The following is a 144,179-nucleotide window of genomic DNA, read 5'->3' as shown; positions in this document are numbered from 1 at the left end:
ATGAGGCAGGACGTCCCCGGTGGCCCAGGAGTTAGGACTTCCCCTTCCAATGCAGGTGGTACAAGTTCAATCCCCAGTCAGGGAGCTAAGATCCACATACCTCCGGGCCAAAAAGACAAAACAGAAGAGAGAAACAATATTGCAACAAATTCAATAAAGACTTTAAAAGTGGTCCACGTCAAAAAGCATCTTTAAAAAAGGAGGAAGCGGCATGACCCCCTTTCAAGGCAACAAAGGAGGGGGACACTCTTTGTGGGGGGGGGGAATTTGGGGGTCCAGGAGGAGTGACTGGCCAAGCGGGACCCCGAGGGCCCCCACCTCAACTCCACGCAGGACTGGTGCCCGGCAGAGCTGAAAGGCTCCTGGGAGGCCAGCCGGACCCACTGGTGCCTCCCTGCGGGGGGGGGGGGTGGGGGTGGGGGGTGGCGCCAGGGTGTCAAAGCTGCACACCTAGGGAGCCAGCGGGGGTGGGGGGTTCAGAGTAGCGGAGGGGGTTGGCTCCCAGGCTCCACCCTAGACCAACTGCTGGCCGAGGTCAACACAGAATCGCAGGCTTGAAGACCACCATTCTCCAGGGGTCACAAGCGGTCAGTGATCGGTCAAGAGAGAGGGGGCAGAGGAGGGCAGACCTGGAGCAGCAGAGCTGCCCAGGCTGCTGGGACCCGGCGGAAAGCTGCCAGCAGATGCCGTGCTCCCCACCCCAGCCCACCCCCGGGGTCTCTGTGCTCCCTCCACTCCGGGAGGGGCATGACGGCCTCAGGGTTTCTGCGTGTCAGCACCGCATCCCTTTCCATCTAAAAGAAAACGTTTGGGCAGAAGTTGCCCAGATGACGTAAGTGCCCTGCTGGCTGCCAGGAAGGGTCGCAGCCGTCCTCCTCCAAAGCAACAGCACCAGCGGGGGTGGACAGCGCCCCCCTCACCCCCGACCGGGAGACGGCAGGAGCAGCCGGACGTGTCCCCGAGCCTCCACTCCCTGGACGGGTGCCCTCGTCCAGGGCGCCCACCCTGACCCGGGCCACTCTAAACCCCGCTCCAGGACCCACTGGCCAGTCGGCTCTGGTTCTGGGCTCATCCCCTATTCCCGGGAGAGACACACGGCCCTCCAGCTCCCTCCCCCAAAGTATCAGAGCAGATCACAGGTCCTGGGGGTGGGGGGTCGGGGAGCTCACTGTCATCTCTGCTCCTGCTTCAGAGATGGACCGAGGCCTGGGGAAAAACGGGTCCGCCCCCCAGGCCTGTGCCCACCCCCGGGCAGGGCCCTCTCTCCACTCTGAATGCCGGGAGACACGGCCGTGCAAGTGCCAACCCGTGCAGACAGCATCGCCCCGCTAGCCCTTCATGCCAGCGTGCCAGGGCCGGGGTCCTCCTCCCCAGTTCCTCGCAGCCCTGCCCGCCTCTCAGCCACAGCATGACAGGCACACGGATGAAGGGCAGCGGTAGCTGCTGCTGACCTGGGAGGGGGCTCCCACTGGGGCCAGTAAGGCCCTCCCTGGGCAGCTCAGGAGGCCGGGGGTCCTTGCCCCAGCTCCAGGGTCGTCGGGCAGGGAACACAGGGTGAGGCCTGCAGTGGTGAAGGGCGCATCCCTCCAGCATCCCGAGCGGGGCCTGGCCAGCAATCCCTAGGAGAACTGGAACAGCAGAGAGTCAATTTGCCAAAACTGGAACAAAAATGCGAAAGCAATTGAAACTGGATGATTGGATGGAAAGAGACTGAGTACCAGTATGATCGGGGAAAAGAAGTCAGAGTGGGGGATACGCGGAGGAAGGAGGTAGGATCCGTGGTCCAGACAGCCCCTGCAGAGGTGTGGCACGGCCGCTCTGATGGGGAGGCCAGAGCTCCAGGGGCAGGGCCCAGCCAAACCGGAAAAGGGAAGGGGCGATCGCGTAAACTAAAGACCACGCCGTCTAGCCCCGCTTGCGGGGGGGCCTCCCGACCCGGGAGGCACGCGGCTCCTACACGGGCAGAGCGGAGCCTGTAGGCAGACTGACGGGGCCATCTAGCGGCGGGGGCCGGCGGGGCGGCGGGGGCCCGGCCCGGAGGCGCCTCCTGGGAGCGGGGGCAGGAACCGGGCAGCCACCTGTCCTCAGCAAGGATGCTGGCGAGGGATGGGAGGATGGGAGGCTGCGGGGAGGGGGGCGGGGCGGAGGGAGGAAGGAGAGGACCGCGGGAAAGGAGGGCAGGGCCCAGACGGGTCAGCAAGGGCCCCTCAGGGTTACCTGGGAGGCCGGGTCAGCGCCGGCAGGGGCTGGGGCTTGGAACCTCCGGCCCGCACGGGGGAGGGGCCCGGCCGTCTGGAGGATAACGGCAAAGAGAGGGAGCCATCTGGCGTCTGGAGGTGGAAGACGCCCGTGTCTGGTGTCTGGGAGGTGGGGAGGGGTGGGATGAAAGGCCGGGGACGCAGGGGGAGGGTGAGACCTCAGCATCTCGGGGCGCTCGGCCGATGCCCTCGTTTCTAGGGCGAGAGACGCAAGCTGCAGTGGCTTTCTGTCCTGATTCCCCACCACCACCACCCCCGCCACGACAGGGAGCAGGTCCTTGGAATTCAGGCATCAGTGGTGGGTGGACGGCCTATCGCTTTTTCATTCCTGAGGATCGGCCAGTCTCTGGGCAGGCAACCCTGGCAGGCTCTCAGGGTGTCCGGGGCTGGCAGGCACGGTTGGCCTCAGCCTGACCCCCCACCCCCGCCCACCCCCGCACCGTTGGGGCAGGAGGAAGGGACCTTCCACCTCCTGGGAGTGAGGGGCCAAGTGCCCGCTCCCCGAGGCCTCAGGTCTCCGAGCCCTCTGCAGCTGAAGCACTCGGGCTTTGGTTCCCCAAGTGCCAGCCTCGCTCTGGTGCCTGGCCGGCCTGGGGTCCTGGTGGGATGCTGGGGGAGCATCCCTGCTCACGTGGTGGCTACATGGGTCCTGGGTTTCGGGCTGTGGGGTCTGAGACCCAGTGCTGCAGCCCTCTTGCCTTTCTAGGAGAGGGAAAGGGGAGAGGAGGGAAGGGGCTGGAGGGAGGCGCCACTCATGTCCGGGGGAGGACGGTCAGGAGGCCAGAGTGTCCCCAGGGCCCAGGGGCTTGATGACAAGCCCCCACCTCCAGCCGTGTCATGACCACGCTGAGCTGCACGAGGCGACCGCCCCGAGCAGACCGGCCTCCGGGGCCCAGGCCAGTGTGACCCTCCTGCTCCTGCCCCACTGGGAGGCCTTGAGGAAGTCAGGTTGGCGCCCCACGAATCATAGACCAACATGGGGAGCGGGAGGGGCTCCTGGACGGCAGAGCCTTGGTGATGCTGGGCTTCTGCGAGGGTGCCCCACTGCAGACCCTGACGACGCTCCCCTTCCACGCTGCCCCCAGAAAAGCGTGTCTGCGTGGAGCTCACCCAGACCATGGATTGGGCCCAGCGACAGCTCTTAACTGCACAGAGTGAACCCCAGGCCTCGCTCCGTCCCCTCCACGTGGACAGCCCCGCCCCCCACCCCACTCCGGAGCAGTTACTGTGTCTGAGCAATAGGGCAGGGCCCAGAAGGAGGACATATTCTGCAAAAGGGGTGGGGGGATCTTTGCTTTTCTTTTTCTGGTTGAAATAAGACTTTGAGTTTGTTCCTTAAATGCAGGACCTGGGAGCTCCAGCATTGCTGGCCCTGAGCACTAAGCCCGCTCCTGGACGCCCCTTTCTGACCAGGACGGTGTGCCCCCAGCGCCCTGCCCCACCTCAGGCTGCAACCCCTGGGGCACAAGGACTGTGACCCACTCCAGGGAAAGCCAGCTCGGCATGATGTGCAAGGAGCCTGAATTCCACATTCACCTCATCTCTGGCCTGCACTTTGCTCCGATCGATGCAATCGTGGGGGCGGTGTGTGCACAGCCTTGCCCACTCCCCGCTGCCCCCCGCCCCCAGCACAGTGGGCCTCCGCCCACCACGCAGGCACCAGCACCGCCCGCTGCTCTGAGCTGGGGTGCAGCCCCCCAGACCCACTAGGGCCCAGCCGGCCGGCCCATCCCCGAAGCTCACTCTGCACCAGCCCCTGAGCGCGTCTCCATTCTACTTTCAGGACGTTAAAAATAATGCATTAACTGAATCACAGTAAAGAGCAGCAGGTTCAAGTTGTTCTAAGGTGTCAGAAGCTCCTCAAATAGCACCACATGGCGTGTGTTGTGCGTCCTGACCAGTTATAGTGACTGGAACCTTCAGGAGGAGCATAGGACCCCCCCCCCCCCCACTGTCTTTCAACTGCAGGGAGACCTGGCCTGCATGATAAAGTCCCTGGGAAAACATTTAAATAAGACCTGGGCAGCTCTGCCCAACAAACATTTGAGAGACTGTTTGTTTGGTGATGGAAGCCTGGGGGTGGGGGACGCTGAGTCTAGATTGTCCTTTAAAAACTTAAGTTGGTTTTAACTGAAGCATCTACCATTCTGGAGAAAGGGAAGGGGGAACGGGAGGTGTGTGCAGGGCAGGGGTAACTGAGGTTATCCTCATCTGCCTGCCTCCTCCCTCCCTCTCACCTTTGTCTCGGTGAAGATGTTTTCCTCTCTTAACTAGAAGCCTTCAGGTAAAAATAAAGCCATAGCAGCAACAGAGGGGGAAAAAAAATGAGTCTTTTTTAGGGTTAAACATCAGAAGACAAGCTTGTGCGGCTTCGGCCAATCAGATCCGCCCTGCCAGCTATAATATAGTACTGAAGACAGCCTCTCGCACAAGCTCTCAGGCTTGCTACCATTTAAAATCAGACTCTTTTTGTCTTCTGCCGGCTGTCTTGAGCCCCAACTCCGATGCGTTCCGTTATCAGCGGCCAGCAGCCTGCCGTCCCAGCCCCCGTCTGGGTGCGGATCGGTGGCGAGTCCCCCGCAGCGGCGGCGGCGGGCAAGGTTATATAGGAAAAGAAAGAGCGAGGCAGGGCGCGCGGGCGCCAGCAGCCAGCCGGAGCGAGGGAGGCAGAGCGCGCACACTCGCACACCCGCACCCTCGCGCACTCGGACCTGCGCCGGCCGGCCGCCAGGTCCCCGGGCTCCATGGACGAGATGCTGCTGCTGGCGAGATGTCTCCTGGTGCTGCTGGTCTCCTCGCTGTTGATGTGCTCGGGGCTGGCGTGCGGACCCGGCAGGGGATTTGGCAAGAGGCGGAACCCCAAAAAGCTGACCCCTTTAGCCTACAAGCAGTTTATCCCCAACGTGGCCGAGAAGACCCTAGGGGCCAGTGGAAGATACGAGGGGAAGATCACCAGAAACTCAGAGCGATTTAAGGAACTCACCCCCAATTACAACCCCGACATCATATTTAAGGATGAGGAAAACACTGGAGCGGACCGGCTGATGACTCAGGTAGAAACCCAGCGCGGGGCGTGGAATGTGTTGCTTTCAAGGGGTTATGTGTAACCATGCAGTTGGGTCTGTTTGCTCTTCAAGCAGGTAGAAAGGCGATTTTGCCCGCTCCTTCCCCACCCACCTGCCGGGCCTCCGGGTGCCTTCCTCTTCCTGGAGGGGAATGGAGGTGAAGGGTCCAGATGGACAAGTTGAGGGTGGGGGTGGGGGGTAAGGACGCCAGGAGATGCGGTCCACGGGAGCCCCTGACCGCATGCATCCTGCTGGGATGGCCTTTCCATCCTGCCTGGCTTTGGCTGGAAACTTGGGGAGACCTTCCCTTTGGGGTCATCTGTCCTTTCCAAGTTGGAAGTGGGCACCGAGGGAGGAGGCCAGGGGGCAACGTCAAGGGGTGTCCGGGTCACCGGGCAGGTGCAGCCTCTGCGCTTCCCGCTTTCCTTTCTCCTCTGTGCTTTCCTTTTCCCACCACTACCCCACTCTGTCGCACGCCGCCCCCCCTCCAAAGCCCCTCCACAGGCAGTGCTGACAAAGGGTGGGGGTCCAGAGGCCGCCGGGCTGGCCCCTGCCCGGATCACAGAGCTTCCACCGCCACTCGGTCGCGGGCGGTTGTGCCCACCCGAGTGTGACTGTATCGATATTTCTTTAAGGATGCCCTCTGATTCTCCCGAGCCCGCGGTACTTGAGGGGAGGGACTTAGAACTTACTGGCATTGCATCACGCTAGTTTTCAACCTGCTTGCCTAGGAATTAGGAGAGACTCGGTATCAGCGGGAGGGGGCTGGAGAGACGAACCAAAGCGAAACACGCATTCCTCTCGCCCTCCCTACCTCCGCTGAAGACTCCTGACTGCCCATCTCCCCGCCAGTGGGAGACTTTCCGCCAACTCCACGCACGTAGGACTGAAGCTAGAAATGGATTTCCTGAGGAATATAGGTCAACATCCTTTTTATTGCCCTATTAAAATATTCAAGTCCTACCTTTAGGGCCAGGAGCGCACCGCCGCTGACGGAGCGGCGCTGGCGGGCCGCTGGTGCGGGGGAGGCTGGGGGCGGGAGCGACCCGGGAGCCGCCTCCGGGGCCGCGGCGCTCCCCGGCCCGCTGCCGGGCCTTGCGGCGGAGCCGAGCAGAGCGAGGGCCCGGCGGGGCAGCGGGCTTCCGCGGACGGGCAGGGGGCGAAGAGGGAGCGGGGGCGGAGAAGGTCCTTCTCCCCGGCTCGCTCGCATCTGCTCCCGACCACCTTAAATCTGGCCCGCGAGTGCGGACGCGCGCGCCGGTGCCGGGAGCGGCGAGAGCCGCAGTTAACTCTGCGCAGGCCGCGGGGGGCCCGGCGCGTGCCGGGCTCCGACCCCCGGCTCACGCTCGACCCCCGCAGGACGGAAGGGGCCTACCCGGGATCCCTCGGAGCCGGGGGAGCGGGGCGCGAGCCCGGAGAAAGCGGCGGGGGCGGGGGCGCCGGAGGTCCCCGAGCCGGAGGGCTCGGCGTGCGCCGCGCTCCGCGCGGGGCCGGAGCGGGAGGGCGCGGGGTCCCCGGCCCGCACCCTGCCGGGGCCGCGGGCCTCGCCGCCCCGCCACCCGGGCCGAGCGCGCGGAGCCGCGCACCCGGGCAGACGCATCCCGGCTCCACTTACTCCCGGGTTATCGATCCCGCGGCTCGGGTTTCAGTGCGCGCGGGGCTGAACAGCGGCCTCCCGCCGGCCCCTCCACGCGCCCGAGCGCGGGCTCGGCCAAGGGCTCCCGGCGGCGCTCCGACGGCCGGGCTGGCGGGGGCGGCACCGAGCGTGCCGGAGGGGGCAGGGGGGGAGGGGGCAGGCCGGTTCCCGGGCGGGGGCGCCTCGCGGGCCAGGGCGCCCGGCCGAGCCCCCCGCCGGGCCCCTCGCCGCCCCTGGCAGGCCCCGCCGGGACCCACGGCCGCGCGGCCCGACGCCGGGCCGCTCCGGCCGCCGTGTGCGCTGGCAGCATTTGAACTTCTGACCTTCTGTCAACTTCCCTCAGACGAACGAAACGAAAACAAATACTTTTTTTCCTTGGGCAGTGGCTATTCCCGTTCCCAACACAAAAGGAGGGGGGAGGGGCAGCCGGCGAGGGGGCGGGGTGGGGCAAGGCGGGCCAGGATCGTAGCCGGGACCCCCCCCAACGCCCCCTGAAAATGGGGAGGCTGGCCGGGGGGCGGCCTGAGAGGTGCCCCCTTGCTCTACGCCACCGCGTCCTTCCCGCGCCCCCCGGTGCTAAGAGTTAAAGCGCGGGAGGCGGGAGACCTGGGCGGGGAGGGCAGGGCCGGCGAAGGGGGGGAGCGGGCACCTGCGCCCCGCGGGCCCCCCACTTAAGATAACCGCCCAGACTGTTCTCAGGTGCGTGTCCCTCCTCCCCCGTCTCTCTGCGTCCCTGTCTCTCTAATGGGACTGCCGCCCAAGTCCCTCAACCATGGCGAGATCGTCCCCAGTGGAACTTTGAGAGCAGTTCAGGAACGCAGGCGCTCCTGTTAATATTAACTCGAGGCGGGGAGGGGGAAGCGCAGACCGACACGCTCTCCCCGCAGGCCGGCCGCGGGTGCCGGGGGCTCCGAGGGGGCAGGGGGCCGCCGGGGGCCGGCCGGGGGCTGCGGTGGGGACAGTCAGGCTTCCGGGGAGTGCGTGGCGGCCCCCGGGGAGCGGCGCTCCGCGGTGGGTTCCACGGGAGGGGCTTGGTTTTCTGCAGTGGGGGCGGAGGCGTGGAGAGAGGCGCGTGCGGGACTTGGGGGGGAGACCCTTGTGAAGTTGGGGCACCCCTCCCCCGCGCCGGGGAAGCCCGTCGGCGGCGACAGCCCCCGCTCGGCTCCCCGGGGCGCGGAGCGGCTGCGCAGACGAGGGAGGCGGCGGGAGCCCAGGCGTGGGGAACAGCTCGGCCTTCCGCCGACACAAAGCCGGGCCCGCCGGCCCCGCCGGGCTTCACGGTGGCTGCACAGAGGCGGGCTTGATTCGTGGCACACGACCCAGTGAATTGATCACCAGCCCAGCCTTCCCGGCTCTGCCTGCGACGACCCCGCCCGGCCGGGGCGCGGAGCGTCCTGCAGCCGCGGGGCCGAGGCCCCCCCGCTCCCGGCGCCCGGCCGAGCAGGGGGAGCGCGCGTGGGGCGCGGGGCGCCGACTCGGGCCTGCCTTGGCGCGGCCCCGGGGCTCCTCGCCCGGCTTCTCCATCGCCTGCCCGGGTGGCGCAGCTCAGAAGGCGGGGTCCGGTACAGGTGCTCCCCAGCCGGCCCTCCCCCTCGCCAGCGGCCCCGGAGGAAGCCATCAAAAAGCTCCGCCTGCCCCCCGAAAGCAGGGAGCCGGGGTGCCATGGGGGCTCGGGAGGCGAGTGTCTGCGTGTGCGCGTCGTGGTGTGCGCCTGCGCAGCGCGTTCCACATCCCGGCTCGAAACTGCCTCTGGTTTACTGATTGATTTTCATGTAAAACGCATTCAATCCTCGAGATGACCTCACTCAAACTCTGTCCTTCCGACTTTTTTTTTTTTTTTTAAGAAAACTGTTGGCGGGCCCAGAAACCTGCAAGCGCTGACCTGTTACCAGGGCCGCCCCCTAGTCCTTTGCCCGCACCACCACCCCCCACCCCCAACACACATTTGTTGTATGTTTAACCCTACAACCATAGACTGGTATTTATTGCTGCCAAATACACAAGACTTTTCCTGTTGCGCAATCGGTCACGTCCCCTTAAAATGCGGCAGCAGCCCTTGCCAGAGCCCTCGGCAACCACCCCCCGACTCCGTAGGACGAGCCCCCCCACCCCAGCCAGCCATAATCAGAGTCCTGGCGGGGGGCGTCGTGTCATCTCGGTTACCGGGGTCCCCGCTGGAGGTCAGCCCCGCCCTCTGCAGAAGTCAGCTTGGAGTTGTCACCTACCTCCCCCTCGAGTCTGCCTCTTTGGGGGAAGCCCCCATCCTGACTTGGTCACCACTCCCCCTTTTTGCAGTCCCACACCCAGCAGCCGCGGTGCAACAGTCCAGTGAGTTACTGTCCACAGCAACGCACACGTGATCCAAGGCGCTCTCCGCATCCTTATCTGAATGGGACCCAAGAATCCCGAGGGAACTCCCACAACTTTGCCCTGGCTCGAGTCCCGCCTATTCACTGTTTCTTTACTCCACAAGGAAGGCAGCTTCCTTGTGGGGAGGAGGGGGGACCCCAAGGGCAGTTTCCAGAAGGAGGCTCCCCAAGGCAAGGGCTCAGAGGCCCCCGGGGGGCCTCTCCAGCTCACCCTCCTACCCCCTCCCCCATCCCCACCCCCCTCCCCCATCCCCATCCCCCTCCCCTCTCCCCACCCCCCATCCCCCTCCCCTCTCCCCACCCCCCATCCCCCTCCCCTCTCCCCACCCCCCATCCCCGATCCCCCTACCCCACCCCACCGCACCCCTCCCCACCCGTCCCCTCCCCTCCCCACCCCTCCTCCAGCTCTTAAGTTTGCTCTTCAAACTTGCAGGACACCATTCTGAGCCGGCCAAGAAAACAAGAGGGGGGAAGGGAACAGGTTAAGGAAAACAAGAGTCACAATCAGACCGCAGAAAAGCTGGGGGAAAAAAGAGTTCCATGGGGAAAAGGAATGCGGCTGTCCAGATAAAGAATGTTTGCCATCCGGCCCTGGCCTTATAGAAAATTATAACTCACCTGGTTGCCTTTCACTCCCGGCTCCCCCGCCCCTCGAGTCGCTATCAGCGTCCCACCTACCTCTCTACCTTTGGCTTAAGTCTCGCCCCAGATAGGCTTAGGGCAGGAGCCAGGGCACAGAGATAAGGCAAGGCTTTTAATTCTTTGAGAAGTAGACAGTGTATTTTTCTTTTTGCAGCACAGTTGTACCCCGGGCCTCTCTGCGGCCTCCAGATGAGGGGTTTGTCCAGGGAGAGGGGCGGAGCCTCGCACAGGTGCTGGGGATGCGGCCAAGCAGGAGGGGGCAGGGCTGGAGGGCACCCTGGCGCAGGGTGCGGGCCGCAGCCATCATCCAGAAACGCAGTTGACTTGTTGCCGAGAAATTTCATCTGCTTCTCCGCCACGATCGGGCCTCTGCTGTTTCAGATGCAGAGAAAGTCCCCAGGTTGTCTCTGACATCCCACAAATGCCAGGACCTCTCCTACCCAAGTGCCCTCGCCCCGGCCCAGGCCTTGTCTCCCTCCTCCTCTGCACAGTCTGCATCTTGGGGGGCTGGGCTGAACAGCCCACAGGGGCAGGGGTGGCGTAGGGTAGAAAGGCATAGGGTGGCCCGCGGTGGGAGTGGCTGGCAGGCCTGGATGCTAACGTCCCATGGGGTGCCCCCTTCTCCCCACAGAGGTGCAAGGACAAGCTGAACGCCTTAGCCATCTCCGTGATGAACCAATGGCCGGGCGTGAAGCTGCGGGTGACTGAGGGCTGGGATGAGGACGGCCACCACTCGGAGGAGTCGCTGCACTACGAGGGCCGCGCCGTGGACATCACCACCTCGGACCGCGACCGCAGCAAGTACGGCATGCTGGCGCGCCTGGCCGTGGAGGCCGGCTTCGACTGGGTCTACTACGAGTCCAAGGCGCACATCCACTGCTCCGTGAAAGCAGGTGAGGGGCCGGCCGGCCCCTGCCGGCAGCACACCCCCCTCCCGCCCACCTCCAGCTCGCCACCCCACAGGCTGACTCCAAGGCCGGAGGAAGATGGGTGGGGGACGGGCAGGGAGGGCCCTGGGGGCTGACTGCTGTTTGCGGGGGATGGCCCTTCGCCATGGCCACCTTGGAGGCTGCAGAGGCCCATGTCCTCGGAGTCCAGATGCAGAGGGCATCTGGCTTCCCGGGCCTCCCTCCAGCCCGGTTTCCGGAGCCCCCAGTGCAGGTGGCAGGAGACCGGGAGGAAAGATTGGGGGTGGTGGGGCGGGGTGGGGGCGACTTTCCTGGTGAAAGAGGCAGCCCAGCCCAGAGAGCCAGCTCTGGCCCGGAGCCTTTGTCTCGGGAGGGCTTAAGAAGGAACCACTCCCCACTCCGCCCCCGCCTCCCTGCGCGGGAGGAGCCGCCCCGGGTGGAAACCCTGTCCCCTCCCCGCCCCGCCGGAGCCTAAGCTAACTGGGCTCACCCGGTCTGGGGGATGAGGCCCGGCGGCCGGTCACAAAGCCAGTAGTTACGGCTTCCAACATCTGGAGGGCGCCAGCCCGGAGCGCCCGTCCTCCCTGGGAACCAGCCGGGCCGCCCTGCGCCGCGAGGCCGCTTCCCTGGGCCTGCAACGCCACTCGCTGTTGCGGGCGAGGAACAGCTCCGGAGGCAGGCGCGCGTGCGGGCGCAGGCCCCGACTCGGCCGGGCGGTCCCGCCACCTCCCTGCAGAAGCTGGCGCCTTCAGCAGAGCAGTCCACAATGGGTGTCGGAAGAGCTCCGTCTCCCCCGCCCCTGGGTTTGCGTTTGTCCCCTAACCTGTGTTTTACTAGCACGTTAGGAGGAAAAACACTTGCGAAGTGTCGACACACTTTGGAGGACAGAAAAATGATGGCTTCTTGGCACACAAGGTGTGGACGGGTGGGCAGAAGGTCTGGGTTTATAGCCCGAGGAAGGGTCTCAGCCCCTGGAGGGCGCCAAGGCACGCCCCCCACCCCCGCCCCTGCGCGGGGCTCCCAAACAGAGGCGCGGCGCGCGGCCCCCTCCCGGCCACCCCGTTCCGCGGGGTACCCCCTGGCGGGGCTGGGGTAGGTGGGGGGTGGTCCCTCGAGGTCTCTGCGCAAATGAGCAGCGGTCGTCCGACCCGGGACCCTGGCGGGGGCACGGGGCCGAGGCGCGCAGCAGAGCCGCTCATTGGCATTCCGCGCACGCGGGCCGGGCGCGGGGCGGTGCGTGTCAGGCAGGGTCGTGCGACTCGACGACTCGGGCTCGCCTGAGTCCCGGGCGCCTTGCGGGCGGCTGCGGCGGGCCTCCAAAGGCCGGCCCCTACACTTCATGCCCGAGAAAACGATGAGAAGATTAAATACCCTCAGTAATTCCAGCAGGAAGATTCTTTCTGGCGATCTCTATTTGCCAAAAGCCTGATCCCGGAGATTGGAATGCAAAGAAGACGGGGGGCCGTCCCGCCCCTCCTCCCCGGCCCCCCGCGCGCCGCCCGGCTCCCCGGGATTATTGTCCCGGGGACAGTGAGCCTCAGAGAGCGACGGAGGCCGGAGAAAGCCGGTAGTCAAGGGGCCTTGAGAAACCGGGGCTTCCCGAGCGCGGAGCAGGCCCCGCCATTTAAAATTCAAATACACATCTTAAGTGCTTGCAAGAGAGGCCTGGCTGTGCAAATAGTGCTTGTGAGGCCCGGGCCTCTGGAGGGCCCGCGTGTGAATCGCCGGGGGGCGGGGGGAGGGGCGTTGCACCTGAGCAAACAGGGAGGGGGCGGCCCGCGCAGAGAAAGTGGGGGGGCGGGGGGAGGGATGGAAGGGTCCCCTCTTCCAAGAGCGCCTCCCGTTTGGTGCAGAAATCACAATGACAATGGCGAGCCCTTTATTGGATTTTAATTAGAAAATCCACACAGCTCCGGGTTTTCACACCTCGGCCAAAGCTCTGGAATGTTTGTCCAGTTGCTACAACTACTACAGCTATTTTTCACTACACTCCCTCCCCCCCCAACACACACCGGCCGGCCAACCCCAAGCCCCCTGACCTCAACCCCGCTGGGCGCTGGGGTGGGCGGCCCAGGGTGCCAGCCGCGCGGCCTGAGTGCGGAGCGCACGAAGGCAGGGGCGCGGCGCCCCGCGCCGAGGCGGGAGGGAAGGAGGGTGCGCCCCGGCGCGCGGGGGAGCTCGAGGAGGCTTCCTGAGGACTCCAAGTGGAGAGCAAATACCCTGTGAATTCGCGGCGAGGTTGGGTGTGTGCGGAGCCGGCGGTGGGGGTGAGGGAGGCGGAAGGGAAGGAGGGTAAGCGGCCTCCCGCCGGAGACGCCAACCGACCTTTGGCACCGTCGGTCCAGCCCTAAGAGAGTCGTTAAGGAATGCGTCTGCATCTGAAATCGGCCTCCGGGATGGGGGTGGGGGAGGGAGGTCTGCGCGCGCCCAGGCCGGACTGTCTCCCCCACCCCACCCCACCCCCGCCCCGGAGCCACGGGCATCCCCGGCCTGGGCGCGCGGGACGCCAAGCGCGCGCCCCTCACGCTTTCCACCGGAGCCTCCTTCTCGGGACTCACCGCCACCCCCTTCCCCGTCTCCCCTTGTCTCGCCTCTCCTCCCCCCGCAGAGAACTCGGTGGCGGCCAAGTCGGGCGGCTGCTTCCCGGGCTCGGCCACGGTGCATCTGGAGCAGGGCGGCACCAAGCTGGTGAAGGACCTGCGGCCCGGGGACCGCGTGCTGGCGGCCGACGACGAGGGCCGGCTGCTCTACAGCGACTTCCTCACCTTCCTGGACCGCGACCGTGGCGCCAAGAAGGTCTTCTACGCCATCGAGACGCGGGAGCCTCGCGAGCGCCTGCTGCTCACCGCCGCGCACCTGCTCTTTGTGGCGCCGCACAATGGCTCGGCCGCAGGGGCGCCCGAGGGGGCGGCGGCAGCGGCGGGCGGGGGCGCGCCAGGGCGCCGGGCGCTTTTCGCCAGCCGCGTGCGGCCGGGCCAGCACGTGTACGTGGTGGCCGAGCGCGGCGGGGCCCGGCGGCTGCTGCCCGCCGCGGTGCACAGCGTGACGCTGCGCGAGGAGACGGCGGGCGCCTACGCACCGCTCACGGCACACGGGACCATCCTCATCAACCGGGTGCTGGCCTCGTGCTACGCGGTCATCGAGGAGCATAGCTGGGCGCACGGGGCCTTCGCGCCCTACCGCCTGGCGCACGCGCTCCTGGCCGCGCTGGCGCCCGGGCGCACGGACCGCGGCGGGGCCGGCGACGGCGGGGGCGGCGGCCGAGTCCCCCCGCCCGTGCCGGGGGCGGCCGACGCGCCGGGCGCCGCGGGCATCCACTGGTACTCGGAGCTGCTCTACCAAATAGGCACCTGGCTGTTGGACAGCGAGGCCTTGCACCCGCTGGGTATGGCGGTCAAGTCCAGCTGAAGGCCACGGGGGCCGGGGAGGGCACCGGGGTGGGGTGGGCCGGGGCGGGGCGGGGCGGGTGGGGGGGCCGGACACCGCAAAGGACACACGGAAACAGCGCACGCAATGAGACTTTAATTATAATAAGAGTAAGAATAAGAATAAAGTAGGACAGTCCAAAGTAGACTATAAGGAATCAAAGACCCCAAGAAATTCTGTCGTCTTTAGTTTATATATATATATTTTTTTGAATTTTTTGATTCTTGTTTTAATTTTGGTTATTTTTTTTTCACCTCTCCTGGCTATTTATTTGTTTGGTATGAATAGATGTTTTAAAATAATATGAACCGGACCTTCAAGAGCCTTAAATAGTTTGTTTCTTGGATAATTTATTATTATCATGTGAACTGTACTCACGGGGGAAAGATTATTTTGTGAGGCCAAGCCACCCGCTCAGAGTCTATTTTTCTACATGCCCCTCGTCCTGACTTTCAGAAAGCAGAATTCTGTCCTCTCCACTCCTCCTTTGCAACGCTCCTGCTTTTCGGCAAATGTAAACTAAAACATGCTTCATGGGGGTCCACAAATTATATTTTTATACACAGAATTGTAAATTAGATTTTTGAGAGATCAATACTTAACTGAATTACATTTCATTTTTGAAATAGTGTAAAATATGAAAATATATTATTTTAATTTAACTAGCTTCCAATGTCACAGCCATCTCCTGTATTGTCTTCTGGGTTTAATATTTGCTTTGTCATCACCATTTTGGCCACATTCTTGGAAGTCAAGACTGTTACACACTCACTCACACACACATACTTTTTTTTTTCTTGGACAAACTGGAAGAACTCTGTTATTTTTAACTTCAAAGAATTTATTAGAAAATAATATTTTTTAAAAGCGCACATAGTGATGAGCCCACAAGAATGGAGCCTGTAGTTTGTACAGAGAAAAACAAAGGATGTTTTTGCATTAATAAGTTGAGAAATAACTGCTGTAAATTTACTAAAATGTATTTTTGAATATTTTGTAATAGTTTTATAGAAATAAAATGTGCCGCGCACAGACTGGTTAGTGTATAATCACTAAGAATTCCTGTTGCAGCCCTTTTTCTTCGCTTTTTTTGGCTTCTTTATTTGGGTAACCTAGTGCTAACAGGAGTTCCCAGTATTGTATTTAGACGTTTTGCTCAAACTGTGAGTTCAAATCAACTTGCTTAGGGAACCAAAGCAGGTAACCAAATTGACTTGTTTGTTTTGGTCACTGGAGAAAGCTCAGCTCTGTTTGTGTTTATTGTGTGACAGTTGCTCTGCTCCGAGGATGGCGGTGCGGGGCTGGGTACCGCTCAGCGCTCGCCGCCCCCAGGGTAACGCGGCCGAGGGGCTCGGTCACCCAGGGCTTCCTCCCCAGGCCCCGTGTCGCCGTTGCTGACTCTGTTCCCCCAGCTCGGTTGCCCCGGGTTGGGGGTGCACCGCCCTGGCCTTGCAGGGAGAAGGTCCTTCACTGCTTTCTGAAGTCCTGGGGTGCCCTTTTGAGAAGGGTCCCCAAGGAGAGGGCCACGCACTGCCCACATGCTCCGCGCCTGCTTGGTGTGGATGCTGGCCTTCCCACCTTGCCTGCAGACCCTTAGAGCCTTGGGGTGCTGGGGTCCTCGGGCCACGCCGGTGTCTCCAGCTGTCTCGAGTGGTGCCAGGTGAGGGCCTTTGTCCCCAGGTCACAGCCCTCCTTCCATGAGTGGCCCGTGCCCCACGCCAGCAGGGCCAGACCAGGCCCCCACGGCTGCTGCTTGGCTGCCCCGGCCGGTCAGTCTGGGGGCTTCCGTTCAGTGAAGACCGCGGTAACGCTGGGCGCTCTGAGCCCCAGTGCCTGTGCAAGCCTGGCTTTGCACAGGTGTGTGGGCCTCCGGGCTTCTCAGCGGATGTGACGTGTTTGGAGGCCGGCCTGGGGCGAGGGCACAGGCCTGAAGCTGATGGCCCTGGGCCCCCCTCCATCCCACCAGGGCAAGGTCTGGGGAAGCCGCTCCTGAGGCCCTCGGGGGCCTCTGTGCTCCAGGCCTGGTGAGGTGTGGCTTTTCCAGGAGGCCGGGGCCCCGATGGACAGGGCTGGGGCCAGAGCTAGCTGTCCAGGCAGGAGCGGTCCCTGGTTCTCCCTGGTCTCCTCAGGGGTCAGCCAGGTTACAAGCCCTGCTGAATCAAGGTTTCTGCTCTGGTGACTGCTCAAGTCTGAGTGTTCAGTTAACCGGGAGCACCAGGAACACGGTGGGCTCGGGCCTGGGCGACCCCCGACTCTTTAGCGGTCAGAGAGAGGTCAGGCCCCCTCCTGGCCGGACGAGGTGGTCCCGCCCCTCAGGGGTCCCACCTTTCAAGGCCCTTCCTAGCTTCGTGGTGAGAATTCTCTTTTCCACCTCCACCGCACCCGGCAAGGATCCGCGCAGCCTGACGCCGGCCCAGGGCCCACTTCTCGGGGTCGGGGGGGACGGGACTGACCGTTGGTTGCCAGGGTGAGCGTGGTCTCACCGCCTGCCTCCCTCGTGGCTAAATGCACGTCTGTTCATCCAACACGCGCATCAGAATGTACTTGAACCTCTTGTCTTTGTGCTCGATTGTTTGCAAAATTAAAGAAGTCACAGAGACCCTGTGCGTGTCTGTTCTGTGGGAGGACCCCTGTCCCCTCCTGTCATCCGCGGTTCACGCGTTTTTCCACCACGGTGTCCCCAAAAGATGAAACAAAGCATCTCATGGAGAGCGCACACTGCAGATCCGTCCAGGGAGGGGAGGGCCAGGCCCTGGGACCAAGCCGGAGCCCATCCATCTGAGCAAGCTGCCAGCGGGGGGCTGGGGGGACAGCCCCCTCCTCCCCTGGTGGAGACCCCTAGCTGTCAGCATCACCTCCGCATGGAGTGGGCTGATATGCAAAGAATGCTGGCCGGCTGCAAGATTTGGCAAGAAATCAACACAGTGCCTGCCCGTGAGCCAGCTCCAGGCCCGGGGCAGGGGTGGCGGGGAGGAGCTGGGTTCCCCAGTGACGCAGTGAAGTGGCCAGTCCATGCTTGTGAAAGAACAGTCCACTCAAGGGGGTGGAGAGGCCCAAGGAAGTGACCTTCATAGGATTTCTTATCGGCCAGCCTCGGCCCCAGGGACAAATCTGGCCAGCGGCCTGTTTTCATGCAGCCGGGGAGCTGAGATGGAGTTTTCCATGTTAAGTGGTTGAAAACAAAACAGCTAAAGAAGGCTATTTCATATGTGAAAATTCTATCAAATTCATAACTCAGTTTCCAACCAGTAAATTTCTCTTGGACCCTCAGTCCCCTGCACCTCCCCCGCCTGGCTCATTCCTCTGCCTACTGCCTTCTCCCGCCCAGGGCTCTCACAGCCGAGAAGCTGCCTTGGAGGCCACACGGCCTCCAGAGCCTGAAATGTGTACTCTCTGGGTCTTTGCAGAACTCGCATGGAAACCCTGGTGGCTCAGATAGTAAAGAATCCGCCTGCAAATGCAGGAGACCTGGGTTCAATCCCTGGGCTGGGAAGATCCCCTGGAGGAGGGCGTGGCAACCCACTCCAGTATCCTTGCCTGCAGAATCCCATGGACAGAGGAGCCTGGCAGGCTACAGTCCCTGGGGTCACAGAGAGTCAGACACCACTGGGCGACCAACACTGTCACTTACACTATGGGGGGGGGGGCTGCAGTGGGGGGGCACTGGGACGTTCTGGGGTGCAGCCAGCATGGTGCATCTTCTATTGGGGTTCAAAGGCTGCCGTGCTCCTCGCTGCGTAACAAATCCAGGAAGACCTGCTGCTGTAACAGGCGAACTTGATGCCAGTCTGGAGGTAAACTGAAGACAGACCCATGGGCAGGCGCCAGAAGCCACGCGGGCTTCGCCTCACCTGGTGAAAACCGCCCCCACTGGGAAACTAGGGAGCCTGCATTTGGAGGTAATCCTCTTGGCTCTTCTTGGCTGAGGTTTGATTTTCTAAGATGAACAAGAGACTGACAGTGATCCGCATTCTGTACACAGGCTCTGGGCCCCAGTGAGGAGATGGGGAAACCATGTGAAGGTTTGGGTTTTCAGTGGGGTCTCTGGCTTCCAGGATGAGGGCAGCTATGTTCCCAGAAGGGGGAGACTGGCTTATATAAGAGGACCCAAAAATCCCAAAAGATAAATTCGAGGAAATATGATGCCAAAAATCCAAGGGCTCCCCCATCCGACCGAGCCGCCTGGTGGACAGAAGCTTCTGTTCTGTGTCCCAAGGCCCGTGTGTCTGCCTCTGGGGGAGAAGGACACCTTTTCTGCTGGACTCCAAGCGGGAAGTTCCCCCTTCTCCATAGGCTCAAGGCTCCCTCTCTGAGCCAGGCAACCAGAAGGTAGGGAAAACGGCCCTGTGTCTTTGAAAGTAGCCTTGGGCTCTGGGTCCCTGTGTCTGTCACCCAGCTGGGCCATGTCATCAACATCCCAGCTGAAACCCTCGAGCCAGACCCAACAGACAGGCGCCTAGAAAACAGGATCTACGGCAGAGACAGAATTGGGGGGGGTGGGGGGGGCTGGGGTTGGGGTTGCTGTGTCAAAGTCCAGAAGCGCCGGCCTCAGCTCGGGATGACCGGCAGAGACCGGCCTGTCTGCTTCCTTGCGACTTGTCGCTGCCGCCGCTACTATTCCATGGCCTCCGTAGGAGAAAACAGCATCCTTCTGAGGGTCAGTGCCTGTCGCTTCCAGCGTTGGGCAGCCGCTGCCCCTTCCGTGGACGCCTCCCGAGGGTGCGGGCCCCTCCACTTGGCGCCAGGACTCCCGGGCAGCCTCCCATCCCCCGGCCACTGCCCCGGGCAGCAGAGCGGCGGCCGCGCTGGGTTAGGCGGCCCCCTGCGTTGGGAGCAGCCTCCGCTCCGCGCGAGCTTCCCCCGGGTCCAACATCGCGGAAGGGCAGCGGGAGGGCGGGACAGAGGCCCCTGCGTGGAGTCCGAGCGCCCTCTGCTGGTCACGGCGCGGAAGTCGGGCTGGTGGCCAGGCAGGGGCCAGCAGGGCTGTGCCGGCGGCTGGGGCGTAAGCATCACGAACATCGAACGCACCTTCAAGGAGAGGGCGGCGGCGGTCAGGCAGGCCCCGGGGAGGGCTGCCGTGTGGGGGTGACGCCGGAAGCACCCCCCGCCCCACCCCACACTCTCAGCGGCCCCAGTTGAAGCCCAGCCGTTGACGCCGCCCCAGAGCCGCGGGACGGGCGGGTGCTCTGAAGGATACCAGGGGTCACAAAAGGAAAGGGAAGAAAGTGACCGTGTTGGAAAAATTGGAGGCTGGAAACGTGGGCGGCGGGGCAGGGCAGGGCCCTCGGGGCCCGGCCAGGCTCAGCCCCTTCCTCTCCCTTCCCTAGGGCTGAGAGTACCTGAGCTGGAGGGTCCCGCGTCCGCCCTGCTGCAGCGCCTTCAGAGCAAGGCACGTGGCTGGGGGTGCCCCGCCGGGCCCTGCTCCTGAGGGCCAGGGTTCCTGGGCGTGTGGACACTCATGGGGCTTCCAGGGCCTGGAGAGGAGTTCCCAAGGCCGTGGGCAGAGCAGATGGCCTGTGCGAAGCCAGTAGGAAGCAAGGGCCACAGACAGGGACAGCGGTCACGGCGCCCTCTGCTCCCCACCAGGACGGGGGTGCTGGGCTCCGCTCCGTCGTCCCCCTTAGGCCGGGGGGCTAACCTCCTCTCCGGTCCATCCCCAGGGAGACGGGTGGGGGACCCTGGGGACTTCCGACTCAGAAACACGCCTGCTCTGAGGCTGGGCGGTGCCTCTCTCCTGGGCTCGGCCCTCACCTGAACTCAGCCACACTGTCTTCACACCAGAAAAAGGATTACCTTGCAGTCTTGGAAAATTCCAGATGAAGGCATCTGAGTTTCTGTGAACCGGCCTTCGGGGTCGGCCCCGTGGAGCTGCTGAGCCTTTGCCAGCTGTCTCCTGAGTGACAGACACCCCCAGGACCCTTCCCCTGCGTGGCCTTCCCGGGGACCATCCCTGCATGGACGACATTCTCAGTGGAAAAGGACTGAGCCATCTGCCCAGCGCCAGCATCCCCTGTGGCTACGTTTGGGGGCCAGAGACACTAAGAGAATCCCTCTCCCCCTGAATCCAGGGCTGGCCGGGGCACGACTGGGGTGGGACAAGCCCGCTGGTCCTCGTCCACGGCCGGTCCCTCCCGCGAAGAGCCCAGCGCGGCCACTGCTGTCAGGAAAGCATCCTTTCAGCCCTTTCTCTTCTCCAAGGAAGATGTTTAAGAAGAAAGAAAAAGCCTAGCAGACTGGCGCTGACCACGCGCACAGAACTCCTTCGCTGCTGGAGCGTGCTGGGCATCACGACCGACCGGCCTGTGGGGCGTCCACACAAGAAGCCCACTCCCCGCCCCACATCCGCCACGTGGTCACCATCGCCACCCCCCGCAGCCTGCAGTGCACACCGCCTTCGCCCTCCTGTTTATCCACGCCCAGGAAGCCACTTTAAGGATTTTCCACAGTGTGTTGCAATCCACACAGTCAAAGGCTTTGGCATAGTCAATAAAGTAGATATAGCTGTTTTTCTGGAACTCTCTTGCTTTTTCTATGATCCAACAGATGTTGGCAATTTGATCTCTGGTTCCTCTGCCTTTTCTAAATCCAGCTTGAACATCTGGAAGTTCATGGTTCACATCCTGTTGAAGCCTGGTTTGGAGAATTTTGAGCATTACTTTGCTAGCGTGTGAGATGAGTGCAATTGTGCAGTAGTTTGAGCATTCTTTGGGATTGCCTTTCTTTGGGATTGAAATGAAAACTGACCTTTTCCAGTCCTGTGGCCACTGCTGAGTTTTCCAAATTTGCTGGCATATTGAGTGCAGCACTTTGACAGCATCGTCTTTTAGGATCTGAAATAGCTCAACTGGAATTCCATGAACTCCACTAGCTTTGTTCGTAGTGATGCTTCCTAAGGCCCACTTGACTTTGCACTCCAGGATGTCTGGCTCTAGGTGAGTGATAACCACACCATTGTGGTTATCTGGGTCATGAAGATCTTTTTTGTACAGTTCTGTGTATTCTTGCCACCTCTTCTTAATATCTTCTGCTTCTGTTACGTTCATATCATTTCTGTCCTTTATTGTGCCCATCTTTGCATGGAATATTCCCTTGGTATCTCTCATTTTCTTGAAGAGATCTCTAGTCTTTCCCATTCTATTGTTTTCCTCTATTTCTTTGCGCTGATCACTGAGGGAGGCTTTCTTATCTCTCCTTGCTATTCTTTGGAACTCTGCATTTAAATGGGTATATCCTTCCTTTTCTCCTTTGCCTTTCGCTTCTCTTCTTTTCTCAGCTGTTTGTAAGGCCTCCTCAGACAGCCATTTTGCCTTTTTGCATTTCTTTTTCTTGGGAATGGTCTTGATCACTGCCTCCTGTGCAATGTCATGAACCTCTGACCATAGTTTTTCAAGCACTCTGTTTATCAGATCTAATACCTTGAATCTATTTGTCACTTCCACTGTATAATCGTAAGGATTCCAAATTGTGAAAGGAGTACATCAAGGCTGTATGTTGTTGTCATCCTGCTTATTTAACTTATATGCAGAGTACATCATGAGAAATGCCGGGCTGGATGAAGCACAAGCTGGAATCAAGATTGCCAGGAGAAATATCAATAACCTCAGATATGCCGATGACACCACCCTTATGGCAGAAAGCGAAGAGGAACTAAAAAGCCTCTTGATGAAAGTGAAAGAGGAGAGTGAAAAAGTTGGCTTCAAATTCAATACCCAAAAAATTGAAATCATGGCATCTGGTCCCATCACTTCATGGCAAATAGATGGGGAAACAATGGAAACAGTGACTCTTTCTTTTCTTGGGCTCCAAAATCACTGCAGATGGTGACTGCAGCCATGAAATTAAAAGATGGTTGCTCCTTGGAAGGAAATCTATGACCACCATAGACAGCATATTAAAAAGCAGAGACATTACTTTGCCACCCAAGGTCTTTGCAGTCAAAGCTATGGTTTTTCCAATAGTCATGTATGGATGTGAGATTTGGACCATACAGAAGGCTGAGCGCTGAGGAATTGACGCTTTTGAACTGTGGTGTTGGAGAAGACTCTTGAGAGTCCCTTGGACTGCAAGGAGATCCAACCAGTCCATCCTAAAGGAAATCAGTCCTGGGTGTTCATTGGAAGGACTGACGCTGAAGCTGAAACTCCAATCCTTTGGCCACCTGATGCAAAGAGAGAACTCATTGGAAAAGACCCGGATGCTGGGAAAGATTGAAGGCAGGAGGAGAAAGGGACGACAGAGGATGAGATGGATGGCATCACCGACTCAATGGATATGAGTTTGGGTGGACTCCGGGAATTGGTGATGGACAGGGAGGCCTGGCGTGCTGTGGTTCATGGGGTCGCAGAGAGTCAGACACGACTGAGCGACTGAACTGAACTGAGGGAGCCACTGACCTCAGATCGGCCTCTGGGCTGCGGGAGAAGCTTTCAAGTGACCACCCTGCACCCTAGGAGCAGAGGGCGCCTCCTGCAGGCAGCCCCAAGCTCGATCCGCCCGCTCACCAGCAGGGTCTCACTACGGCCCCGGACCCCCATGTCCCCTCCTGGCTGCCAGCCACTGACCAGGAGGCAGGAAGGACCGGAGTCAGGAAGGTGAGCACCAAGGGTGAGAAAGGAAACTGAGGCAGCCAGGGTGGGCCCAGGTGCATCTGAGGAACACTGCCCGCCCTTAGCCAAGAAGCCCCGCCGCCCCAAGGGGGACAGGTGGCCGAGACAGGCGAAGCCCCGGGGCGGGGGGTCTCGGGCACCCCTGGGACGGGGACGCCGGCCGGAACACAGCCAGCATGGGCCGGGGCGTGAGGAGCCTGAGGATATACGTAGATGTGTTCAGCATAAGGAGCACACTTCCGGCGCGGGGAGAGGGAGCGGGTTTGTAAATTCCAGGCGCTCAGGTCCAGCCCATTCGGCCAGGCCGCCCTCTGTCCTGCAGCCCCTTTTCCTGCCCTCGGAGGCACTCGGGGGCCTGGGCCCATTTCGTCTCTTCTGGTTCTGCGATTCAAAACACCCCGGGGATTTTCACTAGCGGTCCAACGCCAGCAAGGAGGGTTCGATCCCGGGTTCAGGAGGATCGCACGAGCCGCGGAGCCGCCCAGGAGCTAATGCGCGTGAACGCGCCTGGAGCCCGCGCACCACTCCTGGAGAAAGCCCGCGAGTGAGCAGCAAGGAAGGCCCAGCACAGCCAAAAGACAAGTGAGCAAATGAAGTACAATAGTGAAAAAATAAAGGAAGACTACCCTGGGTGCCCCCATGGGGGACCCCACACCGGGGCCCCAGATGCCATCACCACCTCCTGGGTGCTCCAACCTATTTACAGGCGGTGTTTGGGGTCTGTCCCAAAGACTAGGTGTTCAGTCCAAAAAGAGCCTTTTTAGGTCAAGGAAATGAGTTTAAAAATACTTTGCCTGCAAGTGCGCCAGGCGGGGCACAGCCTCAGCCTCTTCCAGGTGGACCCCCTGACCCCAGGCCCAGGGCCAGCCTCCCCGCTGAGCCCAGGGAGGTAGGGGAACACGCCTGGGCCCTTGCTCCTCAAGGGTACAGGCCCAGGGGCCTCCTGGCCCTCCTGCTAGCTGTGACTTCAGTCCCCAGGTTTGAAGAAGGTCCCCCCAGGGCACACAGACCCTACCAAGGCAGAGAGACCCCTCCAGGGTGGACAGACACCCCCCAAGGCAGATAGACACCCCCACAGGGCAGACAAGACACACCCCCAGGGCAGACAGACCCCCCCCAGGGCAGACAGACCCCCCCCAGGGCAGACAGACCCCCTCAGGGCAGACAGACCCCCCTCAGGGCAGACAGACCCCCTCAGGGCAAGGCCCTGCTGTTTGCCCTGACCCTAGTAAGGTGCAGATACACAGTTCAACACACGAGCATCTGGATAGTGTTTGAGGGTGTGGCTGCACACACAAGCATGTGAGTGTGCATATGTGTGCGCATGTGGGTCTGAGCATGTGTGTGTCCTCGTGGGCTTACGTCAGTGTGTGGTCTGACTGTGTTTATGTGTGAGTGTGTGGGTCTGAGAGTGTGTGTCTTTGTGTGTGTTCCTGTGAGCGTGTGTGAGTGTACATACTTATGAGCATGTGGGTCTGAGCATGTGAGTGTACTCATGTATGTGTGCACCTGTGAGTGTGTAGGTCTGAGCGTGAGTGTACTGGTGTGTACATATGTGTGAATGTGTGGGTCTGAGCGTGAGTGTACTCGTGTGTACGTGTGAGTGTGTGGGTCTGAGCGTGTGCCCTGTGTGACTGGTGCGTGGGCGTGTCTGCAAGTACGCTGCCTGAGTTGTGAATGTGTGTGCACACGTGTGTCTGCACGAGCGGCGGGTGGGGGAGGAGCCTGCCAGCGCTCTCTGGGGGCGCAGAGTGAGGCCCACCCTCCTACCCCAGCGGGGAAGGAACAGTGCTCCAGGCTCCGGGGGCACCCAGATTCCAGATTCGTTGGCAGAGCGGAAGTCACCCGTCTCCCTGCAGAGAAATGCTGCACCTCTGGGGAGCGAAGCCTGTCCTGTCTCACTTTTTCAGCATCAGCTCCTCTGAGAAGTGGTCTGGAGAGGAATGGAGCAGGAAGGGGAGTGATGCCTGATCACATGGGGGCCCCGGGGGCGAAGGAGGCGGAGAAGGCGGAGGACAGAGGGGCTGAGGATGAAGCTACCCAGAGGCGGAACACCAGACCCGTGCAGGGGTCCCCGTGAGCTTTCAGAGGGCTCAGACCCAGCCCAGCGGAAACGTCGCGGAATGTCCTGGTGAGCCGTGAGACCCCGGCCACAGACACCCCGAGCAAGGGCCATCCGACATGGGCCGAACCAAGCTGGAACCAGGTCTCAAGAGGCTCATGCCAGCCCTCCCTCAGGCGGGCTGCCTCCAGAATAAAAATGAACATTCTTTAAATGTCAGGACAACAAAATTCAGGCTTCCAAAAATGTGTCCAAAGTGTCCCACGTACGATCCAAAATTGCTGGACACTCTAAGAAAGAAGAAAGCGGGGCAAAAGCTCCTAGGAGAATAAAAGCATAAGGAGAGAGAAAATGATGGAAGCACGGGAAAGGGGAGATGGTTTAGACAGAGCGATCGGAGGGTGGCCTGAGCGCAGAGAAGCCAGGACAACGTCCGTGGACAGAAGGCAGAGCATCCAGGGCCGGATGCGGGGGCGGCGCCAGGGCAGAGGGAGCTGACGGTGTGAGTGCACGCCTGGCGGGGAACCTGGGGACCCGAGGCCTGGAGGCCGTGGTCGGGGTCGGGTTTAGCCTGGGTGAGATGAGAAATGCCTGGAGCGCCTCCACGGGGGAGCGGGGTCATCTGACCTTCACCCTGAAGACGTTTCCGGCTGATGTCTGCTCATGGTCGGTGGAAGGGAAGGGTGGATGCCGGGGAGCCGTCGGAGGCCAGACTGGCTGTCCGGGTGGGAGGTTGGGGACGTCACTGGGGTGGTGGCTGCGGGCTGGAAGAGGTGCGATTCCAGGGGCGTTGGAGGGTGCGGTTGCTGGGTGCGCCGTGGTCAGAGCGGAGGGGGAGGCAGAGAGGACGCCGGAGTTCGGGGTGTGGGCGCCCCCAAGAAAGGAGCTGCCATGTCCCAAGACAGGGCCGAAGGGCAGAGGTCAGAGTTCAGCCGGATGTCAGAGTGTGAGCTGGATGTCTGGGTGTCTCAGCAGGGACACAGGTTCGAGTCTGGAGTTCAGGAGAGAGTCCACGGGACAACGGCGGTGCTCAGGGGCCTGCTGCTGACCTTTCAAGCCACTGAATGGCCTGAGGTCACGGGGAGTGCTCGGGGACTGAGGCAGGAGAGACGCAAGGGCTTCAGCTTTCAGCCGGAGGTGAGGCCCCACCTGGAGCCCAAGCAGCAGCTCCGGTGACGACCTAGAGGGGGCGGTGAGTGAAGTGAAACTCACTTAGTCATGTCTGACTCTTTGTGACCCCTTGGACTGTACAGTCCGCGGAATTCTCCGGGCCAGAATACTGGAGTGGGCAGCCTTTCCCTTCTCCAGGGGATCTTCCCGACCCAGGGATCAAACCCAGGTCTCCTGCATTGCAGGTGGATTCTTTACCAGCTGAGCCGCTAGGGAAGCCCAGAGGGGTGGGGTGGGGTGGGGTGGGAGAAAGACGAAGAGAAGGCGGCGCCCTGGACACCAGGGACGCCAACCGCTTGACACGCACCAGTGGCCTGAGATGAGACCTGAGGCTCTATCCTTGAACTTGGTGACACGGGTACCAGGAACACTTTCAGCAAGAGAAGTCTTGGGGAGACGCAGGGGTCGAAAGCCAGATTACTGTGGATTCGAGAGAGAATTTTCAAAAAAGAACACTTTCAGCAAGAGTCGGGGAAACGCAGGGGTCGAAAGCCAGATTACTGTGGATTCGAGAGAGAATTTTCAAAAAAGAACACTTTCAGCAAGAGTCGGGGAAACGCAGGGGTCGAAAGCCAGATTACTGTGGATTCAAGAGAGAATTTTCAAAAAAGAACACTTTCAGCTAGAGTCTTGAGGAAACGCAGGGGTAGAAAGCCAGATTACTGTGGATTCGAGAGAGAATTTTCAAAAGAGAAGATGAAGGTGGCAAAAGGAGAGAACTCTCTCAGTGACAGTGTCACGCTTTAGTCTTTGCGACCCCACGGACTGTAGCCCCCCAGGCGCCTCTGTCCATGGGATTCTCCAGGCAAGAATACTGCTGTGGGTAGCCTTTCCCTTCTCCAGGGGATCTTCCCAACCCAGGGATCAAACCCAGGTCTCCTGCATTGCAGGCAGATTCTTTACTGTCTGAGCCACCAGAGCTTTACAAAACTGGGGACAGAATTATGCATCAGTTGCTGAAAGTGGTTACAAGATCAGGGAGGATATTTTCTTATTTCCATTGGAGGCTGTTTCCTGCACGTTTGTTGCTGAAAGGAAAGTCCAGGAGGGGAAGAGACCCATGCAGGCGCCGGGTCTGTGTGGGGGGCCGTGCAGGTGCAGGCGGGGCACTGGCCTTGGACGGGAGCAGCGGGTGGTATGGGGCAGGGTGGTACAGGGCACCGCGGGGTGGGCTGGGAGGCTGGGTGGGGAGGGAGCGGGTGAGTTTATGCTGAAAGGGGAGCCGGAGAGGCCGTGGACAGGGAGGGGAGGAGGAGACAGGAGGGGGCCCTCTGAGAGCGACCCTGGCCTGACCGGGAGATGCAGCTGGGCCCCCCGGGGCACCTGGCCTGCTCCCTGCGGTCCATGGCTGCCAATTCAAAGCAGGCCCGCCAGCCTGGCTGCCCGCAGCCGGGATGCCAGGCGAGTGTCCAGAGGAGTGGGGTGTGGCTCCGCAAGCACGGGGGCAGGGAGTGGACAGGGAGGGCGGCCAAAGAGCCAATTTCTGGCGGGAAGCAGCCAGGGGAGACGGGGCTGAGGACTGGGGGTCCCGGTCCCCTGAGGACCTGCTAGTCGGGCTCAGCAGGTCAGGGTCCAGGAGGGTCCACACAGGCCGTGACCCAGGCCTGAGTAAGGGGCGGCCGAGGGGGAGAGGGAGTCACCGACTGAGTCTCCACATCAGATCATGTTGCTCAGTTCAGTTCAGTCGCTCAGTCGTGTCCAACTCTTTGTGACCATCATGGACTGCAGCACGCCAGGCCTCGCTGTCCATCACCAACTCCTGGAGCTTGCTTAAAGTCATGTCCATAGAGTGGCTGATGCCATCCAACCATCTCATCCTCTGTGTCCCCTTCCCCTCCCGCCCTCAGTCTTTCCCAGAATCAGGGTCTTTTCCAAAGAGTCAGCTCTAGGATCAGGGGGACAAAGTATTGGAGTTTCAGCTTCAGCATCAGTCCTTCCAGTGAATATTCAGGACTGATTTCCTTTAGGATGGACTGGTTGGATCTCCTTGCCGATCATGTGTAGAAATGACATTTCCTAAGCTAATGACCAGAGTGATGGTGGAGAGAAACACGGATTAGGTCAGCCAACTGAGGGGCGTGACTCAGGGGTGTGACCCTAGGGGTGGCTGTGACTCGGGGGTGTGGCCTCAGGGATGTGACCATGGGGGAGGCCTTGACCTTGGGGCAAGGATGTGATTCTGGGGGTGTGACTGTGGAGAAGGGTGTGACCCAAGAGAAGCGGGCAGCCTTGGGGGACGGTGTGACCCCAAGGGGCGTGACCCCGCGGCAGGAGTGACTGGGAGGGGGATGGCTGGTGGCCCTTGGAGGGATGACCCTTGGGGGTGTGACCCTTGGGGCTGTGGCCCTAGGGGAGGGCGGTGCCCTGGAGGTGTGACCCTGGTAGCCCCTCCAAGGGTTCGGGCCTCAGGCAAGTGGCCCGTGAGAAAGGGAGGCGGTGCTGTCTCGAAGACCAAGAACCAGGGCTGTGGCGCTGACACGCAGCCCCCTTTCCAGCTCTGCCAGATGGAGGACTGGGGACTCAGACCGGCAGGCAGGACTGTGGTTTCGCCCTCCCGGCTGCCCAGTGACCGGGGCCCGAGATCACAGCAGCCCAGGAGGCCTGCACCCTCGGGCAGGGCCTCGGCGTGGTCAGGTAGCCCCACGCGCCCACCCAAGGACCCCGCCCCACCAGGCCGGCAGCACGGGACCCAAGCTGGGGATCAAGCCCAGGTGGGCTGCTCTCCGCCCAAACCGCTGCCCTCCTCACCCACCTGCGTCCCCCGCCCGGATCTGCCCGGATCCTGGACCTTGTTCAGGCGCTGCAGGCTAGGCCCATCCACCTCATCTAGAGGCTTGGGGGCGGGGCTTCTCACGCCCCGCCCCGCCCACAAGCCCCCTTCATCACCCAGGCACAGGTGTGCCCCCGGGTTAGGTGGGTACTTGGGGGGAGAAGGGGGCTGCACCACTGGCTCAGCATCTGTTTCCTGATTTGGATCTAACTTCAACGTCTCTGCCTCTCATCCCTCCAGGCGACACCGGAAGTACAGCTGAGAAACATGGTCTTCGAGCATCACCACGTCTTTTTGAGTCTAGAAGCCACACTCAAGCTGCAGACAAGTTCTTTTCTGAGCTCTTCCCCATTGGAGCCACGACGTGAAAGCACTGCGCTCACCTAGAGAACTCGACGACCTGCTTTTCCCTTCAGACTTGACTATAAATAATTCCCTGGAAAATGAGATACGCTTTTGAAGCGCCTGTCGGACGAGAACTGCACCAGAACAGCCTTTCCACAGGCGTAAAGGACGCACGCGCACTAGGCACCTCGGGTGCGCAAGGAGGCCCCGCGCCGGGGACGCGCACACTCCCTCCTGCAGCCCTGTCCAGGCCCCGGGCACAAGGGCAAAACGGTGCAGAGGCTCCTCATAAGGAATTCCCCCAAGCAGAGAAACCCACTTTTCCACCTTACATCTCCAGGTGTTTTTGGTCCATCTTCTTGAGATTCCCATCACTCCAAGCAAAGGCCAGGTTGTAGAAAAACAATGACTTATCCCTGGGATATGGATTAAAATAGAAGAAAGATGGTCTTGACTTGAATCACTAGGAACTTTCAGATTCTGCCCGAGGCTTAAAAACTCCATTAAATCAGATGAACCGACCTCTGTGAAATACCCTTTTTCTCTGTGTTCCCCCAAACCAGCCTCTTTTCTGACCTTTCTTCCTTACGTGAAACCTGGGATCCTTCTCCTCATTTGCACCTTGGGGAGAACGGCGCCAAGATACAGGCTACCTTTAGGGACAGGTCTCCCTTCTGTCCTTGGTGAGGCAGGTGCGTGTGGATGCAGCCCAGGTTCCCGGCCTGCACAGCGCAGGGGGAGTGGCGGGGGGCGGGAACCTCTGGGTTCTTTCCTCAAGCTTTTCCTTTAACAATGCTTTTTGGGGGTCGCTTTATTTTTAAAGTATTTTCAAGAAAGACCATGAATTATGAACAGTGTGCAGCAACTCGGGAAGGGCCAAGGGCGCCTAAACGGGAAGCCGGGCCCGCAGGGCGTGTACATGTGTGCATGCGGCTTCTCAAACAGGCCGCACGCCCGTGACAAACAGGAAGTCACCGGCGATGGCAACTGACCTTCCCCCTTTCGGTGTCACGATCATCGATTTCCTCTGAAAAACTGCTAGTGATTAGTTCTGATGCTTCAAAAAACTTAAAAAGAGAATGTAAGTCTCCCACTTCCAACTAACAAAACATAGTGAGCCTGCCTGCCTGGTCAGTGTAGACGCTTGAGACCTGGACTGTGAGCAAGTCGGTCACCCTGACCTTCCATTAACTGGACACCTGTTCAAGGCAAGAGCCAGCCAGAGGGGGTGGACCTGGGGGGCCTGAGGACAACCCCTGTCCTCTGAGGGATGGCCCCTGTGCTCTCTGCCCGTGTGGGGAAGACGTGGAACGGACTGAACCCGAGTGGGAGAGGGAATAAAAGCTACCAACAAAAGCGGAAAGTGCAAGGTATTTATTTATTAACACATCTTTCAAATTACAATACAGTTCAAAACACATTTCTTGGCATGGAATCACACAGATGATACACACAGATACATTTTTTCCAACTATGTCACAACTGTTCTTCACACATATTCCTGATAAAGCTGTCACAGTGATTAGCACAAAGTGGAAAACGGGGTAAAACAAGGCAACATCCCCGCCCGCAAACGTGAGTGGTGCGCTGGGTGGAGACACGGAGCAGATCACCCAGAAGAAAGCCACTCGCTCAGCTCTTGATCTCTCAATCCCAGTGTGCGCCCCACAAACACAGCTGCAGACGCCGCGCCGAGCCGGCCCAGGCTAGCTCGCGGCACTTAGCAATACGCTTAGGAAGGATCACAGCCAGCCAGAGCGGCGACAGAGCCCAACGGGCCGTCACCTCCCAGCGGAAGAAGAGGCGCGCTACCACTAACACTGACGCATGCAAGAGAGGTCCTGCAAAAGGAGAGGGGAAGGAACAGAGGGCTGGTTAGTGCGCCGGGCATGGCCCGGCCTCCACGGGGCACCGCCCCCGGGGGAGACTGCAAACAACAGAACCCAGAGGTTACTCTCGCCAGCCGGAGACCTGGGGGAACAAACCGAGAGTCAGACCTGTCAAAGCAAAGGTTGAGACGACGCAGCACAGGCAACTCGCGACAGCAGAGCGGAACTCTGAACGCCAACACGGGACAGCATGGCCAAGACGGAGTCACCAGCAGCGGCGGGAGGAGAGAACGGTCAGCCGGCAATGCAAGTGAGAGAAGGGCATGCTTCTGAGGACGGTGGGGGTGGGCGTGGCAGGGAGCCCCGAGGGAAGGAAGGGGTGCGCAGGCGGCTTGGCTGACGGGGCCCAGACACTCTGCAGCAGGAGCAAGGCCAGACTGGGAGCCCAGCAGAGAGAACCAGCTCAGAAATGGAAAGGGAAAAAGAAAATCAGATTTCAGGCTGTGCTGCTGGTGAACCTGAAAATTAAACAGCAGAGTTAAAGCCTCAGAGTTAAAATCCTCACAGAGGAAAAAACAATTCTGGATCCCACGCCTGTGAAAAGCAAAGCTGAGTTATCAAAACAAGCGGTTATTTGCTCTTCGGTCAATAGTTATAAATGTGTGTCGTATAAATGTTGCTTTAAAAACATAAATTATATACCCTGAGACAATACTGCAGAGAGCACAGAACTTAAGACAGTCCTTTAAAAATCAGGTTCCATTACGTGCCCTTAAAATGAAAAATAGTTTAAAAGAAAATCAGGCTAGAAGAATGTCAAGAGGTCTACTTTCTAGAGTATATTAAACTACTAAATACAGAATATGTTAAAACAGTACATCTGTTTGTCTACTCTATGGAAAGTTATTAAAATTCAAAGACTACAATCATATTTCTTTTTAAAGGCCTGTATTTTTCTACATACCTTTCAAAATTAGTAAGATAAAGCACCAACAGGAAGGCCTTTTTACATTTTAGTTGGTTAAAAGTGAAAGCAAGAAGCAACTTCTCACTAAAAATACCTGTTCTGCCTGCTCATCTTAATGAAAAGACTTCCTAACAAAAATACAGCACAGAAAAGAGAGCTAAGATTTTTTTGCACATTTTCTAAAAAGAGCAGGTTTTTACACGTGTAAAACCAAAGACCCTTCCCCACCAAACACTACCAGCAGGTATACCCGGGATCCAATATGAATCACTGAGTTGCTTGGTTCCAGGACAAAGAACCATGGGCCCTTTAAATGAGGAAAATTAAACAGGTTGCAAAAAAACCTTACACAAAATCCTTAGGATTTAATAGTAAGACAAGGCTCACTGCCTTTGCAGAGTTCATATTTACCGATGTCCAAAACACCACATCATTCACATGATTTAAAAAGAGGTGAAAAGGCTAATTTAAATGCTCATTAAGTACAGCAGAATATCTACATTCTCCCTGTAACGGATGTAATTCCTATGGCTTCCTCCAAGGGGAGAGGGGTGTCTCCTGGTCCCATTTTGTATCATCCACCCCTTCCATTAGTTAATCCCCTTTCAGAATACTGTCACTTAGAAAAACCTGTAAAAAAATCAACCATGCCTTTCAAGCACCCCACCCCCTCCCAACCAACGTAGACAAAGGAGCTGGGGGGTGGGGGTGGGGAGGCCGGGACAGCACGCAGGTGGGGGCGTGGTCTGTCTGACCCCGAGGGTGGAAGTAGGGCTCCCGGTGGGGTGCAGCCGGCGGGGGGGCACGCTGCCACTCCAGGGTCTGGGGGCCGGAAGCCAGGGGGCTCGGGGGCTCCACACCTCACGCGTGGCTCTAGGCGCTCTGCACAGACCTCGACCAAAACCTGACTGTCCTCATCAGGGTCCCTGGCAGCCAATGGTCCATAAGCACACTGAGCTTACCTTCAATTAAACAACAGAGAAATTAAAAAACAAACAACAACAAAAACTACAAAAGATAAAAAAAAAAGGAAGGAAGTGACAGGTTCTCAGAACAACTTGGCCCTAAGTCTCCTCTCCCCTCCAGACCAGCCAGCCAGGCCTCCTCTCGCCCACCAGCTCTGCGGTCCACTGCGTGCAAGGTGCGGCCCTGGCGTGGCGGTCGCTGTGACCACTGCCCGCCCGCCCACGGCTGCCCGCCCGCCCCAGCTGACTCCTCCTCAGCGCCGGGCGCCAGGACCTGGCTCCTGGCCGATCCTGCATGCTCCAGCTCCCTTCACTCCATCCTGTCCTTCTTCACCCTGGTCACCTCTCCCAGCCTCCCTCCCGCGACAAAGTCCACTTGCATCATTTAGCAAAACGCCCTTAAAAAAAAAAAAGAGAGACCCCTGAGTGCAGAATCTACAGCTCTGCCACAATTCAGAAACGCTACAGAACTAAGCACAAACAATTGTTCATTCAGGACCTTTTACAAATCATGAGGAGACCCCAGTCAGAAACAGTTTCGATGAAGCCCCCCGCCCCGCTCCCCACCCCCACTGCGGAGAAGGCACAGGCCCTACTGAGGGTGCTGCCCGGCCAGAAAGGGCGGAACCCTCAACAATGCTTTCGGAAAAAAAGAGCTGGTATTTCTCCTTTAGAAGGGCATCATGTAAGACTTAACAGATGTGGCCAGACCAACGGAAATGCAAGGTTATGCTCAGTAAGTAGCTAAGTGAACTTATATTACAGCATTAAAATCAAAACAAGATAATGCGAAAAGAAAGGGTACCTGAGCTCCACATAATCGCTACTGTCTTTACCTTATGAGATATAATGATATTTACTGGCTTCTTGAATTTGTGAACAAATAATACACAGATCAGGATAAATGTATTGACTTACTACCATCTTTATAAAAATCGAATATACACACAAACACATCAACATGGAACTGTATCCATTAAACTTTGATAAGACAACACAAAAGAACTAACAAATAGCTACGATGTTGCTGGATTGAAAGCACTTCCAATAACGTTTTAATTTTAAAAGGTCCATATTTACATAGTGTGTTAACTGCTTCTGCATCTCACTTTAAATGCATGATAAATAAAGAACAAAGATAATGGTTGCAACAGATCTTCCCAGAGGGTTCAGCGTGCGGTGGTCTGACGGCACTGCACTGCACGAGGTGGGAACAGCGCTCCCTCTAACTCTGCTTCCTTCCTTTCCCAGTTTCCTCAAGGAAACTGAGGCTGCGTCCCCAGGCCTGGCTGGCTCTGACAGCCCATGCCCACGGGCTGTGCGTCTCAGGAGGCGACCATGGGGAGCCTCTCTAACCAGGCCTTGACGGAAGGCCTGGCCAACTTGGCCAATGGCCATTCAAGAACATTCTATCCAGAGAAAGCATGTTCCGGGTGTGTGCAGACAGTTACAGATGCACACATGTCCCAGGGCACCATGTCAGGCTCAGACAACACAGAAGCAGACCTTAGGGTAGCTATGAGGTCCGCCGTGAACAAAGGTGCACAAACAGGATTCGTTTGTTATCACTAACTAGAAAAAAGTATGCCTAGCTACATTATGGAGACAAAGAGCAGATTTTTAGCTTCCAAGTCACAGCACGCTCAGACTGTTTCCAACAGTGGTAAAATCGGTAGGCTCACTGCGTCATCAAGCCCTCAGCAAGCCCCTTAACTGTGAGCCTCCTGCCGCCCAGGGAGGGGAGATGGCCTGGACCCCCCTGCCTGCCACCTGCAGAACCCCACGTGCAGCTTCAACCAGCTCTCCGTGGACTGAGCCACACGAGCCATGCTCGTGTGACACCTGCATCTACTTGTAAAGACGGGCGGGGGGGCGGGCGCGCCAGTGGCCAGACGCTCCACTGGAGCACCTGGGGCCAGGCAGGTACAACCACCAGCCCCCACGGGTGAGGCAGGGCTTTCTGGAGCGTGGGTGGCCAGGCGTGCCCAGCGAGAGGTAACCTACAAGTGCCTACAGCTTCGTGTAGCCGCAGCCTCTGAGCAGCGGCTATCCGCACCCACCTTCACGTTGCAGGCTCCCTCCTACACGTGGCGCACTGTGGAGTCAGCGCTACAGAGGCTCGCGGGTCTCAACACTCCCCTCCAGTTCTGGTGACTTAATTTGAAAAACATAAAATTTCAACTGTGAAAACAAGAAGATACAAAATCACATGACCTGTGTCTCAGCTCCCCACGAGGAGGCTGAGAAAGTGGCGCCCCGCTGAGGGGTCTCGCCGTGCTGACTAGGGGCGCTAACCAGCAACAGGCATCTGTTTCCCTTAATTCTACTAATAAATGTGACAGGAAATCTTAGGTATAAAATTCAGCTAAAAAGTCTGAGTATGCCCCAGTTACCATTTGCTCCAACAGTTCAGGCCATGTTAGAATAAACCCAAACAGTGAGACTCCTTCATGAGCACAAATACATTAAGGCACTTTTGTCATCGTTTGCCCAGAACGGATTTTACTGAAGATGACTTTACGGGGAGCAAGCATCTCACCTGAATGAAGCTAACCCGCGTCCCAGAGCCGCCCGCCCACACGCCCGTGCAAACAGCCCTCTGCTCTGGGGTCCACTGAAGGACAACACAGCCCTGCTCAAAAGGCCTTCAAAGAAGAAAACGCTCGTCACAGCAACGATAACCAGGTTTCTCAACAGAGTCACGTTATGTATCACAGAGCCGGTGACGTGACTATGCCTCTTGGGGCTGTGTCTAAAAAGGGGAAAAAACCAAACACGCCCTTTCAAGCTTCCGGCCGGCCTACCCTCACCCAGTGGGGCCCCTAACCTGCGCTCAGCCCGGGCGGGCTCACACCGGTACCCACCAGCATCTCCGTGCTCTCTGGGCAGCGTGGAGAGAGGGGCGTTCCCTCTGGAACTGGGTGTATACAGCTGACGCTCTGGGAATATTTACAAGAAGCAGAATCTGCCGCACCCCTGACACCACTCCCAACCACCCACATACCCTGCTTCCCAGGATATCACCACCCGAATTTGCCTCTGTGTGTTCACAAGAGCCCTGGAGGGCCTTCTGAGAAAGGAGCGTGCGTGGAGCCGGGTGAGGAGACACTCGTCTAGCCTGCACTGAAGATAAGTGCAACCATTATCAAATGTTCTTTGCTGTGAAAAATGCTGAGAACCTGTGACGGTGATGGTCTCTCCTGACTCTACGTCACTGGGATCGATCAGACAGTAAGATCACAAAGAACAACGTCTACATGCATCGTAAGCACTTGGAAAACAAAAGAAAATGGAACTGTAGTTCTTTGTGGTGCCAACAGAACGTGAACGCTCTAACAGCGACTCGAGTCTGCCACGTCCCGCAAGTCTAGCTCTTCTGGAATCGGTGCTGAGCCATCGGGCGCCTTGGACAACGGCCTGGCAGGGCTGTGGACGGAGAGACGGCTCGTGGGGCCTCTGCGCGCAGCTCCGGAGGAGTTCCACAGTGTGTGTGCGGCGTCCCGGTCAGCCCGTCCGCAGTGGTCACTCGACAATCAGGGCCACGTTTATGTGGGACAGGTCTATCATGTGCCTGCGGGAGGTGGCACAGCGCGCACATGAAGCCCCCCCGCCCCCCGCGGACCCGGGGGACCGCCCATGGCACACTCCGCAACGTGTCCTGCAGCCGGCCCACCCCCCCTGGCCCCAGGGACTCCACGCTACCTGTGGAACTTCTGCTGGAACGCCAACGCGTGTGCTGGCTCCTTGAACTTCGCTATGGCTTTCCGCTGCTGGGGGAGCATCTGCAAGCTCTGAAGGAAGAGGACAGAAGCGCGTCAGAGCCAAGCTGTGCACCAACGTACATGCTGGTCCACTGGGGTTAATACGAGGTTCCAGTCCAGGCAGATCGCAGGTCCCTGAAACAAACTAGCTAATCCGAGCTCCCTGTCCAGATGGCCCCATGCCTGCCCTAAGCAGCACTCAGCACCCTCCAGGACTGGTGTGAAGACCTTCCTTCATTCGCCCGTCAGCTGCCCCCGCTTCCCTCCACCTGCTCACGCAGACCTGGGGCAGTCCTTGGAGACTCCCTTCCCATCAGGCGACGTTCCCTGGGCCCCGCTCACACAGGAGACGCAGCCAGCCAGGGGCCCGGGGCGGAGGGGCAGCGCTCCCCCGAGGACCACTGGGGCAGACCCAGGTCCTCACACAGAGCAGGACTGCCAGCCGGGGGGGCTGGGACCGGGGCAGCCCTCGGCCCCGTCTGCTCACTCTGCACTTTACAATGTCGGGGGGGCATGAAGCGGCACCTTAAACTGAATCTTAGGATGTGAAACACCACTTCCGAGGCTACTCTCCGGAGTGAAGACCAGAGGCATGTGTGGAGCGGACGGATCCATCTATCGAGGAGACCAGTGCCAGGACCGTGAACGGACAGTTGGTCCTCACGCCTGCCCCAAGGATGAGGGCAGCTCTGTGCTCCCCGGGGGCCTGCGGACAGAGCACTCTAGAATTTGGGAGGGACGTGCCGAAGGAGGACTCAGATTTCTCAGCCAGCCCACTCTCTGGAGTCTGATCCTTCTCAAGCATTTTGGTGACTTGCCACGTGTGTCTGGGGCAGTGAGCAAAGTGTCCGGTGAGGAGGGGGCGGCGGAGACCTTGCTCCCGGGAGGACCCGACCCGAGGAAGCCGCACAGGACGTGGTGGCCGAGAACCGTCTGCCGTGTCTGGGCTACTGTCCCGCAAAGTACAGCAGCCAGAAACAACCAACAGTAACACACCACCCTCTACAAGGGTTTACACGTGTGGTGGTTTCATTTTAAAGCACTTGTTCAAAGACTTCCAACAGAAGTACCTAGCCAAAACATCAATTCTCTGAAATACATTCAAAAAGATATGCTGTGGCACTCTCCATTCTCATAAGCACAGAACTTCCACGAGTAAGCACGATGAGGAGAGCACCAAGGAAACACTTTTTCCAAAAAGTTACTCTTCGGTGCTTACCCAGAAATAAACTCTCCAGTGTTCAGCTGACGCGGCACCAAGGTTCACACCAGCCCCGCGGAGGGGCGGTCAGCTCACCCGGCACGCCACCAGGCGACCCTGACCAGCACCAGGACCAGGACCCCGGGAGGCAGGGCGGCCACCAGCAGGCTCGTCTGCCTGGTCTCCTGACGTGAGCTGAGCAAATACCAGATTTACCTCTTCTGTCAGATACAAAACCCAGGAGCAGAAGAATTTTCTTGAAAATTTCACTGATCACTAAGTTCACTGGACAAAGTGAAGTCGCTCAGTCGCGTCCGATCTTCGGGACCCTGTGGACTGCAGCCCACCAGACTCCTCTGTCCATGGGATTCTCCAGGCAGGAATGCTGGAGTGGGCAGCCATTTCCTTCTACAAGTAAAGCTGGACAAGCAAAGCTCAACAGCCTGGTCTTTAACCAGTGCCATCAACTAATGTCTCTGGGACACACTGGGAGCACACAGCCTTCCCGGCCTCTGAAACCCCACTTGAATTACTCGACAGAGACCTGCCAGCCCAGCTTTCAGCACACACCCACTCTGTCTTCTCCTCCAAGCACTTCCAGCTGCTGACACTAAAGAGCTGCCCCCGAAGAGAAGAGGCAAGAGGAAGCACCGTGCTGTCCCGGGACCCGTGGAGCCCCATGGAGCCCCGAGGGGAGCGCGGTAGGAGCTGTCCTCCGGTCATGAGGACAGCCCCGCATCGCAGCAGATGCCCCGTCAGGCCTGCCTCCTGACTCACGCCACGCGGCTGCAGTGCTCAAGGGCACCAGGCACACGGGCACAGCTTCGTGCCAACTGCTGCCAGCACCACGGCAGTTCTCAGCACAAGAACCACAGCTCACCTAGACTTATTCTATCGAAAACTACAAAAATCACTCAATTTGCAACAGACAAGGAAAACTTAAATTTGTTATGATGGCACAAATAATTATCCGCATTCTCCGATTCAGAGATGGAATCTGGATTTTGAAAACACCATGCTCCTCTTCTGAGAAAAAGCATGTTGAGACTGTATTTCCTCTGGGTGACTTCACAATGTGGAATGAAGTATGATGCTTCTTGTTTATCACTTATCATATAAAATGGTATCTGAGCTAAGAAGATTTGTTTCTCTGTATCTACCTGGTTTAAAGCTCAATTTGACTGAGAAAATATCAATCAAAAGACCTAAACTTTCAATGAAATTCTTAAATCACAGGAGTGAGCTGCTTCTCAACAGTCAACACAAGCAGTAAGAACACCATCTTAAAATCTGTTTTCTGTTCCCCTTATTGACATTTCTGCACTTTTTCCCCAAAATACAGAGGCTATTTTCAGATAAAAGATTAATAAACTGCCAAAACTGTCAATATTTAACCATTTCTGACCTACCAAAATGACAAATATTAGTGATCACTCTACTGGGAAGAGAGAAAAAGATACCGTGTACTATAAACTAAAAGGCATGCATTATGACCACCAGTTTCCACTCTGAAAATACGTCCTGCAAATCAGCAGCCCATTTCCAAATAAGTAAGCACTTTAATTCACCCAGAACGAACTGAGAGCTAAAATCTGTCTCCATTCTATACTCTCTGACCCTACCCAGCTGCCCCACAAATACCTGCCTGGCCCATGGAGACAGGCTAACTTGCGCAGCCCACCCAGGTTTACTTTTATTTTACAGAGACAGCTGCAGACAAGTCCCGAGAACACCTGTGCTGCTGTAAACAGCGGAACACAAGCCACGATGCCCTTCTCGTGGCGGCTTCCTGCGTGTATATTCAGTGACCCCCGGACTGAACCGCCACAAGCACTGCAGGGACAGCAGAGAGTTTAAGGCCAGAAAACTGTCCATGCTGTTCTGGGCCTCTTTTCCCTGTTTAGGGAAAGTTCCTCCTCTTTCTAGGAAGAGCCTGAGTTCGCGTCTGTGCGTATGAATAAATGACAGTGTTGGGGGGACTCTGAAGTGAACCTGCCATCCTGAAAATCACTTAAACTACTCTCCCTACTCTGGCCAACAGTTCCCAGCACCTTCAGGAACTGACCTGAAGCCAAAACTGACGCTGATATTTGGTGTTTTAGACACACACAAAACTGCTCAAACAGGGCCCCAGGTATAAATCACCAGATTTATACTGACAATGGTCCCTGGGGAGGCCGGGCCTCACAGGCAGCTGTGGGCCCCCTGGAACGTGCCGGGGCAGCAGGCCTGCCCCCATTCCAGCTCTCCTCCCTGTGCCCGCAGCTGGGCTGGAGTACAGGGACACCACCCTCTTCATTCTGCATGGGTCGCCTGGCCCTCTCGCTGGCGATGGGCGTTTGGAACAGCGACTCTGGTCTCACATAGCTCGGCCACATGCTGCTTCCTCTTCACATTCACACGAGATGTGGTCTCGATGCCAAGTCTGTGTCTTTTCCTCAATTCCAATGTCTGGGCTTCCTCTCACCCAAAGCATAAGCACTGTTCCTTCTGCTCTGACACAGTTGAGAGACACTGAGGCTCCCCTTCTGCTCTCATCTCCATCTTGTACAAACTTACCCTACAGATCACAGCCCTCAGGTTACCACGCGCTCTGCCTGGAATCCTCTTTTTTGGGAGAATTATTTACAATAGTGTTTTCAGAACTGTGTGTGGGAGCCTCCGGTTAACAATTTTCCCATCAAAGTTTCAGATCATGTGGCCACGCGGGTTTTCTTTAAAGCTCAAAACATCAGTGTGGGGAACGTCTACAGTTCTCCTGAATAGTCAACTGGAAGGAGTGATGCTGAGGCTGAAGCTCCAACACTCTGGCCACCTCATATGAAGAACTGACTCACTAGAAAAGACCCTGATGCTAGGAAAGATTGAAGGCAGGAAGAGAAGGGTACGACAGAGGATGACATGGTTGGATGGCATCACTGACTCAATGGACATTGAGTCTGAGCAAGCTCCGGGAGGTGGTGATGGACAGGGAGGCCTGACGTGATGCAGTCCATGGGGCCGCAAAGAGCTGGACACGACTGAGTGGGTGAACAGCACATTTAACTACGTGTTTTCTTCCCCAAACGTCCTCAACTTCAGAATGATTGAACTGCTTCCACTGAGATCCTGACTTCCTCCAGGTCACCCCAGATACTCCTGGTCCGTCAAAACCAGACACGGCAGGCAGGAGGGCTCCTCACAAGAGCTGAGACGCTCCAACACAATCCCACCTCACACGATGGCTCCAAGGGGCTCCTCCTCACCGGGTAACCCAAGATAGCCCCAGAACAAGGACTTCCCCAATACCTACACCCTGGAACAGCAGCGCTGACAGCCTGAAGCGACCCCAGAGACCTCGCGCTGGGACGACAGGCCCCTTCCGAGAGCACACGCTGTCCCTCTGCGGCGCCTGGAGGCCCCGTGTTTCTTTCCCCCACCTCCGCCATAACTCCAGGGGCAGAGGCAGAGGCAGAGACAATACATGTATTACTGTGCGGGTCCTGGGGGAAGTCCTCGGCTGGGAAGCCACACCCCAAGAAATGGCAAACTTAGGACCGAGATAGAATCCTTCTCAAAGCCCGACGCCCACTGCCCCGCTGCGTCCTGGAAGGCCCGGCAGCTGACGAGGCTCACCTGCCCACAGAGGCCCCAACCACCGCACGCCCCCGCCCAATCAGCCAGCCGCCCCGGTCTGCCCGTCCCTTCCCTAAGAGCAGGAGCCCTGGTGTGGTGGAGGGGCTGGTTAGTCCCACACCACTGCTAGCAGGCACCAGGCAGGGCCTTCTGGGTGCAGGCACTGCCACTTGCTCTCAGGGCACGTCGGTGCCAGGCGGCACCACAGCCCAACCCACCAGAGGCTTGACATCTGCCTCTCCCGCAGCCAGGAGGCCTGGATCTCCTCACCACCCCCTTGAGCCACATCCGAGTCCTGTTATAAGCATCTTCTCACAATTTAAACGCACCAATATCAGTCTTCAGCTATCTAATGCTGGCAAAATGTCACATTAGCACTCTGTGAACACAGTGCTTACAGACCTGTGAACGCCCCTCAACACCATCCCTCGGGACTAAGACTGGCAAGGAGAGAGGGGTGCTGGCTCCTTGGGACCCTTGGGACGGCCCACAGGCCCTGCTGGGCCACCCTCGGGGGCTCCTTCCGGTGGCATTCTAAGGGCACCTGATGTAGCCATTCTTATCTCCCTGCCTTCTTCTCTAATAAAAAGAAGCTCCACTTTAATAAAGTGCCCTCCATTAAACTTTAACACAGTGATTCGCTAATCATCCTTTCCAGAACAGGAGAAGGAGAAAAAATAAATAAATAAAAGGCAAATGGAAAGATGGCCCCCAAAATGCAGAACTCAAAATTCAACTTTAAGATGGATGGAACCAAGGGGAAGTGCTTCGGCAACGTGGCCAAGCTAACTTCTGCAGGTGAGTCGCGCAGTGCTGTGAGCAGCAACGGCTCTGCCATCACGCCCTGATCCTGAGCACAGACTCACACTCAAGGACGCACAGGAGCACCATCACGACCCTGGGGCAGGAGCGCAGCCCAGACGGCCAGAGGTCACAGGTGAAGAGCAACAGCGCCACCAACTCCCGCCCCGACACGGGCCGGGAGCCAGCCAGGAGCAGCGGCCCAGGGCACAGCCTGGACTCGCCACCCACCCCATTCCACCCTGGGGTCCCACGGGGTCCCAGGCTCACTACTGAACTGTGATCTGATCCCCGGTTTTCAACTACCATTTGTTGGAGAATCTCCACTCAGGAGACCTATGTTTTTAAAAGCATCATAAGCTCTCTGACGCCAGCTGTCTTCCTGCGGATTAACCCATTCTATGATGGACTGTCCAAGAACAGCTCTCCATGGACACAAGTTTATCGTGTCTGATGACCAAGAAGCCGCTCCTCAAGAACTCAAGGATAATTTGAGGATTTCAAAAGATAATTTGTTCAGCTGGAATAAATAGTTCATGAAGTTTCTGAGCACCTGAAGAACTCCAAACACTCTAACGCTCAGGGAAAAAGTTCTGGTACCAAGTGTGCACATGAGAAAACATTCGGCTTTCTCCTCAGGGATTTTAAAGAACCACCGAGTCTTGGGAGCGAAAGATGGAGGGCACAGACCAAACGCGCAGGGTGGCGCACCTGGATGGGCCCCACCGACGTCAGCAGGCTCTTCAGCTGGGCGTCAGTGGTGGACGAGGAGAGCCCCTCCACAGACACGACGCAGGGCTGAGGCTTGCACTCCACCACCCGCAGGTTCTGCTTGTTGGGCATCAGGCGTCCCCGGCCCATCGCTCCCGCCAGGCCCCGGCCTCTCCCGTGCATGAGGACCTGGCAACGACAGAAGGAACCATTCAGGTGTAATGCTCTGGGTCTTCTCACAGCTACAAGACACAGAGTGAGCGAGTCAGTCAGAGTCCACTAAAATACACCACGAGCTACAGGGCTCTCCATAGCTTTTATCCACTGTCAGAAAAGGCTTGAATGTCCAGACAGGACCATAGCGCCCAGCACGCTCGCGTGGAGACGGGGAGAGGGAGCGGGGCAGTCCTGGTCAGCCTGGGCATCAAGCACGGGGCCAGCTGGGCACCTTGTGCACCACCATCGGCCTGCTCACACGGGCACCCTGGACACAAAGCAGCAGCGTCACAGGCTCCAGAAACGCGCTCAGCTGACACAAAGGCTGGCTGTGCTCCCGGCCGGCGGGGGGGGGTGGTGCAGTGTCAGTGAACTTGTGTGGCACCGCCCCCAGCCAGCTCCCCATCACTGCCGGCCACGGCAGTATCCGTCCTGAAAGGCAGATTCTGCAGCAAGGGTCCCCACCCGCCCACCCCACCCAACACTCCTTGGCAGGGCTCTCAAAGCAAAACCAAAACCCCAACTACAGTGACTAAAGACCCTCAAGTGCACTATCTGTGCGTACAGCTACAGTGGGGGGGGGGGGGGGGGTGCCTTTCCTCAGGTCTTTCTCATCATGTATCCAGGGATAACACCCAACTTAAGGAAACTCAGACTGAAACATTCTTTTTCCTTTTTTTGGAACATTCTTTAAAGCTTTGCCCCAAAGGTACGATGAGTATGACCGTGTGGGTGTCTTTTGCAGCACAGACGGACAGTTCTGCTTGCTCCTGCACCATACGGTATTTATGAGATAATACACACGAAGGGATTTAAACCTTTCAAAGACCTAGGCTGGTCTTCACACTAACATTACTCCTTAGTGTCAGCAGCAAGACCGGCAGAGGAGGGACTGGCAGGGTCAAGCGCTCCGAGGAGAACTCAGAGCAGGCGTCTGCCCTCCTCTGCTCACGTGTGCGGCTGTCGGGCAGAGAGCGGGGGCCTGGGGAGGGCTATGAAGACACTCCTCACTAGAAGTTGCACCACCACGGGACATGACGGGGCGTGGCACACGCTCCTCTCCTGGAAAGGCGGCCACGGCTCTCATCTCACGGAGTTCGGACAAGGCATGCCTCGGTGCAGAGAGAACCGCGGCCAGAGGCACTTTCTCGGGCAGGGAACTTCACCCCGAAGGCTTCCCATCTGTGAACGAGGCGCTGAGGAGGAAACACCGGAGGAGCCCCTGGAGGAGCAGCTGGGAGGGCAGGCGGCCATGCAGAGCCGCACCCAGAGTGCGCTCTGAGCTGCAGAGACAACCACACTCTGGGCTCCTGGTAAGCTCCCTGAATCGCACCGTGAAGTCAAGGGAGGGAAGCGCACCTGTGAGCACGTCAGCTTTCAAACCCAGGGACGGGGGCAGCCCTGCTCCTTGACCCAGCCTCGTCAGGCACCCCCACCAGAGCGCTCCCAGGGACGGGGCTGGGCCGCACCTTCTTGGCTGGGTGGATCCCCTGGATGCTCTTGATGCCTGGGGGGCCGGCTGCGTGCATGTGGGCCCCTACCGCAGGGTGCTGGGGCTGCTGGAGGGCCCCCTTGGTCAGCGTCACCTTCCGGGTGGGCTGCTGCCTCACTTCTGGGGCCTGAGGGAGCCGCTGAGGCTGGCCCTCCGGGTGAAAAAAGCCGTCGCTCTCTCCTCCCTGCTGAAACAGACAAGGCAGCACGCTGGTCAGTGTCTGCACATGCAAGCCTCCCTCCCCAGCATCGGTGTCCACCTCGATTAGTGCTCAACCAAGGGGCGGGACCACCCACCTGCCATCTCATGAGGGCCTAAGGAAAGGACATTCTCACCTGACAGGTGTTAGGGTTAAAGAGTCTTTATCAAATTTAAATCTAAGACCTTTAATTACTGGATCCACTCAAGAGGTCTGTAATTATTAAAGTAGGTCCTCTTTAGTTCAATGAAATACTGCTTAACTTTAAAAATAGTTCATACTTGACATGCCTTTTCCATCGTCAGGAGCATCCTTGTGAAAATCTAACAGTATACATCAGCAGTTGCTTTAAACTTTTAACTCCCCTTCAAACCTCATGGAAGTGGATCATCTTCCTGACCGCCCCTGGGCGCACCCCAGCCCGTCCTCCCTGCAGAGACAGCCCTCAACCGTGGGGCTCCCCGCAGCACCCACAGGCTGACAGCACCCAGTCATCCCTCCCCTCTGAGTCACAAGTCCCCACACGCATGCTGGCCTCCGGCTCAGTCCTGCTCGGGACAAAAAACAGACCAGCTAGGAATCCACAAAACAGTGTGAGGAAATTCTAGAGATCAGAGTCACTGGAGGCCTACACGAGCCCCCCGCGGCAGACAGGGAACCACGGGGGAAGCAGGGAGAAGAGCTGAGCACCGCGGAGCGGGGACCACAGGGCCGAGGCCAGCCACGGAGCTGGGGGTGCCACGGCCGCCGGCCCAGAAACCGGGCTCGGAGATGGAAAGGAGAAGACCCTGAGCAGAAGGCATTCCGAATGAAAGTAAAAATACAGCACATCAGAATCAAGGGGCTGCAACTAAAGCAGTGACATCAGGAAGGAAAAGAGACCTAAAGTCAGTGACTTGGCCTGTTACCACAAGGAACCAGGAAACCAATCCCAAAATTGAACAGAAGGAAATAAGACCACAGAGAAAAACAAGGACATAGTAAACAGAGAAATAACTGGGAAAAGTCAGTCACTCCAAAAGTTGGGTTCCTGAGACCAATAAAACTGATAATCCTTTAACCAAGGAAAAGAGAAGAAAGACACAAATTGCCAAAATCAGGAATAAAAGAGGGATTATAAAAAATGGCACTTCAAAATGTAAAAGAATATTTTGAACAACTTTATATCAACAAAATCAGGGAACTTAGATGAAATGGACAAATTCCATAAAAGATGTGCTGTGTGCTAAGTCACGTCCAGCTCATTGAGACCCCATGAACTGCAGTCTGCCAGGCTCCTCTGTCCATGGCATTTTCCAGGCAAGACGCAAGATACCAAAACTGATTGAAGAAGAAAGAGAAAATCTGGAAATCTAAGAAGACACCGAATCAGTCATTAAAAACCTTCCAAAAGGAAAACCCGGGCCCAAATTGATTCTCTGGTGAATTCTATCAAATATTTAAGACAGACAGACTACCAATTCTACACAGTCTCGTTCAGAAGGCAGAAGGGGAGGAACAACTTTCAACTCATTTTTGAAGCCTGTTTTTCTGGGATACAAAAGTCAAAGACAGGAAAGAAACAAAAGCCACAGAAGAATATCTCTCATAAATAAACACATAAATATGTATGTATATATATGAAAAAAATCCTCACTAAAACGTCAGCAAGCTAAATTCAGCAACAGAAAAGGATCATACACCACAGCCAAGTAAGATTTATCCCAGGAACGCAGGGTTGGTTTAACACTCAAAAACCAATTTACAGACCACATCAGTGGAGGAAAAGACCGTATGACCATCTGCACTGATACAGGAAAGGCATTCACAATGAAAACTCTCGATGAACTGGGGACAGAAGGGTCTTTTGTCAACCTGAAAAGGACATCTGCCAAAACCGAGAGCTCACACCATCCCTGGCCTGAGACTAGTCAAGGGTCTTGACCTGCACATCGGTCACCTGGGCAGCTTTCAGATGTTACTGTTCCTGGGCTTTAGCCCAGAGCCACTCAGTCAGACTGTCCTGAGCTGGAGCCCACACAGGAACATATCTTAAGGCTCCTTCCAGGGACATCCAGCCAGGGCTAAGGACAGCTGAAGGGGAGGATGCCCCTGCATTCTGTCAGCAGGAACTGCCTAAAATGCAATCCTGTGGGGAGTTACTCCAGCCTGATGGAGAAGCACCCCCAAAGGATAAATGGAAGCCCTACGAAAGGCGGGCCAGGCCTTTCTGTGGGACTACAATCCACATAAAGTTAATGAGAAGTCTGGAAAAGCTGTGTGAAGTCTCTCCAGTTCTGTATACGCTTGAAATTTTCCTATACTAAAAAGCTGAAAATTTTTAGGATATACACACATATTCCTAATTGTTAAGAGCCAGTAATCCATTACTTATTAATTTACCTAAAATCAAATTAAAATTATGTTAGTACACGGTTCATAAATTCACTCTGCAAGGGTTAAGTTTTGCTGTTTTTTAAAACATCTTTTTTTTTTTTTTTACAGGGGCGGACACATCACACTAGCCCCCAGCTCCCACCAGAGGCTGTGTCACACACACAGGAGGCACTGGGTCACTAAATTCTCCACACAGCTCAGCTCCCTAATAGTCTACTGACTGATTCTCCTCCAACTTCTACGTTTCTCACAAATGTGGATAAATGAACTGGCTGTGAATGGTCACCTCTATGGGAATGTCCTCCATTTACAGATTCCCTGGAAGCTCAAGAGAGGAGGCTGAAGTCTGTGGACAACTAAAGCATGTGCCATTCTGTGAGCATCTAGAGAAACCAGTGATTTGCACTTTGCTGAATCTGTTTTTTGTTCACCAAGCCAAAATTTCCAGTGCGTGTAGATGGCACTGAGGTATTTACTGAATAGAAACAATAAACAGCACACCCGCATCTAAACACGAAGTGGTTCTGAATGCTCTATGCAAAAAGCCTGTACCGTCAGGATACCAGGGCAGGCCACCCGTCCCTTAGTGCAGTGAGGTGTGTGCACCAGGAAACATTCTGCCACGCTGCAGAAACCGATCATTAGCTAGTACAAGTGGCCTAAAAGGAGTGACGTCCATACATATGATGGACAATGAGGAGTACTGTCACAGAATGTATCTTTAGCAACCCAAAAGTTACTTTTATTTAAAACGAAGAGCTGGTACCAAAAGTAGGGTGTGTATGTTTTAAGGTATACACTGTATATGTGTTTGGGTGATAAATATATAATATTGTAGTGACCCGATGATTTTTAAACTAGGAATTGAGAACATAAACATTTAGTCAATAAACATTGCAAGTAATAAAAATTCTCTTTACTGCTATTTTGAGTAAGAGACTGATGATAATTCACGCCTGACAATATTAGGTCACATAAAAACCCTGAAAAACCAAGTTCTAAATTTTTATTGTCGTTTCAAGAAAGAGTTTAAAGTAGGCTTGTTTTCCATCTAAAGCTCAGAAACACAGGTAACGAGTATCACAAACGCCTCTCCGCTCAGGACCCTCTGAGATCGCCTGAAAGGACACAGGGGCCGGGTCTGAGAGCTGCGCTCCTGCGGGTCCAGGCCGGGCCTCGGGCGCTCCTTCCTCCACACGGGCCTCTCCACACGGGCCTCACCGCGGCGCCGGCATCTCGCAGGGCGGCGAGCACCCCGCCTCCGCCCTCGTGGGGAGCGCCTCCAGCCCTAAGGCTGCCCAGGCCATGGAACTGCGCTCCTTTTCTTCAGCGTTAATCGGCACTCACAGTCCTGCAACGCTCGTGAGAAGGGGAGCCCCACGCGGGCAGCGAAGCCCCACACGGGCACCAGCCACCAAGCAGCCTCAGGACGGAAGAGAGACTGAAGAGGACCCGCACAGAGCAGGCAGAGGACTTCATGAGTCAACGAGGAGCATGATACAGGGCATGATACAGGGGCAGGCAGGGATTATGACAAAAGCCCAACTGTTAGGAAACACTGCCCCCATCTGCTCACACAAGTGGGGGAGGCCCGAGCAGGCTCTAGTCACTTAGGTTCACAACAGGACAGCGTTTATGCCCCCTATAGCTACAATGAGGGAACAAACTTCCAAACAGCAGTGTCCAAGGCACTCCAGGTTCTTAATCACCAGTGTCTTGGTATCACTCACCATGCCCTACCCAGACAGGGTGACAGAGCTGTTCTGGAATGTCTCCCAGCTGACAAGAAGTACACCGGGTCTGTTTCCCTCCATCTCCCTCAAGGTACACATCACTGTTCTCACTGGTCACACACGGAGTGCTGCTTCCAGGACTTCCCATCCCGGGGGGTCTAAAGCATGGACTTCACATGGCCTCGTAGGCAGGAGCTTACTCTTAACATCCAACCTAACGATTTTTAGCAGGGCTGGAAACAAAGGAACTGACCATCACTCAGTCACATCATGTTAAGTAAATGAAGGGTTACTGTAATACACTGCTTTGACTTTTTCCTGAAAATCATGCTGAGGACTCAAGCCTTAAATAAGTAACAAGTTTTTTTTATTTTGTAAGAAAGACAGTGCTGCTTTTCTTCCAATTGCGAGAACAATTATTTTCTTTCAAAACAGCACTAGGAAAAGCTATTCTCGGGGAAATTCTAAATCCCAGAGTTACTCCAGTTAACACTAGGAAACAGTCAACCTACTAATTTCTAGGCTGTGGCCAGAAACATATTTTTACACCTATTCTCACACACAGACACAGAAGAAAAAAGATGAAAGTTCAGAACTAACTCAAATGGAACCCACCCATTTATTTATGTCTTCTACAACTTACACATAATAGTTAACAGCACTGAAAAGACATCCCAAAATTGTTAGTACTCAGTTATGTAAACTTAAAAATACTGTCAATTCAAACAAGGACTTTTAGAAACATCCTGTCTTAATGTAAGGAAATCACCAGTCATCTGTGGATGGCAGATTCCATCCACTCAAAGAAAGGAAATCCACCTTGCAAACGAATTTCTCTATGGCAGCACGGTTCCCTTTGAAATTCCTTACACAGTAGTGTGTTTAGACATGACCTTAAATTTCTTTTACTTCCTCCAGAACAGATGAGGAGAAAAGAAGTTTGGCCCATCTTAGACCAAACTGGAAATATTTTGTTGGTTTTTCCCCACAAATGATTTATCTTTTAATGAATACTGTAAAAAGTGCCTTTTGAGAGTAGTTTTTTTAAACATAAGAGGCACTTCCTGAATTAAGTAAGCTAAAGAAATACTTTTTATCAGCTTCATCGTTATCCAAAAATGAGGTCTGTAGCCACCAACATTAGCAGGACAAATATACTTATAACAAATGGCTTAAATGTATAGATAAAAACGCCGACTGATACTGTCAGGGTGCCCCGCAGTTTGACAGATCAAATCTTATTTTCATTCTTAAATCCCATGAAGAAGTGATATCACTGACTTGCATTCACCGGTGAGCAAATTGATTAATCCCTCTCTATAGAAATCTCGACTCTTGATTACACCTATCAGACGTTAAGCAGCATTATTCTAGAGTGACAACACTTGACAAATTCCCCAACCATTTTTCTCAGCCTTTGTGGCCCTGCTAGCTTGTATTAACCCTGATGAAAAATTAATTTTCCTTATCTTCTTCTAAACCCCAAAATCCAAATCCGCCAAACTGGCAACTCTTTCTGTATAGGTATTATGAAAACCTCTAAAAGATTAATTGCATGTCTTCAGGTGACATTAAATTAATTTCTGTACTCATGACAGACATGTGATACTCCACGCTGAGAGGACAGATAACATTGTCGGGACACACGGAAGGACAGTGGTTGGGGTCCCAGGGCAGCCTCTTATGAATTCTCCTGCTGATAAGGCCTACTTCACTGTCACAACGCTGCTGATCTGCAGCCCACAGACCTCACGGAACAGGTTCCTATTAACTGCAACAATACTGGGTCTAGCCTGTGATCTTTAGAAAGCTCACTCAGAATCTGGACAATAAATGATCTGCATGCTACACAAAGTTTCTCAACGCCAATGCATTTAAGGCTCTATTTTGTCTTTGAGACTACTGTTTAAAGGAGAAGAGAATAGAAATAATGTTCTTCTCCAGGCTCCTGGGTCAATCCCCTAATTAAACTGCTGCAGTATGATACAAGGTGAGAACAATTCACATGTGCAGTGTTCACCTAGTCTCTGCAATAAACTATCCTTACGTAACGGCAAGCATGCAAAACGTGTAAGCAGCAACTTAAACCTAAAACGCTTCCTAATTCCAGTAAGAGGTCTACATCGGCTGAACTGAAACAAACCCCGTTAAGATTGAAGGCACCGCCCAAGGGCTGGGCTTCCTGGAGAAAGGAAAAGGACCCCAGAGGCAGGTACACCGATCTCTCCGTAGGGCGATACCACAGCCCACTGACACAAGTGCTCTCGCTCTCAACATTCTACCTTTCTGAGACTAGGCAGGTTTGGGGAAACCGCTCAAAGGCAAAATTAACTGGCCTTTGGAGAAACAAGCAAGGTGCTAGGCCGACAAGGCGTCTCCAGTTTCCCAGGACGGGCAGCGGAGAAGGACCTCCTTCAGAGTGCGGGGCAACTTCCCTGTGCAGAGGACCTGGCTCACGGTCTAGCCAGCTGCTTGACGTGAGGACAGGGAAAGCACCCAGGTCACTGGAGGAAGCAGATTCCTTCTCTGTTGGAGAAGGTGGGGGAGCAAATCCTGATTCCTAATTACAGATGAACTATTTCTGATTTAACCACTCATCTCACTCGGAAACACTATATCCATAAAAACACCTATAAATGAATGTGCAGACATTTTGATTCATTAAGACTGATTTCTGTCCTCTAATGAACTGCAGTCCACTTCGCCCAAATGAAGAGGTCACGTGTTTAAGAATGATTAAAAAATCATGTCTCTAGAAGTTATCAGTTCTTCCCACTAAAGTATTTCAAAGTTCTTAAAATTTTACCATACAGCGGCTTCTCCTCCAAGAAAAGTCTAGAATACACATCTTACCAAACAAGTGACTGACTATTCAAGACACATGACCCATTCTTCCTCGGGCCTATGTTTCTGCCTTCCCACCATCTGTGCTCACCAGTGCCTCTAACAGGGAAATGATCAGGAGACACAAGAGACCACTCTGCCTACCGGAGAGGGACGGACGGCAGGGTGAGGGGGGCCGTGGTCCCCGAGCCGGGAGCCAGGCCACTGCCCCCGCCCCGTCTGCCCAGGCAGGGCGTCTCCTGGCTCTCCTCCTCGTGTCAGCGTGATTTCCCAAGCTCAGCCTCCCAGTCACAAGCCCACTGCAGTCCTGTCCTTGACTGCCTCGTTTCTGATGCACTTCCACCAGACCTGCTTTATCCTGGTCCTCTAGAATGTTCTCGGCTCCCGGCTACTGCGTGAAACCATGGCAACAAGTCAGCTTCTGCCAGAAACCAGTGAGCTGCTCAGCGGAGCCCTCCGGCCCTGGGCAGGCAGCTGGCTGCTTGATGGAATGACGCCCGCGCCGTCAGACTTGCCCTGCCTCGGCCTGGGGCTCCCTGAGAACAAGGCCTCGCCACCGACTCACCGAAGAGCAGCCCAATGAGATGCGGAACGGCCCCGCCTTGTAAACGGAGCAGAGGAGGAGGGTGGGAGCAGACTGTAAACTTCAGCACGGAAGGGCGGCCACAAGAACTGACAAGGATTAACACTACTTTTGGTGTTAACGTTGCTTACTAGAGAGGGCTTCCTTGGTGGCTCCACCTGTCAAGCATTTGATCCCTGGGTGGGGAAGATCCCCTGGAGGAGGGAATGGCAACCTACTCCAGCATTCTTGCCTGAGAATCCCACGGACAGAGGAGCCTGCTACAGCCCATGGGTCACAGAGAGCTGGGATTCGACTGAGCACGCACACATAGCAACCTTGTGTTGTCGGCAACGACCTATGTGTTGTCATCAACAGATGCTTCTTAAATAACACACTTGAAACTGTCCTAAATTAAATTCAGAGACAAAAAATGAACTGAGGAGGAAACCCAGCCCCAGTCAGGAGCACTGGCCGGGACACGCTCCGAGGGAGGGCGGGGCCGGGGGCGCACAGAGGCTGCGCCGGGAGCCCGGGCGTGTGCCTGTGGGCCGGGCAGAGACAGAGACCGCACCGCAGGAGCAGCAGCCGACCGCAGGACCACAGGACCACCGGCAGGCAGCGGGCGGGGCCGCTTCCACCTCCGCTGGGACTCCCCTCAGACCAGAGTTCCCAAGGCGTGAGCCAACACTGCTATCTCCAGTAAGTCTAGTAAATCTTACACTATTTTTGCAACATCTCTTAAATTGAGATTATATTTTATCAAAATAAAATGCCTCTACTCCACAAAAAAGGATCAGGATTGTATATATTTTACCTCCTGTACCACCTCTAAAGAAAATCTGACAATAACTTTCGAGGAAGAAAAAATCTACAAATGCAGGGCAACCCCCTGCAAGCCAAGAGCCCCACACAAACTAGGCCCTTCGACGTGAAGCATTCTGACAGCCTCTGAAAAATAAAACGTGCTCTCCAGCCCAGACAGCTGGCTCCGCTGCTGGGGTACTGCGTGCTTCTCTCCCTGTGTGGCCCGCAGAGCGAAGGGCTCCTCACTTAATTTGCTGCAAATTCTCAACATTCTCATCACCTCAATCAGGATAAAGCAGCTGAATGCCCAACCTGCTTTCACTTTATCTTAAAGAATAGTTGTGTCCGACTCTGCGACCCCGTGGCCTGTAGCTCGCCAGGCTCCTCTGTCCACGGGATTTCCCAGGCAAGAATATGGAGTGGGTCGCCATTTCCTCCTCCAGCAAAGAACAGTGGAAGAACGCATTCTTCCAGCCCTTAACTAAAGGAGAAGGCAGTAATACTGAGCATTCCTGAGTAACACAGGAAAGCACCTCAGCACCAGTGGCTGAGAGCCCGGGCCTCAGGAATAACGCAGGTACTGACCAGCGCCCGGGGCTGGGCCCGGGCACTCGCCTCCCCGGGTCACACTGGTGCTCGTGCAGACCAGTGACCCGACACATACACCTCACAGGCTCCCTGGTTCCCCTAAACTGGAAGACAGAGCTGTGGGCCTAATTACACTCCTGAATTTCGCCTGGCACATGCTTGTTCTTTCTTTTTTCTGGTGTTTAATCACAAATCATGGCTAGGGAGGACTACAGTAAGTTACACTGAACAGTCTGTATTTTTATATATGCTCAGTCAGTACCTGAGGAGCTTCTCTGGACTATGTGCTGGTTATGAACAGTTATGATGATGGGAGGAGCGGCGTGCCACGGGGCTTACAGGATCTTAGCTCCCGGACCAGGGACGGAAGCCGGGCCCTCAGCAGCAAGGGTGGAGTCCTAACCACTGGTCCACCAAGGGACATCTGCAGTTATGATTTAACAAGATTGCTCTCTTTTGGTTTCTGAGAATTAAATACTTTAAAAAGTAGCTTTCTGAGAAGTGAGCAAATGGAGAATATTCCTATGTTTTAAGTAATAAAAATAGAACCATTCCATCAAATGCAATTTTTCAAGTTGATTACAATTTTCGAGGAGGCACATTAAATTTTAGAAGCAACAGTTAACAATACGTAACACTCTTTAAAAGCAGTGTTAATGTGTTCCTTTTTAAGTCTCACCTAACAAATCCAGACAATAAAATATAAGTGCGGGAAAACAAAAATTCACAGAGAGATTTCATGTGCCTAATAACAACAGGTCTCTTTAAATTTCAAGTTCCCTTCATGATTTCAACCCAAAGTTTTAAATAAAAATCTGACCCACTCTGATTTATACAGAAATGTTCTAAGACACATTTACAGCACAGAGCAAGTCCCAGCCACCCTCCACCGGGGTACACCGCCATCCACTTCGACATACCAGGCTAGTGGCCAGGTGGTACCAGGCCACTCCACATCATCCCTCCAGCCCTGACACCACTCACCACTCAGGGTACTCTGTTCTACCTCCAAACACCTCCTAAAATTCTCAGGGCTGGTCGCCACCAACCAGGGTTGGCAAGCGACATGAAACACCACCACTCCCTTACTCTAGAAAGCCCCCTAAAGATGTTCTGAATCAACTCTGATTACCGTATACTTACTGGAAACAGTAGACTATTCTCCCTAACTTAGAACTAAAGAACACGTGGGGAAAAGGAACAGCAAAAACAACTATTATAAACAGCAGTAAAGAGCACAAGATTCAGAGGCCTCACTCTACCAGTTAGTAGCTGAGTGGCCCTGGGCAACTAATATAACCTCTCCGACACTCAACTTACTTAACTGTAAAAGGTAAATAATAGAGCTAACCTGTGAGGGTGCTGTGACTACATGCTAAGCAGCAACTGTGCTTGATAAGCAGTATGCTTGATAATACTTGATAAGCAGTAGCCACCACTTATTACATGGCATAAAATCAGGGAATGTGTTTCTAGACGGGGCCTTAGGAGCATTCTGAAAAGAAAATGGACATTTATAAAGTAACTTCTCTGTGTTAGAAAGGTCCCAAAGAAGTAAATAAGAGACCAGCACCCAGCCACGGGTCTCTCTCACCCACAGCCCTGTCATTTTCACCTCGCCCCACCCTCGTGCACATACGTGTGCATTCTGCCCTGGTGACAAGAGCCTCAATCTCCAAGCTCCACACACATAACTTCAGGACGGCCAACACCACACACAATGCCAAGACCGCCCTCGAAGAAAGTGAGGGACAGCTCTGCGAGCTTTCAACCCAGACCACGACCCTGCTCACCTGACTGCCAACATCAAGAAAGACTCTTTGTTCCGTCCTTCCTGCAAACACTTCCCATGTCCACAACGCATTAGCTCTAACAAAGAGGAACAAGACAGAAAGACCAGAGTCTCCTTGGATGATCAGTATGAATGAAAATCACTTTAAAAACAACATGATTAATGAAAGGGCTGACTGAAAAACCTCATCTTAAGACTCAGGCTCTTTCACCTTTCAAAAAACTCAACTTAGATAAATTATTTAATTAGAGATAATGAAATACGGAAAATGACAAAAAGAGAAGTTCTTGTTGATTCACCATTGCCTCACAGGTAAAAGCTCGCCTAGAGAAACCTAATTTAAGTTATAATATATTTTCAATTTGTATATCAGAATAAGACTGCCAAGAAAATTCTATTTTCCTAACAATTCTGTAGATGCATATTTTGACTCTGATCACCACCAGCGCATAATTTCTAAACAGCTTTATGTACCATGATAGTTCAGTGTCCTGTATGGAGACCAATGAACGCAAAGAATAATTTAATTAATACATTAGATGCCAGTTTAGGTTAAAAAAAAAGTGACGGAAATAAAACCCTCTGAAGAGTACATTTCTCTAGGAAATCTTATAAACAAAACATATATTTTTGCACTAACAGAAGGTGAAGAAGGCCTGGAATCATAGCAAAATACAAGAACATGGACTGACAGTGAGATGCTTTTATTAAACAAGTAATTATAAACCTGAAATGCATAAGTAGTAATCTCCATAGATACAATATACGAGTCAGTCCTCCCAGAGAGGAAGCCCCTGGTGGACCCTCACCAGGGTGGCCAGATCAGCTCCAGGTACACAGCACAGCACAGCCCTGGGCATGAACGCCGCAGTCCCTGCACGGGGACAAAGGCCAGCAGGGGCAGAATAAGAGGGAAAATGACAGCGTACTTAGCACTTAAACTGCCTCCTTTTTGCACAATGGGTATGTTCTCTTATCAACAGTTCCTACCCACCAAAATACACACACACACACACACACACACACACACACACACCTATACAGCAGCAAAAACCCAGGACATGAGGGAAACACTGTTCTACTCCAGAGAGATGCAAACAAGAGACCACTATCCTCTGAAAAGGTGGAAGTTGCCAATATGGAGGCATTACTAGAATAAAAAATCTTAATTCACAGAACATGTTGGGTAACTTAAAACTTAAGGATTAAGAAGAACTAAAAAACCACTTCAACGTTTAGCAGATAACTACTTGCATGTAAAATTCCTCTTTTGTTTTCCTGTGTATTGTAAAATCATACAGCATGATTTTAGAATATGATCTGATATAAAAACCATGTTTTCCATCAGAGCAAAAGAGAAAAAATGGAAGCAGATAAACTCTTCTGAAGACAAGGCGCTCATCAGTGGAAGACTGCCCGCAACAGCAGAGCCGTGCCCTGCACCTCCTAGCCCCCCAAAGCCCAGAGCGCACCAGCCCGCAGGGCGCCAGGTGACTGCCCAGGCAAAAGGCCCGCTCCCACCCTCGGCCCCAGGGCCCACCCTCTAAGTTTATGACTCCAGGAAAAACAGGAGACGCTGACAAAGACTAGGATTAAAACAAGGTCAGAAGCAAGGGGCCTCAAAGGTGCTGGAAACTGATGAACACTTGGGTTTTCATCTAGAGGTAAAACAATCTGATACAACACAGGCCAGCTACTTATCAACATTCTGAATGACAACGAATGGAGGTGAGAAAAAACAGATTTGGTCTATCAAAAATTTTCTTATGAAATTTGAAACACTTCCATCTTCAGCATACAAGCTAAGAAACAAAAGCAGTGGAAACCTGATTAACGGGCTAAGGACGAGGTGCCCCTAATTCAGTAAGGCAAATGACTCCACACTCCTTGCACTTCCTAGTGGTCCTGCTTCCCTGGAGGTGCTGAGAATCTGAGGCCCTTTACTTTTCCTACAGGATTCCCAGGTGGCACTAGCAGTAAAGAACTCGCCTGCCAACGCAGGAGACATAAGAGACATGGGTTGGACATCTTTCCCTGGGTTGGAAAGATCCCCTAGAGGAGGGAATGGCAACGCACGCCGGTATTCTTGTTTGGAGAGTATCATGGACAGAGGAGCCTGGTGGGCTACAGTCCATGGGGTCACACAGACTCAGACACGACTGAAGCGACTTAGCATGCACGCACTTTTCCTACTATAAATAATGTGTGGTTAATTCATTACAATTAAAGCAAAAGATGGGCGTACCTTCTGTAGTAAGTAAAGACTACACAGCAGGGTTAAGAAAGTAAAGACTACACGCCAGGGTTAAGAAAGCACCAGGTGGCTCAGTGGTAAAGAATCGCCTGCAATGAAGACAACGCAAGTTCAATCCCTGGGTCAGGAAGATCCCCTGGAGAAGGAAATGACAACCCATTCCAGTATTCCTGCCTGGGAAACTTCATGGACAAAAGAGCCTGGCCGGCTACACAGCCCATGGGGTCGCAGAGTTGGACATGACTGAGTGACTGAACAGCATCAGCATTCTACTGGGTTGACAGGAGGATCTCCTGCAGCGGGGTCTATCTGCATCCTGTCTGCTCCCTTTAAGCGCTGGGATTATCCAGACTGCAAAGGCAGGCTGCAGCTGCTGTGCCTCACTACAGACGCGCCAAGACGGGCACCGAGCTAAGGTGAGGAGGGGAGCGAGGTGTGCCCCGCTTCTGAAGCAGGCCATGGGAAGATCCCCCATGATTTCACGTTAGGGTTCTGTCGATCCCCTCTTTCCTCAAACAGGGATGGGGGGATGGAGCAACCAGCCTGAACTGGAAGACAGGGAAATGGTGTTTGGGACAAAGCTGCTTCAAAGCAACACACACTGCCCCCTCCCCACCCACTGACACTCACTGAATCTAAAGCTACACGCAATAGATTATCTGTTCTGTGGTAAAGGAAATTTAATTTTTAAAACAAAATTGAGGATTGTACTATAAAGTATCTACAAAAAGAGGTTAAAAATTCTACAAAACTCCTAAATCAGGACTTTAGGAATTGTCACACTGATTTTCCACTAAGATTCAAGAGATCTGAAGCAGGGGTCCCAGCGGGAAGCAGCATCTCAAGGACCCTCCCACAGCACTTCAGGGGACAAGGGCTGCCCATGGGACTGCAGAGGGTGACCTGACCTCCCCTTCACAGACTCTCTGGGAGCTGGGACACACTCAAAGAAACACAGAGTCCAAGAGGCCCTGGTGACCTCGTCAACTTACCCCGCCTGACAACTTAATCACCCTGACCTTGGAGCTGACGTGCGGCCCGTCTCCACCGCCGCTGTTGGCCCGGTGCATGACAGTCCTTTTGGTGCCAGGCTTGGCCTCCGGGGGCCGGCCCTGGAGGGATGCAGCTCGAGCGGTCTGCGAGGGGGGCGGCGGGCCCTCCCCGTCGGCGGGCTTTACCTGCAGGACTTTGTGCTGAGCTGGACTCTGAGGTATGGTTCTGGCCTGTCTCAAGTGTTTCAGTGGTTTCATCTGTTGTCCTGGATACTGTGTGTGAGCACCAGACGGCACAAACCCCGATGCTTTGGGTGGAACGTTTGCAATGGCCGCATCCTGGTTTTTCACCAGGAGTCTGTTTTTCACGTTGGGTCTGACCGGAGGCCCCGGGAAGGGGAGCAGCGGGTTACCGTTGGCGGGCGGCAGGGCGGGCGTCTGCTCGGTGGGTGCGGCGGGGGCGGGCGGGGCGCAGAGCTGCTGCTGCTGGGCCAGCCTCTCGAGCAGCTCCTTCTTCCGGGCGCCCGCCTGCTGCTGCCGCCGCAGCTCTTTCTGCTTCAGGATCTCCTCTCGCAGGCGCTTCTGCTCCTCTATCTTCAGGCGGTACAGCCGCGTCTCCTCATCTTCATCAGGAGACTGCAACCAGAAACACACGTGCTTTACTCTGGAGTACGAGGCAAGCTACAGTTCCAGTCTGTTTCAACAAACTTAAGAAAAGGCACTTTCTAAAAACCCTTTAATTCAGGATCTGAAAGAAACCATTCAAATCTGCCTATAGACTTTAAGTGGAACTCCTTCCCCGGGGGAGGGAAAAAAAAAATTTACACAGCTAAAGCTAATTTGGAAAATCTTATCAGAATATTAAAAATGAAATAATGTAAATTTCCACTCATTTACAACTTTAAATCAATTAAACTATTCATTTATGGTATCAAAATATGTTTGAAATGGAAACTGCAACAGCAGGGAGGCCCTGCTGTCACACAGGCTTTATCTGGCTCTTCTCTGACGAACCAACAAAAGGTGGGGTGTAAATGACCTGAAAGGGCCTGATTAGAACTATTGATTTTTTGTACAGAATTTTCAGTCTGATCTCAAACTCATTTGTCACAGAATAATTGCTTATAATGAACAGCCAAGTCAATCTCTCTGACCTTGAACTCATGCACTCTCCTCAGAATCAAAATGCTGCCAATTGCAGTATTGGAATATTAATGGTATATAAGGGATGCCTTTAATATGCCAGCCTCAAACCATTCTATCAAAAGAATCTTTATATAAAGTCCAATAATTTTCAAAAAAAAAAAAAAAAAGGCATTCAGAGAGGAAACTTTATTAGAAGTTAAGCATTTTTAAAATTGTAATAATTTTCTTTCAAAAAGTCATAGATATCATCACTCACAGACCCTTTCCAAGAGAATGTAATAGGGTTTAATCTACCCAGAATTCACTGTTAACAAATAAGCCTTACGAGTTTGGAATTAAGAGACCAAAGCTTCCCTCATAGCTCACTCGGTAAAGAATTTGCCTGCACTGCAAGAAACCCGGGTTTGATCCCTGGGTTGGGAAGATCCCCTGGAAAAGGGAATAGCAACCCACTCCAGTATTCTTGCTTGGAGAATCCCATGGACAGAGGAGCCTGGCAGGCTACAGTTCCATGGGGCTGCAAGAATCAGACACGACTTAGCAACTAAACCACCACCATAAGACTAAAACATCGCTGAAGAGTTGCCTGGTGCCCCAGGGCCCACGCACTGGACCTACAAGACACAGAGCCAGGGCCTCACTCCCTGCATCTCAGGAGCAGCTCTGACAACTCAGTCATCTAACGTCAAACAGCAAATCTGAAGCTAGAGGAGGGCTACACGGAGCTGGAAGTGACACCAGGGGAAGAGAGGAAACCAGAGGTTCAAAAAGCCCAAGAGCCAGGCTGTTTTGGGGCAGCAGTAACAGGAGCAGAGGGCCACTATTTCAGAGGCAGGAAGCTAACACCCGCTCGGGTTTTTCCCCACGGAATCGAACAACAGTTAAAGTATGTTCAAGAATAGAGGTAGAAATATTTCAAAATAGACCTGTCCTTTATTATGTCATTATCAACTGTGTGAATATAAGAGAAATCACATTTCACATTTACCTAAGCAAAATAAATAGAAGACTTTAAAAAGAAAAAAAAAAAAAAACCACCACACAAAAAACTGTACTCCTGGTTCCACTCCACTTACACTGTGGCCACCTGCAAGTTCCATTTCATGCACAAGTGCCCGTTCTCCTCTAGAGAAGACGTCTTCAGAAGCCTGCTTGAACCAACTACTATGGAAGGGACGGACAGATGTGGCCAACACTATGCCTAAAAGGCCACGCTTCTCATTTTGGCCACTGTCATTATAAAAGTGTACGTGACCTCACTTTTCTGAGCCAGATCCGTTTATACATGAGTTAGGAACTACCTACATAAACTAAAAGCAAGATAAAAACTGTCAGCAAAGATTTCTAAATTATCCCAGTCCACTTTGTAAATCTACATTATTCTTTCATATATTGATTTTAAAACCATAACGCCACCCCTGTTCTAATCAGATGTTTTTAAATGTTAACTCAGTATTTTTACCTTATACTTACACTTCTGATTTAGAAGTATCACCTTAACAGCTGCTACAGTAACTTATTAGAAGACAGTCTAATAAGACACGACCTGCTTGCGTCCTTACCTGAGGAAACTCTTTGCGCCGCTCCTCTTTTATACATTAAGGTGCTACACGGCACTTATTTCTCACATTCTAACACTACTACAGAACCAGCATGACTTTCACATACAGGTCTTCTGCCGCCTCTCTGACACATACGCCCAACAGCGTGGGACACGTGAGCTAACAGGCTCAGAGCTGCTCTGCTGGTGACGGCAGCAGGCTCTTCAGGGGTGTGCCCTGGCCTGCACCACACTGAACACCCAGGCTTTGTGAGAGCTGCATCGCACTGGGGGAGACAGCGCCCAGCCTCCGCGTCTGTAACTCTAGGGGGAGCCCAGAGGGGACCCCAACTGCAGGGAAGCAGTAGACAAGCGCACTCAACACCTGGACAGGAGACCAATGGACAGAAGGGGCTCGTCCAAGGAATAAGCTAATAAATTTTTACTAATGTAAAGAAATTTTCTAAAAATTTTAAGCTTCGTGACTAATACTGTATTAATACTGAGCTGCCTCTAAGCAAAACACAACCAAGCAGTCAAAACTATATCAAATAACATCTCAATTTGAAATCACACAGAATACTGACTTTCATTTTTATTTATTCTTACATATGTATACCTACTTTGAAGTCAGCAATAATATAGACAATTCCAAACAAAATACGCCCACCCCCAACTTACCTAAAGGTCCAAAGAAAAACTGGTCCTATGTTCTGGTAGTTCACAGTGTAAAAGCAGAACAAGTCGCAGGAACGGAAGAGTGTGTGTCAGGGGTCAGCTAACTCAGGCCATGAGCCACACTCGGCCCAGCACCGGACTCTTCACACAGAGAGCTCACAGCACACAGCCATGCCCGCCCATGTAGGAGCTGTCTACAACCGCTTCTGTGCTAAACCTGCAGAGCTGAGCCATTCTGAGCGACCATCCGGACTGTAAAGCCCGAAATATTTATCATCTGGGCCTTTTAGACAAGTAGTCTGCTAAGATTCCTGATATACAAGGATTCTGCAACATAGAACTGCAACTATATAAATATATAAACACAATCTAAGACAGGGCCAGTGAGAATGAAACTATCTTCTATGAATATGGTGGTTAGGTTACAAGGAGGAGCCGGTGAAAACAAAGTGGGAAGATTCTGGGAAGAACACACTGGATGCTAAGTGTGTTCTAAGCAGGTCAGAAGTACTTACCTTTTACCTAAGAAGTACGGGTTGATTATAAGATCTCCCTGTTTGAGACGAAGTATTGTTTTTAATTAAAAAGAAAAAAAAAAAAAAAGCCCCACCTCTGGTTCTGTCTTTGCTTCCTCTTTAGGCTGACCCACGGGGCTAAGTGGCTTGACTCTCCCTTCAGTCTTCCCCTGCGCGTTCCTGGGCCCCACCCCGGGCCTCGAGGGCGGAGACGTGCTCATGATGGGTTTCACTTGAGCGGCAGGTGTGGAGGAGCAGCGACTGGTACTCATCTCTATAACATGAGATGGCGCGATCGGTAATTCACGCAAATTACTATTTCTCGGAGCAGTTGGCTGCATTTGTTGCATTGGTCGCTTGGTTACATTCTGAGAAGTAGTGTTCTGTCACAAGAAGAAAGAAATTGTAATTACAACTGGAAACTCAGGAGAAGAAACTGGGCACATTAGATTAATTCTGACTGAGTAAGTGACTTCTCTTTTGGGAGGCAGACACTGTCCCATTGGTAAACATTTTCCTCCTACATAAATGTCTCTTGCTCTGTGTAGCAGCATACCCTACAGCTAAGCCCTGGGGCTGGGAAAGGCATCATGCCGGCAGGCGGACAGCTTCCTCTTTATGGACATTACACCAGATGACTGCAGCAGGTGCCTTACAGGACTGGGACAGTTTTAACAGAATCAACAGAGCAACAGGGACCCTCCTGCATGAGGAGTCAGCTGGGTCACTGGCACCCCAGTACTGACCACGGTGCCAGTACTGTGGACCCCCACGGTCAACAGGCCCCCAAATTCCGGGTAGAACAAGGAACAAAGCATTAAGCTAGTGCCCTAAAAAACTACACTCTGGAGGAGAAAGAGGCCCAAAGGTTTCATCAGAGAGGACACGTCAGTCATGTTCGTTCTCTGGATTCGCAACAGACCCCACACCTGGAGGAGCGTGCGGATCTGTGAGAGGCCAGGAGGGAGTGCCCCAAGCGGCACAGCTCAAGGCTGGGGGCACCGTCTGCCACTAACCCTGTACGGTGAAGTCCAGGGGACAAGGCACCCTCTTTCCAGACCTAGAAATTCTTTCCATTTCTCATATCACTTTAGTCTCAATGTCACTCAAAGAAAAACACAGCGTTGCTTCCCTGGCGGTTCAGACAGTAAAGAATCCACCTTCAATGGAAGCAACCTGGGTTCGATCCCTGAGTGGGGAAGATCCCCTGGAGAAGCAAACGGCAACCCGCTCCAGTGTTCTTGCCTGGAAAATCTCATGGACAGAGGAGCCTGCTGGGCTACAGTCCACGGGGTCACAGAGAGTCGGACATGACTGAAGTGATTTAGCATGTGTGCATCTAATGGGGGACAAGATAGTAATGATGACTAATCTTTGAATTTCAAAGCAACACGCATCTTCTAGCCTCTCTCAATGCCCGACAAGCCAGACATCTGCTGACAGCACTTGAATCAGTGCGGCTCCCCCACGATTAAGCTCCACGAAGGCAGGAAATGTGTCTCTTTTGTGCACTGCTCTATTGCCAGGAACTAGAGTAACGCCTGACAACAAAAGATATTCAATAAATTCTTTCTGAATTCGCTCACATCTGCATTAGTTGCCCAAGGAGTTAGAGACAATCTTGGTACCAAGTAATAAACCACTGGCAAAGGTAGGATGACTATCACCCAAGAATATTTTCTAAAGTTATGTGTCAATCAATAACCTCATCTATCACCACAGAAACAGGCAGATACACCAAAGTCCTGTGCCAGAACAGGTGGCCCCGGAGCCGGCCGAGGACACGGGACACTTACGTGCCGCAGCCCCGGGCGCTGGGGGCACGGCATCCGGCTGCTGCTGGGCTGAGGCTGGGCCGCCGGCATGTGAGGCCTGAACTGGGGCTGGGCCACGGGCATCAGCGGCGGGGGCGGCACGGAGAGGTGATGGTGGTGCTGCTGCGGCTGGTGCGGAGGCTGGTGCGGCGGGGGCGGCTGCAGCGGCGGCTGCAGCGGGGGCTGCAGCGGGGGCTGCGGCTGCGGCTGTGGCTGGTGTGGCGGGGGCAGCGGGGGGTGCAGCGGCCCCTTCCAGGCAGAAGAGAGAGAGGACAGTTTACCACCTGTGAACTACTCACCTTCCAGTGCAGCCACTTCCCTAAAAACCCCAACACCAGAAGGAACTTCAAGTGGCACTAAAATTCCATTTTAGATTGGTTGATGAAGGTGAATGATACCTTAAAGGCAGTAATAAGCCAAAAGCTACTCTCTGGCATTTTACATTTGCTCTAAACCCTCAAATTCTGAAATTCCAGGAATGTATCCTAAGGAAACAACTAAGAAGGAAGGAAACACAGCCTCAAGGATGTGGCAACACTCTTTCTAAACACCCAAGTACTGAAAGCAATCAATGAGTGCCTGAGCCAGGACCAGCAAGGTAATGTCAACCTGTGCAGTAGTGAAAGATACTCCACCACCACGAGAGATGGCAATAAGGAGCTAACAGGGGAAAGAAAGCATCACGAGGATGCAAGCACCGGAAGACTGAGAAATGTGTCACCCCAACGCCAGGGGTAACTGTTTCTAGATGGTGGAACCAAAGTGAACCCATGCCTGTGGTGGTAAAATAGAGGAGTCCTAATCACTGGTCCACCAAGGAATTCCCAAATTATATTTTTTTAATAAAATAATTTAGGAAGAAAAATTTCATCTTACTTTAACATCTTAAGAAATAACCATTTACCTGTTTTTATTTTAGGTACATATTCTATGTGGTTTCTATATAACTGGTTCAAGCATATCATCATCACACACCTTAACAGTAAACTTAAAACATGAGATGAAACATTCTGGGTAAGAGCAGACTCCAGCAGCTGATGAAAAAACCCACCAGCAGAGGGCACTCAAATCTCTCAAATAATGAGGCAGCAGCAACCGGTTTCTCCCCACTACACACTGGAGGAACGTGATCTGACAAAGAAGCTGACTTCCTGTTAACCTTCTGAGAATCTCGCAGTGATAAGCGAAGGTATTATCAAAACATGTCCTAATTTTATTAGTAGTATATAGAACATCCTTTACAAAATCTTAACACTGAATTTTTTCATTTCCCCCAAAAATGACAATCACTACGTCCATTTTTCCTATGGTTAAGAAAATAAGCAATATTAAGAAAGCTGTCTTAATCAAGAGTACATTAAGTTTAACACCCTTGTTCTTTAAACACTCTCCACATCTCAGTAGACTAGAATGAAAATGTGGAGCTTGTCCTTCGGATTCTGAAACACAAGTCACTCACCTGCAGACTGGGCTGCGTGTGGGTGGGCAGGAAGGGCTGTCCGGGGCCCGGCAGGAAGGGCTGGCGAGGAGGGATGAAGGGCCTCGTGGCTGCGGACCCCGGCTGGCTGAAGTGCAGGAGCCCCACTGGCCCTGGCGGCTGGAGGGCTGGCCTCACAGGCCTCTCTCTGGGGAACACAGGCTGCTGCCCCTGCTGACTGAACGCTGGGCCGGGCTGGGTGAAGGGCAAGGGACTGGGCGTGGGCACAGGGTGACCACTGCTGAGGAGTGTGGGAGGAGGTGGCGGTGGGGGGGGACTTCGTTGCTCCAGGAAGAGATGGCTCGGGAACCTTGGCTCACCTGAAACTGAAGGGAGTTGCAACATTAACTACCTCTAGTTACACAGAACACCCTGCAGACATCAGCTTTATGTCCTACTAAGGACAAAAGTTAACCAGTGGTGATTGGGGGCGAGTGTCTGAAAAGAATTCTATATTTTGCTTATGTGTTTCTAGAATTGCTTCCTTAGTTATTTTCTACAGATGATGTCCTCCTTCATGTGAGATCTTCACATTTCAGATACCATTAATGTCCAATTTTAGCATCTGAAATGACAGGCAGGGCTATGGTACAAGCACCTGACACCTAACAAATCCCCGACCGGGAGCTGAGCAGGGTTTAAAGCATAAACACGGTCAGGCACATAGCCCCACACGGCTCTGCTCCTGTCCTCCACACCCTCCTTTACCTCCCAAGAAGAAAGGGTCTCGCTCCTGGGGTGGGGGCGGGGCCCTCCACTGGTCCTGAAGAGGAAGCCGAGGGGGCTGGCTGAAGTTGTTGGGGACGGGGCCAGGCGTGTGCTGCGGGAACTCCGGAGGGCCCTAAAGAACAACGGGAAAACAGGATGGAAGGCGGGGAAATAAACAGTAATGTTCAGAAAGGTCTATGTGTTTTCAGTTTTCCTCTGAAAACATCAAGTAACTGATCTCCTGCAGCCCCATCCCCATCTATATATATAACCTCATATTACAAAAAAGGTGCATTCTGTATATCTCTGCCATAATTAAACAGTCAACCATCAAAATGCAACACCTAAAAATTAATTCAATGTTTGCACAGTACTACAGAACCAGCAGAATATTATTTTTAAGCTTACTGAAATCCACACAATTATTGACCTTCTTGCCCATTATCTAAAAGACTAAATGTCTACTTCCAGCGTTCCTGACATTTATCTTCTCAAATGTGCTATTCTTTGCTACCTTTCTGACACAACCATAAGCCACAGCTATTACTTCAAAAGAAAAAGAAACTGAATGTGTACTGTAACAAAAATCAGCCATCTCTGATGAAACAGAAAATGTGAAAATGTTTAAGAAACCACATTATTACAAAAGAAATACTACAGTCAGATTCCACTGGCTAAATAATTCTAAACTCTTGCAGATTACCGTTTTTCAAGAACAACATATTACCAGTAGAACTTTACCAAAAAAACAAAAACTAAAATTACTTCTTTTTCAGCCAGTATTTTTATAATAACTTTAAGTGAAATATCATCTATAAAAATTTTGAATCACTATATTGTACACCCAGAACTAATATTGTAAATCAACTATATCTCGATTCTTAAAAAGTCATTTTTCAGTTGGTTTTTCAAGTATTTACGGAGAGTTTTAAAAAACTACATTTACTTAAGAAAGCCCCACATTTTTTCCTTATTTTTCCAGAAATTCATTAATTATATATACTATCATCAAAATAATTTTCATTTAATAGCACTTCATTAAGTATTTCTCAACTTTAAAAAAAATCACATTTCCCATAAACTTGAAATTCTAAAGATTTTCCTGTCTTTTTATTACTAATACAACTAGCTAGTCTTTCTAAATGTGGCATTATATTACAATGTTGAAAACACTTTTGCAAACTACACTTGCTTTCCTTCTCTCTTTAAACAACTGCTCTATCCATAGTGTTTTAAGGATAATGCCAAACGAACACCATCACAAACCTGTAAGACCATTGGCTATATGACATCAACAAAATTTTATTTAGACACAAACATCACTTCATAAAAAGACACAGAGACATGTGGTCAGAAAGTCGCAAAGATGAAATTCTTGTAATCTGTGTCTATGTGGGTGAAAGTTAGGACATTCTCACCTTACAGTGTTTGACACCTGACATAAGGGAACAAACATCACTTCTCACTCTAGATAAAGGCATCAATTAAGATACAACTGAAGCAATAAATATCAGGAAGTGACAAATGTCAGATCTATAACTGAGAACACATAACCATATAAACTCAGACGAAATCATCACATCTTTGTGCCCCTAGTAAAAGCATATATTTCTGTCACAATGTCAATTTGAAACCTCACTAACGAGGTGCTGTGATATGGATGCTCTCCCACACTTACTATTTCGCACCAATGCAGTGTGTGCTAGGAGAGCCTGTTTCTAACAGCACCAGCTGCCTACACGATCTGATTAAACCCGCACTGGGGGTTTCGACGGGCTTGCCTTCTCGTCTCCACTGCCACTCCTTCCCCATTTTAAAGCAACTTGTATTTTTGTGTGCAATGAAATATGTATTGATGCATTTACATGGATATTTTGTCAAGTAACTTAAAAAGAACAATTATTAATAAAGTATTTATGAAATACAACACTAGTATCCTGTCTATAGTTTTACAGACCTTCTTCCTCACATGTAAATGTATTTAAAAACTTTCTGGATGATAACATATTAGCAATCAAGGTCCAATCTTTTTTTTAAATGCTTAAATCATTTTTCTTGGAGCGGCCAAGAAAATAAAATTTAAAATTGTCTGCCCTCTGTTTTATGGCAAGGTTTGACTGGTCATGCTGCCTCCAATCTGTGCAACGTGATACAGAAATTAGCAATGCTCACCTAAGTAAAACCGGGGTTCAACTATACAGCTTGCTTCCTCAAGCTATTATGGAGTATACTTGCCTGTCCCTCCTCTGGAAGAGGGAACACCAAGACAGAGTTTCCAAGAGCCCAACACAGAAGGGACAGATAAGAGACATTAACTATACCACAGCATAAAACAAGGTACTGGATGTAAAATGTAACAGAAATCACTAAAATTTAAAGCCTTATAAAAATGAAACACATGCACTTTTCATGAGGTTTTAGCTTACAAATAGTAAAATATTAACACATACCTGAAGACAAGTAAAAAACATTTTCAACCTTCACAGCATCCTAAGAAATGTTAGCTCCCTTCAGATAACTGAGCTGGGATCACGTATAAGCCGGTGTGTGTGGCCTGCATCAGGTCACCAGGGCAGGGTCTGCCTGGATGCAGGTCTGGCGGGGCAGACAGCACCATGAGAGGCCTTCAGGAAAGCCACGTGGGTGTGGAAGTGCCATCGTTGGCAGGGGGACTGCTGTGCCAGGAAACGCCCTCACTCGGGCCGGCCCACCCGTGTGCTGAGAAGGGGGCGTGAGACGCCTGGGCTGGACCCGAGGGGCTTCCTGGGGCTGTCACTGGGACCTGGGGTCAATGCCCTGCCTCCCCAGCTGGTCTGACAGCCCCGAGGGCGCGTGGTGGGAGAGCTGGGCACCACGTGAGGCCCACCGGAGTCGGCACCAAGGCTCGCGTCTGGGCGCCGTCACAAGAGGGAGAGAGAACCCCCCCTCCTTCCCAGCACTCCCAGCGCACTCCCGCCGTGCAGCGGCGGTGGACGCAGAGATCCGGCCACAGAGATCCACACAGGGGTCAAGTCACTCTGTGAAGCCGACATGAGCACCTGCTTCGCAGGCAGGACGGGCGGGGGACCGGACGTGAGGGCCTCGGCCTCACTGCCCCAGCTCCCACACTGCCCGTCGGGCCCCGTGCGGAGCCCTGCCCGCCTGAGCTCACCAATGCATGGTGAGAGGGGAGGGATGTGCCCTGCTTCACAGCCAAGGAAATCCAATCAAGTGACACCATTCTATTTTATTTTTTAATCATAGCTTTCAGCACCCAAGAAAAACAAGTTAAAATGCAGTAGGCGAAGTTTCAACGCATATAAGTCATCAAAATGACTGAATCTGGGGATTCTAAAAATGACACTTTCCCAACTCAGACATGAAAATCACAGTTTATAATTTTTATGGAAAACATGAATTCTGGAAACCATCGCATTCTGTACAAACGTCCACATCCTGATTTCTTCAGGAAAACGTTCACTCTGTGCTTCTGTTTAAGCCAAAATGTGAGCCCTGTCATAAGCCCCCGATTCAGAAACTTCCTTTTCCCTGTCCCTCCTTCATTCTCCTGCAATGGTCTGTCCTGGGGCCGCACTGTTCCAGGAGACACTGTGTGCACCTGGGCCAAGGCAGGCCCCCAAGCTCGCGTCCCCACAGACCCCCCAGCACTGCTGGGTGGAGCTCTATACACACCTCGTCAGACCCCCTCTAAGCTTCCACTTTCTCTTGACCAGCCCAGCAGCGTCCCTCACAGCTTCCCTGCTCCTGGCCAGCCCTCCCACTGCCCGGGATACTCTCCCATCCTCCCACCCCTCGGGATTCCTCCTCAGCTGCACCTCCATCCAGAGAATTTTCTGCCATGAATCATGTGCTCAAGGCTAACTTTTAGCAGCAGTCTACCTGTTAGAAATTTTCATTCTCATTCTGTTACTGCGTTTGGCCAGTTTTCACATAAAAAATAGGAACAATATGCTGAACTACAACAGCAGCTGGAACTATTACACTACTGATTTGCTGACAAGCTTTCAATCTGAACTACAGTTAGCACACTTCAGGACTCACAACTCATTAGCTGTATCAGTCACTGTTATGCTAGTGAGTTGACAAAAGAGGACAGAGAGACGGTATCAGAAAGAAGAACGGGAAGAGTAAAAAGCATTCTCTGACAAACAGAGACAGTTCTGTAAGGCTATTTCCACTCACCCCCTCAGTGCTGTTTCGGGTGAATCACTGGAAAGCAGCATCACGCATGGGAACTTAGTATTACTAACTTAAAACTCTCACCGGTCCCCACAAGAAGTAAGACAAAGCTTAACTTCCATTGTTCAGAAGCACTGTTCTCAGAGCCCCTCGTCCAGGGCTTCCCGCACCCCACCCAGCCCAGCTCACTTCACACGAGGTCTGCGTGCTGCCGGCTGTACCGTCAACACCAGGAAGGCGGAACTCAGCCCCACATGCCGAAGAATCACTCCAGAGCTGCCACCTCTGTCTCCGCTCAGCTCCCCAGAGGCCAGCAGTGGTGGATTCTGTCTTGCTTCCCTGATTCTGCTCACAGTTCAGAGAAGCTTGAAGAAGTTCCTAACTTTTCTGTCCTGACAATGAAGTCCCAATACTTCATACCACTTCTCTTATCAGGCTCACATCATGCTGGGAAAACACTCAGGCTTCCTCGAACATCTGCAGTTATTTATAAATTCTGCATTTTGTTTATAAATGCATCTTAGAGCCACAAGCCTCACCCCTGCAGATGAAGCTCTGAACGCACTGGTCATGTGGCTGCTGCAACAGGGCTTTTATAGCCTTCTCTCTCCTTCCGTCACACAGGTCCTTTCAAGTCCACCCAAGACAGGTTCTCTCACGACGGATTAGGCAAAGTGTTGGTGGACACACACACTGGCTTTCCCCACTGTAAGTTAGCAGGAAGCTTGCTACTTTTTGACTTTCACTTTGCAGAGGTGGAGATCAGGGCACACATGCTCTCCTCAACCCCTTCAGCCTTTCTTAAAAGGAAGCAGTTACAGAGTTACAAGAATGAGCTCAGAGGAGACTGATGTGGCTAGTTTTCACAAAAAATTTCAAGCTGCCTGAGGGTCTCTAAGCACTTTCAGATTTCCTGGGAGATTATTTTGAATATTTCTAACTTCAAAGGACAACTCTTGATATCAAACTGAACATACACTGGGTCGTAAACCTGGCCCCCCGGAATCCTCAGACTGTGATTCCCATGCCCCTCCCTCTCACTGACCAGCCCTGCGCTGGCAGCGCACACAGGAGCACTCAGGGCTCTTCAGCAGTGACACGGGACAAGGCCCCCAGTCCTTTCTGCGTCAGTCCTGTCACCCGGAGCTTTGACTCCCAACGATCCTCAGCCCAGAGCATCCGTGACGGAGACAGCGGACTCCAGTGCCGGGCTGACAGGCTCGGCCTGTGTCTTCCAGCCCCCCCACTACCATCACACTCACAGCCCAGCACCCACCGTCAAACCGCTCTGGGCCTTGGTTTCCGCATCTGCAGGACAGGGGGAAGACGAAGTACATGCAAGCACTCAGGAGTACCCAGCAAGCAGCAAAAAGCTCATCATGCCCGTCGTTTCCACCCTTCCATGGCACTTCTACAGACAGCGCTCCACCATGAACAAACGCATTCGAGTTGTATTAGCTTATTACAAATATAGTTAATAGTCACAGTGTGCTGTGCTGAGTCGCTCAGTCGTGCCAGACTCTTTGTGGCCCCGTGGACTGCAGCCCGCCAGGGTCCTCTGTCCATGGGATTTCCCAGGCAAGAACACTGGACTGGGTTGCCGTTTCCTCCCCCAGGGACTCTCTCTGACCAGGGAGGGAACTTCCGTCTCCTGCACTGACAGGCGGGCCCCTCCCAGGCGCTGAACCACCCGGCAAGAAGCTCAAGGGGTGAGTTTCCCTCTAACGTGAGGGAAGCCGGGCCCACAGCCCATCGAGAACGCCGCAGCACACCGAACACCCATTGCCAGGAAGCACAGTCAGGGGACGGCTGAGAGCCTCAGCAAGGGGAGAAAGGCAGGCAGAACATGCTGGCCGAGGAGCCAGCAAGCGGCCCCAAAGTTCCTGAGCCTGGTGGATCCGGAGCACAGACAGGGCAGTCAGAACAGAGAGCCAAGACCGCCAGCCCCTGCACCTCCAACCTAACTTCAGGAGAGAAACGTGCTGTGACCTGCACATAATGATGTAATACGGTTAGAGAGAAGGTGACATGAACCTGGAGATGCACATCCTCACCCTGCAACCACCTCCCTACGGTTAGAGAAGAAGGCCCTTCCCTGCAGAAAGAGACGGAGGCGGGAGGTGGGTGGGTACTCTCCAACACGGCTGTGAAGGAGCACGGCCCAGGCCAGCGTCCTCCTCCTGGCTGCAGAGCCGACGGAGAACCATGCCCCTGGAAGACACATGACAATCCTAGAGCCACACGGCCCTGCGACCACGTTCTGGCAAATGATGCGTGAGCACAGGTGATGGGGCCGGCTGCAGGCCCGCTCAGTCAAAGACAACCTCCCACGGATAACCCTCCCTCTCTCCCCACCTGCTGGTGCTGGAGAGAGACCCAGGGGCCAGAGGAAGATGCCCAGAGGGGGACCTGAGTGAGAAAGGGGCCTCCCGAGGTGAGCCACCGAGGGCTCAGGGCTGTGGAGTCAGCCCACTCCAGCTGACGCTCCCATGCTGGGCACTCCGGGGCCACCCTGGCAGATGGTGGAGTCACCGAGGATTGCCGGCCATAGCCACACACTCCTCCCAGGATGGACAACTCAGGTCGGACTCACACTGCACAGCCCCACCCCTGGAGGTCAGGCCAGGGCGGGGGTCTCTGACCCGAAACCATGTCAGCCTGGCTGCACCGCTCCTGTGCTGCACCCCTGTGCCCTTCCCAGCCCCCCGCCCCCCAGGCTCTGCTGCCCACGCTACAGAGAGCTCTGTCATGAAGCTCTTCTGAACGTTCACCCACCCTGCACAGAACACGAGGCGGGAACACACGGGAGCCGGGCCTCACCCCAGGGACAGACACGGACACTCAGCCACGATGCTGCCGACTGCTGGCTGTGAACAACAAGGGCACGGGCTTCCGCTCTTAACCCCTTCTCTGTCTCACTGTCTCACAGTCACGTACGGGTATGTAATCGAGGGAGAGCGTGTGCATGCTTTAGTGTCAGGAAAAATAGTAAGTACTAAAGGCAAAAGTCAGACAGCCATGGAGATTCCACTGCCGGCCTGAACGGGCGAAACAAATTAGTGGTGCTTATCTGATCAACCTGAGAAACTGATAAAAGGAGAGAAGGCCACAGATGCGATCTACAGCTTAGAAAGAAACAGCTGACTCAAGCTGAGTAAACAAGGAAATCTCTGCCTTTGGAAGAGGCTCAACAGAGTAACAATGGAAAGGGGTTATGTGGGCTTAACCTTGAAACTAAGGGACACTGGCAAGGTGTGGGAGCCTAGGACAGCCAGTGGGGGCAGCGGGTGCCAGGTAAGGTCATGGCAGGTCACACACAGGCCCCAAAGGAGAGGAAGCCACCCTGAGGAGGACAAACGAGGGAGGCCAACCCTGGACAGGGCCAGCTTAACGATAAACGAGTTGTGTCCGCAGGAAGAAGCCCATTTTCAGGACGACAAACGCCTGCAGGAGAGCCAGGTGGAAGCAGAATTGGGAAGAAGAGATGATTCAGAAAGAAAGACAACGGCTGATACTCGACACACACCACAGTGACAAAGGCTCCCTCTCTGGCGATGTCAGCCGGCGCTGGACAGGAGGGAGAGAGGAGCTGGGAAGACATGCAGGCCCCTAACTGCCTCCATTCGCCTCAAAAGGGCCACAGAACTGGAGTCTGGATATCTAAACAGAAACGTTTTCAGCTCAGAGGTCCCAAAAGCTGCTGACTGTCACCAGTATCGGCTTTATAAAATACTTTAACAAATAGGTACCATTAAGCTCACAATGCCATTTTTCCCTATTTTCTGTTCTGTTTTGAACATACATGTCACTTTCTTTTTCTCTATTTATACAACTTAAATTCTGGCCATGAATTTTATCCATGTGGAAAAGCCTGTGAGTTGCTTCCCTAGTATAAATTCTCACCTCTCGCTCAGTAACAGAAGGACAACAGGGTGCCCAGCTACAAGATCACCAGACCCGCCTCGAGACAAGACAAGCTGGCTGCTGGGTGGGGCAGCCTGAGGGGATACAAGTCTTTGACGCCTGCCCCTTCTCCTCTTTCAGCCTGAAACTTGGGTAGGGGAAAAAATGACAACACAGAACTGGTAACAACAGAGGTAACAATAAAGAACTGCTACACCAACCCAGAAGAACTTTCTCTTTTATGCAAAAAATATGACACCAGGTTTGCTAAGTCACTATTAACTGAGTTGTCTGTTACATGCAGCTTCATTCACATCCTGGCTGATAAATCTAGTACCAACTGTGTTTTTCATAAATATAGCAGAACCAATCACTTTTCCTTTAAGGGATGAAGAAACTCAGGTTTACAGCATTAAATTGAATTAGCCAAAGTTACACTGTCAACGGCAGAAAGCGAAGAGGAACTAAAGAACCTCCTGATGAAGGTGAAAGAGGAGAGTGAAAAGCTGGTTTAAAACTCAACATTCAAAAAATGAAGATCATGGTCATGGCATCCAGTCCCATCACTTCATGGCAAATAGATGGGGAAACAGTGACAGACTTCATTTTCTTGGACTCCAAAATCACTGTGGACGGTGACTGCAGCCACAAAAGTAAAAGACGCTTACTCCTTGGGAAAAAAAACTATGACCAACCTAGACAGCATATTAAAAAGCAGAGACATTACTTTGCCCACAAAGGTCTGTATAGTCAAAGCTGTGGTTTTTCCAGTAGTCCTGTATGGATGTGAGAGTTGGACTATAAAGAAAGCTGAGTGCTAAAGAACTGATGCCTTTGAACTGTGGTGCTGGAGAAGACTCGAGAGTCCCCTGGACTACAAGGAGATCAAACTAGTCAATGCTAAAGGAAATCAGTCCTGAATATTCACTGGAAGGACTAATAATGAAGCTGAAGCTCCATTACTTTGGCCACGTGATGCCAAGAGCCAGCTCACTAGAAAAGACCCTGATGCTGGGAAAGACTGAGGGCAAGAGAAAGGGATGACAGGATGAGATGGTTGGATGGCATCACCAACTCAACGGACATGAGTTTGAGCAAGCTCCAGGAGATGGTGAAGGACAGGGAAGCCTGGCTTGCTGCAGTCCATGGGGTCACAGTCAGACACAACTGAGCAAATGAATAACACCACCACGGTCAATAAATATGACATGAGCCCACATTGTCAGACTCATGGCTTAAAAGTGCTTTCTCCTCTCACACACTGCTTCTCCTGGGACCCATCCCTTGGATACCATGGTTCCCAAGGCGGGCATTCTCTTGATGTGAATATTCATTCACTAATGTCTATCATTTCACAAGTAAAAAGGATAATAAATTCTCTCTAGCAAATGCAGAATTATTTTAAGACTGTTAAGGAGTTGTAAATACCTCACTTAACAGAATTTCTAGTACTACTGTCATTTGACCGACTGAAAGAAAAAGCTACCTTAATCTTTTCAAATAACTGCTCTGTTTTGCTTTCTCTTATATCCCTCCAAAAGTCCAAGGTAAGAAATTATCATTCTCCCTCATATAATTCTTATACAAATTGTACTTCCTTTTTGCATCTCTTGTTAATTATATGATGTTATCTACATTAATCCTATTCAGGAAGAACTGATAACTTCGGTTACAAAAAAAAAAAAAGATGAAAACTTTGCATAAATTGCTTAGCACAAAGTTAATCATATAATGCAAAGAATAAAGAGGTTCTAACAGCTATTATGTGACTTATCAGCTTCCCTGAAAGGGTCAGTTGGTATATTTTAGTAAGACTAATTGAATACCTTAACAATGTCATTGAAACTTCATGAATCTTTCAATAAATTACAGCCTGCTGCTACATCGTGTTTTCATTTATTAATCTCACTTAAAATGCAAAGAACTATATAAGAAACCAACAGATACTAAATAATGCCTCTCAGTTAATTCTGATTAAATGGGTTAAATGCAAGCAACAGAGACCACTGGTGACCCCCAACACAATTAAAATTAGAGCCCACTGTCACAATGTTAATCCTCTTATTTCAGTATTTGCCATAGATTTCTTTTTTCTTTCAGGTTATACCTTGTTTAAATGTCTACATTCATTTTCCTAGAAGGTACTCGCTTATTTGCAGATGCATTCTAAACATTCTGAAGCACCATATCCCTAACAGCCAGCCCGAGGTTTCCTATTGGGGTGAGGGGCCTCCACAGGAACTTATATGAGCCATGGTAACATTATTGGTTCAAGCAGGAGCAGGCACCACAAGTTACAACACAGTTATAACTTCAGTACAAAATACTGCTGCTGAGGAACCTACTAAAGACTATTTGCTACTTTTTCTCATAAAATGAAAAACTCTTTATCCCTGCATCTCACCCCTGCTTTACTCTGTCTTAACAAGCTCACCCAACGACAGGCCCTACCATACATAGTACACCCTCCACTGCAGCACTCCTGACAAGTACAATCTCATATATTATGGTTATGATTCAACTTACCAGATGCAATTATTTTTCTCTGGTTTACTGAGGTGTGTTTTAATATTTACAGAGAAAAGGAGAAGGTTCAGCACGATCAAGAGACTCAGACTGACCTGGTTCCAATCCTAGCTCCTGCACCAGTTATGTGAACTTGAGCCTTTTACCCTTTCCAAGACTCAGTTTCTCTATCTGTAAAGTGGAGAAAATGATACCCTCTTAAGGTTGGGGAATGCAAGCTTTGCGCAAAATCTGGAATGCTGTAATTACTGAACGATACTCTCCCTTGTCCACTGACCGACCGGTCACTAGTACGTGCCCCAGGAAGACGGTATTGCCTCATTGAATCAAGGAGCACAGCAGCAGGAGCAGCTCCATGGACTGAAAGCATGCAGTCTCATCTGAATGTACCTGCCATATGGCTCACAACCTGCCCTCCTAACTACCCAGTGTGGCCAGAGAAAATTCAAATGGCCAAAGAGCAACTGGGCAGACTAACGGGGGTACATCTGCACAGCGGAATACTGTTGGTCCATACGAAAGGACAGCCCCTGGCTGTTGTGACTGAAGGGTAAACGAGTCTCAAACGCACTGCGCTGCGTGCAGGAAGCAAGACCCACAGTGAAGCCAGGCATGTGATTCCATTCATCCACATTCTCAGGAGGAGAAGCCAGATGAGGGTCAGCCAGGGGTTGGGCTGGGAGAGGGCTGTCTACAAGGGGCGGCACACGATGTCGTCTGGGGAGACGGAACTGCTGTCAATGGCAGTGATGGCACTCCCGTGTGTAGCTGTGAAAGGTCAGACTGTGCATCAAAAGGACTAAATTTTACAAGTTTAAAAAAAAAAAAAAAAAACTCTATCTTTTCTAAGGAGCACTTTCATGTACTTTAAAATAAGGTCACTTTTGAAATTTATCTGAAAAGAACTATGGCTCTTCAAGGACTCCAGGAAAAATAACATTAATTTAAAAAATGGTATGCTTTGCAGGACAAATCAGTAAAAATAGGACAGAGATTTCCTTTGCACAGAAGTCATTCTAAGACCTTGAAAATTTGTGCTATTGTATTTCATTGGCTGAATTATTAAATCACAGATAGGCAAGTCATACTCAAAGCTTAAGTCTACTCTACAAAGGAACTACATATCTCAGAGGATTTATGGAAGGTATTCAACTCAATGTTACAGTCTTACTTAGCCCAAAACTAAATAAAATAGTGTATCACACTTTAACAGTGCAGTTTTTACACTGAGACTTAATGGCTTGACTTGGCGATCTCTGGGTATTCCTGCGGGATTCCCAGGTCGCGCAGTGCAGGAGATGTAAGAGATGAGGGTTCAATCCTTGCTTCGGGAAGACCCTCTGGAGAAGGAAATGGCACCCCACTGTGGTAGTCTTGCCTGGGAAATCGCATGGACAGAGGAGCCTGGCGGGCTAGTCCATGGGGTCACAAGGAGTTCAGACTGAGCACACCTGAGTATTCCCTGCCTTCGAGTTATGGGTGTGGACTCCCATCACCATCTCTTCACCCAACACACACAATGCACGCTGACAGGACACCAAGTCAAGTCAATGGGGCACTCAGTTTTATAGCCACCATATTTAATAGCTGTTACCACAGTGCTAAGCTGCTCCTGTTACTGCTGCAGATGGGAATTCACTGATATGATTAAATTTGATGGTATGATAATGTATGGTAATCATGATTAATCATAAACCCACTAGCAAATGGAGAATGTTGGGTATTATGTCACCTGCATTTTAAAATGCATTCTCGCACTGCAAGCCTGACAATGTCTGACAGCGGGAAGAGTCTCCTCCCACAGCTGCCTGCTACTACTCACAGATCTGATCAGAGAAAATGCCCATCATGACTTCCCCATCTTAAGTGCTAATAATTACAGGGCACTGAAGGCAAGTTGTAAAAACAGTGAGGGTTCAAAAGACTTCTTTTTCCTAGATGGAATAAAGTCTGGATTCACATCTGCAAGGGCTGTAATCAGAAAGAAATGTAATTTGATACAGCAGTCTCATCAAACATGATTTGCATGAAACGCCATATAAAATACACCCAGAAGTGTCAATCACCACCACCTGATACCAGGCCCCCTGTTCCATGGAAACACAGCGCAGTCAGACCTACCTGTGAGGTGCTGTAATCACACAGGAGACACAAATCGAAACCTCAGGTATCAGGTCTACCTCACAAAGGAACCACTAAGACGACTAATTCACACTCCACATGCTAGTCCTTCCTAAACATAACTTACTTTTAATTTAACCAAAGATCTCTAGGAAATTATTCAGCAGCCAAATTACTCACTATTTAACTAGCTACCCTGAAATACCAGCACTGACAGAAACACCAATGCAAAATGAACGACTGAATAGGTTTTAAAATACCCTGGGTCAAGAATCTTCACAATGTGAGTTACTTAAAATTTATCCGTATGCTTTATCTGACACTGAAAACAAACTACATTAGCAAAATCTCAAAGCAACACTTTTGAAAATATTAATCAACACTTCAGTGTTACTTTTTTTTTTTTATAATTTATTTATTTATTTTTTCAGTGGGTTTTGTCATACATCAGTGTTACTTTTTTAAGTGGACAAACTTTTAAAAATAAATCTGAGGACAAATACATAAATGGATAGCCATACTTATGGATAAGGAAAAGACTTAAAACTTTAACAACAAAAACATCAGAAACAGCCTCTGTGGAAAGAGAAATCTATTAAACTAATGTGTAAAACAAAGACAATGGAACTCAAAGCAGAATTCTAGTAGGCACAAAAACAGAAGCCTACTTGCAGAAAGGTAAACCAGTCTCCCCAGCGCCACTCCCTTGCAAAAACAAAACAAAAGAGAAAACCACCAGTGTCCTGTGAAATTCCACTCAAAGGCCCTGGCAGGAAAGGAAATGCTTCTGGAGTGGACTGGGGGATGGTAGGTGGCTGGATGGCAGGACTGGACAGAACAGAAGGAGCTGAAATGGAGGAGGGACCGACAGGCTCTCTGAATTCCTGAGCACATGCTTTCTTCCTGTGTCTGTCCGCGCTTGTAAGCAGTTATTATTTCTAAGGTACATTTTACATTCAGCAGATGAATATTCTGATATGAAAGTAAGCATGAAAAAGATTCATTCTCTGATGTGTGCTATCAACTGAGATATATTATAGCTTAAAAAAAGACTCACAATTCTGATCTGAAAAATAAAATATTTCTGGGAATAAAAGCTTAAGTGAGAAGAAAGCACTAATGGCTATATCTGTAACTAAAATTAAATACGTGAATCTAATTTTTAGACAGAAACCCAAATTACAAAGCACTTCACTAAATTCCATAAGTGAAGGAATGAAGGAAAAATCCCATCTGGACGCTGAGACTAACATGACAAAAGAAGTGCCAGCTCACTGCTGAGAGCTTAAGTAGTAATTTCTAAAATGATCAAAAGTAAGGAATCCTTCTCTTATGATATTACTTTGACATTCAAATCTTTGTTTTTAGAAAATGTTTATTCAATTCTATAAATAAAATTCATTAACAGGAAGTTAAAATATTAGTAGTGCTACATTAAGCATAGCTGTGTGTGCTCACTCAGTCATGTCCAACTCCTCGACCTCACGGGCTGTAGCTCGCCAGGCCCCTAGAGTTCTCCGTAATTGCTTAATCATAAGACTGGAGATATTATCACTTACTATAGTTTCTAGGCACACTAGTTCTAAATTGAGAATTCTCAAATTTTTACAAAATTGTCCAACAAAAAAGACTATTAAGAAAGTAAAGTTGAGGACTTCCCTGGTGGCCCAGGAGTTAAAACTCCCCCTGCCAATGCAGGGGATGTGGGCTCGATCCCTGGTCTGGGAAGATCCCACAAGCCACAGGGAAGCCCATATGCCACAACGAGTGAGCCCCTGCTCTAGAGCCTGAGGCCACAACTACGGAGCCTGCATGCTGCAACTACTAATCCCATGTGCCCAGAGCTCGCGCTACGAAACAAGAGAAGCCACTGCAACGAGAAGCCTCTCCTCACCGCAACTAGAGAATGCCTGTGCGTACCATCAAAGACCCAGCACAGCCAAAAACAAGTATTTTTAAGAACAAAAGAAAGTAAAGTGTACTAGTGTTGAGAGATAAGAGAAGGAATACCTTCACATTAATACCAGCTGTATCCTAATCCCGTTAAAATCTGAAAACCTAGAGCTACTTGCAACTACTGTCTGCCTTTTTTACGCTCTAGTCAGCAGAGTAGACCTGAATTCTTGTACAATTAAATGTGGATTATGGAATTCTACTGTGCAAATTCATGTATGTATCCTTGAAAATAACCAAAGGTAAAAACTTAAAGGATACACCCCTTCTCTATACTCTTTCACGCAGGTGCCTAATAAACAGCAAGGCAGCTCACAGTCACATCCCTGCACACACCCACTGAACAACCATCATCTGGACTTGCGCATACAAGGTCCGGGGTCAGGCTGGCCCCACCGAGTGCAGGATGACTGGGCCTCTGTAGAGACAAGAATCCGCCTCTCACACAACACGGGTAAGCGTACGAAGCTGTCCAGGAGCAGAGCAATGGAAACTTACTAAAGGGGTTTAGGCGGGGGAAAGACAAGATCAAAATGAACTCTGCTTCCCCTGACACATTCTGTAATTCTAATCTCTTCTGTGCACCAAGAAAGCACAATGATTCAAGCAGACCCTATGATGGAACTGAAGCCAGGTTGCCTGACATTCGTTTTATCAGTTGGTGTGTGTATGGCCACTTTACAAAGCAAAATTCAGTTTAACAAATAAAGACTGAACTCCTCTATTGAAAAGAACCAAGGAAGAGCCAGCAGAGCACACTGCCATTGGGACAAAATCGCCATGGGGCTTCCTTAAACCCCAACAGTACTCTCTCCTCAGGAGGAAACCAGGCTGCATGGGCCCGCGCTCACACACGTCATGGTTTAAGGACTAGCACTATACAGAACATTCAGCACATGAGAAACTCACTGAGTGGTCACAAAACCTCATCTACACTGATTAAAAAACAAAGTAGAATCTGTTAGTAGAAAAGGAAACAAATAATGTTACTCAAAATAGATAAATGCATCCCAATGTTCATAGCAGCAGTATTTACAGTTGCCAAGACTGGAAGCAGTCTAAATGTCCATCAACAGATGAATGGATAAAGAAGATGTATATACATATACACACACAATGGAATAGTACTTTGCCATAAAAAAAAACCAGCATTTTGCCATCTGCAGCAATATAGGTGGATGTGGAGACTATTATGCTAAGTGAAACAAATCAGACAGGGAAAGACAAACACTGTATGAAATCACATATATGTGGAATCTAAAAAACACAACAGACTAGTGAATAGAACAAAAAAGCAGCAGACTCACAAATATGGAGAATAAGCCAGTGGTTACAAGGCAGTGGCGGTGGGGATGTAATAAGGGTGGGAGAGTGGGAGATACAAACCGCTGGGTGTAATATAGGTTCAAGAATGTACTGCACAACATGGGGAATATAGCCAAAATTTTGTAATAACTGTAAAAGAAAAATAACCTTTCAAATTATATAAAAATTAATACTCATAAAGATATTTTAAAATTAAAAAAAAATCTGGTGTACATAAAACAACAGGAGCCAGCCTAGAGTTAGTCTCCTTCCCAAAAATATTTTGATAAACTTTAAAAAAAAAACCTCTATTATAACTTAATCTGCCTGCCAATGCAGGAGATGCAGGTTCCATCCCTGGATTGGGATGATCCCCTGGAGAAGGGAATTGCTACCCATTTCAGTATTCTGGCCTGGAGAATTCCATGGACAGAGGGGCCTGGCAGACTATAGTCCATGGGGCGCAAAGAGTCAGACACAACTGAGCGACTGAGCACGCAGTTTAAGAACCAGTACTGGGGGCTTAAAGATACATGTTAAATGGCAGTAACTATTTCTCAAATTATATCACACATGTGACTGATCTCTAGCCTATTTCCCATCACCTGTACACATAACCCACCTTAAAAATAAGAACAAAACATTACACCTTGCAAAAACTGCTCCAAGAGCAGTTCAGTAATATTTACCACCCTCAGAGTATTATGTAACTTTTAGTTTAATTTCTCACAAAGAAATTATTTTATTATCCTCTTTGTAATGTCTTCAAGTAATACAAGGTTTCTTTTAGTATCAGATATAATTGTTTGCACAACTGAAATTATAAGTAGATGAAAACTGCAAATGATTATCCTAATTTTATATTTACATACAACCTTGCTTTATAATTTTAAACTACATTTGCTTTCATCAAAGTTTATCTCTGCATTTCTAATAAAATATAAACACAAAATCAATTATGATTCTAATGCAAAAGCTCACAACCCTAAAAATAAGAAAAAGTACATTTTTTAAAATCTTAGTGCTTTATAATAACTAGCAGTTAAATTAAAATCACACATACTTATCCTTGAGTAATTCAATGAATAAACCTCAACTATTTAGACAACTATTTCAAATAAAGATCTGTACTCAATAAATGTCATCTAATTTTTAAAATAACTAGTTTTTAGAACTTGGTTAATTTTTAAAAATTAGCTAATAAAGCATAAGAAACCAGTAAGAATCAGTTCTAGAAACAATATCATGTCATAAAGATTAACTACAAATCAAGAAAGTTCCTAAAAAATACTCTGAACCTTTAAATCCAATACTGTCTTTTTGAATAATCATCTGACTACACATTGAGATCTTTCATTTATGACCCACATAAACACGGTAGCTACTGAGGATCAAAGCTAGGGTCAAACAGGTCATTTAGGTATTTCCAGGAAATCAGATTATTTAGCATCAACAAAACTACATCTATTTTACATACAAACTAAAATGTTATGGTCTGGTCCTTTTTTTCCCTCAAATTGTTCTTAGAACACATTCTCACTGATTTAATAAAACCATGAACTAACTACAAATCAAACCAAAAAGTCAAATAAAATGAAATTTACTTATTTAAATGGATAACTATTTAATGGACATTTTTCTTCTAATTAAAACATTATCAGAAGAATGGATAAAATTATGGAAACAATAGGAGAATAGGGGGAGGGGTGTCTTAAAGATACTTTAAAAAGAAAACGTGCATTTTTAACATATAAAACCAATGGCTCATGAAGACCTTTGAGAGTTTTTTTTAAACAAGTAGACATCTCATTATTACTCCCTAAAACTGCATACACACACTCACACTTAGCCAAGCGCACACATGACTCCACACACACAGATAATAAAGGCCCTTCCTCACCTAACATAAGGCAATAATAAAATCAAAATTCATATTCTTTAAGACAAAAGGCAGTCTACTGATGATCCTGATTCAACAATTTTACAGTTAAACAAAATTAATTCCATTCTCAAAAATCCATTGACTTTAAGCTTTTAACAAACATTTTCCACTGCAAAAATTATTGTCAGTATTTACAAATCCTTAAACCTCTATTTGGCTGGAACCACTTGTATTTGCCGTATTAATATTTCCTGATAAATGTGTGCTCGTCCCTTCGAGAGCAGGAGGGGCAGCTGCTACTCACTGGGAATCTCTGGGGTCCCACCGCAGGTCTCGGCTGGCTCGGGGCTGGCAGCAAGGGCACTGTGAGGAAAACACCACTCGTTACACTTGGCTTCACCCCGAACCCGCCTGGAGAGGAGCACGTCACACGGAATACACACCATGTGCTCAATACACACAATACATTCAGTTTACACTTCAGCAAAGGCTGCACGTGTGCACTGACACAATTCCATAAAGGGACAGGGGAGAGAACTTTTGTCCTCAGCGTACAATAGCACAAGCAGAAGCTTCCATTTCAACGGCAAATTCTTACTTAGAAATACAATACTTCACACCAAAGAAGATATTAATCCCTCTAGAGAAAGAAATCTTTGTTTTTGACATCCATATGCAGGTGATCCAGGTTATGTAATCCGAGTTACATTTTCTGATGCCAATCAAACACAAATTTATATCCAAATCCTCTAGGATCATGAGAAAGAGAGGCAGGAGTCGAAGTGAAGTGGGCAGAGAAAAGAAAATGCACACACACTGTGTTGGCTATTTGTGCTGGTTATTCTGTGCTGTAACACAGAATAATCTACTCGACAACCTGCTAAGCCGAGATGTGTCGTCTTTGTTTTGTGTTTCAAGAAGCACAATTCCCATCAACTTACCAGAAGAACAGTAGTCAAATAATTTCAAAAATAGGGAAAAGGCCAGATGCTAGTTTCACACCCTGCATGTTTAAGCTGTTTCATACATGAGCCTTATACTGATTTTGATTTGGGAGGTAAAAAAATCCCCTCACAAGAGTGACCACTCTATGGTAGCATGCGGTTCCCTCCACTAAAATGTCCTGCCAGACACATCCAGGAAGATCTCGGATGGCCAGGCGCCAAGGGCTGAACTGCAGCCCCCCTCTCAACTTCACACCCCGGAGTCCTCATCATGAGGACTTCGGAAGGTCATGTGGAAATGCACCTTTAAAGAAGAGATCGAGGGGAAATGAGGTCATGGGGGCGGGTGGGGGGCCCTGATCCAACATGACCAATGTGCTTACAAGAGAAGATCAAACACAGACACAAAGGGATAACCATGGAGAACTCAGCAAGAACAATCTAACAGCATTTAATTTTAATTTGAAAAAGTTCTGGTAAATCAGCACCACAGAAGTAATACAGCTTAAAAGTCAATCCGAATTATTTTTAAAATAGAGCACTAAGACAAACTATTTTTTACTTACTATGATGAAGCAAAAGATCAGTACATTAGACTTCTAATTAAGATCACATTTCTACCTACCTGCTTCCTCCTCCACTGTGAACAGGCAACAACTTACAACCTGTAATGCTAAGAGACCATTCCAGCTGAACTTGAACTCTTTACATTTAATGTTTATATCCCACACTGTCCCATGAATTAATGGACTAAGTTTTCAATTTTAATACTGAAAATCTGGAAAGCAAGTTACATTTCCAACAAAACTGGTTGATTACAATATGATAAAACACTCTTCATCCTTGGAAAGAAAGCAGGTACTATCAGACAAAGGTGTACATACATCTTTTTAATTTTTTAAAACACCTTTTGACTGTGTGAAGCTGAGAATCACTAGGTTACTCTATCTTTTGCATACAGGAGACAACTAGACAACCAGTCTCTCTCAAGAACAACAGTGGCTTTCTATTTAACTAAGCTCATTCACTTAGTATTGGAAAACAACTGCTTCAACGGTGTTGAGTGTATACCCAGCAGAGGTGTCAGGGTCCTCAAGCTCAAAGGCACTTGAGAGAGAAGGGACACAGGGCACTGAGGGGCCCGGCTCTGAGAGCAGAGCACATTGAATGGGTTCTATGAGCTGGAGGCTCTCGTCAGAACACTGACCTTGGATGTGCTGAGTCAGGCGGGAGTGTCAGGGTGCCAGGCTGGCATTCTGCACCCATGTGGCAACTGAGCAGCAAGGCCCACTCTTTTCCTGCCTGGAGGACAGCTTGGAGTCTCCTTACAGTTTTCCCACAGTGTGGTTCTAACACAGCTTCTTTTCACTAAGCTAAAGAGAATCTGTGCACCGTATCAACTGCCAGTTTCCCATTCAATTTTAGAAGGAAATTCACAATAACAGATGCTGACATCTTCACACTGTTTCCACAAATGAGATGTAGTGTGGGGGCACGGCTCGGGAAGGGGCCACATACTGAGACGTGCTCCCCCTTCACCCACAGCTGCTGAAGGAGACGGGCCACCAGTGCGTCAGCTGCGGAGACAGCAAAGCTACACGCAGCCACCACGCCGCCTGCCCTTGGAGCTCAGAGCAGGGCAAGGCCAGCGAGTGATTCTAACACAGGAGGGACACACAAAAGGCAGTCAAGGAACCGGCACAGACCTGACTCTGACGCTCCTGCACGTGTGAAACAAGAGCAATCTCCTAGAGCCACACGCCGACACCATCGCCCACGGCCAGCCTACTGCCCCGTGGCCCTCTGCTCCAAGTGTCAGTCGCTCGGTCGTGTCCAGCATTTGCGACCCCATGGACTGCAGCCCACCAGGCTCCTCTGTCCATGGAGTTCTCCAGGCAAGAATACTGCAGTGGGTTGCTCTTTCCTTCTCCAGGGGATCTTCCCAACCCAGGGATCGAACCTGGGTCTCCTGCATTGCAGGTGGATGCTGTACTGTCTGAGCTACTTCAAGGCCACAATTTCATGGTGACTCCACACCCTGGCTTTCTCCCAAACTCCAAGTCCTATCTCAGGCCTCTTCTCAACTTCTGGAACGGCTCAACCATTTGAAACTGCAAGTTCACCACCAGCACACTCATGACGGCCCCCTCTTCCCCTCCCTGGTCTAATGGAGACCTAACTCTCCCAGAGGATGAGACTGTCCCTCCCTCAGCCGCCTCCCTGCTGGCTCTGGAGCAGGAATGGGACCCTTCTTGTCCTCACTGCTGTTTCTAGACCCCAGACGTAGATCTCGGGTCATCAGACAGCCCGGCCCAGGGCCCCAGGCTGTGGTCCACAGCCTGGTCACACAGCTGCTCTCAGGTCTCTGGCTGAGCTCCCCACTCACCGTCTCCCACACCAGCCCCATCTGAGGTCTTGGCCGAGATGCTGCTGCTTCCAGAGCTGCCCCAGCCCCCAAGACCTGCGCAGTCTCCATGACCTGACGCCATCTCGACCTTCCCCCGCCTTACTCCCTCCATGACCCTAACCTCCCGACTGCAGGACCCCACAAACATCTCCTGGCCCCTTATCATCATACACTCCACAGCCTCCTGTTTGAGCAAGACACCCCCTCTACTGCTTCACCAACAGCCTGACTCCAGCAAACCCAACACTGTCTAGGTGACACCTGACGCAGAGAGGTGAGTGTGGTTGGAGAAAAATGTGCAGGCGGGCACGTCTCTCCAAGCTCATGACCGACAGCTCCAAGGGGTGTTGGGGCTGCCCAGCACTCCCATTCTCCTGCTCCCCAACTTCCATCTTGGCATGACACTCTTCATCCCTGTCAATACAATCGTCTCCCACGCCTGCACCCCGTTCCCTCTAAAACCCACCTCATTGAGGCATGTGCTGCTTCCACATCACCAAAACCACCCTGTCAGAACCCCACACACCCCGCGACTGTGGGCCCGGCCCTCGACCTGCAGCCCGTCCGTCCCCAGCCACCCAAGCACCGGCCCCACCGGCCCCCGTCCTCCAGCCTCTCCGGGTTTCCCCCTCCCTGCGGACCCCCACCTGGCACGTCACGTGCCGCAGGTTCCAGGCCCCAGTCTCCTCACCACGACGACACAGGATCTTTCACTGTGTGTGGGCTCCAGGTCCGTCAAGACGCCAGCAGAGCCCCACTTCCGCTTCGCACCCAGACCTCATCTGCACACTCTGTAGGAACCTCACCCTAGACACGTGCGCCTGCGTGTCTAGGTGCACCTCCAGCACAGAACTCCGTGGTCTTCCCCTGAAAGCCTGCTCGGCCTCTCCGGTGATGGCAACCCCACCCTCCAGCGCTCAAGCCCCTTCAGCAAAGCTCAGTCTCTTCTCTCCCACCCACACGCAGCTCATCCATAAGCTCCGTCCTGAGTTACACCCGGCTTCTGACTCCTGATCACTCCCGCCACCCTGAGCCAAGCCTCTACCAGGCTACCTCGATCACTGCACTTACCTCCCAGCTGAATACTGGTTTCCACTCCTGCCACCCTCACAAGCCCATTCTCAACACAGCAGCAGGAACAATCCTTGTCAACACAGCAACGATGTTACTCCCGTGCTCAGACTCCTCTAATCACAGCCCACCTCGTTTGGAACAAAAGCAAAGCTCTCAGGACGGCTCCCAGGTCTCACATGACAAGGTTCCACATTTCTCTCCACCGCTGCACTCCACTAACTGTCTCCTGGTTTGTCTTTAGTTACCAGAACACAAAAGGCACAGCCTCATCAAAAGAGGCGCCTCTGCACCAGCCGATCCCCCCGCCTGGAAGACGCCTCCCCTGACAGGCACGCCAGCAGCTCCTGCCCCTCCTGGTCTTCCCTTCGCAGTGCAGCTGGCCCCCGCCACCACAGGGGCTCCCCCTGCTCTCCTCAGCACGGCACTTTCGTTCCCCAACGCGCCACGCGGGGCTCTCATCTATCACGTCCACTGCTCACTGTCGCTGCTCAGGTGCTAGACGACACCCACAGCAAGCGCTGACCACCGTGCCCACCGACAGATCTCCAACGCCACGGAGAGAGCAGCGTCTCGCTTCAGGAACGTGCGTCCGTGATCATGCCATCAGAACTGACCACGAGAAGACTGGTGTGTCCCTCAAGAACTCAAAGGAACACCATGAGTGGAAGCTGAGGGGACAGGCCCTTCGCACTCAGCCCCACCGGGAGCTGACGAGGAACGCCAGGCAGACACCGCCACAGTGGCCTCTGGTGCGCTGCACCTTTGCGTGTGCTCTCAGTACCCCCGCTGACGTGGCAGGAGACACACAGCGGGGAAAGGGGCCTGGCTCGCCAGCCGGGCGCATCTGAGCGGTGGGGAAGGAGTCGGGAGCCCGCAGTGTCCTTACGGACCTGCAAGTGAGACGGTCTGGCCACAGTCACCTGGAACTTGACCACAGCAAAGGAGACACGTACCTTGAACGGGCGTCACCACGGCCCCTTTGAAGTGGGGGTTGATGTGTATGTTCTTGGGCTGCTGCGGGGTCACGGGAGGAGGGGTCATCATCACGCGGGGGGCCTCCATCTGGGGCGGCACGTGCATGCCCTGCGGAGGGGAGGGGTGGTGCGGGTGCTGCAGGGGCAGCAGGGGCTGGAGCTGCTGCTGCTGGAACAGGCTGCGGATCGGCTGCGGCGGCGGCGGCGGCGGCGGCGGCGGCTGTGGAGGAGGGATTAATCGTGGAGAGCACGTCTAAGACCACCAAAAGAGAAAGTCACAGCCATCAACGCTCACAAGGGAAAACGCCAGCGCCTGACAGATTTTACACTAACTGCACTCTAAGAGTTGACTCGGAAGTAAGTTTATTTTAACAACTTGTATAAAACAGCAGGATAAATGAGCTGCTCCGCCTGCTCACGGTCAGGGCTCCTGTCTAATGACCTGAGCCAACACCAGGACAAGGACGGGAGACTGCAGCCCCCAAACACGATGCGTGGATTCCAAGAGGGAAAAACTGCAGGTCAGCCATCAGAGCTGCCCACCGCGAGCCAAGCGCTGCAGGCGGAGCACAGGCTGCCTGGGCTGGCCCACTCCTCCTCCAGAAAGCCTATGAGACGGGCGGGCAGTGCAGGAGCAACCCCGCCAGAAAGCAGGCTGCAGAGAGGGTGAAGGGCTCCCAGAGGGGAGGGGCAGTTTCTGAGAGGGTGGCCCTGAGCCAGGAAGGAGAGGAAGGAGCTAGGCAAGGAGTGGAATGGCATCACCTGAGGGCAGCAGAGGCGGAACACACGCCCAGAGGCGCACACGGGGACCAGCACGGCTGCAGCCGCATTCGAAGACCGGAGGGCGCAGGAGTGGGAACACACACCCTCGATGCGGTCAAGGATCTCGGGGTTCCTCAGCGCAACAGTCTTGAGAGAAGGAGACCCCCACCACAGTAGCAGCCTCAAGAGCACTGGGCCTCCTCCCCTCCGCCAGTGTCTTAAGCACGCACTGAAAAGTCTGTATGTGGAGTAACTCACCCTCAACAAGTCTATGAAGCTGGCCCTTGTCGTGACCCTCCTCTTACAAGATCAAGCAGCCGGTAAGCAGAGGAGCAGAGAACCTGGTTCCACAAGCCCTGCTTCTAAGCACTCATCCAACTGGCCGCACACAGCGGCAGAGGCAGCAGGCTACTACCAGCCAGGGCATCCTGTACACTGATTGCCCAGGATGATGCCAGACTTCAGAGGCTTCTGAATTCAGTTCTGGAGCCTCTACAGTGTCTGACGACGATGACTAACAGTGTGTGACAGACGAGGGGAAAGGAGACAGAAGACAACGGACCATTTAACAGGCTATGGACGCTGGGAGGTGAATGAAAGAAACAGCCGTGGTCTGAGAATTCTGAAACCCAAGTGTAGATGACCTTGTCTAACCTATCCTTCCTCAGGGAGGACTTCTCTATCCGTGGTACACCAGCTCCCAGAGACTAGTCTGTTCCCTCCTCTGATGCTTGGTATCTGTAACGTGCACAACTGTGCGTGAAGCAGCCTCTTCTACCCCGCTCAGCACTGAATCCGCACGGACACCGCGCTGACAGAGGGACAGCTAAACTAAACCTGAACTCAACTGGGAAAGAGCGCAGCGCGGGGCCACTCACTCGACAGCGTGAAGGACTTTTAAGGAAACCACATGTCCCAAACAAGGGGAGTTTAGGGCTGGGCAACAGCCACGCAGAGACGCCCAGGGCAGCTAGGAAATGAAGAGACTGCGCTGGCAAGCGGCACAGGCCAGAGAGCAGACTCACGCAGAGACAGCAGATGGCAGGGAGGACAGTGCTGCTGAGTGAGAGCTCCGATCAGAAACCGGCCTGAGAACTACGCAGCCAGAGAGACAGGAGAGAGAGAAGGGGCCCTGCTGGGAGAACAGGGACTACACCCCAACCTCAGACACTCAAGAAAGGCTCAAGAAAGAGGAGCTCACAGGTGACACCCAAGGCCCCAGAGAGCAGTCCACCAGGACAGACTGCAGAGGTGAGGAGGCCATTCTCAGAGCACTCGGCAGTGGAAGGAGCACAGTGCCAGCGCCAACAGATGGACCAAGGAGAAAACAGACAAGGAAAGCCACGGCAGAAAAGGGATCGAAGGCACAGACAGCTCTGGGGTGGGGGGTGACCAGGACCAAGGTGGACACGAGGGGAGCAAGGTCAGGCCGTGTCAGAAAGCTGTGACTGTGTCAGCAACCCACAGCTTTAAAATACCACTGCTAGCAAAGACGCGCGTACAGCTCACAGGCCAAGGCCCCGGCAGGCTAAGTCGGGCCAGCAGTGGGTGAGCCCGCTGGCACCTAGGGAATTCCAGACACGATGCTGCTGTCAAGAGGGACTTGGGTCAACTGACACTTGGGCTACACTTTTAAAGCACTCAGGGCTCCCAGCTGAGCCTCTCCATATGGGTAAGAAAGTAGGGAGTTCAGTTACTTTTCCAGGACCATGGTCACCTACTGGCTGTTTCCCCCTTCGGAGGCCAAAACCATGGAGCTGGCTATTGAACACACACAGTGGAAGTTGGGGACAAGGAGACAAGATGGGGAAGAAAAGGAAAAAACTGAAGCGCCAATCTTCCTGCTAATATCAGAAAAGCTTAGACACAAACGGCCGTGTGAGCGGGGAGCAGCTATCAGTATCACCAATCTCTCTATGCCACTATCAACCCACCTGCCTTTCTTCCCTGTTCACTGAAATCAGAATTCTCATGTGAAAACCGTAAATCACCTTTCCTACTTTGTTATTTCACAAATGAATGCCTCCTAAAACACAATTTTCTACACCGAGGTCAGGTGTCATTTTCCCCTACACTCACGTAATAATGTAGGAGGGTAGACAGTGCAAACTGCCTATTTATTTACATTAAATAAATCTGTCCCTGAAGACTAACTTCTGAAGGAAAAACTATAAAATACTAAAGTTAACTGAAAGAACCACCACCAAAGAAACCACTACACTTCCTGTCTTTGTTCCTGCGATGTCTCACCTTTGAAATACAGAGAAATTCAAACTAATCTGAAATTACAAGTACATAATTTACTCCTAAATTATGAAAAATTTTTATGGATATGACAACCTCCATTTCTATGGAGAGGATATGACAGTCATCTGTTAAGAGAAACTTCTACATTCAAGGAAAAACCTACGGTTAGCAGTATATAAGAAAAAATATTTTATGAAATACACCATTATGGCTAGATTCTCTATGTAACAGAGAAATGGTGCTCACAGGAGCAGTGCCCCTCCATAGCAGAAGAGATGAGCAAGGCTCCTCTGTGGTTCGACCCCTGGAAGACATCAGCTCTCTCACTGCTTCTTTCTTCATCAGTACTGGCAAAGAATTAGTCTTCACTACCTCAATACTAGAAGACTGGATTTTTAAGACCATATACTGGATGAGCTACAAGCTGGAATCAAGATTGCCGGAAGAAATATCAACAACCTCAGAGATACGGATGATACCACTCTAATTGAAGAAAGTGAAGTGGAACTAGCCTTTCCTGATGAGAATGAAGGAGGAGAGTGAAAAAAAAGCTGACTTAATACTCAATATTAAAGAACTAGAATTTTTTGGCATCTGGTCCCATCACTTCATGGCAAACAGAATGGGAAAAAGTGGAAGCAGTGACAGATTTCCTCTTCTTGGGCTCTAAAATCACTGCGGATGGTGATTGCAGCCATGAAATTAGAAGACAATTGCTTCTTGGCAGGAAAGCTATGACAAACCCAGACTGTGTGTTAAAAGCAAAGACCATCTTGCTGACAAAGGTCTGTATAGTCAAGGCTTCCGTATAGTCAAGGCTATGGTCTTTCCAGTAGTCATGAACAGATGTGAGAGCTGGACAATAAAGAAGGCTGAGCGCCAAAGAACAGCTGCTTTTGAACTATGGTGCTGAAGAAGACTCTTGAGGGTCCCTTTGGCTGCAAGGAGATCAAACCAGTCAAATCTAAAAGGAAACCAACCCTGAACACTCATTGGAGGGACTGACGCTGAAGCTCTGGCCACGTGATGCAAAGAGCTGACTCACTGGAAAAGACCCTGATGCTGAGAAAGATTGAAGTCAGGAGGAGAAGGGGACAACAGAAGATGAGATGGTTGGATGGTATCACCGACTCAATGGACATGAACCTGGGCAAACTGTGTGAGATGGTGAGGGACAGGGAAGCCTGGAGTGCTGTAGTGAATGGGGTCACAAAGAGTCAGGCATGACTTGGCAACTGAACAACAACAACGAAATCATACCACAGGCTATAAAGAAACTTGAGCCGTGACGCCTTTTACTAAATTCTCACCTCAGACTAAGGCAAATGCAAAACACGAAACCCATACCAGAGAGAACTTTCACTTGTTCTCAGCGTGCAGGCTCCCAGGATGGAGCTGCGCAACTCACCACCACAGGCGGCTGTGTGGGCAGCAGGGCGGGCCTGTGGTCCTTGGCGCGCCCCCTCTCGCTGCTCTCTCTCCTCTGGTCTCCAACACCACGGCACATGGACGAGCCTCCTCTCCTTCCTCCCCGCCTGGAGCCGTAGCGGCCCTGTTTGTGCTGTCGCTCCCTCTCTTCAAATTCAAGCAACGCAGCTTTGGCTTCTGCTGAAAGCTCTATTTGAAAAGATGCATATGCGTTAGATACCTTCAAAGAGGTGAAATCAGATCTACAGGGAGAAACAAACCAAAAAAACAAGTATGTGGCAAGGAAACTCAGGAACAGCGGGTGCTTCACCAACAACAAACAACTCCACTAGTGGCAGTAAGCAGCGAGGGGTAGGAAACGATCAGACACACCCGGACCCCATGAGTGAGACCTGTTACAGGAAGACACGCTTCTTCCTTAAAATACAAGTACCACCTGGAAATTTGAATTTTCATTTGAGACCACTAAAATGTGCTGAGGAAAGCTAAAAACGAGGAACTGAAGAAGTTCAACCCAACCACCACTCCTCATCTGCTAGGCATCACGTTCTTTCACTGATGGTAGATGAAGCTGGTTAAGACCTGGCTAACCCAGTCCTAAACCAGGACACTCATCTATGCGAATCCAGTAGAAGTACTGATTAATTCACAATGGCACACAGACTCAAAAATAACAAATTACTGATTGTTCCTGCTTTAAAAGCAAAACTACTAATAAGACCACTCTCAAGCCAAATACTTAAATTTCGTAAAGAATGGAAACTCATTTAGTACTACACCAAGTTAGATTTTCTGATTTATTTAAAAACAACAACTTTACTCTGTGAAGACAGACCTCCGTCCATGCCGCCTGACAGGGAAGCTACAGCAAATGACAGCAAAGCCACAAAATGGTGCTCTCCTCTCTGACCAAAGCTATGGGGCAACAATCAAAATTTCTGGCCCTACAAAACTTCAGTAGGCACATTATTCTGAATTCTTAGAAGAAAAAGGCTAACTTATTCAAATACAGTTCTAAGTTATGATAATATATGCTCTGTTAGTAAACACCTTTCAAAGATTTCACTGAATTCTACTAAGAAGCATTCCCATGACTTCTTCCACAGCAAAGGGTAAATTTTAAATATAACCAGTTTTTCTCCTACCTTGGATTCCATAATCATCTCCAAACTCTTCCAAAATCTCTAAGCCACATTTCATTTTCTTGAAATTGTTTCTAAGGTATCCCCCTTCCCTTCAAATGGATCTAGACTCCATTCCAAAGAAAATTTAATCTCCTCTTAACAAGCACAGACTTTTATTCTAATCTTGACTACATGATAGGTCCACACACACATTTTATGCGGTGAATCAGCAATTATTTTTCTAGTGGTTCTAAGTGTCAAGATTAATTTCACTATCCCCAGTAATAAAATGGTTTCAAATGACATCTTTAATCAGCAAGTAAAAATGCATTCCTCCAATTGAGACAAGCTGTCACAAAAGGTCACCAAAATATGACAGGATGGAAATTACATTTGTAACTTCAACTGAAATGTTAATTTCCGCTTAAGTGTTTTCTGAACTAGGTCCATATTCCAAAGTAAAGAGATAAGAGTGTAATGTAACAAAGTTTTACGTTGTGTTGTCCCTTTCTAAAATGAGCTTAAGAAAAACATATGTACATAAAAATACTTTAACTAATACATAATGAATATCTATAAAATACCGTTTATTTGGCAAAATAGAAACAACAAATGACATTCTGAGGTTTTTATTTTTGGTTGTGGTTTTGTTTTTTTTTTTTAATAAACAAGATAACTGAATCAAGAAATTTCTGAAAACCTTGCAAATGCAAGGACCATTGTGTAAACTGAAGGTAGTCATCTTACTGCTGGCACTAGTGATCTTAAATTGTTTATTAATAGATGAAAAAATTGTACGTTATTGCAGATGTTTATTTCTTTTCTCTATTGGAGTATTCTGCCGTATAAATACACAATTTGTATATCAATTAAAAAAAATGTTTTCCTCAAAGATCATCTGCCTTAAGCAAAATTAACCAAGGATATTATTTCAAGAGAACATTATGTGGGCCTAACAACAGTGTTCTTCAGGCTAAAGCAATGAAACATAATTTAACGTATTGCCTGTGCCCAATGAAACTTAGAATATGGCAAAACCTAGAAGCTTACTCACAGATTACAAATTATAAAAGCCTAACTAAAATAAGCACAGTCTTTCATTTTCCGCTGGTACTGCTTCCAGAGAGAATCTGAGGTTCACCTCCTAGGGCAAAAGAACTGGCCCCTCTGAACCTCTGTGCTGACACTTCAGGGTAACTGGTCAGTGACACCCATGTTTTAGAGATGGCTTTTGACTTTGCCATTCAAAATAAATCTTTCTCTTACACATGCATGTTCTAGAAACCCTTTTCAACTGTATTCTGTGAGAGAATTAAGCCCTCATATCCTATGGGATCCTTTTTATATAATGAAAAACTTGTCTCCTAAGTATACAGCTTTGTACCATCCTTGGGAAAACTGATAATGTCACATTTTCTCTACGGTATTTAATTCCCAGAATCCTGGTTGAGGACAAAAGCTTAGTACTTAAGATCATAACTCAAGTAAAAGCCCAAAATTCTATGCCTAATCCAATATGGACTGAAAATACAGATCAACATCTGTGTCTCAGGCTCCATAGCGGTCAAGACTGTCACAAACATGAATTACTTAAGGATGACATCATACATTTGAATGTGAATAAGACTAAAAGTGACTGAATGCCCTTCCAGATTCTGAAGAGAACTCACTATTCCCAGGCCAGAACATTATTTCATTCTTCTTTGTAGAGTGCAGTGTTCTCAAAAGTAATCAATGGTATCACAAAATAACTGCCTTTATTTGTATTCAGAATGTTAAAAGATATCAACTGTCAAGAAAAATCCATCATAGGAGATGATATACACACTCTGGTAGCAAGATATTTTAATCCCATTACAAAGAGTATGTGAGCAGCTTTATACAGTCAAATCAATGCAAGCATCTGTACACAAAACCTGAAACTGGTATTTCTATCACCAGGAGTACACAAAGTGATGAGTAAAAATTCATGTGAATTTCTAGTATATGAAATACTACAGGAGCTTCTCTTTCTCAACGAATATTTTTCTTCTGTATAAAATTAACTTTTTGTGGGGGTGAAGGGTGTTAAGGAAACAAGGGTGCTCACTGTTTTAGGAAACCAAACTCTTAAGATGGATAGAAAAATCATTTCTATACTGGGAATAATCCTAGTTTTTCTAGAAAAATGAAAACCTGTTTTTAAACAGAGCTTTCCTACTGTAGCTTTCCTATACTGGGCTTACAAATAGGGAACAGAGAAAGATACTTCTTATCATCAATTTTATTTGCCCTGTTATCTAGCCAAAGAATCACATTCTGCACAAATACACTTAAAGGCTTTTCCCTAACGTTTAAAACAACGGTAAACGGTCGAACTGTTGATGCTTCAGCCACTCTTGCCTCTCCACCCATATTTAAAGGGCCACCTGCCCATTACTGACCCTTTCCAGCCTCTTGTCTCAGGACGACATGACTACAGAACCAAGAAATGACTAAAAAAAAAAAAAAAAGCAACACAAATTCTTTAATAAAAGAAGCACAAATGACCCTGTGAAGAACCAAATGAGGCAAAGATCCTGAAAAGAAAGCAACGTAGGAGTAAAACAAGTACAAATTATGAACACAGGCAAGTCGGACACTTCAGAACTTGTCAGTGTTTGGGTCAAGTTCAAGCGAACAGAGGCGAGATAACCGTAGCTGAGGGTCAGGGGACAGGAGGAGCGGGGGCTCTGGGGGTGCAGAGAGGGTGATCTATAGAGTGCACCAGAGCCCATAAGCAGATGGCTGCAGAGAGCAAAGGCCACCATTCCTAACAGTGTCTGAGAGCTGACTTCACACCCTTACAACGTGCAGCTAACACTGTTATTAAGATATAATGTACGGCTCCCAGATTTATGTAATAAAGCCACAGCCCAGCTACACAGAAGCAGAAGGGAGGCTTCACCGCACCCCGCCCCGAGACAGCACTCTCCTGCCTAACAAGCCGCCGCCCACCGCTGTCTGTGAGCAGCCGGGGGCGCCATCTTACCCTTGTCTGTCTTACCCAGTCCAAGACTGAGATGTCTATTCCAGTGTGCTTGTTATGTAACGCTGCCAACACTCCTGCTGACGATACTTTTCCTTTTTTCCCATCCCCTTGTTTTAAGACCTAAGCTTGCTCCATCTCCTTTACCCAAGGCCAACTTCTCGGCTCCTTCTTAGAAGCCTATGCTGTACTGGTTCACCCAACAAGCAACTTAATACCATAACCTGAGCAAAGTCCAGGGAAGAGCCTGGGCCAAAAGCTAGAAGCAGGAAAGCCAAAGGGAGAGGCATAGAGAACGCTAAGACTCCAGGTCAGTCTCCCACAAGCCTCACCGAGGGATGTAAGATGGTAAGACGGGCTCACCACTGTTATGGTGGGCACCTTGAGAGCTTGGCGTTCTCACGGAGAATTCATTCCTGCCACTGCAGACACACGCTCAGGCTTCCAATGGCAAGTGGCTACAGATCACGGTTTTACGAAGTAATAATGGTAGTAACTGACGGTTTCTTGAATTTACTTTGACCAAGACCGGAGAACAGGTATAACCCTCTGTTCTTCCACCCTCCCACCCTACTCCTTGGAATATGAGACGGTACCCGAGTGGTTCTGGAAGTGTGAACTTCGGAGCAACAGGAACAACACTACCTGCAAACTCATCAGAAATTCAACTTTCTTGGGCCTTACCCTAAACCTACTGAATCAGAGCAGCTGAGAGCGCATCCAGAAGTATGTGTCTTAACAAGTCTTCTGGGGGATTCTGCTGCTCCAATTTGAGAACCACTGCTTTACTCCTCGCAGTGGGCACTGGAAAGAACTCCAGAAGAGCGGGTGCAGGGTAACACTGGAAAAGGCTCTGTTCATCAGCAACAGCCTGCTGTGGGTCTGCAACAGGAACAATGTGTGCAACTGACGGTGCGACAAACAAGCCACCTTGTCTCACTGAACGCCGAGAGGAATGGCACAGAGGGAGACACACACAAAAGACACAGCTATGATGAGAAAAAAGGGACAAAATAAAACCAGTCTGGTGCAAAAGGAGCCCTGGCAACCTGGGAAGGGTGAGACGACCCTGCACCACCCCGACGTCAAGTTCCCAGAGCCAGCCAGGAACCACACAGCATGCATGAGAGCAAGTCTAAGTCACGGACTACAAAAGGAAAACTATTAAAAAAAACATATTTTATTCAAACATTTTTTAATCCAGAAGACAAGTCATTTTTTTTTTTTTTAAGTCATTTTTATAGAATGACTTTTATAGCACCATTAACTCATTTCTCACCTCACACAGACCATCCAGCTTCTGGACACCATGCATAACAGTCTATAAAGTCAACTGTTTTTTATCTACTTCATTAATCCTAACAGTACTATAGAGGAAGTTGAAATGGGAATGAAGGAGGATGGGAGACAGGTAAAAAATGTTACCCAAAGTTTCTGGAATGTTCCTTCTCTCTCTAGTTACATCTGAGAGCCTAATAATTGTTCCTTCTTTCCTTTCAGTTTTGAAACGTAATCGCCCAGATTCTTCATCATCATCCTCTTCTTCATCCGACTCTTCTTTGATGTCCTTCTGCAGCTCCAAAGTCTCCATGCCTCCCTACATGACAGACAGACAAGAGAGCAAGGAGGGAAAGTGAGCTCATAGTCTTCTGAATTAAATCCTGAACAACGGTCATGCATACACGTATGTGCACACACACATAAAAGCTCTTATAATAAAGATGTAAAAATACAGCACAATGTCCCATTTATAAAGCCATGTGAAACATTAAACTGATCCCAGGAGACAAAACCTTTAATATTAAAAATTAACAATGTTAGAAAAAATTCAAATTTCTACTCCTGGTTAATATACCAAAGTCTTATACACTGTAACTACTTATACTTCTAAGAGAGAACAAACATGAATTCCAAACACCGCTGCTGGCCTAGACTCTAATTCAGATCTAAACAAAGCTCAGTATGTTAATTAAACTAGCCCTAGAGCCCCTGAGCCTGACTCCAGCACAGAAGCCGCCTTGGAGCTCCCGTGAGATGACGGCACATTCCTTCCCACCAAACAGGCGCCGCGTGTCCTGGCACTCCTGACCCGTCTACTCTGACTTTCGATGCAGCCAAGTGCTCCAAATCCACTGTTGGGTTGCTTGGCTTCTCTGGTTCTCTCAGCCTGTATAATCGTTCCTGCATCATTTCTCACCCCTTTCTACTTCATCCCACTGACCAGGGTTTGTGAGTTTCTACCTCTGGTTCAGACTATTAACCACAGAACTATCATTTTTTCATTCGCGTCAGACTAAAACCAATTTCGGGTTGTCTTTTTTTCCATTCATTTATTTATGGCTGTGCTGGGCCATCACTGCCCCGCACAGGCCTTCTCTAGCTGTGGCGAGCAGGCCGACTCTTCTGCTGCAGCACACACACTCGTCCTTGCTCGTGGGCTCTAGGGCACCCGGCTTCCGCAGGTGCAGCTCGCAGGTCCTGCAGCACAGGCTCCGCAGTTGTGGCGCATGGGCTTACCTGACCAGCAGCAGGCCGCTTCCAATTTGTGTGCCCTGCACTGGCAGGCGGGTTCTTATCCACTGTGCCACCAGCCGAGTCCTTAAAACCAGTTTTTATCTTGTACATCATTGTATCAGGATTCCTACAAAAATTTTGTTTAATCTAGTCCCAAACTACAATAATTTCTTCATCAACAATTCTTACTGTATTAACTCATGTTCCTTCTGACACTAATCACTTTCATCTCATGTTAGATCTTAGTGACCTACTGTCAGGTAATAACATAGGTACCCACCGACTGCTAGATTCATTTACGCTTTTTGCAAACTTAAAAAAAAAACTGCTCCTTTAGTCTCATCACTCATAATTCTTACATGTCCTTTACTCTTAACAGAAACAAAAATGAACCACTTCACTAGAGAATGTGCAAGAGAAAGAAAATGACACAATCATTTTGGACTCTTTCCCCAACATTTTCTGTGTAAAAAATGCACACATTCATTGCTATTAAACCCTATAGTAGAGAATCAATGCCTGAAAATAAAATACTGAGTGTAAACTATAACTTTTAGCCTAATGATTGCAAAACCACCTTTCAGTATGCTGATATTCAGTGTACTGCAGAACTTTAAGGCACCAGGACGCTGGCATTCTGTGGTTTTGCTGGTTTGACACCATTACTTCTGTCTGACTGAACGTCTGAAACCACACAGGAATGACGTGGGAGATGGACCCAGCTATGGTCATCCTGCACTACACTCAAACCGAGCAAAGTCAGCTCATTACAAAACATTCTTCTTCTCCACCTCTTAGTGCTCCAGAACAGTGCTTCTCAAACTGAAGGTTTATACTCATCACTGGGAATCCTGCCAACATGCAGATTCTGATTCTGCAGGTGGGGGTCTAAAATTCTGCATTTCCAACAAGCTCCAGGTGAAGCCAACATGCAGGTCCACCGACCACACTATAGCGGCAAGACCAGCGAGGAGGAAAAGAAATCACTACCAATAAAGCAAAGATTTTATTACAGTAGTCATTTTTAATTCAACCATTAACAGTAGTTACAGTTCAAACACTTTACAAGCAAGTTTAATGTAAAACATGACAGTACTGAAACTAATATAGTTTATTCTACATACAATCTCCATCTAAGAAATCTAAATATAACAAAGACAAGCTGAAAACTGTTTCTCTGGAACAAACACTACAGGCTACCAGAAACAAATCAACGAACAATTCTAGTCTATGACCCAGCATTACCACTGCTAGATATTTACTCAGGAAAAATGAAAATTTATGTTCATGTAAAAACCTGCAGGGAAAGTTTTACAGTTCTATATTGGATGACCAAAAATAGAAACCACAGTGAATGGATACACAAACTGTTGTACATCCAAACTATGGAACGCTCTTTCAGCAATAAGAGAGGAAGAACGATATAAACACTGGGATGAAATCACAAAGGCATCATGCCGTATGACAGAAGTCAAAAGGCACAATAAGTCACTCAAAAGGGGACAACACTGCGACAATTCCACATATGACACTCTCCAAGAGACAAACCTGCACTGGTCACCGAGGATTAGGAATGGAGGGAGGGCCTGACTACAAAAAGGATGGCACAAGGTCAACTTTTGGAGAGACGGAATATCCTAGGATGCAAACTTCTGGTTCGCACTCAGGGTCCAGTTCCATTTGAACTTCACCAAGGATTACACAAGCCCTGAGCTGAAACTGAAAAACTGCTGGCTTCAGCTGCCTCAAATATAGGTCACCTGGCAACACTAAGTTAGACTCACTCTTTCAGCCACTGGTCACTACCTCTTACTCTAAATACTAGTCTCAAAAAAATGGCATCTTCTTTGGCCGTGTACTTAGAATTAACTTACCTATCTGCCATAATGTTGACTTTCTCTACAGAGAAATACTTATGAATGGAATATTCACAAATATTCACAATATTCCATTCACAAGTAAAATTCCACTGAAGGGCAGTGCTGGGTAACAATATAAAAATTAAGTTACCCTGATTCTGACTTCATTTATATAGACACTGCCAAAAATATTCAAAGGTTTGATTTTTAGCTATTTAATTATCTTAAAAACCTGAAAGATGTATTTGTAATACTTAACAGAGGATGCATATGAAAATCATCATGAAAGTTCTTTACAAAATAGACAAGTCCACCAAAGTCTGAACATACATACATAACTAGAAACTCTAAGAGGCAGCAAGACACAGACTTACATATTTTGTTACATTCTCTAGCTAACTCTGAAATGAACTTGTGATCTCAGTTTTTGAAAGAAAATTCAAAATTCCATCCCAAATCTGAGGGGCAGGGACTTCAGGTAATTCTCTGAAATAGAAGGCTATACAGAACACTGCTTCTAAAAACTTTCCAAAAGTTGTTAGAGCTTACAAAATATTTGATAGAGAATAATTCTATATCATAGATAAAAATCAATTCTAATTCCACTGAGAGTTAAAACTTACAAACTGAAAAGACTAGCAATTATTAATAAATTGTGCAAAAATTACAAGAGAAGAAAATTGCAGACCAATTTTGTTCATGACACAGACACAAAATTGCTTAATAAAATAAAAGTACATGTTGTTCCATCACTAAGTAGTGTCCAACTGTTTGGGACCAGTGGACTCTAGCACCCCAGGCTTCTCTGTCCACATGGAATCCAACAAAACAGGAAAACATGTCATGACCAAGTGAAGGTTTAGCCAGAAGCATAAGGTTGATTTAACATCCAAAAATCAGTCAATTTAACAAATCTCCCTTCAAGAAGAATTCTAAATATATGTACACACTCTCCTTCTCCAGAGGTGGCGCTTAAGTCCCTCTCGCTCACCTTGGGTGCTAAAGTAGAGTAAAGAAAGTGAAAGAACATCACAGAATTACAATCTTCACCTGGCCACCAAGGCTACCTCAGCACTTGACCAAGGCTCACACTGCCTAACCTCCATGAGGACACCTAACCTCCATGGTATTCTTTCCAAAAACTCCATCACCCTAGTCTAACCATGAGAAAAGCACCAGACAAGGCCAGTTAGAAGACATTCCACGGGACACCTGGGCAGTACACTTCTTTAGACTGTTCAGGTTGTGGAACTCAAGGGAAGACCTACAAACCACCACAGACCAGAGGAGACAGGACAACAATGTGGTACCCTGGACTGGACCCCAGAATAGAAAGAGGACATTAATGGAAAAATCTGCAAAACAGAAATTAAGTCCGGAATATAGTTAATAGTTGTTGTTGTTTGTTTGTTTTTTTTTTTTTAGTTAATAGTTTTTAAAGTCAATTTAAGGCACATTAAAAAAACAAGGGATGAAAGTCACAAGATTATCTCAATAGGAGCCAAAAAAGCACTGACAAAATTCAACACTTATTTCTGATTAAAACAAAAACTCAGCAAACTAGACATAGAAAAGAATTTCTTCAATCTGACTGAAAAACCTCCAGGCAGCTTATACTACTTACTTGATGAAATACTAAGTATTTTACCCCTACCATGAAGAATGAACCAAAAACAAATGCCCTCAATGTTTCTATTCTACACAGTACTGGAGGTCAACAAAGCAAAAAGAATGAAATAAAAAGACAAGTGTGAATCATTAGACTGTGGTTATTCACTTTCCTATTCTAGACCAGGAAAGACTAATTTAAGTAAACAGAACTAAGGACACTGCTCGCCCCTGAGAGGAGTCAGGACTGACCAAAGAAAACAGGCAGGAATCTTCAGGGATGATGAGGGTAACCTGGACATACGTATGTATCAAATCACTGAACTGTATTGACTGGTTATAACTTTTCCAGAAAAGGAAACTAAGGCAAGGGAGTATTAAGTGACCTGCCCAATGCCAAACATCAGTTAAGTGACTGAAAGTGAAGGTTGCTCAGTCATGTCTCTCTGTGACCCCATGGCCTACCCGTGGCCTACACAGTCCATGGAATTCTCTAGGCCAGAATACTGAAGTGGGCAGCCTTTCCCTTCTCCAGGGGATCTTCCCAACCCATGGTTGGAACCCACTGCAGGCAGATTCTTTACCAGCTGAGCCACCAGGGAAGCCCGTGGTTATTAACAGGCAATGGGATTATAAAGACGCTAGTTTTCCCCCAATTTGACTAAAAATACAGTGCAATGTTCAAAAAAAATCCCAACCAGATTTTTAATAGACACTGACAAGTCAATTACAGAATTTATATACAGAACTCAAAGGACTTAGACTGCCAAAACCACCCTGAAAAGGCAGCACAACCGGTAGACCACACTACCCGATTTCACACCACAGTAACCGAGACAGCGCGGTGCTGGCGATGGGGCATAACGGGGACTCCAGAGAGAGACTCAGGCTTCAGCGGGCAACCGCTTCTCACGTGAGCACTAAGGAACTCAGCGGGGAAGGAGAGCCTCTAGACGAATAATGGCACAAACACAGACACGTGGGAGAACTGAGACTCTCATATATGGCCAGCGGGAGGATGAACAGTACAAACACTTAAGAAAACCATTTGGCTGTTTCTTATATCATTAAACATACTTCTACCCTGTTTCAGTAGTACCACTTCTACTTAATACTACAGGAAAAAAAAGGTATATCCACAAAACCATATGTAAAATAAGCTCTTTTAGTTATTCATGATAACAGAAAAACTGAAAACAACCCAAATACTACCTATTATCAAGAGAAAACAGATAAGGTATGTCCATCAAATGGAATGAACTGTTGATTACGGACATAAACAACTATTTGAATGAACCTCAAAAAACATTATGGTGGCCAAAAGAAGCTAGACACATAGCATACCATCACTGACCACATTCACGTGAAGATCTAGACTGCTGCTGCTCAGGCGCTAAGTTCTGTCTGACTCTTGGCGACCCCATGGACCGCGCGACCCCAGGCTCCTTTGTCCTCCACTATCTCCTGAAGTTTGCTCAAATTCTCATCTATTGAGTCGGCAATGCTAGTTCTAGACTAGGAAAGACTAAACAAACAGAACTAAGGGCATGGCTCACCTCTGAGAGGAGACAAGACTGACGAGAAACAAACAAGGGGGAATCTTCGGGGATAATGAGGGTAACTTGGGTGTACACATCTATCAAATCACTGAACTGTCAGTTCAGTTCAGTCACTCAGTTGTGTCCAACTCTTTGCGACCCCATGAACCGCAGCATGCCAGGCCTCCCTGTCCATCGCCAACTCCTGGAGTTTATTCAGACTCATATCCATTGAGTCGGTGATGCCATCCAACCATCTCATCCTCTGTCATCCCCTTCTCCTCCCGCCTTCAATCTGTCCCAGCATCAAGGTCTTTTCCAATGAGTCAGTTCTTCGCATCAGATAGCCAAAGTAATGGAGTTTCAGCTTCAACATCAGTCCTTCCAATGAGTATTCAGGACTGATTTCCTTTAGGATGGGCTAGTTGGATCCCCTTGCAGTCCAAAGGACTCTCAAGAGTCTTCTCCAACACCACAGTTCAAAAGCATCAATTCTTCGGCACTCAGCTTTCTTTATAGTCCAACTCTCACATCCATACATGACCACTGGAAAAACCACAGCTTTGACTAGACGGACCTTTGTCAGCAAAGTAATGTCTCCATTTTTTAATATGCTGTCTAGATTGGTCATAACTTTCCTTCCAAGGAGCAAGTGTCTTTTAATTTCATGGCTGCAGTCACCATCTGCACTGATTTTGGAGCCCAAAACACTAAAGTCTGTCACTGTTTTCACTGTTTCCCCATCTATTTGCCATGAAGTGATGGGACCTGATGTCATGATCTTCGTTTTCTGAATGTTGCGTTTGAAGCCAACTTTTTCACTCTCCTCTTTCACTTTCATCAAGAGGCTCTTTAGGAATTCTTTTGGAATGAAAACTGACCTTTGCCAGTCCTGTGGCCACTGCTGAGTTTTCCAAATTTCCTGACATATTGAGTGCAGCACTTTCACGGCATCATCTTTTTGGATTTGAAATAGCTCAACTGGAATTCCATCACCTCCACTAGCTTTGCTCTTAGTGATGCTTCCTAAGGCCCACTTGACTTCACATTCCAGGATGTCTGGCTCAAGGCTGGTGATCACATCGTCGTGATTATCTGGGTCGTGAAGATCTTTTTTGATCTTTGAGTATACATTAAACTGTATACCTCAGATGTAAATACTACTGAATGCAAATGTTATCACAATTTTTAAAGTATTTCAATTTTAAATGGTGCAAAGATGTCATTTAAACTTCTCACCTGTTCAAGCCACAACTATCAAATAGCAAACCTTTGTAACCACGTTTGAAGACAGAAGCATCACTGGCACTGACAAGACTGTATAATTAGAAAGGCTCAAGAGTTAGTTTTCATAATGAGATCTTTCTAGCTTGTTTCAAGTACAGTGATTTTTTCTTTTGTATTAACCAAGAAGGAACTTTAGTTAAATAAAAGGAGTCACCAAAAATAGACTTTTCAACAGAAATTACTTTTTATTTCCATAATTCAGATTCTAATGTGTACTTAAACATAACTCTGAGGAAGAAGTTATCTGAAAAAGTGCAATATGCCTTCCACCTCCATTTTAAGCAACCCAGAGCATGCACACTGCAACACAGGGTGGACTGCAAAGGTCTGGTTCAGCAACACCCTGCAGTTAACTCCAAGAAAATGAGTCGAAAAACTAGAAAGACACCAGAACACAGGTGTATGTGGCAAAATAAAACTCCTGCTCTCCCATGAGGACTATGTAATTTATTTATATGTCTAAAAAAGACAGGAGGACAGCCCTCCAAAAGCAAAGCTTACCAAAAGTTACTGAAATAATATGTAACACTCACTCCCAGCACCTACAAAAGTACCACACATACAAGTTCTCAACAATGATCTCTCTGACGGACATTCAGTGATACCAGTATGAGGAAGAAAACACCACCAAAACATGTGTTGCCAGGACGAAGTCCAGCATATTACCTGCCTCCAAGAAGGACTACTAAGACCTGAAAGCAAAGAGCAATACAAAGAAGTTTCCATCAATACAAAACCAAGAAACACAAACAAGGTAAACAAACCAGCAGTCAAGGGCAGAGCATAAGAAAAATGTGTAACTTTTTAAAAAAGTTTTTGAAATATTTTGTTTAAAACTATGGGACATACATCTTAGAAGAAAAAGCAAACAATATACATCTTAACAGACAGTATAAAAAAAGATAAACTATGTAATCTGGCTGAGAGTTTACTTCTCTATAAAAACGTACATACAGAAAATCACCATTAAGATATTTCAAGTTAGGGTTAATATCAACTAGAAATCACAGGAATTAAACAAACACATTCTAGTTCTTTGCCTTCCAAATTACCAAGGGCTAAATTTTAACCACTCTGTATTTCCCTGTTCACAAAAGTTATCTTATTCACGGCAAAATATTTTAAAGTATTTGATGTATAAAATATATAATAATCCCACCATCCAGAGGTGACCACTATCACCATTGGTCTTGATCCTCCCAGACACATATTGAGACACAAACACATATACGCACACACGTTTAGACATACACAGCTATGGAGGACCTAGGGGAGGAACTCCACTAGCTTGCTCTTTTCAAGTCACACATCACAAGTCTCTTTTCATGTCCAAGAGGACAAGGGCATCCTTTAGGAATGTGTAGTCCCCTGACCATCATTCATTTAACCCTGCAGAAAAATCTACCCTGGGTCCACTTGTTTTCAAGGCTGCAGACAAACAGCTGGTACATGTATCCTTGAGCACATCTTAGGTTAACCCTTGGATAACTTCATCAACCTGGAACTACTGAGCCAAAGGACTTTCAGGCTTTTGATGCTGTCACGAACAGTGAAGGGTCTGCAATTTTACCCTTCTTGCAGGCTAATAAGGTAAGCCTGCCACTGTTTCATGGAGGCTGTGAGAAGGCACGACACTCCTAGTCACAGACTAGGACAAGTTACTCCTCTTAACGACAGCAGTGTCATCTGGGGGCCAGCTCCCTGAGCCCCAGCTCCCAGCCGGCTCTCAGACAAAGAGGGCCAGGTGACCCTGCACAAAGGGAGCCATGTTATGGGGGGACCTGAGTTCAGGGGACTGTTACCATGAGCACAAAGCGGGCCTGCCCCTTGCTCCAGAGAAAGACACGTCTTTCCTTGAAAAGACAGGAGCAAAGGGCAGTCAGTGCCCTCCTCCCCAAACATGCACAGACATGAGAGAACTGTGGAAGACTGTTTCCCATCTCCAAGGTAGTCCTCCAGTAGAATAAATACCTGACCAGGATTTTTATTTTTGCCAATATTAAGATAGGTTAGAATTCACAACTGCCTTAATTTTATTAAATATATTTTATACACTTAGTAATCATCTGTCTTATTTTTGTATTACCTTCTCACATTTTTTTGCCCTTCTTTTTACAGGAGTGCTCATCTGTATATACAGAACACACCGAATACATTAACTTTACTAAATACATTACTCTGAACTTGTTTATAGTGTTTTGGGGTATTTGTGTATGATGAAATCATTCTTTTCCTTTATGGCTTAAAAAGGCGTAATACCAAGAACAATAGAGTAAAACCAAAACAATTTGGTGTGCATTTTTTCCCCGTTCTCTATGATGTCCTTAATCATGAAACTCCCAACGTTAGCTGAACATGCTGTCACCTAATAAAACACTATATTCGCCAGCCTGCTTTGCTGTGAGGTACAGCCATGTGACTAATGAGTAATTAATGAGACGTTTATGAAGTGCTGTTTGAGAACTCTGGGATATCTCCTCAAACGGTGGGCACGGGCCCGGTTCAGCCTCACTGCAATCCACTTCCTGGATGTGGACCACGAAAAGCACAGAGCCCCGGAACTGCACGGAAGTCTGAAGAAGCCTGGGCACCAGGCTACCTGGGGAGGCCAACACCAGATCTGAAACGCTTTGGGGAATTTTTTGACGTTAGTGAGAAATAAACTTGTACTATTTGGTGACTTTTCTGTTTTGAAGGTGAGCCTAAAGCTAGCACACTATTATTCAAACATTTTCTTTGAATACATGTAAAATCTGGTATTAACTAATCTCAGATCAATACTGGCAGAAGGTTCAAGGAAGGGGTCTAACTTCTGCCCCAGTGATTAAGCATTCCTAAGTATTAATATGTCTGAGATATTATCATATTAATTCATACATGTCACAAGTTCATTTACTTTATGGGCTGGGACTGATCATTAATGTTCCTCCAAAGACACCTCTCTCTCTCCCTGAATCTCTCTGTTCAGAAGACATGAAAATGGAAGGAACGATTACCATTTTTAAATAATAACCCACTTTTGCTTCAATATTTCAATGAATACAGCTCAGGAACCAAAGTTTGAAATATCTAAATCTACAAGTCATACCCTCTGTCAGTTCCAGAAGGCATTCAAGCTAAAGTGTAACACCTGTTAGAAGTCTTATTATTTAACTGCTTTACAATAAAATAGTTTATATTTCCAGAGATCATCTAAAGATTAAAACCTACAAAACCTTTTCTCACTCTAAAATATACTACAAACACAATATGTTATTGTGTAGTAAGAGTAAAGAGAAGTACTACCTAGAATACTGAAAGAGTAAGTTGCAGGGGAAAAAAATCAATGGAATTAATTTTTCCACTACAGAGTCTTACAAATTAATGAAGAGGACATGAACTAACTGACGGGCACTGGGTCCCTCAGTTTCCCTCTCAGCTACTCACCCTCAGAATGATCCCCACAGCCACCTCCATCAGGCCCCTACCCACACACCGTCCTTTAACGACTTTTCAGCTCTCTCTCAGACCTAATCGAGGCTCATACTGGCCTTGCACTGGGCAATGAGTACATAGGATACGGTGCTAAGCATGACCCACATAAATCGGTCTCCCTGAACCTCGAGGCAGGGGCTCATTACTCAGAACAGAGCAGTTATCAATAGGAGAACCACTTCGTAACATTTTCTTTAGCTGTGGTTCCTTTGGCTAAATCTATCTGTCTACAATTGAAGAATCTGGGCAAAGTGATGTTTCTACTATTCTTCTATCTTTTCTCTAAGTTTCAAATTATTTCAAAGAGCAAAAGAGAGAGAAAGCACAAAAAGAAAAACCAAACTTAGCTTACTGGGGAAGAGCAGGGATGTGTCCCAGAAAGTGTCTGCACATGCCCACACACTCTGCCATCCCACTGTATCAGGGAAAAGAAAGGGCAATGCTCTGTATACTGGGCTCATAGAACACTGATGTAGCACCTAGTGTAAATGACCTACGCCAGTGAGATATCACTTTTCATGGCCTCTTGGGGAAAAGGGGGAAAGTATTAAGGCAAATAACTGAGAGAAAACATTAAGAAGAAAAAAAAATCTTAAACCAACAAGTTCTAAGACTACAGAATGATTTCATGGCTTACACGCTTGACCCATGGGTCAACGTTCTAAGGTTGGAAAACAGAACTCACCGGCTTCCATCTCACAGCACACCCCAATCTGTCCTGACAACACAGAGTTCTCCAGATGTGCTTCACGAAAGGTTACCTCTTCCATAAAGTCTCAACACCCCAACCCACCCTCAAGACACACACGCGACCAGACAGGCCGCGGTGCGGGTTCTCAGAGCAGCCCCTGAGCCTCTCTCCCAGCAGGTCCTCTACCTTTCCCTCACTGGAAGGCGCCCTCGTCTTCTCTCCCCCATTTTAGACTGCAAGTTCTGTGAGCACAAGCACCCAGCTTCTCAACCATCGCTTCTTTGATACCTAACACAGCACCTAAATCCAGGGAACTCTGCAGTACCTTCTGAATAATGGTCAAATTTAACTGATGCTAATTAACTTAAGATAATCCCAGTACTTCTTTCAAAGCACTAACATATACTGTGCATTTCAAAAGATTCCTACCCACACCCCATAAAACAGGTAAGACATTCCAACACTCAAAGGGCAGACATCTATCTAGAGAACACAGCTCACCAGAAGTCACTGTCCAAACATTCTTGCAAGCTCAGGGATTTTGGTTTCTGCTTTTTTAAGTACACTCATACTTCAAAGAGGAGATGTATTAACTTTTCACCAACATTAAAAAGATGCTCATTTTAAATACGGAAGGGAAAAACAAAAAACTAGCAAACTTTTGGACTCTTTAAAAAGATGAACAAATACCTCTTCGGTTTCAGGATCAACCTGGGAATCAGTAATCTCATCTAATTCCTCTTCAGCAACACAGTCTTCCTGCTCTTTCATCCCTTGTTGCCCACAAGCCTGCAAGTATTCTTCATCCTAACAGCCATTAAACAGAAAATAAGTTTTTCTCACATTGCTTTGGGGCTTTTAAGCACTTTTCATCTTCATGACTCATGCTTAGCTATGTTAGCAAACTGTACTATGCCAACGACCATCTGAGCAGAAAAGCACTCAGCACAAAACCAGAATGGGACTCCCCTGAGCGTCAATGAGAGCAAAGCGCAGTATGCCAGCCTGGTCAGTACGGGGAGTGGCACGGACTCTGCCTCAACCTCCAGGGACCCCGACACAAAGCTCTTCTCAAAGTCAACGCCAAGGAGACGTAATCTTAAAAAAGAAAATGTGTGTGTGCTTGCACAGAGCAGCTCAGCAGCAGCACTGGGGCTGGAATCACGCCCAACCTGAACTATTTTTACAGCAATAGAAGACAACAAAAGTATGAGCGATTCAATTCAACACAGGCGCTGTATTAAAATTGCACGTTAGAACTAGTTTCTCCATCAGCCACTCCTCTGAATTAGAAGGACGATCGCAGGTTTGCATGGAATGTAAGGAGCATGGCAGCAGGCAGGCAGCTCTTAAAAACACAGGGAAGGAAGCCGGCAAACTGCAAGGAAAGAAGGGCTCCAACAGGTATTACTACGTGTAACGGCTCCCCTCCAGGGGAGCTCAACTTACCCGCGTCCCTGGCCACCAGCTACAGTGAACCATCGACAGTTACAAGGCGGGGGAAGAGCAGACGAGCCGCGGGACCTGCACAGCCCACTGCTCGGGGCCCAGCAGTCTCGCCGCAGCAGCACACAAGGTGGGGACCGCCTGAGGCCCCCCAGCTGTCTCTCAGGGCTGCCCCTACATACTGCATTTTACTTCCCCAAGGAAACCGCTACCGTTCCACCTCAAAGGGCAGCCATCACTACCCACAACCCACTGAGAGCAGGACTGTTCAGATTGCAAAGAAGGCCGTAAGAAGCAAGCAAGTGAACAGACAAGGGAGCACAGTCCACCCCACGGAATTCTCACCGGGAAACAAAAATCCGCTACCTGTTACACAAATTCCCAATCTAAAGCTGTTTTTACAGAACACTGCTTTACAAAATCTCAATCTATGCTAACTTTAAAGGCACTAAATCTAGTTATGCTCAGCAGAACCTGACAGTGTTCTAATATCCTGTTGGATAATAAAGAATTTACATCTCTTCCTAATACAAGAACACAAGTTTTTATATCAAATCTCAATTCACCTTCTCAAGATCAGGACAGCAAGTCAAAAAAAAAAAAAAACCTGCTTTTGAGTATGACAGCAAAGAACACTACAGTTTACTATCAACTTTTCAGGTAAGTGTCCCTTCTAGTTGTAACATTCTGCAATATTATAATTCTACTCCCAGTTACAGAATCCCTCCATCTGGCCTGCGTGAGCTCAGAAAGAACACACTCGGGATCAGCAGAGAGCTCAATTCCAGCTCCAGTGTATGAGTCAACACAGCCTAACCAGGACACGAACCACAGTTAAATACGCCATTTAATAAACTAAAATACCTCTGGGACATTCAGGGACGCAACTAACTAACTAACCCGTGCCCCAGTGACAGCCTAAGAACACAGGGAGAGGCCCTCACCACAGAGCTGGGGAAGCATTTCACAGCTGGAGTGCGTTCTTCCCTCCCCACGCAAAGAGGAGGCACTGCCCGAGTCTACTGTGACAACTATCAAGAAGAAACAGGAAATCTTAAACCGGGAAGAAAAGAAAGAGCATGGACATAAACCTGGATATACTTAGGGGGGCTGACACTGCTCCAGAAAGATACTGACCTTCACCTCACCTTTAAACTTTATAACTCTCTATAAAAATATTGAGACATTCAGAGTTCTTAAGTAAACTTCCAGATTTTTTTAATTCTGAAAAAATTAATTTTAATGTAGGTAAGTACTGTGACTGTATTGAATTTGCACATTTTTTTTCAATACCTGAATCTTAGGCACAAGATGTCAGATGGTTTAAGTTGGATTTTATACAATGAGGAGCTTAAATGTAACTTAACTCCAAGTTTGGAAAACAAGAGCGAGAAATTCCTCACTTACTAGAAACCCTCTTTACAACAAACTCTGCGAGAACACGAGAGAGAGGGGCCCCTTCCGTGACCATGTGTAGGCGCTACCAAGTGCTTCCCACACAGTGACTGCTCCACTGAATTCTAAGCCCTCAGAAGGCAGGGGCCATGCTTCATGTTTCAGCAATTCTCGTGTCCCCACTGCTTCCACACTGGTAAAGATCTGTTGAAATGCTGAACTTACAAAGGATACGACTGACCAATCACCTCATCTTAGGGATGAGTAGTAGAGGTGACACAACACTAACCAGCAGATACTTGGGCACAGTTTTAAAAGATTTTGGCCTAATTTTTAAGGACCATTTTAAACTAGTGTCTCACTTTAACACAGTACATGAACACACTATAAACCAGAGATCACCAGTCCACACTACTGTAGGGTTTATTACCAAAACAAACCATTACAGAGTTATCGAAAGAACAAGGACTCACGATGCCTTTTATACGACTCTGTTTACCAAAACTACACACATCTTTTCGTGATTACGTCTACTAAAGAGAAAGCACTCAAAAAGAATCAAACCTTAAAAACAACTATTGAGATATGGAAACACAACCATGTCTGGGACTAAATATTCTAAGGCTCCATATAAACAATCTCTTTCAAAACTACACACACACACACACACACACACACACACTTTTTCCTCAAATGAAAAGTCATTTACTCTGAATGAAAACATAAAGGCAGAATTCTCGCCCTAAATGTGCTGACCCACACCCCATCCCAGCAGCCCCCAACACAGCACCACAGGAGCCCAGCATGCTGAAAACCCTAAGATCCTACTGCATCTGCGGAAATCTCGCCCTTCCAACAGAATTTCACTAAGTGCTTATTTCATAAACAAATCTCTCCCAATAAGGAATCATTAAGACAGACGATCTTTCACTAATACCTTTTTCTTTGTGACTGTTCAACCTTTAAAAAAAAAAAACAAAAACCCTACCTACCAAAACCACCTTTCTAAAATAAAAATCAGCGCAATCTCTGCTTCCTGATTACAGATAACAAATTGTGTGTGACATTTCCTAAACTAACCTCCAATCTCTTTATTCATGTTTAGACAGTTCTCAGTTACAAAAAAGGATGAATGAGCAGGACATCAATCACTCTGGAATATTAGCACCTTAAAGATGTCTTTAGCAGGTCAATAATCTTTTCACCTTAGAAGGACTTTATCAGATCTTGTCTAAAGCCTGGATAAAAGCTCTGCATTAAGTACTTCTAACAATTGACAGTGTATCTCCACCACACAAAGCTGTTTTCTTCCTTAGGGTGCAATCCTCAAGGTCACAATTCTGTGCAGCCTTCCACAATGACAAAGGAGCATTCGCTCCGGCCAAACAAGCTGTCAACACAAACTTTGTCATAGCTCAGATAAAGAAACTGGCAGACAGTGATAATAAGGTCTAATTTCCCTCCCTCCCAGGGGAGGGAAATAGATTTCAAATCAGTCTAGAAACCCATGCCCAGGCAGCCACGTTATCTCCGGCCACACAAAGGAGGGCGACTCACTGTGAACTCGTCCAAGGGCTCATTGATCTCGATGTCCAGGACCTCGTCGCTGTACAGCGGCTCCTCCTCGGGCCCCTCCACGTACTCAATGTGGTCTTCGGGGAGCTCGGCGTCGTGCCCCTCATACGGCCCTTCTTCTGGGTACTCGTGAGCATACAGCTCAGACCCACCCGACTTGTGATAGACGAGCTCATCCTCGCCCTGCTCATACTCAGACTCCTGCTCTGCAGACTGGTCGTTGGTGTCAGACATCTCAAACGACGTGACCATGTCTGACGTGGCCGTCAGGCTGATCGTGACATCCTGAGCGCTACAGAGGACAGAAACACACAGAAAGGCAGGCAGCTGGAGTGGAGCGCAAAGCTAAACCATTACGAGAGTTAGTGGCTATCAGAGGCCAGCAAGAAGCCAGCTCAGCAACGGGGGAATGCGCACAGACCACAAGAGTGGCCACACGTGAGACGCATGTGCCACACTCAGCCAGCGCCAGACTCCTGCCGCCCGGAGCGCCCGCATCATCATCACTCCCGCAACCTGAGCAGGAGAATCAGGCCAACCGTGAGAAACAGGTCTACCCGGCCAAAGTCCAGGACTGAAACCAGACCACTTTTCATTCTATCTTTCAGAATGAAAAGGGCGGTGTCCATTTTCTAAGACATCCAAGTAAAACTAGGAGTACTACTCTCTAAATTGAAAAATCACAGATTCAATTTTTTTTACTTGGGAGGATAAGTGCTTTACAATGTTTTGCTGGTTTCTGCCATACAACATGAATCAGCCATAAGTCTATATATATCCTCCCCACACTGATGGAATTTTAAGAGCTTTCTTAAATCTATGATGCCAACTATAAACTCGTATTTTAAAAAATCAAAACATTAAAAGTCAGCATGTAAATACATTTCAATGTTTATCTAAATCAAGTTTATACTAGCCTCAAATTTTTTAAAAAATAGTTAATTTCTGAGTGAAATAAACAAAGGCAATTTTAAAACTGAAAAAAAAAATATATTCCACCTGCTAAATCACAACAGACAAATGTCAAACAATTAAGGTGCATAATAACAACATTTAAAGGGCAAGGTTTTAGGGCTAACTCTAAGTTTGCACCCATTAAGTATACAATCCTAACAAAAAAACTGAACATTCCACACACACATAAAGATACTACATGGCTAAAAACTCCTAAAAAGTATACTTCAAGGGCAATGTAATTCAAAAGATCCAAATCTAATAATGATACCAGAGAATAAAATTGGGAAACAAATTAACTGGTAGAATAAATAAAACTTAACTGTTACCCATAAAAATTTCTTTATGTTAAAAAATATCTATTACACATCTACAACTCAATAATAAATAGCATCTATTTGTTAATTACATTTATACACAAGAAGTGTCTTTATTTTCACAATAAATGTTTCCTCATAAAATTGAAAAGAATTATTTCACTTAACAAGAGTACAGTAAATACCTCTTCCTCTTTTTATAACAGAGCTTACTATTATAAGCTCTTAGTCAAGAGAAAGATGTTCTCTACTGCCGTGCACTGAATATCTGTATCCCCCCAAAACTGATGTGTGGAGTCCTGACGCCCAGTGTGATGGCGTCTGCAGGCGCAGCCGTTGGGAGACGCCGAGTCCATGAGGGGGGAAGCTCGTGAATGGGATCAGTGCCCATGAAAGGGACCCCAGAGGGCTCCCGCCCACCCACCAGCCACATGAGCACACAGTGAGAGGGTCGGGGGCCTCACTGGCACCCAACCATGCCGCACCTTGACCCTGGACTTCCCAGCCCTCAGAACTGTGAGAAGTAAGTATCTGCTGCTCACAAGCCACCAGGTGACGATATCCTGTTACGGCAGCCCAAACTGACCACATCAATTATATCCAGATAGTCAACTAGAGTCTAACATACAGTCCACAGGAATATACAAAATGACAATTTAGCTAACTGATATGCGTAAGTAAAAAATGTCTAAAATGAAAACAAACACAGCAACATCAAACTGGAACCAACATTCCTGAGTCAGAGGCCACTGCCCCCATCCAAATAAAGGGATTCTCTAAAAGAGCAGTACAAACCTATCTGGAACTTCCATAACCTGCACTCAACAGAGTTCACAGGTTATTAAATGCAGGACCAGCAATGATTTTAACCAGTTGATCTATTTGTAGTAAAACACATACGGCTTCCACATCAGTTATATTAATATAGTAATTAGTTTATTAATATAATTATATTAGAATATAATCATATGGTAAAGATACAGTACATTATCTTTTATATCCTGCTATAATTATAAATCAGTTACTAGAAATTTAAACAAACAACATTTTTAATGAGATAATATTCAGTACCAGAAATTTTCTTCGTCTTCATTATCACTCTGCAGGAGATCATCATTTAGCTCTTCATCTGACAAATCCGATTGATTCTAATTAAAGCAAGAAATCTAATTAATGCATGTCACTTCCATAAGAAAACTTGTTACAAAAGTGCAAAATTACGTTGACTGGATTATTTCTAACCTTGTTATTAAAACATTTGCCATTCACAAAGTTTTCTCAGTTTGATATAACCAGTAACAGTCAAGGTTCTACATATGGCATACTAGCTAACCCCCCCAGACTAATGTTTAGATGCTCAGTTAAGTAAGTGCAGCAGAAGCAAGCATAAGGATCATATTATAACTCTAACAAAGGAGACAAAAAAGGACAAGTCCTTTCGTAGTATGATAGAAACAATTTTTTCTTATCATACCAAAAAAATGGTATCCTTAAGATTTGATTAAATTTAACATAAACAAAAGGAAAAAATAGTGGAATTTTAGAAAAAAGCAGATTTTAGATAACTAGACTGCCCAACTGAAATGCTAAGAGACTAAAATAAATCTCTGGTTTGTCCAGTAGACGGATACATGAAAATAAGCACCACTCGGATTCTCTCTCCTGTTCCTGACAGGTTTGTCTACTCATATTATGAGTTAAGCAGAGGCAGTCTAGCGAGTGTGCCAACTGGTCAAATTTCTAAAGTTACAGGTTTTGTTAAGCTAAATACATACCGGTATCTTAGATTTAAGATGGGGAACCACACACTTTCCTACCTTATTAAAATTATTTCTATGGTATATATAAATTACTACTCTTCCACAACATGTACGCAAGGGGGGGAAAAAAAGGCCTGATTTTCTCCCTAAGGATGAAAGAAATAAACCAGCAATCTTCTCCTGCCATTTTATAGATGATAAACCTAGGCTTCTCAAACATATCTCTATTTACTCTTCATTAAGGTAGTTTTGATACAGGCCAAAAAAATCCACCTTATTTGTAGTTTTTATTAGTTGCCCATGGACTCTGTCACCCACTAACAGGGGTGAGCCAGGCCTGCTATGCATGTGTGCATGCTAAGTCGCTTCAGTCACGTCCAACTCTGCAGCCCCACAGACTGTAGCCTGTCAGGCACCTCTGTCCATGGGAGTGTCCAGGCAAGAATACTGAAGTGGGTTGCCATGCCCTCCTCCAGGGGATCTTCCCGACCCAAGAACTGAACTCAAGTCTCTTACGTCCCCTGCACTGGCAGGTGGGTTCTTTACCACTAGCACCACCTGGGAAGCCCGGGCCTGCTTTGGGAGAGCTCAAATTTAGCTGCCCAGGATCACTAAATAAAAGCACAAGAAATCTTTAAAAAATAACAATTCAATAAAGCCAAATTTCATTCAATAACATGCTATTTCCTTCAGGTTTTTAGTTAAACTTCTAAATACTGGTCGAAAATAAATTAAATTACACACCAAACAAAAAAGTGTGTATGTTGCAGTAGGCCCTGATGGTAATCAAATCTCAGTTTTTTGAGTTCTGAGGATTCAACTTTCTATGCTGGTTCTGAACTTGATGAGTAATAGACACAGAAGGCACAAAATAATGATCAAAATGACCAAAACACCCACGTTACTTGAAAAGCTGGAATGGAGGGCCGCACTAAGCCCTGAGGCCACAACTACTCTTGGGATGACCTGGAGTGACGCCTCCTCAGGCAAGAGGGGAACAGCGAGGGTGGACCCTGCTCAGGGTGGTCGGCAGGAAACCAGGGCGGGAAGAGTGAGAAACTAGCCACCAACGCTTGTGATCATGAGGGCCAGGGGGGCTCCCCGACAGAAACACAGGGCAAAGGACATCAGGCTTGCCCAAGAGCAGAAATCCAACCGCGGGTAAAATTGTTTTACTACAGTTAAACATTTTAACATCTAACTGGTATCCCTCACGAAAGCATTTTAAAAACTTACAAAGGAAAACACATGTTTACCTTAGGGAAGTGAACTCCCAAATACAGGGAGTGCACGGCAAGGCGGTGCAAACTAAGTCAGAGGCAGACAAGTCCCCGCTTCCTCTGTGACCACCCCATGCCGAGGACTGGCCCCGGGCCTGCCCCGCCCCAATCACACCACACACAGGCATCCCAAGGCCGCCCGAACTCACAAACGGGTGGGCTGAGGGGCATGCTCACGGCTTCTTCCCTTGCAGTCATTCTGACCACGCAGGGTTACAGGTAACAGAACGAATTCCTCTTTAGAGTAACAGGGGAAGAGAGAGGAAAGGCTGGGGGAAGCCAAAGCCAGGACGGTGCAGGCCTCGGGGGCAGGACAGAACAGGAGAGCGGCTACAGCCGCCAGTGTGGGACAGCAGAGCGACAGGCGGAAAGGGGCGGGGCCGGCACTCCTGCCAGGACTGGGCCTTCATCAAGAGTTATAAATGGGAGGAAAAGGAAGATCTCATCAGACCTGACAATCAGACAACTGATCTGACCTGATCACCTAAGAGAACAATGAGCTTCAGTGTAACTGCTGACAGTAAGGAGCCATCACAGTCTGAAGACTTTAAAACAACTAAGCATACAACTAGCTTGATATTTAGTGAGACTAACAAGTGTCTTTAAATTGTTAATAAGTAAAAAAAAAAAAAATTAGTATTTCACTTTAATATTTGGCTTTTCATTTCTATTTTTAATATATGTTTCATAATGTTCAATATATATTGGTAGTTACGTTATACATATAAATACATGATACATAAATATACACATTGGAGATAACGGCTTCCAAGTTTTTACTTGATCAAAGAAGTTCATATTTGAGGATAATTTTATCCTTATATCTGAATCCCAAAAAGTAAATTTCAGATTCAGCATTCAAAATATTAACCACCAAATGTTAAGTTCCTTCAAGGCAAGTGGTAGTTGTATTACAACTTTCATACACTCAATACCTGCTAAAATGCCTTGACATGCCAGAAACTAAAACATTTGCTTCAAAGGATTTACTGCCTGAATTACAAGTTATCAGAGAATTTACGGATATATAGTCAACTCTTTGCATATAAAAAGTAATCAATTCACAAAATTTTAATCTATACCCAACTTTCCAGTAACACATCCCATGCATAAGACGTATTCCTTATTTTAAATGCAATTAAATATCACTTAATTTCAGAAAGACCTGTATTGTTACCTTTTTTCCAGAGAGCAAATCCTCTCCAAGTAAGTCATCATCAAGTTCACTGTGGGGGAAAAAAAAGAAAGACATGACAACGTTTTATTCCTACTAACCGCTGGAAAGTTTGCAGACCCCTGGGGACATTTACCCAGGACTTTAGGGTTTGGGCGCTTTCACAGTAAGCTTGCTATCTTTTCCTTTATCTTCATTAATAATGAAAACACATTTTCAAATATACAGGGAACATCTGATCCCTTAAGTATGGGAGTCTTTGCTGTAACTAGTGGCTCTCATTAGACTTCTTAGTTTTTCACCTCAATACGAGAGTCACTTCTTTGGACTTGTTCATTAATGAGCAAAAGAAGAAACCGTATGTAATATCTATGCTTTCTCTTATCTTCAAAACATATGATGAAACAGGAAAAGACAGATGCTCCAATATCATTAACTAGGAAAATTAAAACCAAAACCACTGGGAGACCATTTAACACTCATCAATTGTAAAAACTTAAAAAATGAAAAATCAATGCTTATGAGAACATTCAAGTATATCATAAAAACTAAAGGAATTATTTTTGTATAGCAATGAAGTCATGTCAGCTGTCTGCAATTTCTGGTCAGCATGCTTATGTTTTGAAATGATCAAAAGCAGGTTTTCTCATAATTAAAATAGAAACCCTTAGCAGATGAGAAACCTGGAGACATTTCCCACTGCTTCCTTTTTTTTTGTTTTTGAACTGATGGAAGATAGCTACCACTAAATTATGTCCTTTTTTCCTTACTTTTGTATTTATTAAGTTATGTCTTTTTAAAGCAAATGTCTAAGGACTAACATCTAGAAGAAGCAAACACGATTATGATTCTAGGTACAAATGCCAATGGAGACTCAACTGTACCAATGTTATTACAATTGTTGCTTTTTTCATAAGGGTTCTGGTTACAAATTTCTATAGGTTCTATAGGTTTTGAGCACTGTTTTACCCAAAACCCACGTTTACGTCTAGTGTGCTACTCTGCAGAATGACAGAATATCCTGGAATGCACATGTGAAGTTACAACAGAAATTCAATGTACTATCTTTTAGAACTAGAAACAAATTATTTCATTCCTGCACTGAGTATCTCTTTTATTATTTTAAGTTACCCTACATAAATCCTATACCATCATTTTATAGATAAAGAAAATAGGGACAACAGATTAAATGATTTGCCCAAGGTCACAAAGCAGAGACAAATCCAGGACAAGAACTTAGCTCACGGAAAAAACCTTTCATGGACCTGCATAAATACAAGTTATCAGAGAACAATGTATAACTTCTTCCAACATTTTCAATCCTCAAATCATCTAATCATCTTTCAGATACAATTTCTGTATCTTCATTGCTACATTCATTCTCCAATGGTGAGGAAAGAACCACTTGCTAGTCACAATATTTACAATAACTGCTTTTGAGAATTTGATTCTAGATGATCCAAAAAATATAAGCACGTCTTTGAGGACAAGCACCCCTCTGGAGCATCACTCTAAATAACTGAAAACAGAAGGTAATGTCATTTGCCCAGAGGATACTAACTGGGAAGAACTCTTAAAAACCATAGTATGAACAGGTGCTGGTCATCACATAGGCAAAAAATCCAGAAAGTGCTGGTGCCTCTTGCTGACAAATAGATGGAAATAAGCAATCAGTGACTTTGATGACTATTTTTCCTAAACAAGAGCATTTTTTAAAAGATAAATGAAAATTTTATCAGCTGTAAATGAAGAGTGTACAGAGATGAATAGCTGTTTCCATGACTAACAAAGGTAGTAAGAGAGCGTCAAATAAGAGGGCAGGAGGAGAGATTAGCCGCACAAACAACAGTATGCATCAGGTGCAGCTCAAGCAGCCACTACGTCCATTCCGTGTGCTGCGCGGCAACAATCACTCCAGGTGCTGCACACACACTCGCTCTTGTGCTGACATTCTGAAACCGAGCGGGACCGCGCGGCCCTTTCCCTCGCCATGTCCTCGGCCGCCTTCTGCCCGTGGAAAGGTTTAGTCACAGAGTAAGTTTCATCAGAGACGTGAAAAATGCTCAAAGGAAAACAGTCAAAGGAGACTAAATAGTAACAATGTAGTCACTAAGCATAGTCAAGGACCTTTAGTTCTTTCTCAAGTGAAGTGAGGTCACTCAGTCAAGGCTCTTTGTGACCCCATGGACTGTAGCCTGCCAGGCTCCTCCATCCATGGGATTTTCCAGGCAAGAATACTGGAGTGGGTTGCCAATTCCTTCTTCAGAGGAACCATCCCAACCCAGGGATTGAACCCAGGTCTCCTGCATTGCAGGCATACTCTTTACAGTCTGAGCCACCGCGGAATCTTTCTCAAGGGTTATAGATAATATTCTGAGCCATATCTTGTAATGGCTCTGTCTTATAGATACTAAAAGCCCAGGTGGAGAAGTTAACTACACGATGACCAGACTGTACCCAGGACTTGAGCTGCCATAATTCTGAGAACTGACCGCAAAGAAATGGGAATGAAAGATTGAGGGCAGGAGGAGAAGGGGACAACAGAGGATGAGATGGTTGGATGGCATCACCGACTCAATGGACACGAGTTTGGGTGGACTCCGGGAGTTGATGATGGACAGGGAGGCCTGGCGTGCTGCAGTTCATGGGGTTGCAAAAGAGTCGGACACAACTGAGTGACTGAACTGAACTGAGACCCCAGAACTCAAGATTAAGCATACCTAAAACAAGCAAGATGATGCTCCTCAGACCACTGATGACCAACTGAAGATGACTGTTACAGATGACTGTGCTGTTTCTGCATGTAACCCCCCTCACCACCACTCTGTCTATAAATGCTTTCCTTTGCTGCTTCTTGGGCAGGGGGAGGAGTCGGCCTTTGGACAGATGTCTGCCACCCTCCCCACCCCAGCTGCCAGCACCTAAAATAAAGCAAACTTGCCTTTCCACCAGCCTGGCTTGTTTACTGACTTCTGAGCAGCGAGCAGCCCGACCCCCAACCCATACATCTCCGTAACCAGAACATAACCCCGTCAAGCACACATCATTCTCCACCTTTTACACGCGAAAACAAGGATTCAAGATGTTAGATAACTGGCCCAAGATCACCCTGCTACCAAGTCAGAAACCAGGTGAGTTGAGACAGTCTAGCACCAGAGGCCAAATGCTACCTACTACGCACACACCACACAAAAATTAAATGTACTTCTCCACTGTTATCATAAAGCAGGATCCTTATAAAGAGGTACACAAAAGGGAAGAAATTTGTAAAATATGAAACACTACCAAAATGACATCAATGGTCACCAGAATCAACGAATTAATGGGAGTGAGCGGCCCACATCGCCTCTTTTCCAAGGGGTGAGCAGTAATGCTCGCAGACAATAGAGGTACTTGGAAAGTGACAGAGTACCGAAAGGATGAGGCGGCATTCTGCGTCCCACTGCACAGCACCTGAGAGGCTTCACCAGCCACCACTAGTTGAGGAAGACAATCAGATCTTTGGGAGCAGGTATATGTTTACAAACCGACAGAATTACATGGGAAACTTCTCAGGAAACAGGTATTTTGCAGGCAGTCATGGCTCAGATGGTAAAAATCTGCCTGCAGTGCAGGAGACCAGGGCTTGAACCCTGGGTTGGTACTCTTGCCTGGAGAATCCCATGGACAGAGAAGCCTGGTGGACTATACAGTCCATGGAGTGGCAAAGAGTCAGGCATGACTGAGCAACTAACACTTTCCCTTTTTTTCACCTGGCTGCAGCCTTTCGAAATCAGAAATTTAAGTGACAACAAACACTGCACCTGAGCAGTCTCCACGTGCCTCCCCACTCCAGGCCACCCTCGTCTGCTCCCTCCCCACCAGCTCCAGGCCCTAGACGGGCTCCCAGCCCTGGCCCTTCTTCTGGATAGGCCTGGCCCATGGAGGTCTCCACAGAACGTCACAAGGCGGAGGCGACAGCCGCTCCCTCCCACCTGCACTGCTCCAGCACCACCCACTCTCGCCACAGCGGCTCCGGCTGGACCCTGGGACATCACTTCTCCAGGAGACCGGCTGCTACACTCGGAACACCTCATCGACTCTTCCTGCTTACTTAACACTACCCCATTAAAAAAACCCTTCATCAAATGACCTTCAGTTAAAAGCTTTTGAACATGCTCTTTCCTATCTGGATATACAGCCTGTTATATTTTCTGACTCTTTCTTCTTAACTTTCAAAATTCACCCTCTATTACCCAGTACATGGAAGAGGTTATTTTATGCTTTAGCAATATCAAATAAAGAAATACACAAGATACTGAGTCTCCATATGCAAACATGCACAGAAGACGAGTAAAGAAGAGAAGAGACTGTTCAGAAACAACACGGGACAAGGGCCATTCACCCTGGAAAGGGCAAGGAAAATCAGAGCCCTGCCTCACACTATAAACAGAACCCAGCTCCATCAGAGCAGAAGCCAACCAATGTCATGACAGCCAAAATAAATCCTCACTGAACAAATATTGGGGCAACTCAAGCATTAATAAGGTAACAGTCATAATGGGTTATAAAAACACACATGCAGTATTTAAATCTATGAATTCAAAATGGTTCAAAAACAAAACACCTCTGGAAGATGCTAAGGAACTAACCCATTATTTTGAAAACTGGTAAATAAAAGTAAAGAATCAGACACTTACTCTATACCTCAAAAGAACCAAGTATAATTACAAAATTATCACAACTAACAGAAACAAGAAGGATTGAAAGAATGAGAATATCATCACTTGGACCATCTAAATGGTTGCTAACATGGCAAAAAGAAGTTAACAAGACTCTAGGAAGCTCCTTCTGGAGGAACAAACAGCCAATGACAACACTGAAGAGCCCCTAACTTATGGGATATGGATCTTTTGCACTCCAAATCAAACTGTAAGAGAGAACACAGAAACACATCCACACTACACATATGTATGTATTTGTAATATACATGAAAGTGTCAAAGTGTTAGTCACTCAGTCGTGTCCGACTGTTTGCGACCTTATGGCCTATAGCCCACCAGGCTCCTCTGCCCATGGGATTCTCCAGGTAAGAATACTGGAGTGGGTTGCCATTCCCTTCTCCAGGAGATCTTCCTGACCCAAGGATCAAACCCAGGTCTCCCGCATGGCAGGCAGATTCTTTACTGTCTGAGCCACCAGGAAACTATATATGTGAGACAGTCAGGGAAGTGTGAACATTAATAAGACACTCATATTAAGCAACTTAATCATACATAACTCTATTATTATGGCTATATTTGTAAATCGTTTATTTTTTAGAGAGGTACAATCTGGTATGTTTTCAGATGAAATTATGTCTATGATTTGAGAAGGATTACAGAGATCACAGATAAAACAACCGTGCTACATAGTGACACTGCTGAAGCTGAAGGATGGTACATCACCTACACTGGACTATTCTATTTTCATATACACTTCAAATTCTAAGTTTAAAAAGAAAAATCAATCAATTTCAGGTTGGTTATATATGTAACTATTAAAAACATACACACACTTCAAAACCTTCCTAGGAACATCGAGAGTACAGAGTAGGAAGAATTCCTTACCAACATAAGGCAGAAAGCAGCTAGACTGACATCATGCACCTCCTGAAGAGATGCCCTCAGGAAGGTCACAGCGTCACCAAAAGGCGCTCCTGGCCGAAAGCACATCCTGAACCTAGTCCTGAGGAGACACCAGCAAGCCCACACTGAGCGCTGGTCCACAGGGAAATGGTGCACCCTCCTCAAAAAAGTCAGAAGCCATTAAACACAAAGGCTTCACAGAGCCTTTGCAGAAGTCTTTAAAGACAGAATTCTTCCAGATGAAGAAACAAGGAGGAGAAAAAGAAACTCACTTTTGCTAAAAAGGACATTATTTGGACAACTGACAAAACCTGGGTAACCACTGCAGATTTAGAAGTGGCATGATACCTGCAAACTACTATCAAATGGTGCAGGAAAGAAAAAAGTGTTCTGCGTGTGTGTGTGTGTGTGTGTGTGTGTAACGAGAGGAAGACAACACAAGCAAGATACAAAGCAACTGTTAAGTCTGATCGCGGAGGCCTTGTAAGAATTTCTGTGTTACTCTTACATCTTCTTCCTGTAAGTTTGAAAATGATGTCCAAATACATTTTCCATCTTTACTAGTCATCAGAAATATATAAAATTAAATTACAAGATACCTGGCTTCCCTGGTGGCTCAGTGGTAAAGAATCCACTAACACAGGGGAACAGGTTCAACCCCTGGTCCAGGACGGTCCCACACGCTGCAGAGCAGCCGAGCCCAAGCACAAGCACTGAGCCTGTGCCCTGGAGCCCAGGAGCAGCAGCCTCGGCCCACAGGACACAGCGCCGCGAGCAGCCCTCGCAGCGCCGCGGCATGTGGAGGAGCTCTGCTGTTCCTGCTGCTGCGGCACAGAACTACTCCAGATGCTCTGAGCCCCCACTGCATGAAAACACGGCAGCTCCACCGGCAGCCGGAGGCAGCACAAGCCAGGAAGGCACTCCCCACAAAGCCTTCCGCCTGGAATGCCCTCCCCTGCCCTTCTTTAGCCCAGTCAGGACAGACCTACTCAGGAAAAGAGCATGGGCAACTAACACAGTGTTCTCGTGAAAGAGCTCTGCGCGGCCCAGGGGCAGAAGGAGATGAGTCAGCAGGAGCCCCGCGTAACCAGGGGAGTCCGCACCTGTCCCAGTCCTCGTCCGCAGCTCTTCTCCTCCAGGACCGCTCCGCACCAGGCTTATCAAACTGGTCAAAGTCGTCATCTGTGAGGGAGAGGCCATGAGTCAGTCTTACTCAACTTAAACAGACACATTCAAATATTGAAACAATTTGTTTCTTCTAAGGATTCCCAATATGACATTTTAAAACACTAACCTTTCATATATATAACAATTTCAAATGTTGTTTGTTTGTTGTTTAGTCACTAAGCCAGGTCCATGGACTACAGCCCACCAGGCTCCCCTGACCATGGCATTTCCCAGGCAAAAACATTGGAGTGAGTCACCGTCTCCTTCTCCAGGGGATCTTCCCAACCCCTGGAGAAATCAAACCCACGTCTCCTGCATTGGCAGGCAGATTCTTTACCATAAATGCCCATAAATGCTTTAGCCATTTTTAATCATTAAAAAATTTCAAAGTACACATCTACCTAAAGAAAATCAATTTACTGAACATTCTTAGGCATGAAAGCTCGCTGATAGAACAGTTAAAGGGGTGCAACTGACCCCTGCATTGCTCAAGGGTCAACTCTAATAATAAAGCTAAAAATCAATCCTAGAAAGAAAACTGAAAATTCACAAGTACATGGACATTAAACAACACACTTCACCAACCAATAGGTCAAAGAAGAAATAAGAACCAGGGAAATAAGATATACTTTGAGGAAAATGAACACAAAAATACAACATACCGAAGTTTACGGGATGCAGCAAAAGCAGTAGGTGGAAGGAACTTTATTGCCTACACTAACAAAGAAGAAAGATCTCAAACCAACAGCCTTACTTTAAATCTTGAGGAACTAGACAAAGAAGAAGAAATTAAACCAAAAGACTGCAAAAGAAAACAAAGATTAGAGCAGAGGCACATGAAACAGACTAGAAAAATAAAACTGTAAAAACTATTTTTAAAAAATTAGCATATAGAACTCAACAATATGTTAAAAGGATACCCTACATTACAACCACATAGATTTATCCCAGGAATGAAGGGTTCATTTAACATTCAAAAATCAGTACTAAATTTTTAAAAATCAATATAATAGATCATATTACAAAGTAGAAAATTACATTATCATCTCAAAATAAGGAGGAAAATCAATTTAAAAATTAATCAAAACCAAATATCCACATTCCTAAAAACTCTGAACAAATCAGGAATAGAAGAGACTTTCCCCAACTTGATCAAACGGCATCTGTATGGAAAAACTACAGCAACCACCACAAGTGAACGCTTTCCTCTAGAATCTGGAACAAGACTGGGGCTGTGAGTCCCAACACTGCAATTCAGCACTGTAATGCAAGTTCTACCTAGCGCAACGGGACAAGGAAAAACAAAAGGAACTCAGATTGAAAAGGAGGAAGTAAAAAACCACCATTCTTCACAGCAAACATCATCAGCTATGCAGAAAATCACACGCAATCTACGGGGGAAAAGCACGAAAACTAATAAATGAACTGAATTAGGTTGCAAAATATGAGATCAGTTTTAAAAAGTCGACAATATTTTTTTTTTACACACAAGGAATGAGCTATTGGAAATTAAAAAACAAATCCTTGCAATAACATAAAAATATGAAATACATACTAGGGATACCCATAATAAAAAAATGAGAAAGACCTGTAAATGAAGGACTATGAAACACTGCTGAGAGAAACTAAATACCTAAAGTGCAAAATCACCATAATTCCCCAAAGGAGACGAGAATGATTGCAAATGTGGCTAGTGCTTGGACAAAAGCACAACAAGCAAAGGGAAAAAAACCCACCTGATGAAGCAGGAAACAAAAACACACTTTCTTTCCATTTGGATTATGGAATGCAAAAGCAAGATAAAAAAGAACCCCAACTCAAAATCCTAAGAAACAAACTGAGACCTTGAACTCTGTGGGCCTGTTTTTATGCTTCTTACATTTTCTGCATCACTTTCCTTCTGTTCTCATTGAGAATACAGACAAGTCCTTTTTAAGTTTCTGTTTGTCATACTGAGTAGAACCAAGGAAACAAAACGTGGCCACACTAGTCCAAAGTTTTAAAGGTTTAAGAAAGCACAACCCTGGATTCTAAGGGGAAGAGTGATCCGTATCTAGAAATCTAGAAACCCAAGGCCAAACGTCATACTAGACATACATGTTATTAAGGGAATCAGTGTTCCCAGTCAGCAAGACTAAAAACAGTTACTGGAATTTTTACAGGTTTCAATTACACAGCAATTAGGTCTCTATAATGAACACAAGGCTTCTACTTAGCATTCTTATTACTTCCTCATCTTTTCCAGGAACCTGGAACTTAGATTAGAAACTTTATACAATACTAGTCTGGAACAGGATTCTACCAACTGTCTAATCCAAGAATCAGCAAACTACAGTCCCCCTGATATGTTGGTTCTGCCACCTGTTTTAGTCCAAATTTAGCTACTGCCCAGACTTATGTAAATAAGCTTTTACTGGAACACTATATGCTAATTCAATTACAAACTGTCTACAGCTCTCAGGCTACAAGCGCAGAGCAGAGAACTGCAACAGAAGCCCTGTGACCTACAAAATCTAAAATATTTACCATTTGGCCCTTTACGAAGTTTGCTCTAGTCCAAAGGTTCTCAACCTTCTTTCTTTTGCCACAACACCATCCTCACGTATACATCTCATATTCTGAATCAGTGACTCAAAATTCGTATTTTACAGGTGAGAAAATCCAGACCCTTTATTTAAACAGTATTTATTTAAACTTTATTTAAACAGTATTTATTTATTTAAACAGTATTTATTTAAACAGTATTTATTTAAACTTTATAGTAACGAGAAAAAAGAATCAAACTTAACGTTCAAGAACTTTCAAAGTAAGCATATTTGTCCTACAAAATAACTCAAACTCTGAGTAACCAGGGAAATTTTCAGAAAGAGCCCATACATCATGTTGCTTGAAAAAAAATTTGTAGTCTTGTTTTAAAACTCTCTTATTTGCATGGGACCCTGGACAGGCTTCCCTAAAACAAACTCTGTACTTTGCTTCTGAAGTGTGGTACACGCTGACCATTTGTTTGCCTGTCTTACAACTCAATCTTCTCTTCCTGTGTTTGGGAAACAATCCCAGTGAGTCCTGAAAGACGACAGGGCTCTGCCTCCCGATATGCAAGCCATAAAAGCTAGACCCTTGGGTCCTCTGTTAGCCTGAGGAACCTCGAAGAGGAAAATGGTCTGAGCTCAGCCAACTGAACGTGCCCATCATGACTTAGAGGAAACGACGCCCCGTTTCTTTTCCCAAGAATCTCTTTCTAAAAGTGAAACCTTCTAAAGTGCTAATGGTTAGTTGCTAACGTCGTCGTGAAGTGTAAGGAAGAAATGTCACAAAAAGGGAAAAAGTCCTTCCAGCAACTGCTGCCCCTCCTCCCACGGAGAGAAGCCACAGCCGTGCTGAGACCGTGGTCCCCATCACGCTACACAACAGGGCAGACAATGCAAGAAACACACTTCCCAGAGCCTCCGTCCCTGTGCACGTCTGAGTTAGAAAACGCAAGGCAAGGCAGGCGCAGGAAGGCTGAGGCACAATGATCTCAGTGACTCTCATGAGACAGGTGCAGGATAGACAGACAGACACACCCACTCCCTCACAGATGAGGTTCTCAGAGGTCAGAACGGGCTCCTGAAAACCACGCGTGGCTCTGGGCTGGCAGGGGCTGTGACAGTCAGAGGGGGCCTCTTGAGACTCAACACCATCAGAAGTCAGCACCCAGTGCTGCAGGCAGAGACTGACCACCGGCGCTTTCGCAATAGTCTTCAGTTCCAATAGCTTCCAGGCAAACTCTTAACCATCAGGCTCTGGTCCTCAGACTAAGTGTTCCTGACCACCACACCCCCAGCCTTTCCAAGGGCGGATGATGTTGTTCAGTCGCTCAGTCATGTCAGACTCTGCAACCCCACGGACTCCCCTGCCAGGAGTCCATGAGCACACCAGGCTCTCCTGTCCTTCACTACCTCCAAGAGTTTGCTCTAACTCATGTCCATTGAGTTGGTGATGCTATCCAAGGGCTGTAGAAGCCTCTAATTCCTGTATTAAAACCCTTCATACCTCGAGTGCAAAGCATGGCTTCTTTCCTAACTGAAATAAGACTAATAATAAAACTTCAAATAAGTCTAGCACTACTGAAGCACTGAAGAGAGGCTTCATTGTACTTCAACAAGCTAGCTATATTCATTTTCTCATTTAATCCATCCCCACATTCTTATTTGACAGATGTGAAAACTAAGACTAACCAAAAATTAGTAAATAGCAAAATCAGATTTAAACTCAGGTCTACCAAACACTACGTATAATGCTCTTGAGTTTACAGGAAGCAACTATAGTAACAATGGGGCTTCCCTAATAGCTCAGTTGGTAAAGAATCCACCTGTAATGCAGGAGACCCCGGTTCAATTCCTGGGTTGGGAAGATTCTCTGGAGAAGAGATAGGCTACCCACTCCATTATTCTTGGGCTTCCCTTGTGGCTCAGCTAGTAAAGAATCCGCCTGCAATGCAGGAGACCAGGGAAGATCCCCTGGAGGAGGGAAAGGCTACCCATTCTAGTATTCTGGCCAGAAGAATCCCATGGACTGTAGAGTCCTACAGTCCATGGAATTGTAAAGAGTCAGACACGATTAAGCAACTTTCACTTCACATAGTAACAAATCCTCTGATACATAAAAATATTAAAAGGTAGCTAGCCATAACTTCCTCAATCTTTAGGTAGAAAGATCACTAATCCATGGAACCTACAAAATCATGAAGGCAAAATCAACTATTAACCTACAGGCTGGAATCCTGTGGCCTATAAGGAACATGCTATCTTTGAATTATGTTGTCTTTTTTTTTTTAATCAATTTGATTCTCAACCTTTTTAAAATGCAACTATATTTAAGTACCAGAGTTACAGCTTCTCTCAAAAACAACAACAAAAAAAATTATCAAAAGATCTAGAGAGTAGACCCACACTTTGCTGTAGCTAAATCAGCGAAGATGAGCAGCACCCAGCCAAACAGGAACAAAACTCCTGTGTCTGTAAGAAAAGGAGCTGAAGAGGAAGTGGCACCAGCTGCCACAGCCTGCCCGAGGCCCCGACCACCCTGACGTCAGATGTTCTACAGTCTGAGCCCTACAACTCTTTTTGAGTCTGTGAACTACCAAAGTACCTATCCTTCCAAAAGATTCTCAATGAACTGCTTCATCATGCTTATGTTTTGTATATAAATAAAGCATCAAAATTCAATAATAAAAATTTCAGAAAGTGAGAACAGAGAAAAAGAGAGTAAAACAGTACCACAAGATAATTTCCCAGAACTGAAGGACACACATTTCCAGACCAAAGTATCCACCAAATGCAGCAGAAGAAACATAAGACGACCTATGCTAATGAATTCTGTAACAATGAGGAGGAACTGTTAAAACCTTCCAGGAAAGAGAAAAAAGGTCACACACAAATGATAAGGAATCAGAACATCGTCAGACTTCTCAAGAGCAAACCTAGAAGCCAGAAAACAACACAGCAGTACCACCAAAACTCTAAGGAAAAGGAATCTAAGTCAAAGCTAGACTTGAAGACTCGACCATATCAATCAAGTATGAAAATAAAGTAAGAATTCATTCAGACATGCGTGGGTTTTCAAAAAATTTACCTGCAACACACCCACTCTTAGGAAGCTGAAACCTTTAACTCTATAATTTGTTATACTGAAAATATAAACATAAAGAATAATTTTTCCAGAAAAAATTATCAAAATTGACCCGTGGATTTAAAAAAGTTTAATAGACCAATAACAAAAAGAAGAAACCAAAAATTAAATAGGCAACAGACCCAAATGGCTTTGCAGATAAGAGCTCTTTCAACATTTAACAAAGAGATTTTTACAATGTCCAGAAAATTTCACAACTCATTCTAGGTAGTTAGCCTATCTTATAAAAAACAGAAGAGCACCATGTGCACACACAAATACAAAGAAAACTATAAGCCAATCTTTCTTAGGATCATAGACAGTCCTAAAGTGAAAAGCAACCAAACACCAAAAAGAACAAAACCTGAAGAACCAGAAGATTGTGAACCCAAGAATGTGTGGCTGATTCGGCATTGGAAATATATCAATACATTACAATAAGTTATTAAAGAAAGGGCCTCATGGGACTTCCCTGTGGTCCAGTGGCTAAGACAACCCACTCCCAATGCAGGATTAGATCCTTAGTCAGGAAACTAGATCCCACATGTCGTTGCTTGGCCGCTAAATCGTTTCCAACTCTTCTGTAATCCCACAGATTGTACCCTGCCAGGCTCCTCTGTCCATGGATTTTCCAGGCAAGAATACTGGAGTGGGTTGCCATTTCCTTCTTCAGGAGATCTTCCCAACCCAGGGATCGAACTTGCATCTCCTGCTTGGCAGGTGGATGGATTCTTTACCACCGGCCACCTGGGCCACTAGATCCCACATGCTGCAACTGAAATTCCACACACCACAATGAATATCAAAAATCCCATGTGCCGCAACTAAAACCTGGTGCAGCCAGATAAATAAATAAAAATAAATAATAAAAAAAAGGGACCTCATGATCACAATGCAGACAAAGCATCTGATAAAATCAAAACTCTAATTCAAAATACAAACTTTTTTAGCTAAACAAACAATAACTATCAGAAACCTACAGCAAACACCATACACACCGGTAAAACATTAAACGAACATTCATTAAACTCTTAACAAGAAGGCAAGATATAGATGCCTGTCATCACCCCACTACCAAATATTATTTAGAAGGACTTGACAATGAAAACTTCTAGAACAAAAAGTACAAAAAGAAATGAGACATAAATATTGAAATAGAGGAGACCGCAAATACAACAGTCTGAAAACCTAAAGCATCAAGTATTAAAACAAAATTCCAGAAGCCAGTTATATATAATGACCAAAAAAAGAAAATAGTTTTTCTATAGTAAATCAGCAAAAAATTCCAGAATACTGTATGATAAAAAAAATTATACCATCCACAACAACAAATACAAAATATCTAGGAATAACACTAACAAGAAATATAAAAGAGCTACATAAAGAGAATCTTACTAAGTTAAGTTCCATCTGTTGTTCAGTTGTTAAGTCTTGTTTGACTCTTTGCGACCCCATGGACTGCAGTGCATCAGGTTTCCCTGTTCTTCACCATCTCCCAGAGTTTATGGAAACTCATGTCCATTGGATCCATGATGCCATCCAACCATCTCATCCTCTGTCACCCTCTTCTTCTCCTGTCCTCAACCTCTCCCAGCATCAGGGTCTTTCCCAATGAGTCAGCTCTTCGCATCACGTGGCCAAAGTATTGGAGCTTCAGCATCAGTCCTTCCAATGAATATTCAGGGTTGATTTCCTTTAGGATTGACTGGTTTCATCTCCTTGCTGTCCAAGGGACTCTCAAGAGTCTTCTTCAGCACCACAGTTCAAAAACATCAATTCTTTGGCACTCAGCTTTCTTTATGGTCCAACTCTCACATCCATACATGACTTCTGAAAAAACCATAGCTTTGACTAGACGGATGGCAGAGATCCCTTCTCCTCTGGAAGTTACCTTAGTAAAACTGTCTTCATATCTGCAATCTCTTCTATTCCAATATTTATATATCCCAACCTCTTAGATCAGTGCTTAGCACGGAGGAAATACTCAAAAATGTGGTAGATGACTGATGGACAAAATAGAGCTTGACAGCGAGACATTCTTATTGCTGGATGAAAAAATACATATTGTAAAAATATCCATCGTCCCCAAGTTGCATTGTGTGAGTGCTAATCGTGTCTGACTCTTGGCAGCCCCATGGACTGTAGCCCACCAGGCTCCTCTGTCCATGGAATTCTCCAGGCAAGAATAATGGAGTGGGGTGTCATTTCCTCCTCCAGAGAATCTTCCTGACCCAGGGATCAAACTCATGTCTTCTGCAATTCCTGCACTGGCAGGTGGATTCTTTAACACCTTGGAAACCCAAATTGCATTAATAAACTCAATGCAACCTCTAAGAATTTCAGCAAAATTCTTTATAGAATGCGACAACTCTGAAGTTTTTTTTTTTAATGCAGAGCTAATCAAGAAATTTCTGAAAAAATTCTATAATGTATATAGATAAACACACACTATGAAACAGTAATTTTCTAAAATTATGAGAATTTAAATACATCATAAAATAGAAAACAAAGAATTGAATAAGGTAAGCTATGACAAACCTAGATAGTGTATTAAAAAGCAAAGACATCACTTTGCTGACAAAGGTCCATATAGTCAGATCTATGGTTTTTCCAGTAGTCATGGACGGATGTGAGAGTTGGACCACAAAGAAGGATGATCACCAAAGAATTGATGCTTTCGAACCATGGTGCTAGAGGTGAGTCTTGAGAATCCTTTGAACTGCAAGAATATCAAGCCAGTCAATCCTAAAGAAAACCAATCCTGAATAATATTCACTGGAATGACTGACACTGACGCTATAATACTTTGACTATCTGACGCGAAGAGCCAACTCACTGGAAAAGACCTTGATGCTGGGAAAAACAGAAGGCAAAAGGAGGCGGCGGCGGCAGAGGATGGGATAGATAACATCATCGACTCAATGGGCATCAATTTGAGCAATCTCCAGGAGACAGTGAAGGCCAGGGGAGCCTGATGTGCTGCAGTTCATGGGAGCACAAAGAGTCGGGCACGACTTGATTAATGAACAACAAAAGAAAGAATGAGAATTTAAATATATCATAAAATAGAAAAGAAAAAATTCAGTAAATTGTATTAAAACTGTTAGAAGCCCTAAATTCACACCACATCCAAAATAAAATTCCATATGGAATAAAAGCTAAACATAAAAAAGCACAGACATAAAACGTTAAAAGCACAGGGGAACTCTTGGCATGGGGACAACATTAGGAAAAAAATTTTATGAAAACAAGTGACAAGAAAAAAATCTAAACAAGATACATATATAAATGAATCACTTTGCTATAAAATGGAAACTAACATAACTTTGTAAATCAACTAGACGTCAATATAAAAAAAAACTTTGGCAGAAGGGGGGAAGAGATTCCCTGGTGACCTAGTAGTTATGATTCTAGCCTTTCACTACCTTGACCTCAGGTTCAATTCCCAGTCAGGTAACTAAGATCACACAAGCCATAAGGAGGAGCCAAAAAAAATTTAAGTGACATTTTTCACAAGGTAAAATTTTAAAGCTTCCGTAATCAAAAGCTTAAAAAAACAAAAGGAATTGGCAATCCATTCCAGTATTCTTGCCTGGAAAATCCCATGGATGGAGGAACCTGGTAGGCTACAGTCCATGAGGTCGCTGAGAGTTGGACACAACTGAGAGACTTCACTTTCACTTTTCACAGGGCAAGCACAATTTTTAAAAAGTCTATAATCCTAACATAACACACAAAGAATTCTTTAAAATGAGAAGTCAACCACTCAATAAAAAAGACAAATTATGTAAACAATTCACAGAAAAATAAATATAATACATGAAAAGATGATTAATGTCAACAGATCTGGAAAATACAAATTACAACACTGAGGCTATTTTCCTGCCTTATATCAAAGATTCTCAGAGCATGCTACACTGTGTTTTCATACGGTACTGTTGGAAGGATAAAGTGGTACCAACTTTTTTGAGATAGCTTGAAAACAGCTACCAAAATTTAAAATACATGCAGCTTATACCACCATATTTCCACTTCGAGAGTTATCAATCCTCCAGAAATATTTGCTTCAGCACATCACGACTGTGCCTTTAGATGTTGAGTGCAGAATTTTCCACGGTAGTGAAAAAGGACATATAACTGAAATGTCCATCAATATAATATGGTTAATCAATAAATGGTGGAACCATATAACTCTCACCTACTAACACAAGAGAGATTGCCAAGATCTACTATGAAGTGAACAAAGCAAACTGGGGAACACTACATGACTCCATCACACCATAAAAGGCCACAGAGCTGTAAATGTGCCACTTACAAACGCACAGAAAGGGGTATCTGCCAAATATTTATCCAACACATACTACATGCCAGGAACCTGGAATACACAGCAGGTCAAACAGGCAGCATTACTGTCCTCAAGGGGCTTACAGGCTACTGGGGAGGAGAGATCAAAAAAAGCAGCAAACAGATAACCAAATACAACCACAAACCCGGACAAATGTTCTAAAGAAACAAGGTTGCCACAGAACAAAGATAAGGGAGGCACATAAGCAAGAGATGGACATACTTGAGACACAAAGAAGAATGCTCCAGGCAGGCTCCAGGGAGCCTGAAACCTAGGGGATGAGGAGCTGGCTGACGGGAGTTTGCTGAGGCTGGGAGTTGAGCCATGCACAACGCACAAACCTTGGTAAGCAGCCTGGTTTTACTCTAAGAACAATGGGAGAACAGATGTGCAAGACAAAATGGAAGGAAAAACCCCAAATCATCAAGGGTAAAACCTAATCCTCTGAAATGGCAATTCTCAAAAAATTTCTGGATTCAAATTTATTAGAGGACACCAACCAACTTTTGTTTATGTCGATTACATTCATTGCTGTTTGCCATTTTCAAAACATGAGAAACTTGAAAAAATATGCAAGCACACATTCCATTAGCCATCAGTACAATAATGTCTTCAAGTGTGATACATGCAGCCTCTGGAAAACTCCACTACAGTTAAGTGAAAGAGTGAAACATGCCAAGCTACATGAGTATTACTAATGAAAATAGTTCTGACCCGGGGGTATCCAGACTACCTACCTTTTGAAAATGATACAAAACTCCAGCAAGTAACCAATAAGGAAAGTAAAACAAATATTTTCAAACTCTTAACTAGAAAGCCTCCGGGGGGGGGGGGGGGGGAACCACGTGACAGAAAAAAGGCATGCACCAAATCATATTGCCTGAAATCACATTTAAGCGCTAGTCTCTTAGGTTTTTCTATTTTGCCATAGGAACGCTTTGATACTTGGGCCAAAATTCCTAGACAGGATTGCTGCAATGTAGTCTTAAATCAGCATTACTGAAGAGTATACAGCAGAATGGCCTAACGTTTCAAGAATGAGAACTCCGCCCGAATGCGGGTGGTGTTCACCCTTTACCACCTAAGGGTCCCCTTTGAAAGAGTTTCCGAACGATCAGAAAACTCACTTCCAAGTGTTTTACTCATATTAAAAACAAAAACAAAAAACCTCAGTCAACAAAAATGTGATTTCAACCAGAAAGTAATTTTACCTGAAAAAATCAGGTAAGGTGTGAGTTAGGTGCTCTGTCAAACTCATCTATGTTTAGAAGGTAAGACAAAAAACCACCGAAGGGAAACGCTTCAGTATCTAAACCGTTTGTGCCCCAGTTCCACGCTCTGTAAGATGCTGACAACCAAGCACTAATGGGTCCGTATTCAGACAACTAAGGAGTTCAGGTAAATTAGAGCAGCGGCGGGAGGTTCTTTTTTCAGACTTCTTACTCTCAGAAATGCCCCGCAAACACCTTCCCTCAGGTGCGTGCGCCTCAGCCAGGCCCAGTGAGGGGCCGGAAACCACACCGAGCCCACCCGGACTACCCCAGCAGGGCCGCGACCCTCCCCCAGAGCGCCCGGCGGCGGGCGCTGTGCCCCAGTGTAGGCTGCCCGCCGCCTCAGGTGGACCTGACGCCTCAGCGCCGCGAGGACAAGGACACCAGAGACCCCGACCCCGCGAGCCTCCCGGGGGCACTACGACGGCCGGGAGCGGCCCGCAGCCGCCCCCCCGCCGCCGCCTCCCGCGCGCGGCCGTTCATTTACCTCCGGCGCCCGCTCCTCCGCCCGCTCCCAGGGCGGCCGCCATGGTCCTCGCTGGGCCCGGCCTTCAGCCTCGCCCCACCAAGCCAGCTGGGGGGGGCCGCCGGGCCAGCCGGGGCCCGGGGACGCGCGGCGCGGGGCGGGGAGGACGGGGGACGGGGGCGGCGGGCCGGGCCTGGGTGCGGGAGGCGGCGCGGCCGGCGGGTGGGGGCCCTCCGGCCTGCTCCTCCGCAGAAAGAAAACAACAAACTATCGCAACATGGCGGACAGCTCGGCCCGCCGCCGCGGTGCACGCCGGGATGATGGCGGCCGGGAGGCGCCGGCGCAGGCCCTCCCCGCTGGCCGCAGCGGCTCTGGGCCGCCCCGGGGGAAACGAAGGCCGAACGCAGAGGGCAAACTCGCAAGCGGCCACCTCGCTGGGCTTCCAGACAGCCCAGTGTTGAACGCGGGGTCCGGAGGCGGTTGCCGGCCGTAGTGCGGCTCCGGGCTCTGTCGTAAGGCGTTTTGCAGCAGTTGGCGCCGAGCTTTACGGCCGGCGGAAGTCCCTTGGAAGTGGGAGAGGGCGGGCCCCGCGCCCCGCTACGGAGCGGCAGCCGGGTTTCTGTGTTTGGACTGTGAGGCGCGGGCTGGGGGCGGAGTCACGGCCCTGGGGGCCGACGTGAGGGGCAAGGGCGCCGGGGCGGGCGGGACGGTGCTCGGCTGGCGCTCTGCGGGCTGCGGGCGACGACAGATTTCGCTGAGCGGGTGGGCCGTGAGATTGTTAGTCTGCGCCGAACGAGTGCGCGAGAGTTTGCACTTGAGGAGCGAGAAGGGTCGAGAGTGAGGTGCTAACGAGTGACAGAAAGGGGACCAGGGTGCGGAGAAGGCTGAGGGCTACTGGGGAGAAGGCGTCTGAAGACGACTTCTGACTAGGCGGGTGGGTGGGGTGAATGTAACTAGGCCTTTAAGTACAGACAAGCTACAGACGTTGGTGCAAGAACAAAGAATGTGAGGAATACGGGGAAGGAAAAGGGTCTTTTTAGGTAGGAAGAGAAGGCTGAACATAGGCGCAGAGATGCCAAAGGACTTTATATGAATCTTCAAGCAGTACTCGTGGACGCTATTAGTAGAAAAGAATGCTTTATGGTGGAAAAGCCTAGAAAACTCCGCTTTAACTGATGATAGTAAACGTTTTCCCGTAACGGGGTAAATCAGAATTTTGTGCCACCTTAAAGGATGAAACAGGAAGAAACAGGCTCACTTAAGTGGTAATCGAGTCGCAGATACGTAACTGAGTCTAAACGAAGAAATAACAAAAAAAGTTGAGGGACGTACCACAAAGAAGTTGGCCTTTAGTCTTCCGAAGTGTTGGAAGTCACAAAAGTCAAGAAAAGACAGAAATTTTTTCAGATTGAAGAAAGAATAGACATGACAGCTGAATGCAATGCATGATTCTGAACTGGATCCTTTCACGCTTATTGGAACAATTTGCAAAAATCGGAGTCTGGAAATAAGATGGGAGTTATGTAGCAGAATTCACTTCCTTATTTTGGTGATTGCAGGTGCTATGCAGGAAGAAAGTCTATGTTGGAAATACTATTACAGAGTCCAAGTTTGTACTTCTTGATGCCTGGCAGGCCAATAAATCAAGAGGCAAGGTGTCGGGGCAAAGACTAACACTTTATTTGGAAAGCCTACAGACCCAAGAAGATAATGGACTAGTGTCCCAAAGAACCATGAGTTAGTATTCAGGCTTCTTTTATATTAAAGGGGAGGAAGTGATTATTACAAACTTATTGGGGCTAGAATCCTTTGTTGTTGCAGCTCTCTGCAAAGGTCTGGTCACAGTTCCTATAAACACCCCAGCAAGAGAAATGTTACTCTCTGTTCTGCAACTTTTTCATGTCTACACAAATGGAAAAGTGCTCTACTCCTAAAGGTCAGAGCGTTGAGAATGGGCTGTCCTGAATATTCAGGCTGTAGGCAACATTCCTAACTACAGCAAAAACAGTAGAATACAAAGATTAAAAGAAACAGATCCGATATGGACTCAGATCTGTTCTTCCTTCTTACAAAAGTACTTTATGGCACATCAAATCAAAAATTTATTCTCAAATGATCCAGAATAAAAGGGTTTTACTTTTACTCTATATGAAACTTTTCTAGAAAATTCTAATTGCTTCAAAACAGTATAGCACAACACAACATTGTAAAGCAGTTATACTCCAAGTTAATATTTAGTGAGAGAACCAAAGAGTATGTTCTTTAAAAATGCCATTGTTTAATTGTGATGATGGTCTTACAGGTATATACACATACCCAAACGTATCAAATTGTATACATCGAGTTTATGTCTTTTTTTGTGTATCGATTATAACTGAATAAAATTGCAAAAAAAAAAAAATTCATTGTTGAAGTAAAAAATGCAAAAGAGAAGTTAAACAGAAAAGAGACTTGAGAAAAAGAGAGGTAGGAAAAGATTTCCAGAATATGCCACAAAAAAGAGGGGGGTGGGGGTAGAGGGACAGCATGAAGGAGAGGTTTGAAAATTGGAAGCTTGGAATGAGAAAATCAAATTCATGACAGATTGCATTGCAAAAAGTAGAGAAAAAAGAGAACAGAAAAGAGACAATGGCTGAAAAGAGATGAAAGATACAAACCCACAAATACAGGAGGCATAACAAATATAAAGCAAGAAAAATAAAGCCACACCTAGACATGTATGGTAAAACTGAACAGCATCCACAAAGGAGATCTTAAAACGGCCATAAAGAAACTGCTTCTGGTTGTGATGGAGACACAGGGACAGACTGCCCTCACTCCATAACTTGCAAAGACAAATTTGAAAAAACAAAATTGCTTTCCGACATCGGGCCACAGGCAGCACAGGCCTGTGGGCACTGAGAGAAAGGAAACCTTATAATCGTCCAGCTTTCTACCTGGAAACAGTTTCTGGACCATGAGGCAGGAGAGGACACTCGAATAAAACACAACTGTCTTAAAGACTTGAGGAGACAGACCAGAATTTAGAGGGGCTAACATGGGGCATTGTGGGGGGGTGGCAGTGCAGATGATGGAGCGATCGATGCTTAGGAAGAACTCCAGGAATCCACATGGGGATACCTTGAATGTGCTGCTGCGGGGAGAAATCCCATGAAGATTAACAAAGGACCAGAACAACCAGAAAGCTATAATTGGAACCATTCTCAGAACTCTGGCAGAGCTGGGCAACCTTTAAACTTCAACCACCCAGAGGGGATAACCCTGGCTGACCAGCCAGGACATTCAGAAAGACTCAAGAAGGGTTAATGCATTAGATCTAGGACAAACAAGCACTAGAATCTTCTAACAAAGCTTCTAAACAACTCTTGAAATGGTTTATGCTAATCATGTAATTTAATGGCCCACCAGAGCAAACTTCAGTTTTCTTTAACGAAAAACCAACCTAGCCCTCAATAAAGTAAAATTCATAGAGGCCAATGTTTAAAGAAAAATTGCTAATGAAAGGAAGAAGCAAGAATATATGACCAATACCAGGAGAAAAATTAATAAACAGAAACATACATAACTGAGACAACAGAATTATTAGCCCAGGGATTTCTAAGACTTGATATAAATAAGCTCAAAGACTTAAGGTAAATGGGACCCTAATAAGGAAGGACAGAGAAGATATGAAGTGGAACTTCTTTTTTTTTTTTTTTCTTTTTATGGAAGTGGAACTTCTAGAGGTGAAAAATGCAATATTTGAAATTATTCAGTGGAGAGGAACAAAAGCAGATTAGAAATTTCCAGTTTCATCTCAGAGAGCTGGAAAGAACATCACTGCCAAGCTCATGACAAGAAAAAATTAACAATCAATGGCAATTTTCTCAGTCCATCAGAGAACTGACAGGTTCCAGAGAAGCCAGCAGAAAATGGAGACACAGACATCTACAAGGAGGAGCAGGACCTGGGCCTTTGCTTACCTGGAGCAGACAAATCCAGGTATCTTAGAAGCTGGAACTAAGATTCAGCTAAAAATGTTCAATGACATCTAAAGGCCACATGTGGGCTGACATGAGAGTATGAAGCCCCTCAGAGCTGCAGAGGCAGAAAGACCTGCGCCATCCTGCACACACACACACACAC

General features: G+C 48.8%; 2 protein-coding genes and 1 long non-coding RNA gene across 10 annotated transcripts; 1 reads left to right on the top strand and 2 right to left on the bottom strand.

Annotated features, from left to right (window-relative positions):
• The first annotated feature begins 4,594 nt into the window (after positions 1-4,594).
• SHH (sonic hedgehog signaling molecule) lies at positions 4,595-16,853 on the top strand. Of its 2 annotated transcripts, none has more exons than XM_043873456.1 (3): positions 4,595-5,311; positions 10,602-10,863; positions 13,487-16,853. In XM_043873456.1, the coding sequence occupies exons 1-3, from the start codon at positions 5,003-5,005 to the stop codon at positions 14,284-14,286; spliced, it is 1,371 nt and encodes a 456-aa protein (XP_043729391.1). In that variant the 5' UTR covers positions 4,595-5,002; the 3' UTR covers positions 14,287-16,853. The 2 variants fall into 2 exon arrangements, with proteins under 2 accessions (XP_043729391.1, XP_043729392.1); XM_043873457.1 differs by lacking the exon at positions 4,595-5,311 and adding an exon at positions 5,344-5,480.
• LOC122674863 lies at positions 5,051-6,191 on the bottom strand. Its single transcript, XR_006335068.1, has 3 exons — positions 6,138-6,191; positions 6,016-6,050; positions 5,051-5,176 (listed from the first exon to the last, which is right to left on the bottom strand). It is a non-coding gene; the product is annotated as an uncharacterized LOC122674863 (long non-coding RNA).
• A 13,763-nt stretch (positions 16,854-30,616) lies between the features above and the next one.
• RBM33 (RNA binding motif protein 33) lies at positions 30,617-140,582 on the bottom strand. 7 transcript variants are annotated; one of them, XM_043873255.1, is made up of 19 exons: positions 140,076-140,580; positions 128,257-128,335; positions 121,552-121,600; positions 118,406-118,482; positions 116,046-116,355; positions 112,338-112,454; positions 100,102-100,273; positions 94,526-94,734; positions 90,088-90,337; positions 85,014-85,072; positions 66,841-66,973; positions 66,115-66,458; positions 64,638-64,904; positions 62,937-63,224; positions 58,963-59,598; positions 44,793-45,002; positions 43,108-43,296; positions 36,721-36,809; positions 30,617-36,589 (listed from the first exon to the last, which is right to left on the bottom strand). In XM_043873255.1, the coding sequence occupies exons 1-19, from the start codon at positions 140,116-140,118 to the stop codon at positions 36,541-36,543; spliced, it is 3,570 nt and encodes a 1,189-aa protein (XP_043729190.1). In that variant the 5' UTR covers positions 140,119-140,580; the 3' UTR covers positions 30,617-36,540. The 7 variants fall into 7 exon arrangements, with proteins under 7 accessions (XP_043729190.1, XP_043729191.1, XP_043729192.1 ...); XM_043873256.1 differs by having other exon boundaries at positions 44,793-44,999; XM_043873257.1 differs by having other exon boundaries at positions 90,088-90,334.
• Between the last annotated feature and the right edge of the window lie 3,597 nt (positions 140,583-144,179).

The sequence above is a fragment of the Cervus elaphus genome, chromosome 18 (genome assembly GCF_910594005.1).
Source record: "Cervus elaphus chromosome 18, mCerEla1.1, whole genome shotgun sequence".
Lineage (NCBI taxonomy): Eukaryota > Metazoa > Chordata > Mammalia > Artiodactyla > Cervidae > Cervus > Cervus elaphus.
Note: the sequence above shows the minus strand (reverse complement) of the source record. Positions and strands in the feature narration are given on the sequence as shown.

Bases quoted from the DNA above. Each gene is read 5' to 3' on its own strand.
- RBM33 (XM_043873255.1), bottom strand. From the start codon at position 140,118: ATGGCGGCCGCCCTGGGAGCGGGCGGAGGAGCGGGCGCCGGAG. The intron at 94,735-100,101 runs GTAACATTTTTT...CTTTTCAAATAG, and splicing joins GAACATTCCAGAAACTTTGG to AGCTTTCAGCAGAAGCCAAA. The intron at 36,810-43,107 runs GTGCGCCACCCT...CTCTTCCTTCAG, and splicing joins CGTCGGTGGGGCCCATCCAG to AGCTTGCAGATGCTCCCCCA.
- SHH (XM_043873456.1), top strand. From the start codon at position 5,003: ATGGACGAGATGCTGCTGCTGGCGAGATGTCTCCTGGTGCTGCTGGTC. The intron at 5,312-10,601 runs GTAGAAACCCAG...TTCTCCCCACAG, and splicing joins CGGACCGGCTGATGACTCAG to AGGTGCAAGGACAAGCTGAA. The intron at 10,864-13,486 runs GTGAGGGGCCGG...CTCCCCCCGCAG, and splicing joins CCACTGCTCCGTGAAAGCAG to AGAACTCGGTGGCGGCCAAG.